Genomic DNA, 144,179 nt, shown 5'->3' with positions numbered 1-144,179 from the left:
GAATGGATTCTGGACTTCCCTGGTGGCGCGGTGGTTAAGAACCCACCTGCCAATGCAGGGGACACGGGATTGAGCCCTGGTTCGGGAAGATCCCACATGCCGTGGAGCAACTAAACCCGTGCACCACAACTACTGAACCTGCACCCTAGAGCCCTCGAGCCACGACTACTGAGCCCTCGCACCACAACTATTTAAGCCCACACTCCTAGAGCCTGTGCTCCACAACAAGAGAAGCCACAGCAATGAGAAGCCCGCGTACCACAACAAAGAGTAACCCCAGCTTACCGCAACTAGAGAAAGCCCATGTGCAGCAACGAAGACCCAACGCAGCCAAAATTAAATAAACTTACTTTTAAAAATAAAAATTAAAAATACATAAAATAAATAAAATGAATGGACTCATATTAAATTTTCCTCAAACTCAAGAAAAAAGTTCAGTCCTATCGTAATTATGGTAAATTGCTTTACATATGAAAAGCTTTAAAAGGTCACTTCCAGGTCATATTCTTGTGTCGTTTGAAAGGGAGGGAAAGATTTAATAAAACTCTTGATGAGGAAAGAAGAAAATACTTCAGGGCACAAGAGAGTGTGGGAAATCATTTCTTCTTACGGTCAAGAGCTTCAGACTCTCCAGTCAATCAAACATAATGAGCTGGTAATTCCATAAGGATGTGAGGGAAAAGATGCTACATTTTGGTGAGTTCCAGACATATAAAAATTGGTTCCACTTTTACACTCTGAGACCTAGTTTAGGGAGGATTGGGCTAACAGGAAAGCATGCTGCTAAGGGAGAGGATAAAAAGGGACCAGGTTTGAGCCTTACTTTTGTTTCTGGTTTGGTGATCATGAATTTATTTAACAGTCTTATTTTTCAAATTTATTACAGTAATAATTTTCAACCTGCTCACGATGATAACTTGTTCCACAGACACACAAAGATACAAGGCTTGTAAGACACATTTACCTGTAAGACCTGAAAGCACTAAGAAGCTCAGAGAAGAATGCAGGGAGGATGCATTTCACTTCTTCAAAGCCACACCAGGATGACTCTGGGTTAATCACCATAATAGGACACTAAACAAAGCTCAAAAGTCGATCTGCTTTCAAGATGATCATATATCCTGGAAACTTGAAGTTGCCTGCCTCCCAGATGACGGGCAAGGGGAAACAATGATGAAACCTATCAGGAGATGGGAGCACAACTCTTCCAGAGACAGAAACCAACTTACAAACAAGAAACCAGTCAGAGGTGATTTCAATTTACCGGGCAGGAGTTAAAAACTGAGATCAGCATCTGGGCAAAAAGGAAAATAATCAGGAACTACGAGAACAGAAATAGGGAGTCAAGACTAAATGAGAAACTCCAGAGGCTGGAGCAGGAATGCTGCCCAGAAACTCCATGGTTCCCACCTCTGGGTGGGCTGTCTGGAGGTTCTAAATTCCAGGATGGTTGGGGAGAAGAGGACATTTGGTCAACCTGAACCAGCTTGCCAGGTTCAGATTTAAACACGAGCTCTACCACTTTCGGAGAACAATCTTGGAACCATTCTTGACTTTGAAAAGGCACCTTTGATGAGTCAAAAGATTCATGAGGGCAGCAGAACAGGTCTCCACTTGAAGTCATCTAACATCAATGCCCACAATCATAGTGGCCCTAAAAGTCACAGCAAACCCAGTGTGCCCATTTGCACACTTCTCTGCAAGTTAGAACATTTTTCATAAAGATGTCATGACCTTTCCTCTATTAACTTGTTGAGCAAAACTTTTGGTCACAGGACAAAGGTGAACTGGAGCACCGCCCTATTTGAATGATCACTATCCCATAATAGTATACTTTCTTCCTGTTGCAATTTTTCATAATGTGTGACATGATTTATCTAATGTCAATTCTCCCTTTAGACAATAAGCACCAAGAGGGCAGGAACTGTGACTATTTTTGTCCACTATTGTATCCTCATCACCTGAAATACTATCTGGCACCAAGGAGCCCTCAATAAATATTTGCTGAAGAGATAATACCCACTCAAAACATTGTGAGGACTAAAAGAGAAAATATATGTGAAGTACCCACCCCAGTGTCTGGCAAATGACTCAACATTTTTTGAGTAGAATGAATGAGTGGAGAAGATTTTACTGCACTTGCTCTTGGTGCCCCTCTGGTTACCTTCCTATTTTACAGCTTTCTTTCTCTTTTTTTTTTTTATAAATTTATTTATTTATTTTTGGCTGTGTTGGGTCTTCGTTTCTGTGCGAGGGCTTTCTCCAGTTGTGGCGAGTGGTGGCCACTTTTCATCATGGTGCGTGGGCCTCTCACTGTCACGGCCTCTCCCGTTGCGGAGCACAGGCTCCAGACGCGCAGGCTCAGTAGTTGTGGCTCACGGGCCTAGTTGTTCCGCGGCATGTGGGATCTTCCCGGACCAGGGCTCGAACCTGTGTCCCCTGCATTGGCAGACAGATTCTTAACCACTGTGCCACCAGGGAAGTCCTACAGCTTTCTTTTATTACATACTTTTCAAATGAGTGCTCAATGCTTTTATTTCCTCTCTAGTTACTCTCCAACTTCTGCCCTTTCCACTTCACTGAAATAATCCCCTCAAAGCTGTTTCAAATCCAAACAATTGGCAAACTCTCTCCTCCTTGAAACTCTATCAGTGTCTGTGGCACCACTACAAATTCTCCTGCAACTTTTCCAGTACTTTCTCTGTTTCTATCACTGACTCTCAACTTTCTCCTGTTCTCTCAGTAAAAGTATCAGCAGAACTCACACCTTGATTGCCTGCCTTTTTTTCTTTCATTAAAATGGGACTTAGCAGGCTTCCCTAGTGGCGGAGTGGTTAAGAATCCGCCTGCCAATGCAGAGGACACGGGTTCAAGCCCTAGTCCAGGAAGATCCCACATGCCGCGGAGCAACTAAGCCCATATGCCACAACTACTGAGCCTGTGCTCTAGAGCCCACAAGCTACAACTACTGAGCCCACGTGCCACAACTACTGAAGTCCACACACCTAGAGCCCGTGCTCTGCAACAAGAGAAGCCACCGCAATGAGAAGCCGGTGCACCACAATGAAGAGTAGCCCCCGCTCACTGCAACTAGAGAAAGCCTGTGCACAGCAACAAAGACCCAACTCAGCCAAGAATAGATTAATTAATTAATTTTAAAAAATTGGACTTAGCCAATCTAAGATACCACTTACTACTTCTTGCTAATGACTTAAAAATTTTCAGGTCTTTCATATTTTGCCTGACCTATAATCCCATACTCCCAAAACCTTGGGGAAATTGTCCCTCCTTTGTGCTCCTAGAACCTTTTCATCCTCCCTACAACCATAGCCTGTATGTTTGTCTCTACCAGACTCCCTTAGGATAAGCCCCATTATAGGTTTTTTTTTATCCTCAGTACCTAGCATTAAATTCCAGCACAAAACAAGTGATCGTTTGTTGAATGAATGAGTTTATAAAACTATTATTAAAACATTTTCATTTGAACCTCTTGCAATTTCTCAAACTTTACACCAGAATGATATCCTTTTCCCCTAAATTTCTTTACCTCCTGAATTTCCTGCTGTCAGTGGTACTGGCATCCACCTATCTGAGCCTAAAATCTTCAAGTTCTCTGTCACTCCTTTCCATTTCCCTCATATTCATCAAATCTTAATGTTTCCCATGGTATTCTAAGTCATATCCATTCTTCATCCCCACTATCAACATGCAAACCTAGCATGGTCTCAGGTCCCATCTGGATTATTACAACAGCCTCCTTATTCCCAAACATGCAAAGGCTCTCTATTATCTGCAGCAGGCTTGTACTCTAATATCCTTGACTTGGTTTTCAGGAATCTCCATAATCCAGTCTCCCCTCTTCCCCTACCACTGACTATTGATACAACCTCAGGTCAACATCCACTGCCACAACATCTAGGCAGCCTGTTCCTGCCATTGACCACTCCAGTGATGACTTGTTCTCTATCTGAAATCCTTTCCTTCTCCACCATCTATGGACTTCTGCCCACAATTCAAGACTTAGATCAAATAATTTCTTATTTAACAGCTTTATTGAGATTATCTTTGACATATAAAAATTGTATTTATTTAAGAGGTACAACTTGATGTATTGACACAAATAATTTTTTATGCAGGAAACTTACATTGACCATTCCAGTTCCTAACCCCTTTCCTCCAACAGTGCTTAAATTCTACACCAGGACCTCATTCAGGACTTCATTAAGGGTTTTGCCCTGATTTCTCTGTGTTCATCTTCTTTCTTCAAAGACATTGTGAGCTTATTGAGGACTGTGGCTATGTTCTGAGTTCTCAGCAAGTGGTAAGTAGACACTTGCTGATTAATTAACTTTATCAGATTTAGATACAACTGTGACTCATTTAAAAGATGAGATACAGTCCGTAAAAGCAGACTACTGCAGATAACTGGGGGAATCAAAACTCATTTCATCTCCCTGTAAAGTTGGAAATGAGTTCTCAACAGGAAAAACTTGTGTGGTCAGAATTTTATAAAATAACATTTAATATACAACACAATTTTCAAGTCACACTTGTTAAGGAATAGCAAGATATTCTGGTGGAGAATAGGAAAGGGAAGACAAAATGAAATCAATAAAATTCCTCATGGGACTTCCCTGGTGGTCCAGTGGTTAAGAATCTGCCTTCCAATGCAGGGGACGCAGATTTGATCCCTGGTCGGGGAACTTAGATCCCACATGCCGCAGGGCAACTAAGCCCACAACTACTGAGCCCGCGTGCTCTGGAGTCCACGCGCCACAACTAGAGAGAAACCTGCATGCTGCAACGAAGATTCCACACGCCACAACTAAGACCCGACGCAGCCAAATAAATAAACATATATTCTTAAAAGTTAAAAAAAATGAATTCCTCAGGCAAACTACAGTATATAAGTGTTCTCAAAGAACTTTATCCTGTCAACTTTGACTGACCCTCTAAAGATGGTCCTAAAAATTTCAAACTTTTCTTCCCTTCTCAAGAGGAGAGAATCTCTGTCCTGAATATTTTTTTCTTTACCTTTTTTTTTAGTTTTATTTATTTATTTATTTTTACCTTTCAAATCTTTTTTTAATTTAATTTATTTTTTTATACAGCAGGTTCTTATTAGTTATCTATTTTATACATATTAGTGTATATATGTCAATCCCAATCTCCCAGTTCATCCCACCCTCCCCACCCCATTTCCGCTTTCCCTCCTTGGTGTCCACACATTTGTTCTCTACATCTGTGTCTCTATTTCTGCCTTGAAAACCAGTTCATCTGTACGATTTTTCTAGATTCTACATATATGTGCTAATATATGATATTTGTTTTTCTCTTTCTGACTTACTTCACTCTCTATGACACTCTCTTGGTCCATCCATATGTGCAGAAATGACCCAATTTCGTTCCTTTTTACAGCTGAGTAATATTCCATTGCATATATGTACCACATCTTCTTTATCCATTCGTCTGTCGATGGGCATTTTGGTTGCTTCCATAACCTGGCTATTGTAAATAGGGCTGCAATGAACATTGGGGTGCATGTGCCTTTTTGAATTTTGGTTTTCTCAGGGTATATGTCCAGTAGTGGGATTGCTGGGTCATATGGTAATTCTATTTTTAGTCTTTTAAGGAACCTCCATACTGTTCTCCATAGTGGCTGTATCAATTTACATTCCCACCAACAGTGCAAGAGGGTTCCCTTTTCTCCATACCCTCTCCAGCATTCATTGTTTGCAGATTTTCTGATGATGCCCATTCTAACCAGTGTGAGGTAATACCTCATTGTAGTTTTGATTTGCATTTCTCTAATAATTAGTGATGTTGAGCAGCTTTTCATGTGCTTCTTGGCCACCTGTATGTCTTCTTTGGAGAAATGTCTAATTAGGTCTTCTACCCATTTTTGATTGGGTTGTTTGTTTTTTTAATATTGAGCTACATGAGCTGTTTGTATATTTTGGAGATTAATCCTTGGTCCGTTGACTCATTTGCAAATATTTTCTCCCATTCTGAGGGTTGTCTTTTCGTATTGTTTCCTTTGCTGTGCAAAAGCTTTTAAGTTTCATTAGGTACCATTTGTTTATTTTTGTTTTTATTTCCATTACTCTAGGAAGTGGGTCAAAAAAGATCTTGCTGTGATTTATGTCGAGAGTGTTCTTCCTATGTTTTCCTCTAAGAGTTTTATAGTGTCTGGCTTTACATTTAGGTCTTTGATTCATTTGGAGTTTATTTTTGTGCATGGTGTTAGGGAGTGTTCTAATTTCATTCTTTTACATGTAGCTGTCCAGTTTTCTCAGCACCACTTACTGAAGAGACTGTCCTTTCTCCATTGTATATCTTTGCCTCCTTCATCATAGATTAGTTGACCATAGGTTCATGGGTTTATCTCTGGGCTTTCTATCCTGTTCCATTGATCTATATTTCTGGTTTTGTGCCAGTACCATATTGTCTTGATTACTGTAGCTTTGTAGTATAGTCTGAAGTCAGGGAGTCTGATTCCACCAGCTCCATTTTTCTCCCTCAAGATTGCTTTGGCTATTTGGGGTCTTCTGTGTCTCCATAAAAATTTTAAGATATTTTTGTTCTAGTTCTGTAAAAATTGCCATTGGTAATGTAATACAGATTGTGATGAATCTGAAGATTGCTTTGGGCAGCATAGTCAATTTCACAATATTCATTCTTCCAATCCACGAACATGGTATATCTCTCCATCTGTTTGTATCAACTGTGATTTCTTTCATCAGTGTCTTATAGTTTTCTGAGTACAGGTCTTTTACCTCCTTAGGTAGGTTTATTCCTAGGTATTTTATTCTTTTTGTTGCAATGGTGAATGGGATTGTTTCCTTAATTTCTCTTTCTGACCTTTTATTGTTAGTGTATAGTAATGCAAGAGATTTGTGCATTAATTTTGCATTAATGTGCAAAATTTTGTATCCTGCATTTTGTATCCTGTGCATTAATTTTGTATCCTGCAACTTTACCAAATTCATTAATTAGCTCTAGTAGTTTTCTGGTGGCATCTTTAGGATTCTCTACGTATAGTATCATGTCATCTGCAAACAGTGACAGTTTTACTTCTTCTTTTCCAATTTGTATTCCTTTTATTTCTTTTTCTTCTCTGATTGCCATGGCTAGGACTTCGTAATCTATGTCGAATAACAGCAACAAGAGTGGACATCCTTGTCTCGATCCTGATCTTAGATAGAGGAAATGCTTTCAGTTTTTCACCATTGAGAATGATGTTTGCTGTGGCTTTGTTATATATGGCCTTTATTATGTTGAGGTAGGTTCCCTCTATGCCCACTTTCTGGAGAGTTTTTATCATAAATGGCTATTGAATTTTGTCAAAAGCTGTTCCTGCATCTACTGAGACGGTCATATGGTTTTTATTCTTCAATTTGTTAATATGGTTTATCACATTGATTGATTTGCGTATATTGAAGAATCCTTGCATCCCTGGGATAAATCCACTTGATCATGGTGTATGATCCTTTTAATGTGTTGTTGGATTCTGTTTGCTAGTATTTTGTTGAGGATTTTTGCATCTATATTCATCAGTGATATTGGTCTGTAATTTTCTTTTTATGTAGTATCTTTGTCTGGTTTTGGCATCAGGGTGATGGTGGCCTTGTAGAATGAGTTTGGGAGTGTTCCTTCCTCTGCAATTTTTTGGAAGAGTTTGAGAAGGATGGGTGTTAGCTCCTCTCTAAATGTTTCATAGAATTCACTTGTGAAGCCATCTGGCCCTGGACTTTGGTTTGTTGGAAGATTTTTAATCACAGTTTCAATTTCATTACTTGTGATTGGTCTGTTCATATTTTCTCTTTCTTCCTGGTTAAGTCTTCGAAGGTTATAGCTTTCTAAGAATTTGTCCATTTCTTCCAGGTTGTCAGTTTTTGGCATAGAGTTGCTTGTAGTAGTCTCTTGTAATGCTTTGTATTTCTGCAGTGTCTGTTGTAAATTCTCCTTTTCATTTCTAATTTTATTGATTTGAGTCCTCTCCCTCTTTTTCTTGATGAGTCTGGCTAATGGTTTATCAATTTTGTTTATGTTCTCAAAGAATCAGCATTTAGTTGTATTGATCTTTGCTATTTTCTCTGTTTCTATTTCATTTATTTCTGCTCTGATCTTTATGATTTCTTTCCTTCTACTAACTTTAGGTCTTGTTTTTTCTTCTTTCTCTAGCTCCTTTAGGTGTAAGGTTAGATTGTTTACTTGAGACTTGTCTTGTTTATTGATTGTATTGCTATGAACTTCCCTCTTAAAACTGCTTTTGCTGCATTCCATAGTTTTTGGATCATCATGTTTTCATTGTCATTTGTCTTTATGTATTTTCTGATTTCCTCTTTGATTTCTTCAGTGAGCTATTGATTATTTAGTAACATATTGTTTAGCCTCTGTGTGTTTGTGGTTTTTTATGGTTTTTTCCCTGTAATTGACTTCTGATCTCATAGCGTAGTGGTCAGAAAACATGCTTGATATGATTTCAGTTTTCTTAAATTTACTGAGGCTTGATTTGTGACCCAAGATGTGATCTATCCTGGAGAATGTTCCATGTGCACTTGAGAAGAAAGTGTAATCTGGTGTTATCAGTTAAATCTATCTGGTCTATTGTGTCATTTAAAGCTCATGTTTCCTATTAATTTTCTGTCTGGATGATCTGTCCATTGGTGTAAGTGAGGTGTTAACATCCCCCACTATTATTGTGTTACTGTCAGTTTCCTCTTTTATAGCTGTTAGCATTTGCCTTATATATTGAGGTGCTCCTATGTTGGGTGCATATGTATTTTTAATTGTTATATTTTCTTCTTGGATTGATCCCTTGATCATTATGTAGTGTCCTTCCTTGTCTCTTGTAACATTCTTTATTTTAAAGTCTATTTTATCTTAAATGAGTATTGCTACTCCAGCTTTCTTTTGATTTCCATTTGCACGGAGTATCTTTTTCCATCCCCTCACTTTCAGTTTGTATCTGCCTCTAGGTCTGAAGTGGGTCTCTTATAGACAGCATATATATGGGTCTTTTTTTGTATCTATTCAGCAAGGTTGTGTCTTTTGCTTGGAGCATTTAATCCATTCGCATGTAAGGCAATTATTGATATGTATGTTCCTATTACCATTTTCTTAATTGCTTTGGGTTTGTTTTTGTAGGTCCTTTTCTTCTCTTGTGTTTCCCACTTAGAGAAGTTCCTTTAGCATTTGCTGTAGAGCTGGTTTGGTGATGCTGAATTCTCTTAGCTTTTGCTTGTCTGTAAAGCTTTTGATTTCTCCTTCCAGTCTGAATGAGATCTTTGCCAAGTAGAGTAATCTTGGTGGTAGGTTCTTTCCTTTTATCTCTTTAAATATATTGTGCCACACCTTTATGGCTTGTAGAGTTTCTGCTGAGAAATCAGCTGTCAACCTTATGGGAGTTCCCTTGTATGTTCTTTGTCGTTTTTCCCTTGTTTCCTTTAATAATTTTTCTTTGCCTTTAATTTTTGTCAATTTCATTACTATGTGTCTCAGCGTGTTTTCTGTAGTTTTATCTTGTTCATTCATCTGGTACATAGTCCTCTGCCTTTTCATTTTGTCTATCTTTCTGTGAATGTGGTTTTCCTTTCACAGGCTGCAGGACTGTAGATCTTCTTGCTTCTGCTGTCTGCCCTTTGATGGATGAGGCTATCTAAGAGGCTTGTGCAATCTTCCTGATGGGAGGGATTTGTGGTGGGTATAGCTAGGTGTTGCTCTGGTGAGCAGAGCTCAGTAAAACTTTAATCCACTTTTCTGTTGATGGGTGGGGCTGAGTTCCCTCCCTGTTGGTAGTTTGGCCTGAGGCAACCCAGCACTGGAGCCTACAGACTCTTTGGTGGGTCTAATGGCGGACTTGGGAGGGCTCATGTCAAGGAGTACTTCCCAGAACTTCTGCTGCCAATGTCCTTGTCCCTGTGGTGAGCCACAGCTCCCCCAGCCTCTGCAGGAGACCCTCCAACACTAGCAGGTAGGCCTTGTTCAGTCTCCTATGGGGTCACTGCTCCTTCACCCCGGGTCCTGATGCACACACTACTTTGTGTGTGCCCTCCAAGAGTGGAGTCTCTGTTTTCCCCAGTCCTGGCAAAATCCTGCAATCAAATCTCGCTTGCCTTCAAAGTCTGATTCTCCGGGAATTCCTCCTCCCATTGTCAGACGCCCAGGTTGGGAAGCCTGACATGGGGCTCAGAACCTTCACTCCAGTGGGTGGACTTCTGTGGTGTAACTGTTCACCAGTTTGTGAGTCACCCACCCAGAGGTTATGGGATTTGATTTTATTGTGATTGCGCCTCTCCTACCGTCTCACTGCAGCTTCTCCTTTGTCATTGGATGTGGGATATCTTTTTTGGTGTGTTCCAGTGTCTTCCTGTCATGACTATTCAGTAGTTTATTGTGATTCTGGTGCTCTTGCAAGAGGGAGTGAGCACATGTCCTTCTATCCCGACCATCTTGAACCAATTCTACCTTTTCTTTACTTTTTTAAACTTTCTATTTTGAAATAATTTGAAAGTTTCAAAAACAGTACAAAGGGTTTCCATATACCCTTTACTTAGCTTCTTCTAATGTTAACATGTAACAAAACCAGGAAATTAATATGCCAATATTCAGTCAATACTGTTGACTGAACTACAGATCTTATTTGAATTTCTCTAGTATTTCTCTTAATGTCCTTTTAGTGTTCCAGGATCAATTTAGGACCCCACATTGCATTTGGTTGTCTCCTTAGTCTCCTCCAGTCTATGACAATTCCTCAGTCTTTCCTTGTCTTTCATGGCCTTGATACTTTTTTTTTTTTTTTTAACATCTTTATTGGGGTATAATTGCTTTACAATAGTGTGTTAGTTTCTGCTTTATAACAAAGTGAATCAGTCATACATAAACATATGTTCCCATATGTCTTCCCTGTTGCGTCTCCCTCCCTCCCACCCTCCCCATCCCACCCCTCCAGGCTGTCACAAAGCACCGAGCCAATATCCCTGTGCCATGCGGCTGCTTCCCACTAGCTATCTACCTTACTGCGTTTGTTACTATGTATATGCCCATGACTCTCTCTCGCCCTGTCACAGCTCACCCTTCCCCCTCCCCATAACCTCAAGTCCGTTCTCTAAGAGGTCTGCGTCTTTATTCCTGCTTTACCCCTAGGTTCTTCATGACATTTTTTTCTTAAATTCCATATATATGTGTTAGCATACGGTATTTGTCTTTTTCTTTCTGACTTACTTCACTCTGTATGACAGACTCTAGGTCTATCCACCTCATTACAAATAGCTCAATTTCGTTTCTTTTTATGGCTGAGTAATATTCCATTGTATATATGTGCCACATCTTCTTTATCCATTCATCCGATGACGGGCACTTAGGTTGTTTCCATCTCCGGGCTATTGTAAATAGAGCTGCAATGAACATTTTGGTACATGACTCTTTTTGAATTTTGGTTTTCTCAGGGTATATGCCCAGTAGTGGGATTGCTGGGTCATATGGTAGTTCTATTTGTAGTTTTTTAAGGAACCTCCATACTGTTCTCCGGCCTTGATACTTTTAAGGAGTAGTAGACAGGTATTTTGTAGAATGTTGCTCAATTTGGGTTTATGTGATGTTTTCTCATGATTAAAGAGAAGTTCGTCTCTTTTCTGGCAAGATTACTGCAAAAGTGATCTTGTGTACTTCTCAGTGCATGATATCAAGAGGTATGAGATACTGATATGTCTCAGTACCAGGGACATTGACCTTGAACACTTGGTCATTATGGCGTCTGTTGGGTTTCTTCATTGCAAATTACTATTACAAGTTATCATTTTCCGTGGGGGGGAGATTTTTTTGAGATTTTGCTAATATGCTATTTCTACCCTATCTTTCACCCACTGATTTTATCCATCAGTGGATCTTGCCTGCAACAATTATTACTGTGGTATTTGCCTAATGGTGGTTTTATAGTTCCCTCATTCCTACTATATTTATTCATTGGAATTGTGTAAGGCTGCATGTTTCTTAATATATTATTGATTTATGCTCCTCAGCAGATATCTAGTATGTAGAGCACAGTCCTGGGAGGCTTGGAGATCCTAGTCTAGTAACAGTTCTGTCCCCAACAAGCTTTATCAACTTGGGAATATGTCTGTTTTATACTTTCAAGTCAAAGGAGGTAGCCTAAAGTATATTTTTCAGAAAAAAAGAAGTTGTAAGAGGAGGAGAAGAAGGAGGAGGAGAGGAGAAAGGAAAAGAGGGAAAGGAGGGAGGGAGGGGAAAAAAAGGAAAATTAACCTTTGGTGTCTTTTTCTTAACTATCAGTAACTTTGAAAACAAGTAGCATTTTAAGGGGACACTTTCTTTTCAATGAGATATTCCCATATTGAATACTAAGGAAAGATCTAGAAACAAAACACATTTCTGGCAGTCATGCCACCTGGATGAGTTACACAGCAGGATAATACATTTCTGACGTCATTACATACCAATATAACCATTATGACTTTCCCTCTTATCTTTTAGAGTAAGTGAGTATATCTTGAAAGAGGAAAAAAGGGCCTCAAAGCCACAGTACAAACTAGCAGAGTGGTAACTGCCACCAATCCTGATGGCCTCTGTACCCCATGCAGGAAAGTAGAACATAGTGCACAGTGATTCTCAAACTGGGAAACGCTCACTTACACCAGGGCGGGGGCAGGGGAAGCCGTATCCACAAATACCTTGAGATTATTATAATTCTTTATTCTCACATGATTGATTGAAACTCTTGGAAAAAAATAACATAGATATATTCTGGGTCAATCAGGATGACCACTCAATACCCACAAACAGATACTAATTCCAGTGTTCTCATTTTTGCACAGTGGTTTATAATCAGGTTATTATCAACTGATCATTTGAAGAGGTAGCATTTAACTTCTATGTTCTAATAGGCGTAACTGAATGCATTTGAGCTGGCATGTCCTGATATCCAAATGACAACATTCTATATCTGCTGTTGTACTTAGGTCATTTATTTTAACCAGTTATAAAGATAAATCCTGAGATTTGCAGTGATACTCAAAATTGAAAGACATTTTCATGGACTAAAACTTTAGTTTCTTAAGTAACTTAATAAATTGGGATTTTGCTATACATCATGAAAATGACAGTGTTCAGTAGTATACTCTAATGGAACAGTCTAATGAGGAAAGAATTGAGGCAGAACTAGAATGGAAATAAGGCACCTAAGTCAACTGGAGGCCAAAAATTACCTCATTTTGTCCTACCTAAAGGTTTAACAATAGTTTGAGGAGAGAAATATTTGTTGGAGAGTTGTGTCATACTATAGACATTAATCCAGATATAGCAGTATAATTGTTAATACCATTTAGGAAGAAAGTGGATTCTTTGTATGTATCTCCCTCTGATCTAATTAGCTTGCAAAAGTTCACTACCAGAACACATAATTATAGAGATGCATGGAAAATGTTTTTGTTAAATGGTCCTTTTAAAATTTTTCAGTATATTTGGGTATGCACTATTACATTAATTGCTCACAGGATCAAAAGAGAGTGTATTGTTTATTGTTTAAAAGGAAAAATAATAAAATGATAATGATGATGCCATAAATAATGGCCCATCATGCTCAAAATCAAAAGGATAAAGTCAACAAGTAAAAGATAAAACATCTTCCTATTACTAAACTGAACAACTGACAATTTAATTTCAATTACATTAAACTGCATTACATTAACATTGATAATTTAATTTTTTACTTTGAAATTTTGTTGGTTCTTTATTTGGGTTTTATAGTTGTATACCACCTAGAAGCACAAAATTAGGAATTTTATACCTAATTATATAACTGTATGTATTTAAGTCACAGGATAATAACATAAGTCACTATGGTAGGGAGGGGTCCAAAGAGGGGAAAAAAAAAAAGGCCAGAGTAAGAAGTTGAACAAATTATAAACAAAATGACCCTATTTATGTAAAATAGAATAGCTATGTAGGTGCTCACCTATATACAAATTTGTAAATACATAGGAAAAAAAGATTCTGGAAGAAGGAGACATAACCTACCACTAACAGTGAAAACTCCTGAGGAGGGACATGTTTTGATGGACAGAGATGAAACTGAACTTTTGAATCTATAATTTCTGCATTGCTTCTATTTTTATACAAATAAGTTCACTTAATTGAGTATAAAATACTTTAAGTGAATGCACAGATAAAAGTAATCAGTATATTACTTTACTGATTACCAATGAAGTGGTAAAAAGGGCATGGACTTTGGCATTAGAAAACATGAGACTAAACTAATTTTCCTGTTTCTTATGAGCTATGGGATTTGGGGCAAATCACCCAACTTCTCTAAACCTCAGTTTTTCTATTCTGCAAGATAGCAGTGATACTAGCTATGGGAATATTGTGAGGATTAAATAAAATAAAGTATGCAACTTTCTGAGTACACTGCATGGCCCACAGGGTATGCCCAACAGATAAAAGCCACATTTTTACTATACCAGTTATTACTACTAATATTAATTACGGCTGTTTTATGAAATTAGGTTGACTCTGGAAATAGCCACATGGGCTACCTGGCCCATGCCATTGTTCTCTGTTTCTGTTGGACATTCGTTATTTGCCCCTTCTGCCTCTGCCTTCTCCACGTGCTCTGAGCCTTAGGAAGGCTCACCCTTATGAACTGCATCAATGGACCCCCACACCTTCCAGCTTCCAGACAGGTTCAGCCAGTGGGTGTGCTGGCAGGAGACTGGGAGGTGGGGTAAGAGGAAAGTCTGGTATTTATGCCGTGTTCATTCTCGCAGCTCCCTCCTTACCAGGGAGCCATTGGTTGGATGCCTCCTCAACCAAAGCCCACAGCTTCTGTCCTCAGCCCTCTCCAGGTTCTGGTAAACACTTCCTCCCACTTCCCCTTCAGCCTAGGGTGGTCAGGTCTTCCCAGGGTTTCTAGTCTAAGATTCTGCAGTATCCTTTGTTGTTTTTCCTCACTCCATAAGTGGTCCTTTTCTTAAATTATTTTCAAATTATGCTGTTGGAATGCAGCATGTTTCTTCCCAGACTCCGTTATATTCACTGTTCCATAGTTTGGCTCCATGAGATAACCCAGCACAACACAGACAACTTCACTGCAGGAAACTTCCAGTGGAAATTTCTGCAAATCTCACCAGACCAGCCAGATGCTTAGGCAAGAGGGCAATTCTCACTTTGTGCCATTTCAGTGAAATGGAAAGAAATCCCTCTCCCGCTGGTCTGAAATTCCACTGCTGTAACAACTATAGTTTGCTCACTAACTGATGGTTATAAAAGATGAAAATTTTCTAATTACAGGTTATAATTCCAAACCACCCATTCACAATTTGTCTGTGGAGGCAAAGGATGGAATCTTTGAAATGTAAATTTCTCATTCTAATTTTCAAGTTTTTTCTCTTCATGTGAGTTGCTCACTAGTGTTTCTTATTCAGGCAAAATTCCTTGGGTCAATGAGAGTCAGCCTCCTGACAAAAACAGTAGCTGTAACTGGACTGCTGGCCCTCCCTTTATTAGCCTTTCACCCTGCACCAAAAATGCCACTTCCCTGTTCAAAAACCTACAGTGGACACCCATTTTACTTAGCAATTGCTGCTGTAAAACTTACTAAGTGCTGGGTACTGGTCTAAGCAATTTATAAATATTAACCCATTTAATCTTTACAATTACCCTATGATACCCATTTGTTTTAGATAAGGAAACTGAGGCACAGAGATATTAGGTAAGTTGCCCCAATTTATATAGACAGTAAATGCTAGTAAGTAGAACTGGCTGTCAAATTCAAATAGTCTGCTCCATAGTCCATCGTTTTAACCTCTCCTCCCTGAAGCTTGTTTGTCCAAGAAACTAGTGCACACTTCTTACTAGACTTTTAGGTTTCTCTACATTATGGCCCCAAATAGCTTTCCAGTATTATTTCACATCACCTACTTAGTAGCCATTTATCCAACAAAAATCTGTTGAACTCTGTATGGACATGCGGCCTAGAGGAATGACAGATGTTAAGAAAGAATTTATCGGGCTTCTCTGGTGGTACAGTGGTTGAGAGTCCGCCTGCCAATGCAGGGGACGCGGGTTTGTGCCCCAGTCCGGGAGGATCCCACATGCCACGGAGCAGCTAGGCCCGTGAGCCATGGCCACTGAGCCTGCGCATCCGGAGCCTGTGCTCCGCAACAGGAGAGGCCACAACGGTGAGAGGCTCGCGCAAAAAAAAAAAAAAAGAAAAGAAAGAAAGAATTTATCAATATTAAAATAGATAAATAAATTGTGGCAGTTTCAAACGATGGAATGCTATACAGCAAAGAAAATGAACAAGCTACAACCACAGGCAACAGAGTGGCCCAGCTAAGACTGAGGCAACCAATGCTGATGCAGAACCGGCAGTTTCAACTAAAGGTAAAGGTACTCTGAAGAAGTGCTAGAGAACATGGCCTGCGTGGGAAAGGTGCTGCTTCCAGTGTATCCTGAGCCATCGCAGCCCCTCAGAGTTCACAGTGTCAGAATGGCTTTCTCTTCTGCCTTGCTTTGCTTATTGCCTGTTCTAGTAGTTAAGTGCATTACTTGTCTACCTTACAGCTCATTCATACCTCCTAAGAAAAAAACACCAGAAGAGTAGCATGATACATCTCAGAGGAAAAGGATATGCCTAGTAAGTGAAATCAACGGTGAAGTCCTGTTTCTTACTAAAGCAGCCTATGGAAGATGCTGGCATTCAAGACCTATCCTGCACATATGCCTGCATTATGGCTCATGTAATAAACCTAATGAGGGAATTTCCTGGCTGTCCAGTGGTTAGGACTCTGCACTCTCACTGCCGAGGGCCCGGGTTCGATCCCTGGTAGGGGAACTAAGATCCCGCAAGCCGTGGTGGCATGGCCAGAAAAAAAATAAAAATAAAATAAACAAAAATAAAATAAATTGGCAGGTGATAACTTAGGTCCATCACTACTGAAGAAAACAGGAGTATTAACAATGATGAATTAGGATCAAATGCTTTTGTATGCTGCAAAATCTTATGACAATATTTTCCCATTCTTTGTGCATCCAAAATTCATGAAAAGGTAGTCTGGATTATTGCTACTGGTTAATTATTTTTTCTTTTTTTCCAGTTTTTTTTGTTTTGTTTTTTTTTTTACGGTACATGGGCTTCTCACTGCTGTGGCCTCTCCCATTGTGGAGCATAGGCTCCGGACGCGCAGGCTCAGCGGCCATGGCTCACGGGCCCAGCCACTCCGTGGCATGTGGGATCCTCCCGGACCAGGGCACGAAACCCGTGTCTCCTGCATCGGCAGGCGGACTCTCAACCACTGCGCCACCAGGGAAGCCCTTTTTTTCCAGTTTTATTGAGATGTAATTGATACATGTATAAGTTTAAGGTGTACAGCATAATGGTTTGATTTACATATACTGTGAAATGATGAGCACAATAAATTTATGTAGTATCCACCATCGCATATAGACACAATTTTTTAAAAAACAAAAAAAGAAAAAAATGTTTTTCTGGTGATGAGAACTTTTAGGATTTACTTCATTAATAATTTTCATATATATCAGACAGCACTGTTAACTACAGTCATCATATTATACATTACATCCCTAGTACTTACTTATTACTAGAAGTTTGTACCTTTTGACCACCTTCTTCCAATTCTACCTCCCCCCACCCCACCTCCGGTAACCACAAATATGATCTCTTTTTCTATGAGTTTGTTTTGTTTTGTTTTAAGATTCCACATATGACTAAAATAATATGGTATTTGTCTATCTCCATCTGACTTGTTTCATTTAGGATAATGCCTCAAGGTCCATCCAAGTTGCTGCAAAGAGCAGGAATGGCTGAATAATATTCTATTACTTGTATACCATAACTTCTTTATCTATTCATCCACTGATGAACACTTAGGTTGTTTCCCTGTCTTGAATATTGTAAATAATGCTGCTATGAAAATAGGGGTGAAGATACCTTTTCCAGTTAGTGTTTTTGTTTTCTTTTGATATATTCCCAGAAGTAGAATTGTTGGATCGTATGGTAGTTCTATTTTTAATTTTTTGAGGATGTTCCATACTGTTTTCCATCGTGGCTGTACCAGTTTACAATCTCACCAACAGTAGTGCACAAGGGTTCCCGTTTCTCCAGATCCTCACAAGCATTTGTTATCTCTTCTCTTTTTGATGATGGCCCTTCTAACAGGTGTGAGGTAGTATCTCACTGTGGTTTTGATTTGCATTTCCTTAATGACTAATAAAGTTGAGCATCTTTTCATGTACCTGTTGGTCATTCTTATATCTTCTTTGAAAAAAATGTCTATTCGGGTTTTTTGCCCATTTTTAAAGTTGGATTATTTGTTTGTTTTTCTATTGAGTTGAATGAGTTTTTTATATATTTTGTATATTAACCATCCTCTTGGATATACGGTTTGCAAATATTTTTTCCCATTCTGTAGGTTATCTCTTCACTTTGTTGATTGTTTCCTTTGCTGTGTAAATAATTATTTATGCCCATGTATTTACTTGCTACACTACAATTCATATTTGATATTTTGTTTAGCAAGCAATCATTCAGGTAGAAATTAAGTCTCAGTTAAGTCTTATAAGAATGAATATTTCTTTTAACAATAAAACCAACACTTCTGATTTTAATTAATTGGTGACATCTAAATTTTTAGAATATATCCAAAACCACTTTTTTGAATATCACTATTTTCAACAGAATATAAACATTTAAAAAAAATCCCACATGGGGATGTGCTCAAGATGGCAGCACAGGAAGATCCTGACTCACCTCCTCCCACAAACACAACATATCTATGACTACATATAGAATAATTCCCTTGGAAAGGAACCTGAAAACTGGATGAACAGAGTTCCACAACAAACGGTAAAAGGACCACATCAAGACACGGAGGAGAGGCAGAGATACTGTCTCACCAAGAAAAACTGCACATCCCAGCCACAGTGATCCACTATTAAGAGGAATCACAAAGGTATGGATCTTTTCCCTGAGGAATGAGAGATCTGAGCTCCACATCAGGCACCCCAGCCCCTAGATCCTGCACAAGAGAAATGAACCCCCAAAATATTTGACTTTGAAAACCAATGGAAAATATGCCCAGGAAAACTACAGAACTGCAGGTAACAGAAAATCCACTCTCATAGAGCTCATGTGCAGGCTAACTTGACCCAAAATCCAGCACAAAAACACCAGACTGAAAAGCACATGGACCATAAGTGAAGGGGACTCACTAATCTTAATGCTTATTTGCTGGAGAGGCAGGAACCAGTTGGGACACTCTCCAGGGACTGAGACATTGATGGGAGCCATTTTTGTGATCTCAGGCTACCTTACTAATGCCAGCACCGGAGGGCGCCGTTTTGGAATTCTCCCTCTAACCTTTTAGCACCAGTGGGCATGGCCATTGAGAGCCCTGCCCATCCCTACACCTCAGCTGGGCCTCACAGTTGGGGGAGTGGGGCAACAGCCCAGCCCATCAGCACACCGCAGCAGCCGTGGTCCCACCACAACAGGAAGGTGCACATAGGCCACACAGGGAACACCCCTTGAGCTCCTGGCTCTGGTGGACAGGTGGGATTGCACTTCTGAGCCCCACGGGACATCTCCTAAATAAGGTCACTCCTTCAAGACTAGGAGAGATAGCTGATTTACCTAATACATAGAAATAAGCACAAGAAATTAAGGCAAAATGAGGAGACAGAGGAATATGTTCCAGCTGAAAGAACAAGATAAAACCTCAGAAAAAGAACTAAACAAAGTGGAGATAAGCAATCTCCTTGATAAAGAGTTCAAAGTAATGGTCATAAAGATGTTGACCAAACTCAGAAGAAGAATGGATGAACACAGTGAGAACTTCAACAAAGAGATAGAAAATATAAGAAAGTATCAAACTGAAAAATATGCTACAGGGGTTCGACAGCAGACTGGATGAGGTAGAAAAATAAATCAGCAAGCTGGAAGACAAAACAATTGAACTCACCCACACAGTGCAGGAAAATGAAAAAAAGAATTTTAAAAAGTGAAGATACCTCAAGGGATTTTGAGACAAAATCAAGTGGAATAACATTTACATTATAAGGATCCCAGGAGAAGAGAATAAAAAAGGGCCAGAAAAATTACTTGAAGAAATACTGGCTGAAAACTTCTCTAATCTGGAGAAGGAAACAGACATCCAGATCTAGGAAGCCCAGAGAGTTCTGAATAAGATAAGCCCAGAGACACACTATAATTAGTATGGTAAAAGTTAAGGATAAAGAGAGAATCCTAAAAGCAACAAGAGAAAACAACTTGTTAGGGAACTCCCCATAAGGCTATCAGTGGATCTCTCAGCATAAACCTTAAAGGCCAGGAGACAGTAGGATGATATATTCAAAATGCTGAAAGAAAAATACTGCCAACCGAGAATACTGTATTTGTCAAAGTTATCCATCAGAAATGAAGGAGGATAAAGACTTTCCCAGACAAACGAAAGCTGAGGGAGTTCATCACCAGTAGACCTACCTTACTGAAATGGTAGTAAGACATACTGAAAGGAGTTCTTCCAGCTGAAATAAGAGGATGCTAATTAGTAACATGAAAATGTACAACACACTCTTAAACTATGTACAAAAATAAACTGGATTAAAGACTTAAATTAAAATTGAAACCATAAAAATTCTAGAAAGAAACATAGGCAGTTAGCTCTTTGATATCAGTTTTAACAATATTTTTTGGATATATCTCCTCAGGCAAGGGCAACAATAGCAAAAATAAGCAAATGGGACTACACCAAACTAAAAAGTTTTTGCACAGCAAAGGAAACCATTAACAAAGTGACAAGGCAACCTACTGAATGAGAGATATATATGCAAATGATATATTCAATAAGGGGTTGATATCCAAATATGTATAAAGAATTCGTACAACTCAGTGTCAAAAACATAAACAACCCAATTAAAAGGTGAACAGAGGATTTGAATAGACATTTTTCCAAAGAAGACATACAGATGGCCAATAGACACATGAAAAGATGCTCAACATCACTAATTATCGGGGAAATGCAAATCAAAACCACAATGAGAACTCCCAAAAAAGTCCAGGACCAGATGGCTTCACAGGTGAATTCTATCAAACATTTAGGGAAGAGTTAACACCTACCATTCTCAAACTATTCCAAAAATTGCAGAGGAAGAAACACTTCCAAACTCATTCTATGAGGCCAGCATCACCCAGATACCAAAACCAGACAAGACATCACACACAAAAAGAAAATTGCAGGCCAATAACTCTGATGATCATAGGTGCAAAAAATCTCAACAAGATAATAGCAAACTGAATTCAACAATACATTAAAAAGATAATACACCATGATCAAGTGGGATTTATTCTAGGGATGCAAGAATGGTTCAGTATCTGCAAATCAATCAGTGTGATATACCACATTAACAAACTGAGTAATAAAAACCATTTGATCATCTCAATAGATGCAAAAAAATCTCTTGACAAAATTCAACATCCACTTATGATAAAAACCCTCAACAAAGTTGGTATAGAGGTAACATACCTCAACATAATAAAGGCTATATATGATAAACCCACAGCTAACACCATACAGTAAAAAGCTGAAAGCTTTCCCTTTAAGATCAGGAACAAGACAAGGATGCCCACTCTCACCACTTTTATCCCACATAATATTGGAAGTCCTAGCAGCAGAAATTAGGCAAAAAGAAGAAGAAGAAGAAGAAAGAAAGGGCATCCAAATTGGGAAGGAAGAAGTAAAACTGTCACTATTTATTATTATATATAGACATGATATTATATATAGAAAACCCTAAAAACTTCACTTAAAAAAGTATTAGAACTAATAAATGAATTCAGTAAAGTGTCAGGATACACAACCAACATACAGAAATATGTGGCTTTTCTATACACTAAAAACAAACTATCAGAGGTACTTCCCTGGTGGTCCAGTGGTAAAGAATCCAACTTCCAGTGCAGCGGACATGGGTTCGATCCCCGGTTGGGGAACTAAGATACCACATGCCATGGGGTAACCAAGTCCACACACCACAACTACTGAGTCCGTGCACCTCAGCTAGAGAGCCTGCATGCCACAAACTACAGAGCCCATGTGCTATGGAGCCCACACGACACAACTAGAGAGAAGCCTGCGTGCCACAAGAAGCCAGCATGCTGCAACGAAAGATTCCACATTTCCTGGTGGTGCAGTGGTTAAGACTCCGTGCTCCCAATGCAGGGAGCCCCGGGTTCAATCCCTGGTCAGGGAACTAGATCCCACATGCATGTCACAACTAAGGAGCCCATGAGCCACAACTAAGGAGCCTGTGAGCTGCAACTAAGGAGCCCGCCTGCTGCAACTAAGACCCAGCACAACCAAATAAATAAATAAATATTAAAACAAAACAAAATAAAACAACTATCAGAAAGAGAAATTAAGAAAGCAATTCCATTTATAACTGTGTCAAAAAATAATGAAATACCTAGGAATAAATTTAACCAAGGAGGTGAAAGACCTAAACACTGAAAACTATAAGACACTGATGAAAGAAACTGAAGATGATACAAATAAATGGAACAATATTCTGTGTTCATGGATTAGAATAATTAATTGCTAAAATGTCCATTCTATCCAAAGCAGTCTACCAATTCACTGTAATACCTATCAAAATTCCAATGGCATATTTCACAGAACTAGAACAAATAATTCTAAAATTTGTATGGAACCACAAAAACCTTGAATAGCCAAAAAAGTATTGAGAAAGAAGAACAGAGGTGGAAGTATCACACTCCCTGATTTCAAACTATACTACAAAGCTATAGTAATCAAAAACATTACAGCACTGACACAAAAACAGACACACAGATCAATGGAAACAGAATAGAGAGCCCAGAAAGGAACCCACACTTATATGGGCAATTAATCTAATAAAGGAGGCAAGAACATACAATGGAAGAAAGCCTCTTCAATAAATGGTGTTGGGAAAACTGGACAGTTACATACAAGAGAATCAAACTGGATTACTTTCTCACACCATGTACAAAAATAAACTCAAAATGGATTAAAGACTTAAATGTAAGACCTGAAATTGTACAACTGCTACAAGAAAACATAGGCAGTATGTTCTTTGACATCAATTTTAGCAATATTTTTTTGAATATGTCTCCTCAGGCAAGGGAAACAAATACCAAAAATAAACAAATGGGACTACATCAAACTAAAAAGCTTCTGCATAGTGAAGGAAACAATCAACCAAATGAAAAGGCAAACTACTGAATGGAAGAAGATATTTGCAAATCATATATCTGATAAGGGATTAATATCCAAAATATATAAAGAAATCACACAACTCAACAACAAAAAATCAACCTGATTAAAAAATAGGCAAAGGATATGAATAGACATTTTTCCAAAGAAGACATACAGATGACCAACAGACACATGAAAAGATGTTCAACATCACTAATCATCAGGGAAATGCAAATCAAAAGCACAATGAGATATCACTTCACACCTGTTAGAGTGGCTATTATGGAAAAGACAAGAAATAACAAGTGTTGGAGAGAATGGGGAGGGAAGGGAACCCTTGTGCACTGTTGGTGGGACTGTAAATTGGTGCAGTCATTATGGAAAACAGTATGGAGGATCTTCAAAAATTTAAGAAAAGAACTACCATATGACCCAGCTATTCCACTTCTGGGTATTTATCCAAAGAACACAAAAACACTAACTTGAAAAGATATATACACCCCTGTGTTCATTGCAGTGTTATTTACAATAGATATGGAAATAACCTAGGGGGTCCATCAATGGATGAATGGATAAAGAAGAAGTGGTATATGTGTATATTTCTATGTATATAAATATACACATATATGTGTGTACATATATATATATATATATATATAAAAATAAGGTTGGCCAAAAAGTTCGTTCAGGTTTTGCCATAACATCTTACGGAAACTCGAACGAACTTTTGGGCCAACCATATATATATATATATACATACACACACACACATATATATAAAAAACAGTGAAAAAAAGAGTGAAATCCTGCCATTTGGGACAAAATGAATGAAACTTGAAAGTACTATAGTAAATAAAATACGTCAGACAGCAAAAGACAAATATGTAATTTCACTCATATGTGGAATCTAAAAAAACAAACACGACAAACAGATTTTAAAATAAATAAATAAATAAATATTGAGAACAGATTAGTGGTTATCAGAGGGGAAGGGGTTTGGAAGGTGGGCAAAACAGTCAAAGGGGGTCAACTATATGTCTCTTTCTCTCTAAGAAAACATTATTTTTCCCAGGATGGCCAGAGTGGTGGTGGTGATCACTTTATAGTGTATATAGATGTCAAATTATAATGCTGTACACCTGAAATTTATATAATTTTTTAAAATTCCCACACTCTTAAATACGTCATTTATTAAGAGGGAAAAAGAAGCAAGCACTAAGGGATACATACCTCTTAAATTTATTTACGTAAAGTTCAAAAAGCTGGTAAAATCATTCTATACCGTTGGAGGTCAAAATAGTAATTACCCTTCAGGTTGAAAAGTGACTAGACGGAAACATGATGGGGCTTTGAATCAGTCATACTCTGTTTTTTGATCTGGGCCTGGTTACCTATGTGTGTTTCACTTATAAAAATTCTTGAAGCACACACTTTTGTGCTCTCTCCTGTACATGTATTTCAAGAAAATGTTTACTTAGAAACACACACAAATTTCTAATTACAAACTTTAGTGTTATGTGTCAGTCATTCTATTTAGCTCTTTATGTATATTATCTTTATTATCATTGAGGGGGCTATGTTCTAGTTTGGTGAGAATAGGACTGAGTTGACGCCCTGCATTCAATTTGTGCTTTTCCTGGAATTTCTTTTCTGTTCTTTCCGGAGGGGGAGGGCCGAAAAAAAGGACCATTCCAGGGCGCGGCGCTGGGCTTGCCACATTTGGGAGCGCCGCCTGAAGTTGGGCGCACAGCCTCCCGACGCCCTGCCGTTGGGCTGGTGGAGGCCGCAGCACTGCTAGGGTTGTATCAGTCCTCCTGTTTGCACTATTTCTTTTTGCGACCATGGCCCCGCCTTAAGTATTTCTAATTAAGAAACAAAACCTCAGGAAACCGAAACTTAACCAGCCGCTCTCGCTTCTGTAATTACGCCTGCTGACCCCCCCCCCTGCAACCGTCCAACCAATCAGACGGCGACTAGTGTCTCTGTTTAAAAGTCAACCAATCGGCGACTAGTGTCTCTGTTTAAAAGTCAACCAATCGGCGACTAGTGTCTTTGTTTAAAAGTCAACCAATCGGCGACTATATTTGTACCGGTCTATAAAAGAGCTGTACTAAACTCCGCCAGGACCTCTTAGCGTCACCGGCAACGAGTGCGCGGAGGTCCAGGTTCGAACCTGCAATAAATGACCCTTGCCGTTTGGCTTTGACTCTCGACTCTGGTGGTCTTGTGGAGGGGCCTCGGGACCTTGGGCATTTCATCATTACAAAGTCATTTGAATAGGTCCTATTATTAACAGAGTTAATAAACAGTACCCAGGTTTCTCCCAAGCAGATTAAACTTATTTCCTTCCTAGCATTTAACACAATAGGTAACAATTTTGTGTGCTTGCTTGTTTATTGTCTGTCCCTCTATCTGAAGGTACAAGCATGGGACTTGTTTTTTTATTCACTAATGTAGCTACTAAAGGAATCCAGTGCCTGGAATGCAACAGGTCTTCAATACATATTAACAATTGCTAAACAAGTGAGCATATAAACTTTGTAAAGGCAAAGAATACAGTACAAGAGAGAGAAAGCAGTTGGGACTTACTTGTTTGGGTACTCAGAGACGTTCTCTCTAAGGAAACATTATTCTCAGGATGGCCAGCAGACTGGAGGAAAAGGGAGACCCACGAGCAGGAGGAACAGCACGTGTGAGGATGCAGAGCTGGGACAGGCTTGCTCACTGGAAGAACAACAGAGGCCAGTGAGCCTGGAGTGTGGGAACAGGGAGCTGCAGAACCCACGCTCCCCAGGATGATCCACATGTTCCTGCCTCCATGACTTTCCTCCTGCCAGGCTCTAAAATTTTATCCAACATTCAAGACTCATCTCAAATCTCAACTTCTTTAGGAAATCTCTCCTGACAACTCCAGCCAGGAACTAGGTGCAGTAGTGTTGGGGAAGGTCATCGAAAAGACATGACGGTTGAGCTGAAACCTTCTTACCCCCTCCCCTGTCCTTGGAATGTATACTCTACCTACCATTCCCACAGTGGGAGCTGCTCCAAGGACACAGAGAAAGCAAGGTAATCCTGAGACCATCTGGACAGTGTATGTGACTGAACCCAGTTTAGGCCTCTATATAAACTTTTCAGATTCTGGCAGGTGGGTGCAGAAATCTACACGGCTGAGCAAAGACAAGCCTTGTAAGTAAGTTCCCTTGCTTATTAAACCTGCCACCCTCCAATCTGGAGTGGTTTACCTCTTTCTTGGGTCTCTCCCAGCCCTCTGTGTAGGGGGGTCAGTTTCAGATTACACCCAGGAAGCTCCTGAGGAGATTGCAAACCTATAATTGGCAAGCCAGGCAGGAGACCAAAGAAATGAGCTTTGGGAAAAAGGCAACCATGGGGGAAATCCTGAGGTGGCCATGGACCTCTGTGTGGGGAGGGGTGGCCCATACAAGCCTCTTAAATTCCCTAGCCTTGGGAAAAAGGCATCCACAGGGGAAATCCTGAGTTAGCCATCAATCTTCAGGTGGGTGGACATATACACACTACCAAATGTAAAGCAGATAGCTAGTGGGAAGCAGCCACATAGCACAGGCTGATCAGCTCGGTGCTTTGTGACCACCTAGAGGGGTGGGATAGGGAGGGTGGGAGGGAGACGCAAGAGGGAGGGGATATGGGGATATATGTATACATATAGCTGATTCATTCGTTATAAAGCAGAAACTAACACAACATTGTAAAGCAATTATACTCCAATAAAGATGTTAAAAAAAAAAATCTTCATGTGGGGAAGGGTGGCCCATATGTTAGATGCTTGTGGACTGCTCCATGAGTATGGGGATGTCCCAAAAATGCCAGCTGTCATTTTTTGCTTGAGAAACTGCACATAGCACACTGCAGCAAAGGGAAATGAAGGGCTCTTGCAATGGGCTGTACTCTACTGTGGGCAGTTCAGCTGGATATCAGTGCCCAACTGGAGGCTGGAGCTTGAGTTAGAGAGAAGAAAAGCTGAGGTTAGAGGAAGGCATGCAGTTGTCCACTACTCTGCTAGCTTCAGGGCTGCCAGACAAGGTGGGAGAGCAGGATAATAAATTGGAGACCTTAGTGTACCATTTTGCAGAGCTAGAAGGGTGCAAGTTGCTGTGGATTAAGCTCCAAGTGCTTGTGACAAAGCCTGACTGAGACACTAAGGGGTGGAATCCCTAGGAATGTGATGAGAATAAAGAGGATAATGTTATGGTGATTGATGAGGAAGCAGGTGAAACACCCTGTGCCTCCTATTACAAAGGAAAATTTTAAATAGTAATTACCTCAAAACCCCTAGGAGAAAACTTACATTCTTTCTCTGTCTTCTGAAGTTGTAAATCTTATCGTGTCTTTGAAATATAAACACCCTGGAGATAACCAAAACATTGCCCACAGAGACGGTAAAAAAATTTTTTTTAAATTTAAAAGGCAGGGAAAGAGGCTTTTTTAAAATACAGACTGCTGTAGAAGTTCCTTTGCCCAAAAATCTAGTCCACAGCCTCCATAAGATCACAAATATCAGTAAAAAGCTTTAGCCATGTGAGTGGGTACCTGATTCATGGCTTAGGTTTTGGAATGAAAGCCATGGAGTTTCCATTTGTGTCTGTCTGTATGTTTATGTAATATGTCTACAGATGTGTATTGTGAATGTGTGATGTTTTTCTACCTGCAGAGGGTATTACCAAAATTTATTTGTAAAAGAGATAAGGTATTTTACAAATCTATTAGAAATAATAAGGGTGAAAGAAAATGTATAAGAAAAGTAGGTAAAAAAAAATAGAACGTGGTTTTTTTTTAGATAAAGGACATTATTTGTTTTGGTAAAGAAAAAAAGAAAGCAATTTTGTCCTAAAGTAAAATGATTGTTCCAAGATTGGAAAAAAAAAAGGACAAAAGCTGAATGGATATAGAAAGCTGCAGTTTCGCAGAAAAAAATATTGAGCAAGAAATGTTATGTGTAGTCAAGCTAAAGTTGAAATAGATTTAAGTTAAAAAGAAAAAACGGAGAGTTTTAATATCAAAAGTACACTGCAAAATTAGAATTTGGTTTTCTCTCTGTTAAAAGGACAAAGTTTTCTTAGATTATTGGCTTGCTCTAGTAAGAAATTATAAATAAAGGCTTTTCTTTGCCTTTAATGTAATCTGTCTAGAAAACAAAGATTTTGTGTTTTGTCTTTTATCAGGTCCTTGATTACTTAAGAAACCTGAGCCTTCTCTATTAAAGAAACTAAGTGTTTTACAACCATATAACTTTTCGTATATGTTAAATTTCATGGGAAGCATTGTCAAATTTAAGAAGTGGTACACTTTCTTTAGGGTATACTTGTATGAAATTCCTAAAAACCTGATATGTCTTGGTATAATGTTATCAGTCATAATTTTAAAATGTATGTCACAAAAATAACCAAATTCTCTTGACAACTGCATTATAATGAACTCTAATCTGATCTTTAACCATGGCTACTTTTTGTCTTTTGTCATTTGCAGGCAGTTATTGTTTTACTCTGATGCTTTGACAAACTGTTACTGAAAAAGTGCTTTATCTTCAAGAAGATTCATGGAAAAGATTTTGACAAGTACAGGTTTCTGATAACTAAGATCAATTTGCCTTCATATAGGAGGGGCAATAATGGACCTTTCAAGTGCTTCCCCAAGTCTACCTGCACAGCCCCACAATATGTCATGGGATGGTAGCCAAGACCTGTCCCTGTTCCCCTTCCCCACATTAGTAAAATGGCCCATTACATTGATGATTGCCTCTGCTGCAGGTCACTCTGCAGGCTTTGCTAGAACATCTGCAAGGGAGAAGATGTGCAGTGAACTTACAGAAAAGTCAAGGCCCAGGCACCACCGCAAAGCTTTTGGGGGAGTCGTTCGGTCAGGTAAGACATGTGCTGTCCCAAAAGCTGTGTTTAAGATGCAAAGCCTATCCAACCCCTAAGAATGTGAAAGAGATGCCAGCCTTTGTAGGGATTTTAGGGTTTTGGAGGACTTTTATTCCCTACCCAGCACATTGCCTCCACCTGGTAAAGAAAGGGCACATTTGGGACTGGGGATCAGAGCAGCAAGCCTCCTTTGAGAAGGCAAAAATGCTAGAGAAGCAGATGAAAGCTCTGCACATCTACCAAGCAGAACTAGCATTTGGGTTAGAGGCGTCTGTGACTCCAGAAGGTATGGGTCAGGCACTGTGACAGAGACAACAGAGGGGAGAGTGCCCCTCGGATTTTGGTCCCAGCTCTGGACAATGGGAAACAAGGGCATATGATTCATGAGTGGGTCCTTGTTGGTCACGGAAACAAGGGCATATGATTCATGAGTGGGTCCTTGTTGGTCAGGACATTTGGGTTTGCCTCCAAGAGCCTGAGGCAATCCTCATTCTTTTCCACATCCCAGCTAGTAAGGCACTGACACCCCCTGGCAATCAGGAAGCTGATGCTCCAGCTCAGATACAAGCCCTAGCAACTGACCCTTTAGTAGATACAGCAGATTTGGGTGTATGAAAGGAGCAGCCACCACAATGCTTGGGTAGGATGGCATATTGCCAAGGATGTCAAATTGCCCTTGAAATACAGTGACTTGGTTAATGGCAGTACAACATGTCCTGTGTGTTCTAAGCAATGCACAAGGCAACATTACGGATGATTGGACCCATCCACTGTAGTTCCCAACTGGGGAGGGACTGGCAAATTGATTATATTGGCCCCTTCCCTGCAAGTGAGGGTTTAAACATGTCTTGGTTTGTGTGGACACTGGGTCTGGTTTAACCTAAGCCACACAGACCAGGCTACCACTGTTAGGGGATTAGAGAAGCTGAGTACCATGTATGGATACTCTTTTTGAGTATCAGTGATCACATTACAAAGGTCATGATGTGCAAGACTGGGCAAAAGAACATGACATTAAATAGAGGTTCCATCTCCCCTACAATCTGCAAGCAACAGGGCTGGTAGAAGGAAACATGGAATATTAAGACAGCAGATTAAATTACTATCAAGTGAAATCACCTTGGCAGGGTGAACTAAAGTACTGTCTTAGGCTTTAATACATTTGAATGATCAACCAGTATGGCCTGTTGTCCCACATGCCAGACTAGGGACCTCTGCCAAGGCACCCAATACTGTAGAGGTATGGAAATGGCAGGAAAAAGCCATTGCCCCAACTCTCACCATGGATCAACCTGCTATGCTGTTGAGAACACCAGGCTCCATCACACCTGGGAATTGTCTCCTGGAATTCGCAATAGGACATCTCATCCAGATCAGAGACTTTGCACCCCTGGGTGAAAGGAAACTATGCAGTCTCCTCAGGGATCCCATTGTCCTGCTGCAAGCTGGACCTGTTGAAACACATTATACTTGAAATGGAACACACACCATTGAAAGAGGGGAGAAGGTGGGGGTCCTGGTCTGGTATATCTCACCCCCAGTCCGTCTCCTCGTGCCTGAGGTTGCTGCCTCCCCAGCCAGCATGTATGGTGTGCACAGCCAGGTCAGTTTCCTAGAGCTGCCAACCTCCCTCTCTTGAAGGCCAGGGGGGCATGTTCTGTTTTCCACTGGACAATCATTTGGCTACCATTTGTTCCCTCTGTTGGCCTGGAGGACATTATAGCACACATAGAAGCCCTTACTAAATTCTTATAGCACACATAGAAGCCCTTACTAAATTCACCCAGCAAGTCTTCAGTGAAAGCCAGCAAGGCCTATCTTTAGTGAACACTGAAAGGTCTCTAATAATAAAAGCTGCCCTCCATTTTAAGATTCTGGTGAGCGGGTACGAAAATCTACTCATCTTATGGCCGCCCAAAACAAGCATTGTAGGTTTGTTCCCTCCCTTATTGCCTCCCTTATTGCCACCTACCAATGTAGAGTGATTTACCTCTTTCTTGAGTCTCTTGATGCCCCCTGTGTATGGGAGCCAGTTTCAGATTACACCCAGGAAGCTCTCAAGGAGGCTGTGAACCAAAAAAGTGCACTTATGTCACCTCCCACCCCGAACACGCCACAACAACCTGCAGTTCCATAACACTGTCCTATTCTACTTTGTGTTGCAACTGTGTGTGCATGTATCTAATTTTCCCTTCTAGATAACAAGCTATTTAAAGACAAATAATTTGTCTTATCTTCGTAGAACCCTCACTCCAAGTGCCATGCCTTGCAATTATTGTCCAGTAGGAACTGAATTGGGGTGTTGGCATAATTTGGCAAATGTGGGATGTACAGGAATGGTGGGAAGCATTGTGCATATATGAGTGGAGGAGCGGGAAAAGGAATGTATCGACTAGGAATGCCTTTGTCTGCAAGTAACAGAAAAGCTGAACAACCATGAATTAAACAGTGAAGAATTTAGTTTTCTCGTATAACCAAAACTAAACAGGTACTGGCAATTGGTTTAGCTACTCAGTCGCACCCAAGGGCCAAGACTCTTGCTTTATTTCTGCTCAGTATTCTTCACAGATTGGCTTTTGCTCCCGTGGCTATCTCCCCATGGGAACAAGGTAGGTTTTGCATCTCCAGAGAACTTGTTCATTTCAAAGCAGGAAGAAAGGGGGAATGGTCAAAGGGCCAAACCAACTGTGCCTGTCGTCTTTTATAGAGAAATAAAATATTCCCCGGCTCATCAGCATCCTCTGCCTACATCTCATTGGTTAGAACGGGGTTACATGGTTAGAAACAAGAGAAGCTGAGAAATACAGGAATGTGATTAAAAATTTAGGCATAGACCCAGCTATACATACCTTGCCACCATAAAAAATCTCAGAGTTTCATTGAAAAGAAAGAAAAGGGGAATGTCTCTTGGAATAATAAACATATTATTTCAGCCTCAGGGATGATCCGTGCCTGAAGATAAGATCACAGGTACAAAAGCTAAACTGGGTATCTTAAACACAAAGTCTATAAGTGAGTAAATGAGCAAAACATGCAGGTGATTTCTGTAGAGATCTATTTAAATGCATATGAACCCCTAGGATACTCTCACTTCCACAAGGAAGTATGCTTTCTCTCATTGTTCTTGAATCGTGTGGCATCTTGGTCTGCATCATGCTTTTTGATACAAATGAGGTTATCAGACATATTCTAATATTCTGTTAATTCTACCATCAGACAAATAACCATCACATGGATGGATGGATTACAACTGACATTCAGCCTCCACGTCTGGAGAAAATAAAAGGGTGAGAGGGGAATGGACAATGGGGAACTGGCTCTGTCCCAAATGAGCAGCCACTATTCAGTCTTATTCAGTGAGAGCTACTATTGTGGAATGCTACCAGATTTTTCAAGAGAAATCAGAAATGTGGATTTGCATGTGAAATTTCATGATTAAATGTTAATAATGAATATAGGAAATTTCAAATATAATGAGACCTAAATGTTTTGTGCCCTTTGAGAGCAACTGTCAAGGATGAGAGCTCTCACTACAGGCCAAGCTCAGCCAAAACCCTCGGAGCTTTCTTTCCCACCCCAGCACCTTCCACAGGCATGTTACTTTCCCACCTCCCAATGTCTAGACATTTCTATCAACTTTGACAAACAAAAACACTTTAAATGAGTACACTTTTTATTCTAAAACTGGAGTTCATTTGTAAGAGCAAACCTCTCCTACAAACCTCTTGCCAATTTTTTACTAAAGGTTGGACTATGTACCTTTTTTAAACTTTAGTAAGAATTTCTACAGTGTTATAGCATCAGGTTTAAAAAACAAAACCAGATATTTCTGGTTACCATAAAGAGCAAATATTGACTCATTTCGTGGTGAGATGACTGCTTCTTTGTTGATTCTTTCACTTATTTGTTTTCATTTAGAAAGTGTTGTTTGCTTTAGAAGTAAGACCAATGGTCTGTTTTCAGCTCAAGAAAATGCTGGACTACTTAACTTCTTCAAATTTGCCAAAGTAAAACTTTAATAAATAAAGCTCTGGCTTGTCATCAAGCATTTTGATTTTTCTTTTCTCTCCTATTGTTTCTTGTTTTCCCATTTCACTCTGGCCCTAGACCTTTTGGTTAGCCTATAACAAAACCAAGAGTAATTTGACAAAGACTATCCTCCTCGCTTCACAAAGTAATATTCTTGTTGATTTATGTCACTGTAACTAGCCAAGGCAACCATTCCCCAATCTCAAATCTAATACTGTTTTTCTCTCATTGGGATAGAAGTACACCTTTCAGACTGTGCTGTCTGACCTTACTACACATATCTTATATCTGCCTTTCTCGTAATTGGACCACTGTGCAGCTTTCTCACCAGGTTTATAATATTCCTTTTCCTCTGAGAAATTCTTTGGATTTTCTATGTCCTTTTCTCCTTCTCTTAGATATAAAAAAAATAAAAACGATTAAATAACTAAAGGTAAAATACTTTTTTCAACACATGGTTCTTCCAGCTACATAATATCCATCCACACCAAACCAACTTCAGCAACTCTCTCCATATAAATATATGTATTTATAGTTTATACATCAGAAGTCAATTCTTGGAATGATCCTCATTTTTCCTTCCTATTTATAAGCATAATACATACCACCTTCCCACGCTTATGTAATAGTTATTGCTTCTTGATTTTTCTTTCTTTTTTTTTTTTTTTTTGTGGTACGTGGGCCTCTCACTGTTGTGGCCTCTCCCGTTGCAGAGCACAGGCTCCGGATGCGCAGGCCCAGCGGCCATGGCTCACAGGCCGAGCCGCTCCGCGACATGTGAGATCTTCCTGGACCGGGGCACGAACCCGTGTCCCCTGCATCGGCAGGCGGACTCTCAACCACTGCGCCACCAGGGAAGCCCAATTTTTCTTAATGTTACCATCACAGCGATTAAGTTCACTATGGCGAAAGGCATTAATTTTCCTTAAACATGAATCAGAGATGAGCCAAAATTGCCAAATATCTTTATAATTTATGTTATTTGTAGTTCTAAAATGCATTTGACATCACTTATAATAAAAATATGTAGTCAGGCTAATTTAAAGAAAAATAAGCAGAAGTCTTTTAGAATTGCGATAAGGTAGCTATTATCACAGCAGAGCATAAAATCTAGATTGAAGTTTTCTGTCATGCAAGGGAAAAGAAAACCAGAAAATGATGCAAAGCTCCCATCAGGTAATCAAATAAAGTACATGAGTTCTTCCTTCAATAAACAAATCCACTTAACAAATATTTGTGGAGGACTCACAATGCCTCAGATACCATGCTCGCTGTGCTGATATAAAGATAGACGATTTAACAATGAACTGAAGAGCCCAGCATCCAGTAGGGTAGACAGACATAATGATGACAATGGAATGAATTAAATTTAGCAATTGAAATATGTACAGGATGTTACAGGAGCACTTTCTGGAGTCAGGAGTATTCCCTCTCCTGAAGGAGAAGCAGGTGACTACCTAAGACTGAATTCACAAACAGGGGTTTCCATGCGCTAGATGCCCTAACTAGAAGATAACATATACAAAAGAATACTTGGGATTTCAGGTGAGAAAACAAGTGTAGTTTGTAGTAATAAACACAATCAATCTGTGTAACGTTTTAATTGTTTCCTCTTTGGGAAGTGACATGTATTTGTGGTGTCTCAAGTTCAAAATCCATTCAATTCAAAATGTCTGGATATGTACCTAGAAAAATAAAAACATATTCTGGGCTATATAAAATATAAAACATGGGCCATGCAGCTTTATTCAAGAGCAGTTCACACAACCTGCAGTTTTAAGACTGTGCATCACTAATTGACATTTGGGTCAATTCAACCTAAAGGGAATTTGATCAATAAGAACTCAGCCATGCCCAGTAAGGACGCTTCATAATGGATGGTGGCAAGTCCATGTAGGCACAGCCTCACATTAACCAATGTGACGGTTAATTTTATGTGTCGATTTGACTGGCCACGGGTGCCCAGATTAAACATTATTTCTAGGTGTATCTTTGAAGGTGTTTCCAGATGAGATGAGCATTTGAATCAGTGGACTCAGTAAAGTAGATTGCCTTCCCCAATATGGGTGAGCATCATCCAGCCCATTGAAGGTCTGAATAGAACAAAAGGTGGACGAAGGAAGAATTTGTCCCTTTCTTCCCTGCCTCACTGCTTGAGATGGGACACCTCATTCATCTTCTCCAGTCCTCAGATTGGGATTTACACCATCAGCTTCCCTGGTTCTCAGACCTTTGAACTTGGACTAAATTACACCACTGGCTTTCCTGGGTCTCCAGGTTTCAGACAACGGATTATGGGACTTCTCAGTCTCCATCATTGTGTGAACCAATTCTTATAGCTATAGATAGATATAGATATAGGTATAGACATAGACATGATAGATGATAGATAGATAGATAGACAGATAGATATCCTATTGGCTATATCTATATCTATATATACAGGTATCCTATTGTTCTGTTTCTCTGGCCAACCCTGACTAACACCCTTGGGAAGGGTGGATGTGGACACACACAGAGGAAGCAGCAGCAGGGAGCAGTACTGCTCAATCCTGAAGGGAAGACAGGGTGACCAGGTGTGTTGAGCTGTTGTTGCATCACAGATCACAGTGGGCAGTAGAGCTGCTGGGAGTTCCCGAACAACACTGAGCAGTGTTCTCACTGAGGCAGGGCTGCTGAACCTCCCAGACTTGGATGTACTGGGGGCTGGAGGGACCCTCAGTTTGGCAGGTTCACTACCAACCTTTTGTGGTAGGCTGAATAATGGTCCCCCAAATATATCCATATGCTAATCTCCAGACCCTGTGAATACATTACCTTACATGCAAAAGGGGCTTTACAGATGTGATTAAGTTAAGGATCTTGAAGTAAGGAGATAATCCTGTATTATCCAGTTTGGCCCGATATAATCACAATGGTCCTTATAAGGAGGCAGGAGGCAGGAGGCAAGAGAGGTCAGAGTCAGAGAGAAGGTAATGTGATATCAGAAACAGAGTTTGTAGTGATGAACTTTAAGATGAGGGAGGGGCCACAAGGCAAGAAAGCCAAGGAAGGTGGCCATAGAAACTGCAAGAAGCAAGGAAATGGATTCTTCCCAAAGAGCTGCCAGAAGGAACCAGCCCTGCCAACACCTTGACTTTAGCCCAATGAAACTGATTTGGGACTTCTGACCTCCAGAACTGTGCAAGACAGAGTTTTGCTGTTTTAACGCACTCAGTTTGTGGTAATTCGTTATAACGGCAATAGGAAACTAATACAAACATCTTTGTCCTCTTTCCCCTTTGACACTGCAGACCACCTTATGCCTTAGGTTCATTTAGGAACAGACAAGGCAGTGTGATGCAAGTTTCTGCATGAGCACACATGAGGAAGAGCAAGACAGCCACTCAGCATGTGTGATAAGAGTTGAAGGAGGAATACAGAAAATTGAAAGTCACTGGTCCTCTGAGTGGGGCGAGTACTGAGCAGAAAGCCTACTTTTAGAGGGCTGATTCACAGTCAGGAGATGAGGAAATCAGACAGCCAGTGAGTGTGGACCATGAGTTCATACTGCTTGTCGTAAAAGGAAACAAATTTGTCTGTCCATAAATTCTAGAAAGAACAAAGCACTGGATTCTTATATAAAGGGAAATTTATAACAAGACAGATAATGTCTTCAAGCAGCAGTTTTATAGAGACATTCTTAAAACCTCAAGAAAACAAGAGCATACTCTTCAATTACAGCCCAGGGACAGCAAGTTTTGTAGGAGCAAGACAAATTGAGTCAGAATATATTATCTGCAGTAATCCAACTTGACAAAAAAAAAATAATAATAATGTAGAGAGTTTAGGCCACCTGAATGAATTACCAAAAGTTATTCAAGGGATATGGCCTCATACCTTAAGAAAAGTTGGCTTTAAAAACCAATGCATTAGCAGTGACTCTAATTTTTTTTTTAAACAGAGAGAAATTGAACACGCTTCCCCTATGTGGACAGGACCTGCATCTCTTTATGTCTCTGGATTATAACAGGTAGGGTAGATTTGAAAATCTTTTCCCAGTGTGGGAAGCTGAGGGCACTGATTACAGAGAGTTCATTCCCAAACTTTACTACAGATCCTGGTCTGTGTTTTGTGAGAAAACTAAATAATCTAATGTATTTGTACTGATTATAGAATAATTATATTGCATATTGTTCATTTATTTTCTTAATGGAATGTTGATAGACACACAGAGTAGACCACACCCACTCTGAAAAAATGAGTGAATATTCTGACTTGATTAGGTCTCCATCTTTAGCAATCATGAAATCCTAGTTCCTCCTTTTACAAGGCCCTAATATTAGGGGGTAAATGTGAGATGGAGATTCAGATTTTTAACTCCTCCCACTGGCTGCACTTAGTTCTTTCTAATTCCACGCTTCCCAGAATATTGGAGCTGGATCTTAGCCCACAAACTCAGGATTACAAAAAAATATTTATTCTTATTATTTTTGTCATTCCTTTCTTTTCTTTTTTTTTTTTGGCTGCGCCGAGAGGCTTGTGGCATCTTAGCTCCCTGACCAGGGACTGAACCCGGGCCCTTGGCAGTGAGAGCATGGAGGCATAACCACTGGACTGCCAGGGAATTCCCTCATTCTTTCTATTTTATTCTTTATTCTTTTAATTCAGCTTAATTTCTGTTTTGGGTTCCCATCATGCTGGGCAGGGAGGAAACCCAGCCTCAAGCCATGGTTCCTCCCCTCTGGTCATGCTGGGGTCCCAGAATCTTGGGCAGTGGAAGGCAGTCAGGGAAAGACAGACTTGGAGACATCCAACATAGAGGCAGCAGTCCCTGGAATTTCAGAGTTTTCCCACTGCTGCATAACCTAGCTGAGGCCTGGGAGTCTCCATGAAACTGCCCCAAGCAGCTTTCTCAACTCTAGAGTCTTTCCACCCTCCCAAAGCCCTGCCTAGAAATTAAGCAAGCAGTTAAGAAAAACAAAACCAGCTTTCTGGGTTCAATATTCAGCTCTGATACCTACTAGCTATGAGATCAGCAAATTATGTAACCTCTCTATGTCTCAATTTCTTCATTTGTCAGCTGGGAATATATCAATAGTATCTAACTCAACAGGTTGTAAGAAGTAAATACATGCCATGCACTTAGAATAGTGTCTGGCATACCAGAATCCCACACGTTTTGATATTCACTAAAATGTAATCTCCATGAGGGCAAGGATCTTTGTGTATTTGTTCACTGCTCTCAGACCAGTGCATGGTGTATACAGAAGTTAAAGAATGAATGAATGTTGAAAGACTCGGCACATGTTCCTTCGTTGTCCCAGGACTTCAGAGCTCTCTGCTTTCCTTATGTTCCCTCTCTCCAGCCCTGGAAAATCTCTCTCTAGTATCAGAGAAGTTTTTATTTTGGGGGGTGTCTGGCCAATATGTTGTTTCTGACCCATACCATCCCCACCTCTGCCCACAGGACCAGGAAAACATGTAGACTATGCTTTATTTTCTTCCAACCATATCCCTCCATAGAAGCAAAGAACAGACTTTACTTGGCTTCAACGGAAGGAAGAGAAAGGAGGAAACACAGAAGAAAAGCAAAGTTTAAAAATCTCAAAATAGTATCCCATCCCAAGAGCTTTAACTCATTTTTTTTTAACTTTTAGTTTCTCATGAGTGAGTCCAAGGGTTGTGCAAAATTATAGGGCTCTTTCTTGTAATCATTACATGAAATGCACTCATGCCTGCTCACAACAGCTGAATCTAATCTCTCTGTGATTCATGGCTGAGTTACCGTTGCATTGCTCGTCAGAACAGTTTCCTCCTGGTTCCCTTGGACAGGATGAGGCTGGCTCTTGGTAGCCAAATCATTGGAGTCATATCAATGAGCAATTTGCCTTCTTTGATAAAAGCTCTACTCTGATTGTTAGGTACACACAGAGCCCACACCCAAGCACACTACGTATACTTTCTAAACAGAGGTGGGGCAAGCACCATGATGTCCGTTTCCTGCCAAGTCAGTAATGCTGTCCTCCTCCACCCTCCCTCCCACCTAGTTTGCCATCTTCAGGTCTAGGCAGTGCAGACAGTTACTAGCCTCCTATTTGTTAGTGTAAGCAGTCTGGGTTTCTTTGCCAAAAGATACACTCAGGAAGGCTCATCAGCCCATACCCAGTTCCACTGGCTGTGCTGCCAGCTGGAAGCCTCCCATACTTCACGTTTGGGCCCTAAAATCAGAGCCCAAAGTTAACCTGGCTTCTTCTGGGACAGCAGCACCAGAGCCAACAATTCTTCACTAACATTTAATGAGATTGTTAAACACTTCATTTCAAAACAGATTTGAAGTTGGCTTAGGGTTTTGTTTTAAAGCCAGATGTATTTTCTGGTTCTTAGTTTGTCCAAGTATGGCTGAGATTAGATTTTAGTCTAATCAGTGCTGCCTAGAGCTGAAGATGTGAGCCATCTTACTGGTAAAGACACCTCTCCCTCAGCCTAATTATTTTCCAGGGTTCACTATTATACCATACTCACGTGGTAAATATTGATAAGGATTGGAAATGACATAATATGGGCGTAAGAGCCCTGGGCTGAAGTTCAAATATCTGCATCCCAATCATGACCTAGTCACTATTAGCCCTTGGGAAAGTCAGTGACCTGGTCTGGATTTAGTTTCCCTATCTGTATATTGTGAGACATTTTTTAAGTACTTTCATATCCTACAATTATCCTTGCCTATGAGAGCCCACTCTTTGACTCTGAAGCATCCATTCCTTTGGGAGGGCAGACACCATCTGTAACAAAGGGTCAGCATCCGTGTCCAAAACTGCTTCTTATTAAAATTCTTATTAAAAAAATAGTAATCACCAGTTTTAAAATCTCTAAATTCTTTCAGCTTCCTTTATATAACAAAAGCAAATCTTGACCAACGCATCTTGATTCGCCCAGGATGTTTCCAGTTTTAGCACTGAGAGTCCCATACCCCAGGAACCCCCTCAGTCCCAAATCAGGGTAATCAGTCGCTCCACTTAAGAGTCTGGACCTACAGTTTAGTTATGAGCCGTAGTGTAGAGATTATTTAAGATAGAAGAGAAAGACTGGTAAGAATGTGAGCTCCAGAAGGAGTGAGTGCTTCAGTCATCTATGAACAAACCACCCCAAAAGAGTGACTTAAAATATGAGCAATCATTTCTTTTGCTTGTGAATCTGAGCATTGAATGGGCTTAGCTGGGTGTTTCTTGCTCAGGGTGTCTCTTGAGGTTGCAGTCAGACAGTGATTGAAACTGATACCATCTTGAAGCCTTCTTAACTTGCATGTCAGCACCTGGGTTGGGCACACTTGAACAGCTAACAGCTCAAGCTCCTCAGATCTCTCTCTCTTCCCCCCGCCAGCTCCCTCCCTTCCTCCCTCTCTAACTCTTTCTCCCATCTCCACATGCTCTCCCCAAATGGTTGCCTCAGGATAGCTGGACTTCTCACGTGGGGGCTGAAGGCTCCCAGAGCAAGTCCCAAGAGAAACTGGCAGAAATGGCATGGCCTTTTCTAATCTAGCCTCATGCCATACTGCATCGCTTCTGCCATATTCTTTTCATTAAGCAAGTCACAAATGTCCACCCAGGTTCACAAGAAGTGACATAGACTCCACCTCTTGATGAAAAGAGCATCAAGGAATTTGCAGACACGTTTCACAACCACCATAAGGAAGAAGGACACCTACTCCTTCCAGCTCAGAGAATTTACTTGAAAGAGAAGAGAGGTAGGGGAAGCAAATTGTCAGATGCATATGTGCTAGGGATCACCACCACACCTCCCCAGACCATAAGATCTGAGCGGCTGGTATCAGACAGTAAAGAGTCAAGAAGAAAGCCAAAAGTAGAGAAGCCTCAACCACTTCCCATTCACAATTCTGGGAAGATGTCACCACATAAGGCACCAACAATGAATGATGCAACAAAGTGAAAATGGCAGCCCAGCCCGGTTAGGTAATGAGAGCATCAATTACCCAGAGCCTTCCTTGTGGCACAGAAGAAATTTAGAGGTTTCTGCCTATCCCATGAAGGATGTGAGAAGATGATGTTGCTCATGGCAAAGGTACCACAGAGCAATGATGAGGTCACTCTGAAGTACTTTAAATTGGGAATCACAGGCATCCTCAGACCGTAGGGAGAAGAAACTGTGGCATCAGAGAAAATGGAAGTAGGGTGAGTCTGCAGGAAAGACTTCTGGATCAACTGAGCCCAGAGAACAGACTGAGAGTTCTCCAGAGACAGGTAAGCAAAGTGCCCCCAACCCCATCACCTGACTGGATGGACAAGGGCAAGACCAGAGCTCTGGATCCACCTGTCAAGATGGAGACAGGAGGAGCCAGAGGGCAGCAGAAAACTGGTGTGTGGACCTGGGGCCTCTCTTCCCTGCCACCTTGCAAAGACAATGGAGTCACCTGAAAGTGATGAATATATCACAAACTGGCAGGTTTAAATTTCTGGTCCCTTCTTTCAGTCTCAACTCTCATTCAGGGTGGCAGCTGTGAGAAAATTCAGGTCAGCTCTACAGAGAGAAAAAGCAATATTTCTTTTTGCACATCTAAGTTACAGTGTTAAACCTGTCCCTGAGCAATATGAAAAACAGAAACCACTCTTCTGATTACCTCACTCCCCACCCTGAAGCCACAATAGTTCCTGTTGCTTACCTCTGACTTGCCATTTCCTCCCTTTGTGCCTGTGCACTTATGGTTCCCTCTATCTGGAATGTTCTCTCTGTTGGCTCTTCATACCTTTCATATCTCACCTTAAATGTCAACTTCTGAGTGAGGCCTTTATTAACTGCTCTGCCAAAATGGATCTACTCCTGTTTTTCTCGATCTCAATACCTACTGATTTTTTTCTGATAAATGATTTCTCACCCCACCGGCACTGTTCCCAACCAGCTCCTCTCCAGATCTGCCAATCTCAGGAGACAGTCCTACCCAATCGCTTAAGCCAAAAACCTCAGTTCTTCTGAGTCCTTCTCATTTGTCCTCAAACCCACATCCAAAGGAACTGCAGTCTGAAGGGCTCTGTCTCCATATATATATCCTAAATCCATTCACTTCTCTTGCTCGCCTCTGCCACCACCATCTAGTTGGGCCAGAACTTTCTTGCCTGGTCTGACCTGCAGTGCTAGCCTCCCTACCTCTGCTCTTGCCTCTCTACCATTCCACATCACACTCAACAAAATATTTTTAAAATATATATCAGCTCCCACAACTCCTGTGTTTAAACCCTCAATGGCCTCAAAAGTCTCCCCCTAGACCCACAAGGCCTGAAGGGTCCATCCCTCAAGCTCTTCACCTAACAGCACATCTGCTTCCCTATACACTGGTCTGCTTTGGACTCTTTGAACCTGCCATCCTGCCTCAGAGCTTAGGCAATTCCTCTAACCTGTAACAATCTCCCAATCTCCCTTAACACAGATGGCTCCTTCTCATCATTCAAGCCTCAGCTTAAATGTCATCTCCTCAAAAAGGCCCTCCCTGAGCTCCTCCCACCCCCATTAGAAAGTCCCTCTCCTTGGACTTCTTTTCTTTACAACACCTAACTCTGTGATGAAATGGGCAGTTCATTTGTTTACTTTTTAAAAATTATCTAGTCCCTCCTTCACAAACACACTTAGGTGAGCTCCCTGGTGCAGGTCTCTATATCCCCAACACCCAGAGCAATATGTGGCTCTTAGGTGCTCAGAAGGTACTGAACAAACAAACGAATGAATGAATACCTTGAAAACCAGTTATTCTCTGAGGAAGAAGGAGCATTTTCTTCTGGTCTCAGTTTCCTCACCTGTGAAATAAAGCTATTGAATAAGGTGACCTTCAGGGCTCATTTCAGCCAAACATCCAAGGTTCTTTCTATAATTGCACGTGCACTCTAACGGTTGGCTCTGTAAGGGCATCTTTTCTCTACAGATAGTTTAAAGGGCTCTTTCAATCTTCTCCTAAAGTAAAAATTCGTGTCTGCCAAAATAGAGTAAAACTTCACTAGGTAAATAATACAGTTAACACTTGCCAATAAGATAAGGTCAACCCAAGTAAAATGTAAATCTCTCATTTCAAAAAATGATGAAATAAACTGCCTGTGCTCCAGGTCTATTTATATCTGGCATTTAGCTTTCCTTTGGAATTTGGCTCCTCTGGGCTGGAGCTTGAATTTAAGTAAACACACACACACACACACACACACACACACTATATATATGTATATATAAGATCAAAACTCTATTAACTGCAATGATTTGTTGTGTCCCTATCTGGGGCAATATTCTTTATTGTCAGCAGTACTTAGTTTTCAATTTCAATTCATTTTTCAAGTTCTTCCTGATCTAAAAAAAAAAAAAGAAAAAGCTATGAGGGTGGAAGAAATACTCTTTTATTCTAGCAGGGTTCCCAGCTACATGACTGCAGGTTGGTACGTCCAGGCAAATGGCAATAGAACCCAGGACTTCAAGTTCTCTCTCAAAGCATTTCTCTTTGAAGAACCACAAAGTCACTCTAAATGCTCTTTGGGCTTCAAAAAAAGAACATCTCAAGCTAGTCCCCATGGTGAATTTTTACCATATATAAACACATCTAATTCCATAGGCTAAAGGCATGAAAGAATATGTTTGGAGAAAAAGTAGAAGTTTGAATAAGAAAATAATAACCAAAAAGTCTAGGATATACATAAAAAAAAACTTTCTTACTCTCTTCTGTAACTTCAGAATCAGATCCATCCTTCAAGCTTCACTTCAGAAATCACCTCCTCCAATAAATTTCCCCCCAGCTCCTCAGACCACTTTAAAATCTCCTTCCTCTCAATTCCTGCCACACTTTGCTTGTAATTATTCAATTTATTTGACTCAGAGATTATATATGGTTGTTTACATGCCCACCTCCCAGTAGACAATGTGCCATTCACTGAACTATCTTCCCCACTGCCTGTAAGCACCTAGAGGGCAAGGACTCCCTCTAACTCACCTAGAATGTTCAGCAAGGCCTAAAATCACACTTCTCTTCTTATGTTCAAAGTCATTATTGCCTTTTTTTCAAGTTATTAATAAAATACAGATACTTCTATGTTTTTATAAGCATTTTTACTCACTACCTAGGGGAATTTTTTAACTTTTTATTTTAAAACATTTATAATGCCCTTTATCCAGCTTCCCCCAGTGGCAACATGTTGAACACAAGATCAAAACAGGAAACTGACATTGGTACAATACTCTTAACTAGACTACAGACAGTGTTCAATGTTCATCAATTTTTACATGCACTCATTTGTATGTGTTTCTATGCACTATATGCATATGCAATCCCATGTATATACATTTATGTAGCCACAGTCAAGATACAGAGCTGTTCCATCATCACAAAGGATCCTGCTCATACTCTCCATTTATCTTCACATCCCCCCGACATCTATCCCTGCCCCATGGCAACCAGTAATCTGTTCTCCAACTATAGTTTACCATTTTGAGAATGTTATGCAAATGAAATTATAAAGTGTGTATAAAACCGTTAAAGATTTTAAAGTATAAAACCTCTTGATGTTGACTTTTTTCAGCATAATGCCCTTGAGATCCATCCAGGTTGTTGTGTGTATCAATAGTTCATTAATTTTTATTGCTGAGTAGTATTCCAAGGTATGAATGTACCAGAGTTTGTTTCCAGTTTGGAGGTATTAAAATTAAAGCTGCTATAAACATTCATGTATAGATGTTTGTGTGAACGTAAGTTTTCCTTTATCTGGGATAAATACCCAAGAGTACAATTGCTGGGTCATATGGTAAGTGCATGTTCAGTTTTATAAAAAACTGCCAAGCTATCTTTCCAGAGTGGCTATGCCATTCCCAATAGCGATATATGAGGAATCCAGTTTCTCGGCATTCTCTCTAGCATTTGGTATTATCACTACTTTTAGCATGTATACACACACACACACATATATATATATATATATATATATATATACATACACATACATATATATAATGGAATATTATTTAGCCATATAAAGGAATGAAGTACTGATACATGCTACAAGGTGGATGAACCTCTAAACATTATATAAGTGAAAGAAGGCAGACACAAGAGGTCACGTATTGTGTGATTCCATTTATATAAAATACCCTGAAAAGGTAAATTCATAGAGTGGGAATGCAGATTGGTAGTGCCCAGGAGCAGGGGAGAGGAGAAATTGAGAGCAACTGCTTAATAGGTACAGGGTTTCCCCTGGGGTGATAAAAATGTTTTGGAACTAGATAGAGACAGTGGTTGCAAAACATTGTGAATGCACTAAATGTCACTTTAAAATGTTAATTTTATGTTATAGGAATTTGACCTCAATATTTTTTAAAAAAAGTTGGACATATTTATGTGGGTCTGTTTAATACCATCCAGCCTTGATTACTATAGGTATATAGTTAACATCATACTTTTCATACATAGGGCCAACTACAGGTGAGCTGGGTAAACGGACACTCTCCTCACCAAGCATTTTCTCTCACTAGGCTGGGAGTTTTCCCCCAGAGGCACAGATCCCTCTATCCCAACATACATTCACAGGCCCCCTATTATCTAGCTCCCTATTACACACAGGTGAAAGCAGGCTTTGCTGATACAGATTGGCATAGGGTCTCAAGAAACTGGAGATTCAAAGTTAATTCATATTATCACTTTGACTTTTTGCTTACCCACCTTATTATTTTAAAAAATCTCCAAGTATTAAGCGTAATATTTGTATTATTACTTAAAATTGTATGCATGATTAAAGTGGGGAAAGGAGAGTTTTTATCTTCCTATATGGTAAGGACTGAACTAATAATGGGAGTGTGCTTAGCTTTAATTTGAATTGATTAGGTTTAATAGTGTTAAGTGGCACAACCCTGTAAAAGTGATACTAAGATTTATATTTATTTCTAATGGGCCTCTGGCTGGACTTTGGGTTTGGTTGGGGACAAAGCCAGGTTGTTCCTAAGTTGAATTCATTCTGATGCTTGACACCCCCCACCCCCTTGTCCATTTAGAAGCCCTACTTCTAAAGGTCAGTGTACCGTCTCTTTGGCACCCAACTAACAATTAAGAGTAGGCTATTAGGGAAGATTGTCTATATTTTGAGTGGCAAGAAAAGCCGCAGTCATTTTGTCTTTGCACTTTGGATGCTGAAATCTTCCTGTGTAACATAGCCACATCTAGATAAATACGAGCTTTTTCTTCTATTAAAATTATGTCTATCAAAATGCTTTCTTTTATAGAATTTTTCTGACCCATAGTGGCCTGTAAAACATGTATTTGGAATAATATTTGGAAAAAAGTAAATAGTTTTTTCAAAATGAAAAAAAAAATTTGCTAAGCAGTTAGCGGCAGTCAATGAACAACACTTTCAGAATGGTTTTGAAGAGATGATCCAGTGGACAAAAGGGGGGAAATTGTGGGAGTTCCCAATTAACAATGAAGCAGGTTTTGATGATGATGTTTCAGAATTTCATGAACATATATTTCTGGATAAATACCTGGAGGATTTTCCAAAACAAGGACCAATTCACTACTTCATGGAGTTGGTGACCTGTGGCCTTTCCAAAAGGCCACAGGTCACCAACTTTTTTTTTTTTTAACAAACATTCAACACACTTTATTGATTTAGGGGCCAAACAGGCAGCATTTGGACAGTTAAGAAAGGCACCTCATTGAAAATAATACATCACAGTGCTGTTGAGTGATCCCAGTCACAGGATTTGAAGATGGAAAGGACAATCTCTGGATAATGTCACTTAGGACACTTGCTCATTTATTAAAAAGAGTCCTTTCACATGACATGGATGGAGGAAGGCAAGAGTGTAGGACTATAGCATATGCTGAATGGCTGTCGAGAGCTTACCCACGAGAGCCGGTGGGCTGGGACATCAGTGGTAAGTTGGGAAGGAGGTGAGACCAGCCTGCTCCACCTGCCCCATGACTCCAGTAAACCTGATTTGCTGAGCCACTACCCCCATGAACATACTCCACATCTCTTTCAAATGCGGAGATGACTTTTTGATCTCATGGTATGGGGAACCAGGGTTAGTGGTCAACTCCCGCCCTGCTCCAAGCTACACAACAGACAGGACAACAGTGTGATTTCCTGGGCTGGCATGAGGTTCTGATAAAAGCTGAGGTCTTAGGGCACTGGCACTCTAGAGTTGGAGTATTAATTACTAGCTTATCAAGATTTTTAGATATTTAGATTTTTACTTAATTCTAAGTTTTACACTAGTGAGAAATCTCCTGGCAGGCATTTCAAAAATACCCATAAACTGTCACCAGGAGCTGTAGTGGAATTAGACCATCTTCATGGAGCCATGGCACACCCCAGGCTCCCACTCATGAAAGGCTGAGCCCATAACCAGCTTTCTTCACCAACCAGGCAGGAGGCTAATTGGGCTGTACAGTTCCATCTCATGCCTGTGCTTGACAAACTGAAGAGCTCAGTTGTCGTGTCAAACCTACAACTTGATGACTTTGTGGAGCTGATATGAGGATCGATTTTGCTGCCTTGTCCTTCCTCTCAAGCTTACAGTGAAATAATAAAGAGAATCTGTTCACATCAAATTCCTGCTTAAAATCTTCCGTTGACCTCAGAATAAAGTCCAACATCCCAGCATATCATAGAAGCTCCTTGGCTTTCCAGCTTTCTCTGGCCCCTTCTCCAACCCTAACTCCCAGTCTCATACCAAAATATTTACACGCCCAACACTTTGCCATATTCTCACTTGGCCCAGTGCCTTTGCATATGCTGTCACCCTTCAAGCTTGACTCAGGACAAATCCTACCTGGAAAGTTCTCTGTGACCCATCATAGTCAGGTTAGGGGTCTCTCTGTGTTTCCTTCTTCTACAGTTAAATCTTACCTGTGTCAAAATTCTCTGTTGGGGGGCTTCCGGGAAGATGGCGGAAGAGTAAGACGCGGAGATCACCTTCCTCCCCACAGATACACCAGAAATACATCTACACGTGGAACAACTCCTACAGAACACCTACTGAACGCTGGCAGAAGACCTCAGACCTCCCCAAAGGCAAGAAACCCCCCCAGGTACCTGGGTAGGGCAAAAGAAAAAAGAATAAACAGAGACAAAAGGATAGGGACGGGACCTGCACCAGGGGGAGGGAGCCGTGAAGGAGGAAAGGTTTCCACACACTAGGAAGCCCCTTCATGGGCGGAGACTGCGGGTGGCAGAGGGGGAGAGCTTCGGAGCCACGGAGGAGAGCGCAGCCACAGGGGTGTGGAGGGCAAAGCGGAGACATTCCCGCACAGAGGATCGGTGCCGACCAGCACTCACCAGCCCGAGAGGCTTGTCTGCTCACCCGCCGGGGCGGGCGGGGCTGGGAGCTGAGGCTCTGGCTTCGGTCAGAGCGCCGGGAGAGGACTGGGGTTGGTGGCGTGAACACAGCCTGAAGGGGTTAGTGCACCACGGCTAGCCGGGAGGGAGTCCGGGGAAAAGTCTGGACCTGCCGAAGAGGCAAGAGACTTTTTCTTTCCTCTTTGTTTCCTGGTGCGCGAGGAGAGGCGATTAAGAGCTCTGCTTAAAGAAGCTCCAGAGACGGGCGCGAGATGCTAAGGCTGCTGCTGCCACCACCAAGAGCCTGTGTGTGAGCACAGGTTACTATCCACACCCCCCTTCCGGGGAGCCTGTCCAGACCACCACTGCCAAGGTCCCGGGATCCAGGGACAACTTACCCGGGAGGACACATGGTGTGCCTCAGTATGGTGCAACGTCATGCTGGCCTCTGCCGCCGCAGGCCCGCCCCACACTCTGTGCCCCTCCCTCGCCCCGGCCTGAGTGAGGCAGAGCCCTGAATCAGCGGCTTCTTTAACCCCGTCCTGTCTGAGTGAAGAACAGACGCCCTCCAGCGACCTACACGCAGAGGCGGGGCAAATCCAAAGCTGAGTCCCTGGGAGCTGTGACAACAAAGAAGAAAAAGGGAAATCTTTCCCAGCAGCCTCAGAAGCATCGGATTAAAGCTCCACAAACAACTTGATGTCTGTGGAATACATGAATAGACAATGAATCATCCCAAATTGAGGAGGTGGACTTTGAGAGAAAGATTTATGCTGTATAGCTTTGCTTCCACCATTTGTCCTAGGGTTCTATCCGTCCGTTTTTTTGTTTGTTCGTTTTGTTTTTCTTTTCTTCTTTTTAAATTTTTTTTTCTTAATACTTATTTTTTTATTTTAATAATTTGATTATATTTTATCTTACTTTATTTTATTTTACTTTATCTTCTTTCTTTCTTTTTATCCTTCCTTCCCTCCTTCCTTCCATCCTTCCTCCCTCCCTCTCTCCCTCCCTCCTTTCTTTCTTTCTTTCGTTCTACTTCTACTAATTCTTTCCTTCTACTTTTTCTCCCTTTTCTTCTGAGCTGTGTGGATGAAAGGCTCTTGGTGCTGCAGCCAGGAGTCAGTGCTGTGCCTCTGAGGTGGAAGAGCCAATTTCAGGACACTGGTCCACAAGAGACCTCCCAGCTCCACATAGTATCAAACGGTGAAAATCTCCCAGAGATCTCCATCTCAACACCAGCACCCAGCTTCGCTCAACGACCAGCAAGCTACAGTGCTGGACATCCTATGCCAAACAACTAGCAAGACAGGAACACAACCCCACCCATTAGCAGAGAGGCTGCCTAAAATCCTAATAAGTCCACAGACACCCCAAAACACACCAACAGATGTGGACCTGCCCACGAGAAAGACAAGATCCAGCCTCATCCACCAGAACACAGGCACTAGTCCCCTCCACCAGGAAGCCTACACAACCCACTGAACCAACCTTAGCCACTGGGGACAGACACCAAAAACACAGGAAGTACGAGCCTGCAGCCAGCAAAAAGGAGACCCCAAACACAGTAAGATAAGCAAAATGAGAAGACAGAAAAACACACAGCAGATGAAGGAGCAAGGTAAAAACCCACCAGACCTAACAAATGAAGAGGAAATAGGCAGTCTACCTGAAAAAGAATTCAGAATAATGATAGTAAAGATGATCCAAAATCTTGGAAATAGAATGGACCAAATGCAAGAAACATTTAACAAGGATCTAGAAGAACTAAAGATGAAAAAAACAATGATGAACAACACAATAAATGAAATTAAAAATACTCTGGATGGGATCAATAGCACAATAACAGAGGCAGAAGAACAGATAAGTGACCTGGAAGATAAAATAGTGGAAATAACTACTGCAGAGCAGAATAAAGAAAAAAGAATGAAAAGAACTGAGGACAGTCTCAGAGACCTCTGGGACAACATTAAACGCACCAACATTCGAATTATAGGGGTTGCAGAAGAAGAAAAGAAAAAGAAAGGGACTGAGAAGATATTTGAAAAGATTATAGTTGAAAACTTCCCTAATATGGGAAAGGAAATAGTTAATCAAGTTGAGGAAGCACAGAGAGTCCGATACAGGATAAATCCAAGGAGAAATACGCCAAGAAACATATTAATCAAACTGTCAAAAATTAAATACAAAGAAAACATATTAAAAGCAAGGGGAAAACAACAAATAATACACAAGGGAATCCCCATAAGATTAACAGCTGATCTTTCAGCAGAAATTCTGCAAGCCAGAAGTGAGTGAAGGACATATTTAAAGTGATGAAAGGGAAAAACCTGCAACCAAGATTACCCTACCCAGCAAGGATCTCATTCAGATTTGATGGAGAAATTAAAACCTTTACAGACAAGCAAAAGCTGAGAGAGTTCAGCACCACCAAACCAGCTTTACAACAACTGCTAAAGGAACTTCTCTAGGCAGGAAGCACAAGCGAAGGAAAAGACCTACAATAACGAACCGAAAAAAATTAAGAAAATGTGAATAGGAACATACATATCGATAATTACCTTAAATGTAAATGGACTAAATGCTCCCACAAAAAGACACTGATTGGCTGAATGGATACACAAACAAGACCCATATATTTGCTGTCTACAAGAGACCCACTTCAGACCTAGAAACACATACAGACTGAAAGTAAGGGGATGGAAAAAGATATTTCATGCAAATGGAAACCAAAGAAAGCTGGAGTAGCAATTCTCACATCAGACAAAATAGACTTTAAAATAAAGACTATTAGAAGAGGCAAAGAAGGACACTACATAATGATCAAGGGATCGATCCAAGAAGAAGATATAACAATCGTAAATATTTATGCACCCAACATAGGAGCACCTCAATACATAAGGCAAATACTAACAGGCATAAAAGGGGAAATCGACAGTAACACATTCATAGTAAGGGACTTTAAACCCCACTTTCACCAATGGACAGATCATCCAAAATGAAAATAAATAAGGAAACACAAGCTTGAAATGATACATTAAACAACAATGGACTTAATTGATATTTATAGGACATTCCATCCAAAAACAACAAAATACACATTTTTCTCAAGTGCTCATGGAACATTGTCCAGGAGACATCATATCTTGGGTCACAAGTCAAGCCTTGGTAAATTTAAGAAAATTGAAATTGTTTCAGGTATCTTTTCTGACCACAATGCTATGAGACTAGATATCAATTACAGGAAAAGATCTATAAAAAAATACAAACACATGGAGGCTAAACAATACACTACTTAATAACGAAGTGATCACCGAAGAAATCAAAGAGGAAATAAAAGAATACCTAGAAACAAATGACAATGGAGACACAACGACTCAAAATCTGTGGGATGCAGCAAAAGCAGTTCTAAGAGGGAAGTTTATAGCAATAAAATCCTACCTTAAGAAACAGGAAACATCTCGAATAAACAACATAAGCTTGCACCTAAAGCAATTAGAGAAAGAAGAACAAAGAAACCCCGAATTTAGCAGAAGGAAAGAAATCATAAAAATCAGATCAGAAATAGATGAAAAAGAAATGAAGGAAACAATAGCAAAGATCAATAAAACTAAAAGGTGTTTCTTTGAGAAGATAAACAAAATTGATAAACCACTAGCCAGACTCATCAAGAAAAAAAGGGAGAAGACTCAGATCAATAGAATTAGAAATGAAAAAGGAGAAGTAACAACTGACACTGCAGAAATACAAAAGATCATGAGAGTTTACTACAAGCAACTCTATGCAAATAAAATGGAAAACCTGGAAGAAATGGACAAATTCTTAGAAATGCACAACTGCCAAGACTGAATCAGGAAGAAATAGAAAATATGAACAGACCAATCACAAGCAATGAAATTGAGACTGTGATTAAAAATCTTCCAACAAGGGCTTCCCTGGTGACGCAGTGGTTGAGAGTCTGCCTGCCAATGCAGGGGGCACAGGTTCGTGCCCCGGTCTGGGAAGATCCCACATGCTACGGAGTGGCTGGGCCCGTGAGCCATGACCGCTGAGCCTGCGCATCCGGAGCCTGTGGTCCACAACAGGAAAGGCCGCAGCAGTGAGACACCCACGTACCGCAAAAAAAAAAAAAAAAAAGCTTCCAACAAACAAAAGCCCAGGACCAGATGGCTTCACAGGCGAATTCTATCAAACATTTAGAGAAGAGCTAACACCTATCCTTCTAAAACTCTTCCAAAATATAGCAGAGGGAGAAACACTCCCAAACTCATTCTCCAAGGCCACCATCACCTTGATACCAAAACCAGACAAGGATGTCACAAAGAAAGAAAACTACAGGCCAATATCACTGATGAACATAGATGCAAAAATCCTCAACCAAATACTAGCAAACAGAATCCAACAGCACATTAAAAGGATCATACACCATGATCACGTGGGATTTATTCCAGGAATGCAACGATTCTTCAATATATGCAAAACAATCAATGTGATAAACCATATTAACAAGCTGAAGGAGAAAAACCATATGATCATCTCAATAGATGCAGAGAAAGCTTTCAAAAAAATTCAACACACATTTATGATAAAAACCCTGCAGAAAGTAGGCATAGAGGGAATTTTCCTCAACATAATAAAGGCCAATATATGACAAACCCACAGCCAACATCATCCTCAATGGTGAAGAACTGAAACCATTTCCACTAAGATCAGGAATAAGACAAGGTTGCCCACTCTCACCACTCTTATTCAACATACTTTTGGAAGTTTTAGCCACAGCAATCAGAGAAGAAAAGGAAATAAAAGGAATCCAAATCGGAAAAGAAGAAGTAAAGCTGTCACTGTTTGCAGATGACATAATACTATACATAGAGAATCCTAAGGATGCTACCAGAAAACAACTAGAGCTAATCAATGAATTTGGTAAAGTTGCAGGATACAAAATTAATGCACAGAAATCTCTGGCATTCCTATACACTAATGATGAAAAATCCGAAAGTGAAATCATGAAAACACTCCCATTTACCATTGCAACAAAAAGAATAAAATATCTAGGAATAAACCTATCTAAAGAGACAAAAGACGTGTATGCAGAAAATTATAAGACAATGATGAAAGAAATTAAAGATGATACAAATAGATGGAGAGATATACCATGTTCTTGGATTGGAAGAATCAACGTTGTGATAATGACTCTACTACCCAAAGCAATCTACAGATTCAGTGCAATCCCTATTAAACTACCACTGGTATTTTTCACAAAACTAGAACAAAAAATTTCACAATTTGTATGGAAACACAAAACACCCTGAATAGCCAAAGCAATCTTGAGAACGAAAAACGGAGCTGGAAGTATCAGGCTCCCTGACTTCAGACTATACTACAAAGCTACAGTAATCAAGACAGTATGGTACTGGCACAAAAACAGAAAGATAGGGCTTCCCTGGTGGCGCAGTGGTTGAGAGTCCACCTGCTGATGCAGAGGACACGGGTTCATGCCCCAGTCTGGGAAGATCCCACATGCCGCAGAGCGGCTGGGCCCATGAGCCATGGCCGCTGAGCCTGCACGTCCGGGGCCTGTGCTCTGCAACAGGAGAGGCCACAACAGTGAGAGACCCGCATACCGTAGAAAAAAAAACAAAAAAGAAAGATAGATCAATGGAACAGGATAGAAAGCCCAGAGATAAACCCATGCACATATGGTCACCTTATCTTTGATAAAGGAGGCAAGAATATACAGTGGAGAAAGGACAGCCTTTTCAATAAGTGGTGCTGGGAAAACTGGACAGGTGCATGTAAAAGTATGAGATTAGATCACTCCCTAACACCATACACAAAAATAAGCTCAAAATGGATTAAAGACCTAAATGTAAGGCCAGAAACTATCAAACTCTTAGAGGAAAACATAGGCAGAACACTCTATGACATAAATCACAGCAAGATCCTTTTTGACCCACCTCCTACAGAAAGGGAAATAAAAACAAAAATAAACAAGTGGGACCTAATGAAACTTCAAAGCTTTTGCACAGTAAAGGAAACCATAAACAAGACCAAAATACAGCTCTCAGAATGGGAGAAAATATTTGCAAATGAAGCAACTGACAAAGGATTAATCTCCAAAATTTATAAGCAGCTCATGCAGCTCAATAACAAAAAAACAAACAACCCAATCCAAAAATGGGCAGAAGACCTAAATAGACATTTCTCCAAAGAAGATATACAGACTGGCAACAAACACATGAAAGAGTGCTCAGCTTCATTAATCATTAGAGAAATGCAAATCAAAACTACAATGAGATATCATCTCACACCAGTCAGAATGGCCATCATCAAAAAATCTAGAAACAATAAATGCTGGAGAGGGTGTGGAGAAGAGGGAACCCTCTTGCACTGTTGGTGGGAATGTCAATTGATACAGCCATTGTGGAGAACAGTATGGAGGTTCCTTAGAAAACTACAAATAGAACTATCATATGACCCAGCAATCCCACTACTGGGCATATACCCTGAGAAAACCATAATTCAAAAAGAGTCATGTACCAAAATGTTCATTGCAGCTCTATTTACAATAGCCCGGAGATGGAAACGACCTAAGTGTCCATCATCGGATGAATGGATAAAGAAGATGTGGCACATATATACAATAGAATATTACTCAGCCATAAAAAGAAATGAAATTGAGCTATTTGTAATGAGGTGGATAGACCTAGAGTCTGTCATACAGAGTGAAGTAAGTTAGAAAGAGAAAGACAAATACCGTATGCTAACACATATATATGGAATTTAAGGGAAAAAATGTCATGAAGAACCTAGGGGTAAGACAGGAATAAAGACACAGACCTACTAGAGGATGGACTTGAGGATATGGGGAGGGGGAAGGGTAAGCTGTGACAAAGCGAGAGAGAGGCATGGACATATATACACTACCAAATGTAAGGTAGATAGCTAGTGGGAAGCCCCTGCATAGCACAGGGAGATCAGCTAGTTGCTTTGTGACCGCCTGGAGGGGTGGGATAGGGAGGGTGGGAGGGAGGGAGATGCAAGAGGAAAGAGATATGGGCACATATGTATAAATGATTCACTTTGTTATAAAGCAGAAACTAACACACCATTGTAAAGCAATTATACTCCAATAAAGATGTAAAAAAAAAAAAAATTCTCTGTTGACTTGTCTTACTCCCTCATGAGACTAAAGATAAATTGTTCCAGCCGTGTAGTAGGCGCTCAACAAATGTTTCTTACATGAATACACTTATTTAATTCATGATAAGGGATATTTCTCAAACACCTGTTATGTGCCAGATAGTTTTCTACGTGGAGATATAGCACTTTACAAGGCAGGCAAAACCCCTTCTTTCTTGAAGCTTATATTAAAATAAAGGAAGGAGACAATAAATAAGTGTATATTAAAGTTTCAGGTGTGATAAGGTATGTGAAGAAAATCAAAGCAGAGTGAATGGGTGAATGAATGAAGAACTCGGACCTAGGAATCAGGCCATTCAAACTGCTGCCATAGAAGCCAATCTTACTGCTATCAATTCAAATTTGAAATTACATGGATTTATTTTTTAATTTGTATACATTTTACAAATATTTATTGATTGTCTTCTAGATGCCAGCCATTGCTCTAGGTCTGGGATACAGCAGGGAACAGAGCAATTATTTAGTTAGTTAGTTTTGGCTGCATTGGGTCTTCGTTGCTGCTTGCGGACTTTTCTCTAGTTGTGGTGATTGGGGCTACTCTTCGTTGCGGTGTGCAGGCTTGTCATTGCGGTGGCTTCTCTTTGTTTCTGAGCACGGGTTGCAGGCACACAGGTTTCAGCAGTTGTGGCACATGGGCTCAGTAGTTGTGGCTCGTGGGCTCTAGAGCACAGGCTCAGTAGTAATAGTGCACAGGCTTAGTTGCTCCGCAGCATGTGAGATCTTCCCAGACCAGGGATCGAATCTGTGTCCCCTGCATTGGCAGGCGGATTCTTAACCACCGCACCACAAGGGAAGTCCCCCAGAGCAATTTTTATTAGGAATTTTTATTCCCGTCCTTGCAGAGCTTACATGTGAGTGTTAGCAAGTAAATATATAATATTATCAGAGGCTGGGAAGTGCTTTGAGGAAAATAAAGCAAATTAAAAGGCAAAGAAATTCTTGAGTGTAAACTAGACTAAGAGCAGGCAGATCTGGGTGTGAGACCTGGGAACCTCACTTATGGTTGTATGGCTTTAACCAAGGTTTTAATCTCCTCAGGTCTCCGATTCTTCATTTGTACAATTAATGCCTCTCTGAAAGTATGGTCATGCTACTCCAGCAGGATGATGGACTCTATAAAGTATTACGAATATCACTTTTAACTATTTTCTCATATACCTTGTCTTCTAAGATTGCCAGGAAAGTTAACTAGATCATTAGTGATCTAGTTATGATGATCTCGTTATGATGAAGCAGCACTCATTATATCTAAATGCAACATGAAATTATAGAATTTTCAGATTCTTGTAGTATGTTCGCATTATGTAACTATTTATATAATGTGACTTAATTAAGATGTTTTCAATCTTAGTATTTCTTAAAAGAGCTATCATTTCTGACCACTAACAGTATCTAGACTTCCTATATCATTCAGATTAAAGGTTTTTTGTTGCAATATGCATATATCCTTTGTCAAATTGACTTTAATTCCTGATTCTAGACATTAAACAGATTGTTCTTTTCATAACTTTGTGATTTAAAAGAGCTCCTATCATTTTTAATTTAGATAAGTATAGTTCAAAGGAAGTTTAAATTCAAAGAGGCTGGGGTCCGAGCCTCCCGGATGTCTGGGACAGTCCCGACAGGGATACCTGTTTTTTTGTTGGTGACTAAAACAATGGGGAGGATTTGATCTGGCGGGACAGTTACCCAAAAGGTGACTTAAGTTTTCACTATGATCCCTCACTGGAGTTTTATACTATATATTATTATATACATATACGGATTACAATGTAATTACATATACAAAGCTACATTTGTGTATGTAATGGGTAATATAAAGCATTTTAAAGTGTAATTTTGTACTATACGAGTCTTTCAGGAAAAAGTATAAGCATACATAAAAAAACAATTCACAAGATTAGGCAGCATGTGACAACTGACATACAGGTGGCACAGACAATAGAGGATGGAAGGACTTCAGAGAAGGAAGGGTAGTTTACTAAATTTGACAATCAGGAAAGGCTTTGCAGATGGCTAGGGATTTGAGTTAAGGACATATGATTCAGAGATGGATGAAGAGAATGAAGACATTTCCAGGAAGGTATGGGAAAGGCCCTGAGATGGTACCCATGGAAGGATGTTTGAAATCAAAACAATGTAGCAGTAACTGAGGGCAGATCTGAAGTAAAGGCTTTAAACAGGAATATATTTGGAATAATTTAGGTGGAAAGAAAAGTCAGGAAAAATGTGGAAGGCCTTGAATGATTTCATCCCTGATACACTGTTGGTGGGAGTAGTAAATTTATACAGCTTTCTAGTGAGCAGTTTGGCAGTATTTCTCAAAATGCATATAACCTTTGATTTAACAATCCCACTTCTAGGAATTTATTTTAAGGATATAATCAGAGAAGATCTCAAAAATATGCGTAAAAGGATGTTTACTGTAGCATTATTTATAATATAAAAATAAAACTATCTCACATACCAAATTGGTAATAACAGTGTCTCCACCTATGGAATCCAATGCAACAATGCAAGCTGGTTTTTCAGGATTACTAAGGAGATGGAAATGTAATGTAAATATGAAGTGAAGAAAGCAAATCATAAAATGTCTTTATACAATATGATTCTGCAGGGGCAGAAAACTTTTCCCTTCTTCCCTTCCAGTTTCTTTGCCTGGCCTAATAATTAACTTGACATAAGATAGATTAACAGGAGAAAAACAAATTTAATTTCATAAGTACAGGAGCCCAATAAAATATGTAAGACTCAAAGAAGTGACCGAAGCAGGCAGCTTTTATACCTGCTTGACAAGGAAACAATAAATTTGTAAAGAATTGACAAGACAAAGGAGTTTGGGCCTGGAGTAGTAAATTAGCGAAGAAGTAACAAGGTTTGTTTATATAGCCGTCTCAGCCCTAAATTCCCTGTCTCTGGTGATAAGGATGCCTTCTAGCCTCCTGGTACCAGGAGGGTTCCTTTCACATAGGATATTTATTTCCTGCTTTCAGGGGTACAAAGGAGGGTCAGAGTGTTCTTGCACCAGCTGTTTCTTAGGTAACTTTAATCCAAAGTAATTGATACACCAAAATGGCATATTTGGGGGTAGCATATTCTACTTTCCTTCAATTCAAAATTTTTAAAGGTTGTATAAGGTGGGCAAGGAATACACCAAAATGTTAACTGTGGTAAATGGGTGCTTTTTTTTTTCTTTTTAAACAATCAATGTTTACCTGTCCTGTGCTCCATCCCCTCAGGGCCAATCTGATAAACTGTGATAAGTGGTGGAGGACACTCAGTGCAGTGCAGTATAGTGCGGACAGCTGCCTCTCCCAGGGACAATAGCTCTCTTACAAACAGAGGCTTCCTGAAACCAGTGCCTGAAGTCCAAGGCTCAGCGGAAGGCTTGCAGTGCAGACGTTTTAAAGGGAAGTAAGCTTTCAGTTTCTCAGATGACACCAAGTAAGAACAGGGGCTTCAGTTAGTGTTTACTTAGATGCCAGGCATTGTGCTAGTGTTTCTCATAGATGGTCTCATTTAAACTCCCAACAGTCTAATAAGTTAGGTACCAGTATTCTCATTGTATATATGAAGAAACTGAGGTACAGAGAGGTTAAATAATTTCCTCAAGGACACACAACCAGCAAGAGATGGAACCAGGATCCAAATGTAGATAATGACTCCAGAGTCCATACTGACCACTACACTCACCCACCCATTTTAATGGAAGACAGAAAAAAAAAAATCCATCCTATACAGCTCCTCATCCTAGGGTCACCTGCTGCAATGTCCTTGGTGGTGGAGTTAGGCAGCATATGATCCAATAGAAAAATTCTGGATGGGGCCTGTGGGAGCCCTCTGGTACTGGGTCTGGCACCTACGAGCTTTGTAACTTTGGGCAAGTCATAATGCCTCCAAGCCTTGACTTTCGTACGCATATAAGGCAAATAATATTCCTTGACCTGCAGGCCTCCCAGGATGGCTATGAAGATCAAAGGAGACAAAACACATGAAAGTCCTGTGAAAACTATCTAGTGCCATACAAGTAAAAGGTATTATTAGTCATAATACTAGCATGGAACTCTCAGAGTCTTAAGATTGGACACCAGATTGCTCTGAGAAGCTCCTCCAAGGGTCATTCTCAAGGAGTATACCATATGACAACACAGACATTTGCTCCAGCTGGGGCCTGACAATCGTGATGTGCTATTTGGAACAAAGCACCTGATTTGCACCACAGTGCAACGCACTGTGTAGTAACACCTACCCATGACTAATGGACAGAGGTGAGCTGAATAATGTCATTCACACAATCCAAGTCCTGGCCTGGAAAGCCATTCAGAGAACTTACTCTGAGATTCAGGCCTAGTAAGGTCCTTCTTGATTCACAAGGCAGAACATAAGAGGCAAACAATTGATGGTGCCCACCACAGACCAGGCCCCTGCCTGTGCTAGGCCCCTTAAAAACATCTTCTCTAAGCCTCAGAGCATACCTGCTATTATCTGCATTTTACAGTTAAGAGAGTTGAGGCTCAGAGAGGTTAATGGGCTTGCCTACCAGAGAGCTAAAGGGCTAAAGAGAAAATACTGACACAATTTTGTTCCTCCATTTCTGTTCCAGTAAAGATATCTAAACTCTTTTTTGGTTCAGTCCCTCCAAAATGAAGATAATTAATAAATCAAATTATCTCCTGGGTTTCTCTTGACATGTTAGGTGAGTAAAACTGACATTTATCCAAAATATTTTATTATAATATATATCAATATTTTGAAACCAATGTATGGCTGCCAGACTCTTATAAAAATCATTTGAATTTAATAGAAAGTAGTTTTGTCTAACTTTTTTCTCAAATAACAGGGAAAGGCTTTTGATTTTTAACTGAGAGAAATGAAAGGAATATTTACAACAAATATGGCCCATTCTTAATGTGAGTAATAAACTCATGTAATTCTATAAGTTTGTTTAACACATAAACAAATTGCCCCCAAAATGAGCAGACAGTTCACAAAGGAAGAAATATAAATTTTTATCAAACATATGGAAGCTCACGAATAATGAAGTCAATTCAAAGTAAAACAATGATATCCCACATTTCATATGTTGACTAAGTAGAGATTTTTAACTTTTTAATATTTAATGTTGGTAAGTGTGCATTCTCATGAACTGCTGGTAGAACTGCATATCAGCACCTTTCTAGAAAGTGACTTGGTAATGTGTATAAAGATCCTTCAACAATATGCTCTTTTTTAAAAAAATTTTTTTTTTTTTTTTTTATTTTGGGCTGCGTTGGGTCTTTGTTGCTGTGTGTGGTTTTCTCTAGTTGCGGCGAGTGGGGGCTACTCTTTTGCTGCGGTGAGCGGGCTTCTCATTGCAGTGGCTTCTCTTGTTGCAGAGCACGGGCTGTAGGTGCGCGGGCTTCAGTAGTTGTGGCACGTAGGCTCTACAGAGCAGGCTCAGGAGTTGTGGCACTCGGGCTTAGTTGCTCCGTGGCATGTGGGATCTTCCCGGACCAGGGCTGGAACCCGTGTCCCCTGTGTTGGCAGGCAGATTCTTAACCACGGCGCCACCAGGGAAGTCCCCAATATGCTCTTTGACTATGGTAGATTAAATATGGCCACAAATTCCTTGTCACTTCCCCCGCCTCTGGAATCTGACCTGTGACTACTTTGACCGAGAGCGCATGGTGGAAGAGACTCTGTGCCAGTTCCAGGCCTAACCTTTAAGAGGACTGGCAGCTTCCACCTCCTCCCTCTCTGAACCCAGTGGAGACGCCCACCTTGGAGGGGAACTGAGGCCCCAGCCAACAGCCAGCACCAACTTGTCAGTCATGTGAAAGTTACCTCGGAAGTGGATCCTCTAGCCCCAGCCAAGCCACCCCAGCCAGCTAACACGTCAAGCAAAGACAAATTGTCCCCAAATTGCAAGCAAATGAATGATTGCTGTTTTAAGTTTTAAGTGACTAGGTTTTAAGTTTGGAGGACATGTTACACAGAATATTGACCTGATATTGATCCAATAATTTTGCTTCTAGAAATGTATCCTCAGGCACTAATCAGGAATGCAGACAAAGGCTTACACCCAAACATTTCTTGCAGAGAAGTTTCGAGGAATGTTAATGTCTAAATTAGGAAAAATGATCATGTAGGTCGCAGTATAACCAGTATGAAAGTAATTCAAATGTTAGCAATATGGTAGAGTACTTATGATAGACTTTCAGGTGGAAAAAGTCATAAAAAGAACTATGAATATAAAAAGGAAAAAAATTAAAAGTTAATAGTGGTTATTTCTGGGCAATAGAATAATGAGTGATTTTATTCTGACCTTCACATTTTTGTGATAATTGCACAAAATAGAAAAAATAAATCTTAAAAATGAGAAAACTATCAACTTGTAAAATCTGTCCATAGATAAACAAATAAATAAAGCTCCCTTTTAACTATAGCTTCAAACTGTTTCATAAAACCATTTTACCAAGGCATTCAGCAATATTGATGTTGAATCATCTGCTATTTCTCATAATTGACAGGCTGATAAGCAGTTACACTGCAATTTTAAAAGTCAGCAGGAGGAATAAAGACGCAGGCGTAGAGAATTGACTTGAGGACACAGGGAAGGGGAAGGGTAAGCTGGGACGAAATGAGAGAGTGGCATGGACATATATGCACTACCAAATGTAAAATAGATAGCTAGTGGGAAGCAGCCACATAGCACAGGGAGATCAGCTTGGTGCTTTGTGACCAGCTAGAGGGGTGGGATAGGGAGCGTGGGAGGGAGATGCAAGACCGGGGAGACATGGGGATATATGTTTATGTATAGCTCATTCACTTTGTTATACAGCAGAAACTAACACACCACTGTAAAGCAATTATACTCCAATAAAGATGTTAAAAATAAATAAATAAATAAAAGTCAGCAGGAGACAGACTTATTAGCAAAGGGCTTTGATAATCCATAAACTGGATGTAAAAAATCCTGAATAATTAAGCAGTTCTAATGATGTGGCAGAAAGCAAAATAACTGAAGAAAAAGCTTCAAAAAATCAGATTAACATCATTGAAAATCTGTTACCTGCCAGGAAAGTTCCTAGAGCCATGTCACTTAATCCTCTCAACAGCCTTGTGAGGTAGGTGTTATTCCCATTGTACAGATGAGGACACGGTGGCCTTGATGGAACTTCCTACAGCCTCCAAATGCAGAGCCGAGAGTTGGGTTCAACGCACATGTTTTTTCCACAGTACCGGGCCATTCCACTCCAAGGTCAGGGTTCAACATTCTTACAGGATGAAAAAAAATATATTAAACATATAAGCTTTTTGAAAAAGCCTTTCTTTCATTCTAACACAATTCATTAAAATATATTTAACTGAACTTTGTGAACTTCTTTTGCAGGATCATTTTCTTCTTGCATAACTTGAAGTAATCCTTAAAAAGTCAATGCCAATGCTGTAAGAAGCCTAGACTATTCTCGAGCAATTAGAAGGTGTTGCGGGGAGGCCAGGCTGACAAAGCAGAGGTACTTGTCCTCTCTCTCACAGCATCTCTGAGAAACCCTGTCTTTAGCGTGACTGAGTCTTTTAGTAAGTTGGAACCTGGCTGTGCTCGTTGGTTTTATTCACTCTTCATACCTGTTTTATTCTGTTTCCAATAGGCCATATCCATTTTGGGAGCCAAGATGTGAGGGATCAGTACCACAGAGAAGCCCCACAGGGCATCTGGCAGGATAATGTGGAGAGCCAGATTTCAACCAAGCCCAGGGGTTTTTGTTTGTTTTTAAAGACAGTGGTTTGTTTTTAAAGACAGTAGTTTGTTCTGTTTGTTGTTAAAGAAGAGTAACTAATGATAATAACAGCTAAGATTTCCATAGTGTTTACATGCATCAGCTCTGTGCTGTGTACTTTGTGAACATTATCCTACTTAATCCTCACGACTCTAGGAGGTAGGCACTATTTTTACCTTCATTTTACAATGAAGATGTGAGGTCTCAGACCCCAGATAGGTGGTGGTCGGGGTATGAATTGTTTGTCCCATCTCAGTCTATGCTCCTAACTGCCACATGAACTGTAGTAGTCAGGCTGGAGTTTCAAAGAGAAGCCTGCTTCTGTCCCTTTCTGTCAGTTCCTGCGGGAGTCCCGAGTATTAGCAAAAGGAGAAGGGCCATAGCCAGGAGAATGGAGAAATGGGAATCCTAGTCACGCAAGGCCAAGCTGGAGGGTGGCTCTTCCCGGAACCACCTAGTTCCAAACTTCTAAGGACTCTGAGTCTTCTTTTAAATGTACTTCTATTCATTCATCATTCCCTATATCTAAAGGGATATAAGGGAGTTTACAATGATAGACAAAATATAACATGAAGTAAGAAAGAAAAAGAAATGAGTGGTAAGTATTCAATGGCCGACATAAAATCATGATCAGTAATCATCACAGATCACAGTGTCTGGTAGATTGAAATAAACCAGTGGCTCAAGACAAGCACAACTAATGCCAATATTAAGATCAGTAAAATATTTCCTCCTGAAAGCAAAGGGGCACAGTGCAGTGTGATGAGCAGTGCCCCCTGCATCTCCAAATGATTAAACACCAGGCAGCAAAGCGCAGTGGCTGAGCACACAGACTCTGGAGCCAGACTGCCTGGGTTCCACCACTTTCTAGCTGAGTAATCTTGGGCAAGTTATTTAAGCTGTTTGTGCCTCAGTTTCTTCATCTATAAATCGGGACTGGGGAAATATGGAAGACTGAATGAGATAATGGATATAAAGCCTTCAGAACAGTGTGGACATGCGGGAAGCACTGTGTCTGTGTGCTGTTATCATCAGCCTGGTTTGGAATATAATAGACACTTCCTACCTCAGGACCCCTGTCCTCACTGCTCCCTCTGCCTGGGACAAATTTTGCCCCCATTATACAGATGGCTCACTCCTTTCTCTCCTTCAAACCTTTGCTCTAATGTCACTTTCTCAGTGAGGCCTTTCCAGACAACACTATTTAAAACTGAAATGCTTTCCCTACTTGTCTCCATCAAACCAGCAAGCTACATCTCCTTCCCCAATTCAATTCTCTCCTTCTCATGAGCTCTTCTCAGGCTCAGATAACCAATTACTTCATTTCCTCTGTTTTTTGTCTATCTTCCATCACTAAATGAGGGCAGGTTTCTGTTTTATTCACTGAACAATTACCAACACCTACAACAGAGCATGACAGAGAACAGACACCCAATAAACCCATGATGAACGAACTAACCAACACATTCATCATTGTACAACTGCAGGGTCCTTTTGAAACACCTGTAAGGGCAAGTCAGTCAGTCAAAAAGAGAACCTGTAAATTGTCTGGACTTTTCAATCTTCTGATAATAATTTGAGAAAGACTTTGAGAGGCTTACAAAATTTTATAGTGACAAAGGTTACTCCACTGAAATTTTAGGTGATGTGTACTGTTTTATACTCTTGGAGTGAGTTTAGAATTAGTGACTAAGAGTCACTTCCAGCAGAGGAACAGCTAGAGGGAATTGTCAAAATGCAGAGTAAGAATAAAGCATTACTGGAATTAAGTCATCACTCTGTCAGTTCTTAATGGAGCCAGTCCAAATAAATCATAGGTTTTACTATCCAGTTCTCTCCTGACAGCAAAGCAAGGACAGGAAAGCTGGTTATTAATGAGACATCGTATTTCATGCCTCAGAGGAACTCAAAATTCTGAATTTCCTAAGACAAAGGCAACTGTTGAGTGCAGAACTTGGGGAGAGACATCAAGACATATGGGGCTCCCACTTAGTACTAAGACTTACATGACTGCACAGGCCTAAGTGGTGACTGGCCGTCTTTCAGTCACTGAAGGGCAATCTAGCAGAACAGAAAACATGCCACAGAAAGGGCAACAGAAGGCAACAAGGTGAGTCAAGCTCCAGGTGAAGCTGGGAAACTCTCCCAGTCCCAAAGGCAGATTGATCCATGTCATCCACATGTGGTAGAAAGCCAACCTCAAAGGAGCAGCCATTTCTATACACCACTCTTCGGTCAAACAAAAGAGTTTGGGCGTACTCTTAACTTTCCGATGGCTGAAGTACGAGAGCCAGGAATACTTCCATGAGATATTCTTCATAAGGTTTTCAGAAAAAGAAAGTTGATTGACTAGGCTGCAATTCTGGCCATTCTGTTGTTGTCCTTATCTGTTGTCATGGAAATTGTGGCCTGAACACAGATCTCACTGAGGTTCCCAACTGAGAGAACTGTGTGGCATGGATTGCTGGCTGTGAATGAGGCTGTGCTTGTCTCGTTACCCTTTTTGGTTTAAAGTCTATTTTGTCTGATATAAGTATAATATACCCCTGCTCTCTTTTCTTTTCCACTTGCATGAAATGTTTTTTTCCATCTCTTCACTTTGAGCCTATGTGTGTCCTTAAGGCTGAAGTGAGTCTCTTATAGGCAGCATATAGTTGGGTCTTGTTTTTTAATCTATCCAGCCCCTCTGCCTTTTGATTGTTGAACTCAATCCATTTACATTTAGAGTAATTATTGACAATTAAGGACATACTAATGTCATCTTATTAATTGCTTTCTGGATGTTTTGTAGTTCCATTGTTCCCTTTTTCCTCTCTTTCTGCCTAACTTTGTGAATTGGTGATTTTCCATGGTGGTATATTCTGATCCCCCTCTCTTTATTTTTTATGAATCTACTAAAGGTTTTTGCTTTTGGGGTTACCATGAGGCTTACATAAAACATCTTATAGCTAAAACAGTCCATTTTAAGTTGATAGCAACTTAACTCCAATCACATGTAAAAGCCCCACCCTTTTACTCCTCCCCCTTTTTTGTTTTTGATGTCACAGTTACCTCTTCTTGTATTGTGTATTTGTTAACAAATTAAGGTACCTATAGTTATTTTTAATACTCTTGTTCTTTAACTTTTACACTACACTTAAGTGGCTAACACACCATCATATTACAAGTATTAGAGTATTCTGAATTTAACTATAAACTTACCTTTACCAGTATATTCTATACTTTCTTTTTTTTTATTGAATTATAATTGACATACAATATTATGTTAGTTTCAGGTGTACAACATAGTGATTTGATGTTTAAATGATTACCATGATAAGTCTAGTTACCATCTGTCACCATACAGAGTTATTATAATATTATTGACTATATTCCCTATGTTGTATATTATATCCCTATGATTTATTTATTTTCTAGCTGGAAGTTTGTACCTATTAATCTCCTTCACGTACTTCACTCCTCTTCCCCACCCACTTCCCTCTGGCAGCCATCAGTTTGTTCTCTGTATCTGAGTCTTTTTTTTTTTTTGGCTATGCCACATGGCTTGCAGCATCTCAGTTCCCCAACCAGGGATTGCACCCGGGCCACAGCAGTGAAAGCCCAGAATTCTAACCACTAGGCCACCAGGGAACTCCCTCTATGAGTCTTTTTTGTTTTGCTTTGTTTGTTCATTTGTGTTGTTTTTTAAATTCTACATATGAGTGAAATTATATGGTATTTGTCTTTGTCTTACTTCACTTAGCATAATACCCTCTAGGTCCAACCATGTTGTCACAAATGGCAAGATTTCATTCTTTTTTATGGCAGAGTATATATAGATAGGTATATACCTATATATGAATATTGCTCATTAATAGACATATGGATATATATATACCACATCTTCTTTTTCCATTCATCTATCAGTGAGAGTTTAGGTTGCTTCCATGTCTAGGCTGTTGTAAATAATGCCATAATGAAAATAGAAGTTTATATAATTTTTTAAATTAGTGTTTTCATTTTCTGCAGATAAATACCCAGGAGTAGAATTGCTGGATTGTATGGTAGCAGGCATATTGTATGGTATGAATTTTTTGAGGAATCTCCATACAGTTTCCCATAGCGGCTGCACCAAATGTGTTTGTTGGCCATCTGCATGTCTTCTTTGGAAAAATGTTTATTCAGATCCTCTGCCCATTTTTAAAATTGTATTGTCTGTTTTTTTGATGTTGAGTTTTTTATATATTTCAGATACATATCAAATACATTATTTGCTAGTATCTTCTCCCATTCCATAGGTTGCCTTTTCATTTTGTTGATAGTTTCCTTACTATTACTGTAGCTTTGTAGTATAGTTTGAAATCAAGGAGGGTGATACCTCCAGCTTTGTTCTTCCTCAAGATATATTTGTCTGTTCAGGGCCTTTCATGTTTCCATATAAATTTTAGAATTGTTTGTTCTAATTCTGTGAAAAGTGCCACTGGTATTTTGATAGGGATTACACTGAATCTGTAGATTGCCTTGAGTAGTATGGTAATTTTAACAATATTAATTCTTCCAATCCAGGAGCATGGGTTATCTTTCCATTTGTTTGTGTCATCTTCAATTTCTTTCATCAGTGTCTTACAGTTTTTTTGAGTATAGGCCTTTTACCTCCTTGGTTAGATTTATTACTAGGTATTTTATTCTTTTTGATGCAATTGTAAATGGGATTGTTCTCTTTATTTCTCTGATAGTGTTGTTAGTGCATAGAAATGCAACAGATTTCTGTATATTAATTTCATATCTTACAACTTTACTGAATACCTTGATGAGTTCTAATATCTTTGTGATGGCATCTTTAGGATTTTCTATGTATAGTATCATGTCATCTGCAAGCAGTGACAGTTTTATTTATTCCTTTCCAATTTGGATGCCCTTTCTTTCTTTTTCTCATCTGATTGCTGTGACTAGGACTTCCAATACTATGTTGAATAAAAGCGGCTAGAGTGGAATCTTTGCCTTGTTCCTGATTTTAGAAGAAATGCTTTCAGCTTTTCACCTTTGAGTATGATGTTAGCTGTGGGTTTGTCAGATATGGCCTTTATTATGTTGAGGTATGTTCTCTCTATACCCACTTTGTTCAAAGTTTTTATCATAAATGGATGTTGAATTTTGTCAGAAGCTTTTTCTGCATCTATTGAGATAATCATAAGGTTTTATTCTTCAGTTTGTTAATGTGGTGTATCATATTTATTGATTTGCAGATATTAAACCATCCTTACATCTCTGGGATAAACCCCACTTGATCATGGTTTATGATCCTTTTAATGTATGGTCAACTTCAGTTTGCTAGTATTTTGTTGAGAATTTTTGCATCTATGACCATCAGTGATATTGACCTGTAATTTTATTTTTTTATAGTGTCTTTGTCTAGTTTTGGTATCTGGGTAATGCTGGTCTTGTAAAATAAGTCTGGAAGCATTCCTTCCTCTGCAAGTTTTTGGAATAATTTGAGAAGGATAGACGTTAACTCTTTTTTAAATGTTTGGTAGAATTCACCCATGAAGCAATCTAGTCCTGGACTTTTTTTTGTTGGGAGTTCTCATTGCGGTTTTGATTTGCATTTCCCTGATGATTAGTAATGTTGAGCATCTTTTTATGTGTTTGTTAACCATCTGTATGTCTTCTTTGGAAAAATATCTCTTCAGCTCCTCTGCCCATTTTTTAATCAGGTTGTTTCTTTTTTAGATATTGAGCTGTCTGAGCTCTTTATATATTTTGGATATCAACCCTTTACCAGATACATCATTTGCAAGTATCTTCTCCCATTCAGTCAGCTGCCTTTTCATTTTATTGATGGTTTCCTTCACTGTGCAAAAGCTTTTTAGCTTGATGTAGTCCCACTTGTTTATTTTTGCTGTTCTTACACTTGCCTGTGGAGACATGCAAAAAAAAAAAAAATTGCTAAAATTGACGTCAAAGAGCTTATTGCCTTTGTTTTCTTCTAGGATTTTTGGTTTCAGGTCTTACATTTAAGTCTTTAATCTATTTTGAGTTTATTTTTTATATCATTTAAGAGTGTGTTGTATGTTTTTTAGGTTACTAATTAGCATCCTTACATTTCTGCTGGAAGAACTCCTTTCAGCATTTCTTGTAAGGTATTTTTAGTAGTGTTGAACTCTCTCAGTTTTTGCTTTTCTGGGAAAGTCATTATCTCTCCTTCATTTCTAAAATATAACTTTGCCAGATACAGTATTCTTGGTTGGCAGTGTTTTTTCTCTTAGCACTTTGAACATATCATCCCACTCTCTTCTGATGTAAGGTTTACACTGAGAAATCCACTGGTAGCCTTATGGGGGTTCCCTTGTAATTTCCAAGCTTCTTTTCTCTTACTGCTTTTAAGATTCTCCCTTTGTCTTTAAATTTTAACAGTTTTAGTATAATGTGTCTTGAAGAGAATTTCTTAAAGCTGAGTTTGTTTGGTGACCTATGAAATCCATAAACTTGGATATCCAAATCTCTGTCCAAATTTGAGAAGTTCTCAGCTGTTATTTCCTTAAATAAGCTTTCTGCCCCTTTCTCTTCCTCTCTTGCTATTGAAACTCCAATAATTCACAAAGTATTTTTTTTCATGGTATCCCATAAATCACATAGGCTTCCTTCATTCTTTTTCATTCTTTTTCCTTTGTTCTCTGACTGGATACCTTCAAAGTTCCTATCTTTTAACTCACAGATTTTTCCTTTGGCTTGATCCATTCTGATGTTGATGCTCTCCATTTCATTTTTCATTTCATTCCTTGTATTCTTTAGCTCCAGAATTTTTATTCACTTCTTTATGATTTCTGTCTATTTGTTAAACTTTTCATTTTGTTTATGTATTGTTTTCCTGATTTTTTTGAACTGTATTTTCTTGTAGCTCATTAAGTTTCCTTAAAACAACTATTTTGAAATCTTTATCATGTAAAGTACAGATTTTCATGTCTTTGAGATCAGTTACTGGAAAATAATTATAATCCTTTGGTGATGTCCTGTTTCCTAGATTTTTTCATGTCCTTGAAGTTTTGTGTTGCCATCTTCTCATTTGAAGTAACAGTCTCTTCCTTTAGTCTTTATTAACCTCCTTTGAGAAAGAAATACCTTCCACCAGCCCTGCTAGTGATTGAGGCTTTCTACCTGCTCCGTGCTTCTTGCTCCCTCTTGTGGAAGAATTCCTAATTTATAGGCATACATTGAAGATATGGCAGGTTCAGTTCTAAACCACCACAATAAAGTGAATACCGCAATAAAGTCACATGATGTTTTTGGTTTCCCAATGCATATAAAAGTTATGTCTACATTATACTGTAGTCTAGTAAGTGTCCAATAGCATTATGTCTAAAAAATGTACATATCTTAATTAAAAAATACAAAAAATACTAACCATCATCTGAGGCTTCAGCAAGTTGCAATTTTTTTTGCTGGCAGAGGGTCTTGCCTCGATGTTGATGGCTGCTGACTCGTCAGGCAGGTGGTTGCTGAAGTGTGGGGTGGCTGTGGCGATTTCCTAAAATAAGACAGGAATGAAGTTTGTCACATCAATTCCTGCTTTTACAAATGATTCTCTGTAGCACACAATGCTGTTTGATAGCATTTTACCCACAATAGAACTTTTTCTAAAATTGGAATCAATCCTCTCAAACCCTGCTGTTGCTTTATCAACTAAGTCTATGTAATATATGTAATATTCTAAATCCTTTGTTGTCATTTCAACAATCGATTAAGTTCACTATCTTATATGGGCACAGTTTGTGGCACCCCAAAACAATTACAATAGTAACATCAAAGATCACTGATCATAGATCACCATGACAAATATAATTATAATGAAAAAGTTTGAAATATTGTGAGAATTACCAAAATGTGACACAGAGACACAAAGTGAGCAAATGTGGTTGGAAAAATGGCACCAATAGACTTGCTCAACACAGGGTTACCACAAACCTTCAATTTATAAAGAACACAATAACCTGCAAATTGCAGTAAAGCCATGCACAATAAAATAAGATATATATACACTACCAAACGTAAAATAGATAGCTAGTGGGAAGCAGCCGCATAGCACAGGGAGATCAGCTCAGTGCTTTGTGTCCACCTAGAGGGGTGGGGTAGGGAGGGTGGGAGGGAGACGCAAGAGGGAGGAGATATGGGGATATGTGTATATGTATAGCTGACTCACTTTGTTATAAAGCAGAAACTAACACACCATTGTAAAGCAATTACACTCCAATAAAGATGTTTAAAAAAAAAGATATGCCTGTATACCTTCTCTTGATTTTGCAACAAACCAGGCTGAGTACTGATGGTCTCCTTTTTGTTTTTACAGAAGTAGCACTAAAACTCAAGTTTGTAGGTTCTCCCTGGTCCGCAGATTCAGGTCGATTTTCTGTACATGCTCACTAGCCATTTGCCAAAGCTCACTCTTGCTGCCACCAGTGGGAGCATGCACAGGGAGCCACCACAGTAGGCCGGGGGTGGGGGGGAATGAAGCACACAGAACACTGGGGGTACCCATAGGCCAGTTGGGGGTATCTGCTGGCAAGGTGCCCCCAGCAGCTCATGGGCAAGGTTCTTGATGGAGTCTGTGACACAGGAGAATCTGTGTCCCTTTGACGCCCTCCAAGAGTCCAATCTGGTGCCCTCCCAGTCTTCCCCTGCACCTGCCCAGTCATGCAGCTCACAACTCAGTACCCTGGATGGGTGAGAGAAATGAGCCTCGAGAGTGTCCCACACAATGGGGAATCCAGGTGCTCATTCACACACTCTCATTTCCCCCACTGGAGAAATCACAGGCTGAGAAGATCTGTCTTGGCCCTAAGCAGTGCCGTCTTGGGGATGGGGTGATGCAGGTAGTCAAATTGTTCCTCTTACCCACTCCATTACATCCAAACTCATATGTTTTTGTTTCAGTGGTGTGCTAGGATTTTTGCACTGGAAATTTTTACTTCCCCAAAGGCTCTCTTGCTCATGGATGACTAAGACAGTGTTTTCCAGGGGCTCCTGGACTGTAGCCAAGAGGGACTGGAGCCGGTTCACAGGTCATTGCAGGGTCCAAAGCCAGGGCCAAGGTCCAGTTGCCTATTATCTGTCACATGAGTGGGCAAGATTCTTCCTGGACCCCTTGACCTATGAGGCTGGATCCCACAGCTCCCACAAAGGCACTTTTGTCCCTGGATGGATGCCAAATTGTTGTTGTTGGGGGAAGGCCACAAATGAGTGATGTCTTATTCAGCCATATGGCTGACATCACTCCCCAAACAGCTCAGCCCTGTATCTTTCAGCAAACTGAGAAATTCATGAATGGAAAAATGTGGACATCCCAGCTTTATTTACCACAAAATTCTTGGATCCATCAACTACCTAACTCTTAACCTCCAGCTCCATTCCTATAATTCCCAGATTTATTCCTGTCCAATATTGCCTCTAAACTTTGAAAATTGTCCCCCACTGTCCATCCCATGCTTGTCCTTTGGATCTGAAATGGACTTGGCTTCTCTGATTTGACCCCCTCCTTATTTCCTGGCTCATCCATCCTGAGTATCTACTCCAGGAGATCAAGCCTAGGCTCCCAGACCAAACTAGTCATTATCCAGATGCTTATCTGACATCTGCTTGGGAAAAAGTGGGAAACAGTACATGATGGTTGGACATGCTACAATAATCATGAGTATAGTCAGGAGGGCACAATTCTGCCATGCTGTCTGCTTCTTCTACCACCACCAGCAGCAGCACTTTTCCATGTCCTGGGTGTGTGAGAAGGAGTGGTCTGGCTCAGCTCACCACCACCAGAAGCAACAACTGATTTATCACTAAACTGAGAGACCAAGGCATGAAAGTGGACAAGACTATAAGCTCCCTAGAGGTAAGAATTATGTGTGTCTTATTCATAATTGCCTCTTCAGGGCATGCCAGTGTCTAATATGTGAGTAGGTTCTCAACAAATTTGTTTAAATAATTAATTAGGAAAAGAGTGGTACTGTCTTTGATCTCCATCTTATTGTCCTTTAAAGGAATTTAAGTCAATAAACATGTATTGTTCCAATCACGGTGCAAGACCTTGCAAATATATGAATAGATGAAATGAGTTACATGTAATCTTTTCTCTCAAGAAGTTTACAGCTCCCTTTAAGCATAAAGGCAGACACATTTTAGACACCCGTGTGTTGTTTCACTAGAGTTACAGATAAATAACTACGAGCACAGATAGCACTTTATGGAGTAATTTATTCTGTTAAAGTTGGAAGCCTACAGGGGAAAAAAAGTGACATTTGGGCTGGGCCTTGAAATAGGAAGCAGTATCTCAGGGGAACTTATAATGACAAGAATGAAATTGACCACACAGTGAGGACTCTGTGAAGAACAGCCCAGCCTGAGACCAGAGTGAGTTCAGGGCTGCTAGTGCCCCTCTGGCAGACAGAGCTAACTGTTTGACAGAAGTCTCTATCACAGGAAGCCTAGGACGTACTGGAGATGTCCTAGAAGAACCCTGAGGACATATATTGGGAACTTATGACAACCACAGCTCTCCACCAAGATCAGCCAGTGGTCCATGCAGCTCAGCCTGGAAGATGCCTCAGGACTCTGGTCAGTTCTAAGGCTCCCTCAGAGGGTTTCTGGGTTCTTCTGGGCAGGCCCTGCAGATCCAAGTCTGATGAGGTGGGTCAGAGCCAAGATGGAGAAGTCTGGGACTCAAGAGACGACCTGGAACCACTCGAGTCTCTAAGAGTATAGCTAGCTTTCTGTGCTCACCCCCAGCAGGAATCTCCTGTGCAATTTCCCCAGCTCCTGAGGTCATCAAAACACAGAGCCTCCCTGAAGACTCAGACTAGTCTGAACATATGGGTGTAGACATAAAACGGGGGATACCCTTTTACCTGCAGTCAACTATAGGAAATAGGCTGGAGCCCAGATACTGAAGCCCATGTGGGAAGAAAAAGTCCATGATCCATAAAAATGATGTGGGGATGTATTAAAACCAGAAGTTTGTCTCTCTTGACTATTTAGAAGACAAAATAGCAACTTCACTGAGCAAGAAGCTAGTTACACAAAATTAGAGGAAGTGAGACCCCTAGTAGCACTCAATGCAGGTGACCTAAAGACCCTAAAGAAACACCCCAGGATGAATCAGGATATTCATATATTCCCCTGAAACGTCATCAGGGCTCCAGCTGCAGCACTGCTACTTATTGTTTGCCTGATGTTTCTGTTACTTAAATAAGTGTTATCAATAGAATGTTATAACAGAAAAGAATACATTTTCTAAGGAAAAAGGAGCTTCATTGAAATTTATTTGCATTATGAACTAGATTAACAAGTAATGACAATATCTTAATTGGTACAGAGTTTCAGTTTTTAAGATACTTTCCCACTCATCATTGTATACGGTGCTAATAATCCCTGATGAAGTAGGCAGGTAAGACACTAACAGAGAGATTAACTGCACCTCCCATGGTTCCACAGTAAAACAGGAGGCAAGCCCAAAGCGGCTAATTCCCAATTCTGTGGTTTCCTAATCCTGGCCAAATATGGCCACCAGGAATACCACTGTGATCCACTAATTTTATTTAGCCATTTCCAGATTTCATCTGTCAGATGCTTTCCATGTGAGTTGCTCAGGTGACGAATTGCTCTGTAGCTGACTGTTCAGCATTCAAAGAACCTTAGTTCTTAATACCTATTACATACTTTACGAAAAGTGTTCATAGTAGTGTTTGAAACAAAATAATTCTCTTTTCTTTATGATGCATGTTACCTTCGGCATGTAGTAAAAGGAATGTAAAACTAGCTTTATATCAGGCTTTTAAATATCTAAAATCACAATTTGGATAACTATTTTAAGGTAGATAAGATGTGCTGCTAAGTTCTGAGGAAAATTTCATCACAACTGAGACTTTAAAGTCTCCACATATTCCCTTTACTTTGTTTTTAATTAATAATTAATTTATTTATGGCTGCATCGGGTCTTCGTTGCTGCATGCAAGCTTTCTCTAGTTGCGGCGAGCAGGGGTTACTCTTCGTTGTGGTGCGTGGGCTTCTCACTGCAGTAGCTTCTCTTGTTGCGGAGCATGGGTTCTAGGCATGTGGGCTTCAGTAGTTGTGGCTGGCAGGCTCCAGAGCTCAGGCTCAGTAGTTGTGGCACACAGGCGTCACTGCTCCCCGGCATGTGGGATCTTCCCGGACCAGGGCTTGAACCTGTGTCCCCTGCACTGGCAGGTGGATTCTTAACCACTGTGCCACCAGGGAAGCCCCTCCCTGATTTTAAACTCTGAATTCAGGAACCAGGAAGGATGCCAGTGAAGTCTTTTACCTGTTTGCCATTGTATGGAAAGTGCCCAGGGCCCAACCCTGAGCAAGCAGGCACTCCCTTGGTGCACACCCACTGGTCCCCCGTCTTTCCCAGGCTGGTCCACTGCACCTCACCTCTAGTCACCCACATGCTCACCACCATCTCAAGACAGGATATGCACATGCTTCCCCATCCAGTGTTCCACTTGTAGATTTGCCTTGTCTGAATTCCAGCTCTGGTCTCTCTTATTAATTAGCACAAGCTTGAAAAAGAGCATTGGCCCACATGTTGGATGGGTAATACATTTACACCAAACTCACAGAGGGACAAATAGACAGTCCAGTAAAAAACCTAATAAAACTTGACAGCAAGCATCAAATAAAAATGTCCTGCTCCTCATTTTAAATCTATTTTTGCTGATATTTGCTGTTGATATTACTCAGATTGCAGCTATAAACAAAGCCAAAGGACAGAGGAAGGAAACAGGGAGGGAAGGAAGGAAGGACGGGAGGGAGGGAGGAAAAGAAGGAAGAAAGGAAGAAAGGAAAGAAAAAGAAAGAAAGAAAGAAAGAAAGAAAGAAAGAAAGAAAGAAAGGAAGGAAGGAAGGAAGGAAGGAAGAGGAAGGAAGGAAGGAAGGAAGGAAGGAAGGAAGGAAGGAAGGAAGGAAGGAAGGAAGGAAGGAAGGAGAAAGATGGACAGGAGGCTCTGGCCTCACCTCTTTGCAGCTTTGCTCAAAACTACTAAGTAACTGATACTTGTCTGTCAATTAGTTTAATATGGTACTCTTTTAAGAATATATCTTTCTAACAGTTGAACCCAAAGGAAACTCAAAGGTCTGACACTTTATGGATAGAATTTAAGAGACTATGACAACTGAATGGAGAGATTTAGAGGTAGGAAGTTCCTTCTAAGACTTCTTATACCATGACACCCTTTTAGATTTCAAAACAAAGCTCAAACTTGGTAATGAGTTGCAGACAAAAAACGTTGCCTGCCATTCCAGTAAATACTGCCCGCCATCAAGCCCTCAGCCACAGCAGCCACCCCCACTGGTGTCCCCTGAGAGGGAATTCAGGATAGAGAAAAACAGGACACAGGTCCTAGATAAGATGCATATCTGAGGAATAACTTCAGTGAGCCCAGACTCATGCACCTTCCCATACATAGGAAAGCACTAAAACCATTAACTTGAGATGTCTATTTTTTGTGATTAGCAGTAATCTTTTGATGTTTGACTACACTTATTTCTTTCCCCAGCAAAAACTCCTATGTATCCTGGCTCCTCCCTTACCTCTTTGGAATAGTTCTTCAGAGCTATCTGAGGGCTGTCTCCCAGGCTACAGTCCTCAGTAAGCTCCCTGAATAAAACGTAAGTCGCAACTTTTGGGTTGTACGTTTTCCTTCAGCCAACTAAGTTTTCAATAGAAGTTCTTGCAATACTCATCCTAAAAGAGAACCACAAGATTCCACCTGTCTTGTTCTGAGTATACCTTAGCCTGTTTCTCTTTGGTAATCTTATAAGCTTTTCTCTGAAGCCAGACTCCCCAGGTTAAAATCTGGGTTCTGCCACTGTATGACTTGGGGCAAAATACTGTCCCTTCTCCACCACTTACTAGCTGTGTAACCTTGAGTACACAATTTCACCTTCTTTTGCCTCAGTTTCCTCATCTGAATAAAGATAACACTATTACCTACCTCATAAAGTTTTTGTAAGGATTACATGAATTAATGTATTTACATAAGGCACTTAAAACAATGTCTGACTTGTAGTACACACTGTTTGCTATTATTATTTCTTCCTAAGAATAAAGACATGCTATAGGTCTCTAATCACAACTAGAGTTGGTTATGCAAATGCCAACCACAAGCCCCAGGAAGAACAAAAGATAATGGGAAAACAAAGTAATACAAAGCAGTGCTAAATCACAGATTCCACACTCCATCTGGTAGTTTTAACTAGTGAGCTGCGATTTCATTTGCTTTCCCTTCCCTTGATCACCCTTTTGATCTAGAGATATAAGAAGGGTGATGAACTTGAAAGGCAAGCAACAAGAAGTAGGAATAGGGAAATAAGAAACTGGTGCATTTCAGACTGGACAGACAGCCCCTTACCAGGGGAATGCTTCACCTGCCCCAACGCTGCTCTGTCGCAGGGTTCAACCTCTTCCCTGCCTACTTACTCCCTGGTTATAGAAGCACAGAGGAATGGAGAGAAGTCTGTGCTAGGATTGGCAAACTTCCAGAGCTGTAAAATACAGAAGAAAGGGCATGGATCTAGGAATCAGGCCTCTCATCCTAGCTCTGGCCCAGGCCTCTGAGTGACCTACGATGAGTCACCTGAATTCTTTCTTCTTCTGTTTCATTTACAGAATGAGAATGCCTATCAGAGTTAGGTCCTAAGCTTAATTATAAACAGATTTTAAAGCTACAAGGACAAAAGTAAGTCCCAGGGGGTGAGGGAGAACTCTTGTTTTTACAGGACAGACTGTGCACTGCACACTATCTACTGTCCATGACATCTGGGCCAACTGGTGTGACAAGAACACTCCCACAAATTTATAATTTATAAAATGTCTCCTAGGGGGCAGTACCACTCTACTGAGAATCATGGCTAAAAGGCTTCAGAGAATCTTTAACATGATAATGTGAGCGGTGCTGAGAAAAAAGTTTGCTTAACCACAGAACACCTTCCAAGTAGCTTCTGGAAAGATTATCGTTTCACTAATCACACTTTGGGAAATATTGGCATTGATCATTTTTTAAAAGTGAATTCAATAGTGAAAACATGCTGAGTACCTGCCGCAAGTGAACAGCAGTAAGAAGGTTCTGGAGATATCAGGGATGGAAAGCCTGATGCTTGGCTGGGCCTCTCAATGTATTAGTAACATAGAAAAGATATCATGTCTCCAAAAGACAAGAGAGAGGGAGCTCACAGAAACTTTTCTAGGATGTTTGGAACCAGGCACAGAGCCTGAGTCATCAGTACCATTCAGAATAAATGGTATGAAAGTTTTATACTTGGAGTACAGATTGTTGCTTGGAAGTTACTCTTATGGTCCTTGGATATATTAATTAATATTTATTTTTCAAAGTCTACAAATTTCTCTATGCTTACTTCCCAAAAGGAAATGGTACTTGTAGATCAGTCCAGTGAATGAGGTGGATAATCTTGCCTAATTTTTTCATTATCAATTCATTATATAAAATTAAAGCAATGCAGTGTTATTTCCATGATTTTCCCAACCTGCAGGTTTTATACACGTTGAAAGATATGTTTAAATTAGAAAGTCTATATTTTAGGTTTCTCTTCTCCCAAACCTGGCTTTAACTCATAATCTAATGATTACTAGAAAAATAAAAGTCCCACTATTCATGGCCTAGTGAGGCTAAGAATGTCCTGATCTCTACCTCAAGTGAAAGAAATAGACTCTAGTAAATAATTACAGAAGAAAGATATCTCACCCAACCTAGAGCCTCAGAAAGGGTTTCCTGAAGACTAATTAATAGGGAGCCAAAATTATCTCCATAATTACACTGTCAATACATTCTTATTTCAACAGATTTTAAGATAAGTGTGAGAATAATGCTTCTGATTTTCATTAAGTACTTATCATGCACTGGTGCCATCTGGTGGACATTTTAAAACTAAAGCTAAAAGTATTATTTAAAAGAGTTTGGGGCTTTCTCCTCTAACTTAAATAAAAAGAAAGTCGAAAAATACCTTTTATTATTTTGCAACATACTTTATCTTATAGTTTCTATAACTTGGGGACCAATGCATTAATTCACTCCCACGAGGTTCTATTAACCTAATTCAGGTCACTTGCAACACAGCCACATCTCATCTTTATCCAGATTTATGAATGGGTTAAGTTACCACATTATATGTAAGATAAGTACTTGCAGTGATGTTGCAAAGCAAATTCAGATGAAATGGGCAACAGCAGAGCATAGTGTTTGTTCATATCTTTAAACCTGCTTCAATTCATCCAACAGTTTTTAGTGAGAAGACTTTTATTTATTCAGAAAATCTAAATTATAGGTATCAGTGGTCCTGCTTGAACAAGATTCAGAGAAGCACAAACCTTAAGGAGAAAGAATTTCTTGTTATAACTACATCAAAATTAAATACTTTTGTTTAATGAAGGATATTATTTGCAAATTTAACAACTAATAAAATGAGTGAAGATATTTGCAATTTCTGAAACCAGTAAGTGCTATTATAAGACATTTCATCAAATCAACACAAGACAGAAAAATCAAAGAAAGAAGAATATAAATAAGCACTGACCAAAAGGGATATGACTGGATATTCAGCATGTTATCAAATAAATATAATTAAAATGAGATATCATTTTACACCTACCAGGTTTACGAAAAATTATTTAGAAACACCTGATACTAGCAAGTAAGTGCTAGTGAAAAGTGTGAGGAAACAAAAGCCTCAAGTATTGCTGACAAGAAAGAAATCTGACAGTACTTAAGTATGCATATATCCCACAGCCCCACAATCACATTTCTGGGTATATTAGTTACCTATTGCTGTGCAACAAATTACCCAAGATTATTATCTCAAAGTTTCTGTGGGTCAGGAATCCAGATGTGGTTTAGTCAAGTGCCTGAGTAGGGTCTCTCAAAAGGTCACAATCAAGAGTCAGCTGGGGCCGCAGTTACCTCAAGGGTAACTTGGGAAGCATCTGCTTCCAAGCTCACTCACAAAGCTGTTGCCAGATCTCAGAGGCTTGTTGGCTGTTGGTCAGAGACTTAAGTTCCCTGCTACATGGACCTCTCCACAGGGTGGTTCCTAACATAGCAACTTGCTTCCCCCAAAGAAGAGAGAATGAGAAATGGCAAGTAAGACAGAAGTCACAGGTCTTTAAAAATCTAATCTTGGAAGTGACATCTCATCACAATTGCCAGATGCTATTCACTAGAAGAGAATTGCTAGGGTCAGTCCACATGAAAGGGGAGGAGATTAAACAAGGTGTGAATATTAGGAGGCAGGGATCATTGGGAGCTATTTTTGAGGCTGCCTGCCACACTGGATATACACCGCAGAAACTCTCAACAGATCAATATAAAGTAAATAAAACAGGGATGAAGCTGCTCACTGCAGTATTGTATGCAAGATAACTGCAGGCAACTTAAATGCCCAACTATGGGAAAACAGATGAGAAGAGAAAGGGTGATAAATGTATATGGTAGAATATCATGCAACAAAAAATAGTGAACCAAATTTATATACAGCAACATGGATCCATTTCAGAAACCTAATGCTAAGTGTAAAAAAGTAATACAGAATAAAAATTTTAGCACAACAGCATTTATTTAAATTTAACCCATGGATAACATTACATATTGGGTGGGCCAAAAAGTGCCTTTGGTTTTTAAGTAAAAATAAAAGACACATTTTTCATTTTCACCAAGAACTTCATTGAACAACGTATTCACCCTTTTGTTCCACTACCTTCTGCCATTTTTCAGGCAACTCCATAATTCCATCTTCCCAAAACTTTTTATCTTTTTGAGCAAAGAACTCTTCCAGGTGCCTTTTACAGTCTTCCAGGGAATTGACATTCTTTCCATTAAGAGAATTTTGTAAAGACCGAAATAAATGGAAATCCGAAGGTGCAATGTCTGGTGAATACGGCGGATGAATCAACTTCCCAGCCAAGCTGTAACAGTTTTTGCCTGGTCATCAAAGAAACATGTGGTCTTGCGTTATCCTGATGGAAGATTATGCGTTTCCTGTTGACTAATTCCGGACGCTTTTCATTGAGTGCTGCTTTCAGTTGGTCTAATTGGGAGCAGTACTTGTTGGAATTAATTGTTTGATTTTCTGGAAGGAGCTCGTAATAGAGGACTGCCTTCCAATCCTACCATATACACAACATCACCTTCTTGGGATGAAGACCGGCCTTTGGTGTGGTTGGTGGTGGTTCATTTCGCTTGCCCCACGATCTCTTCCGTTCCACATTATTGTACAGTATCCACTTTTCATCGCCCATCACAATTTATTTTAAAAACAGAACGTTTTCATTACGTTTAAGTAGAGAACCACATGCAGAAATACGGTCAAGGAGGTTTTCTTTGCTTAACTTACGTGGAACCCAAACATCAAAGTGATGAACATAACCAAGATGGTGCAAATGATTTTCAACGCTTGATTTGGATATTTTGAGTATGTCGGCTATCTCCCGCGTGGTATAACACTGATTGTTCTCAATCAATGTCTCGATTTGATCGCTATCAACTTCAACTGGTCTACCCGACCATGGAGCACCATCCAGCGGGAAATCTCCAGCACGAAACTTGGCAAACCACATTTGACATGTTCGATCAGTCACAGCACTGTCTCCGTACACTGCAGAACTCTTTTTTTGCGTTTCAGCTGCACTTTTACCTTTCTTGAAATAATAAAGCATAATATGCCAAAAATGTTGCTTTTTTCCATCTTCAGTATTAAAATGGCTACACAAAAATTCACCAATTTTGGTCTTTTTTTAAAGGCACGCTAATGATGACAGCTGTTGCATACAATCTAACAAATTGTTTTGAATGAAGTTAAAGACAACTAAGTGCTACTAGAGCCATCTTACAGAAAAAAACCTAATGAACCTTTTCGCCAGCCCAATCTCTTTCAAGAATTTCAATACATCTATATAAAAGTATGGGAGGTAGACATACATGGCATAAGCGACAATGGGAAAAAGGAATGGCATGATGCATTGCATGAACAAAAATCAACATGCTATGAAATGAATAAAATCAACTTAATTCTGTAGCTCTAAAGGCATTAAAAACAAAGCCCCAAAGACAAGGAATAAAATGAATGCATCCCTCCACTGCTGTGCTCAAGCCCCTAAGTTCTCCTTCCTAGAGACACAGTTACTGATTATAGAAGATATGTGCATATACATAGTCTTTGCACAGGTTAGTTACCTGTTATATTTCATCCCCCCTACCCTTCTATATGCTACTCTGAACATCTGGGGCTGGGAAACATCAAACTATACTTTTAAGTTCTCTTGCCAGGTAGCTTCCTGTTAGGCACTGAAAGGAACTGAGGAAGCTGAAGAAAGAGAAAGGCCCTGGCTCCCAATGTGTGACCATTGCTGGCAGACACTCTTGCTGCTATGGAAATGGATTCCAAATGAGCAGCCAGGGCAGAAGCAGCAGCCTTTGGTTAAGTGACACCTCTTCAGCAGATCCAGGCCTGCCTCTGTGCCTTCAAGAGTACAGCAGCAGGTCAACACAAGGGCGGCAGCATCTGCACTTCTATCTCTGGGTATCATCCCTTCATCTTCCTTTTTACTGCTCCAGGCCCACTTGTTTTCCTTTTTGTACTTCCAGCCCCTTTATGTGAGTAGAGACAGTACAGACCATCTGAAAAATACTGCATTTCTATTACCCTCACAATCATAGGACACACAATTTTAAACAACAGAATTCCCATTTTACAGATAAGTAGATTGAGTCAAAGAAGGGAAGTACTTGCCTGAGGATCACAGCTGGGATCTGAACTCAGGACATTTGGCTCTTGAGCCTATGCACTTAACTATATTCTGCACTTCCTTTCACACACATATAAGTAGAGTAAAACTGTATTACCATATGATGTAATATAAAAAAAGAAAATGTGACTGTACGGTAAAGACAGCTGAGTACCACCTGTGCGCCTTTTATTTTGTATCCTCATACCTTAGAAAAAGGAAAATATGAAAAAGCAGTTATACAATAAAGGATATGACTGACCTCCCTTCCTTCTTGATACATTCATTCATATGCTTGGGGTAAATATGGTTCCATATTTCATACTACAGGTCTGATGCTCAACTTTCCATGGTTTAGTCAGTGGGAAGCACCAGACTGGGTAAACATCTTATCAGACCCGTAACTCATGTTAGATTGTTTTGCATCATAAACTATTTTTTTAAATAACTAAAAGAAGTACTAAGACAAATCATATCACAATCTTTAAAATTCTTTTTTAAAAAAAGCATTTCTATTTTTTTGCTTGCACTGGAAATTCTCAAATCACAGAACAATGGGGAAATTTGTATAGGACATTGGTGATGTTAACATCACTGAATTAGATTAGAGTCCAAAGCTAGGGGCTGTTAGATGATTTTATTCTCAAACCAGTAAGCCTCAATCCAACTCCTGTGAACTTCAGTTTAGTCCCAAATATGTGACAGAAAGCGGTCATGTTACTGTGAACATTTACAGCTTTGAACATTCCTAATGGAAAGAAAACTGCTTTTAGTTTCCTAACACAAAGGTCTCCCTGGATTGCCAAAACTGAAAATTGCTAGTCCTGTCAGTTGCCTTCTGCCTCATAAAATGTAGACCCTCTCTTCTCTTTTCCCTTACTTAATATCCTCCTCTTTCCTTTTGCTAATATCAGCAATAACAATGGGTCCTTTTGTGGGACTCCTATAAATTCCACTTGACAGAACTGAATAAACACACACACATACACACATGCACCCTCTCTTCTGTCACATTAACTTTTCTCTAAGGAACATCTTAGATTATCAGAAATGAATAACTTGCCAATAAAATGTATCAATATTCACTTAAATTTCTTTCAAATAAATCATTTATTTTTTATTATGATTATTTGATTTATTAAAGGAAAATTTTTTTCCTCTAATATTAGCTCTTACACATGGCAATGCCTTTAATTCCCCTTTTAATTCTGAAATAACAAATAAAAAAAATGTACAGGGAGGTCCTGTGTATTCTCCACCTATCCTCCCACCAGGGTAACATCTTGCATAACTAGAATACAGGACCAAAACCAGGAAACTGACGCTGAGACAATCCACAGAGCTTATTCAGATCTTATTAGTTTTACAAGCATGTGTATGTGTATCTGTCTGCCTGTCTGTGCAATTTTATCACCTGTGTAGTTTCATGTGATCATCACCACAGTCAAACCTCAGAACTGTTCCATCCTCAAAAACCTCCCTTGTGCTACCCGGTTATAGCCACACCCAACCTCCACACACACACCCATCCCTAAACCCTGGCAATCACTAAGCCATTTTCTATCTATAAATTTGTTGTTTCAAGAATGTTATATAAATGGAATGACACAATATATAACCTTTTGAGATTGACTCTTTTCACTCAGCATAATTCCCTTGAGATTCATCCAAGTTATGTGTATCAAGAGTTCATTCCTTTTTGATGAATAATATCCCATGGTATGAATGTACAAGTTTGTTTATAAGCAATTTTTAAATTTTCTAAAAAATACTTTTTTCCTAACAAAATCTTACATGAAAACCAAATACCTAAATAAAAGTGAAGCTGCTTGCCTGAAGCAGAGTTGGGAACAAATGGAGCTAGGTCTTCTTGGCCTCCCCCATCTGCCCAAGGTACCATTATTTAAACCAGTAAAGCCTATAATACAGACAGAAAGGAGAATGCATGGGAATGAACCCAATAAAATTTTTGTACTTGTTCATAACAGTGAAAGCAGCAGTAAACGCCAGGCTGCTTTAAGGGACTCTACAGGAGTATATCCACTATCATCTTAACTTTAACCCTATCCAATGAATGGGGGAAGGGAGATTGGCTATTTCTACAATCAGAGAAGGTATCCACTGACAACTACTTAATGAATTTTAAAGATGAAGAGACTATCAGTTAGCTATTGCCAATGATACTACATAAGAAACCACCCCAAAACTCAAAGGCTTAACAACTAATCATTTATTCTTACACTCGGGGTTGTTTAGAGTGACACTGCTTCAAATATTCCATTCTGAGCCCAGATGAGGCAGTGACTATCCAGGACATTTCTTCTCGTGGTGAAGGCAGAAAGACAGGAACACAAATGCAAATAAGCAAAGGCATTTTAATCTTCTTACCATATCCACTAACACCCCACTGCCAAAGCAAGTCACACAGCCAAATCCAAAGTTAAGGGACAAAGAAATACACTCCACCACCATAAGGACTGGGGCAATATAAGGCTATTCATTACTTACAGAGGAATTAAGAATTGTGACCAACAATTCAATCTACCACACTCAGAAGATTTGCTATCTCCCAAAATATATTTTCTCCATTTGAATGTGCCTTTGCTTAAGTCCCTAACAAAAATGAAAATACTCTCAGGAGTAACACTTTACTCCATAACTATTTATTCTATCCCTTACTATGAATATCAAACCATTTCCTATGAAAAGAAGAAAACGCAAACATGACTAGGGAAGGCAGAGTAAGGGACTGGGGGAACAACCCCAAACAAACTTTCTGCAAATTACAAATTTACCTAGGATCAGAGTCTATCTATTCCCACAAAATAAAAGGCAAAATGCCACAGAAATAGTCACAGATGTAGAAAACAAACTTATGGTTACCAGGAGGGAAGGCTGGGTGTAGGGGGGGGATAAATTGGGAAATTGGGACTGACATATACACACTACTATATATAAAACAGATAACTAATAAGGACCTACTGTATAGCACAGGGAACTCTACTCAATACTCTAATGGCATATATATATATGAAAAGAATCTAAAAAAGAGTGGTTATGTGTATATGTATAACTGATTCACTTTGCTGTACAGCAGAAACTAACACAGCATTGTAAACCAACTATTCTCCAATAAAAATAAAAAGGAAAAATGCCAAAATGGAACTCTACAATCAGAACACAGATATTTTTAAGATCCTCTCAGAAACACAGAATTCCACATTCCAGACTATTCAGAGTGTCACCAACCCAGTCTTGCAACACTCCGTGGAGACTTCTATAGCATTTGTTTATGCTGACACTCTAGAACCCAAATGAACACTGATTTATCTCAGCCTCTGTCAAGTAGTCAGCACATCAACATTATTCTGATCCAAATGCATAAACACAGGAAAACTACCAGACATATTTCATACTTCTTGAATACTGCCCAAGAGTTTATCGTTCTGATTACAAGCTACCTTCCCTGCATAGGTCATTTGTACTTCTCTGTCCACATGATCATTTACAAATACCATTTGTGCTATTATATACAATAAAGTACCCTAAAGTAAGAAAACTATTTACTGTGTGTTACATTGAACAGTTGGTGTTAATACTACAACATACGACTTCTGTGGTTAATTAATTATAATTAGCACTACTCACATAAAATTTACCAAGCTTAGAATTAGATGCAGGTTTTGTTTCTATTAAGTAAAATGAAGTCTTGACCAACATGAACAACTCTCCCTACAAATCCCACTTACTGCCTCTCTAACGCCAGTAAGATCTGCTTGATTTCTTATTTCATGCCAGACTCGTAAGGAATTATTTAAAACAAAACCATACCCATTTTTCAAAATATTGACTTCAGTCAAATCATACTACTACCTATATATTTGAGGACTTATGCATTATATTTGTGTTGCCTTAAGGAAATGCAGTCTAGTTAGAGAGAAAGACAAATATACACATAAAAACAGTAATGATAACTCAGGAGGCATATAAAAACTAACCAAGTAGAACAGACAGTAACTGCTACAGAAGTTCAGCAAACAGATCACTGTGGACTGGGCCTCACCTACTTAAGCAGAAAATATTAAGTGAAAAGAGAAACATGTCAATATCAAGAATAGTAAGACTGTAAAAGAGACACTCCTAAAAATTCTACCCCATGGAAAGCATCTTCTGGAAAGGATTTTTGGAAAGGATTTTTGTAATGTGTCCTGAGATTCATACACGCTCTTTGACAGTAATTTCACTCCTAAGAAAATGAGCAAAATGGACAGATTTTTATAAGAAAAGGAAAAAAAAGAAAAACACCTGGCAATGACCAACTTTAGAAATTGGATAATTAAATGCTGGCACATCAGTCTACCAATTGTCTAATGCCACAACAATGCTATGAGGTGAACACAAACCTTCAGGGGCATATAAGTTTACTACTCACGTGTCGGGTTAGTCAAGGGTCAGCTCAGCAGTTCTGCTAATCTTAGCTGGGCTTGCTCAATGTCTGAGGGTTGGCTGGCTTCATACAGGGCAATGGGGCAACTTGGTCTGTGCCATCTGTATCTCTTCCTCCAACACTCAGCCAGGCATGTTTTCACAGTTAAGACAGAGGTGCAAGTCCTCCTGAGCCTTACACTCAGAACTTCCACCTCATTCTAATCACCAAAACCCAGAGAAGAGTATAAGGGCACTACAAAGTTACATCTGGGGTCAACAAACTATAGGCTACAGGCAAAATGTGACCTACTAATTTTTTTTTTTTTTTTTTTGCGGTACACGGCCTCACCGTTGTGGCCTCTCTCGTTGCGGAGCACAGGCTCCGGACGCGCAGGCTCAGCGGCCATGGCTCACGAGCCCAGCCGCTCCGCGGCATGTGGGATCTTCCCGGACCGGGGCATGAATCCGTGTCCCGAACCCGTGTCCCCTGCATCGGCAGGCGGACTCTCAACCACTGTGCCACCAGGGAAGCCCCTGCCTTTTTTTTAAATAAAGTTTTATTAGAATATAGACACTTCCTTTCATTTACATATTTTCTATGGATCTTTCAGGCTACAACAGCAGAATAGTTGTGACAGAGACCATATAACCTAAAAATCCTTAAATGTTTATTATTTAGTCTTATCGTAAAATTACAGTAAAGGGAATGGACACAGTGAAGAGTAAAGAATTGGGGCTATTTCTGCAATCTACCAGTGGAATATTGTTTTATTATTAAATACCTTTTAAAAAATTTAACCGTTTAGAGAAGGTTTATAAAATAATGTTAAAGAGAAAAGAAGGTACAAAAATAAACAGGCAGTATGATCTCACCTCTACATAATCATATATAAGTAAATTACATATATTATATATAAATAATTCATATACATATATTATTTTCATATATATTTTTAAAGGCAAGCCACAAATAAAGAATATATTTTCAAAACAGGTATCTGATAAAGGACCTGTATCCAAAATACACAAAGAACTCTTAAAACTCAATAAGGATATAATTAACACTGCTGTATGTTATATATGAAAGTTGTTAAGAGTAAATCCTAAGAGTTCTCATCACAAGGAAAAATATTTTTTTTCTATTTCTTTAATTCTGTATCTCTATGAGGTAATCGGTGTTCAATAAACTTATTGTGATAATCATTTCATGATGTATATCATTATGTTGTATACCTTAAATATATATGGTGCTGCATGTCAATTATATCTCAGTAAAACTGAAAGAAAAAAAACTCAATTTAAAAATGGGCCACCAGGGCTTCCCTGGTGGCACAGTGGTTAAGAATCTGCCTGCCAATGCAGGGGACACGGGTTCGAGCCCTGGTCCAGGAAGATCCCACATACCGTGGAGTAACAGCCCATGCGCCACAACTACTGAAGCCCGCACACCTAGAGCCCAAGCTCCGCAACAAGAGAAGCCACCGCAGTGAGAAGCCCGCGCACCGCAACGAACAGTAGCCCCCACTCCCCGCAACTAGAGAAAGCCGCGGACAGCAACAAAGACCCAATGCAGCCAAAAATAATTAATTTAAAAATTATAATAAAAAAAATAAAAATGGGCTGCCAGACAAAGACAAATATCATATGATATCCTTTATATGTAGAATCCAAAACAAAAATGATACAAGTGAACTTATATACAAAACAGAAATAGACCCACAGACATAGAAAACAAACATGGTTACCAAAGGGAAAGGGGAGGGCATAAAATAGGAATTTGTTATTAACATATACACACACTACTATATATAAAATAGATAACCAACAAGGATCTACTGTATAGCACAGGGAACTATACTCAGTATTTTGTAATAATCTATAAGGGAAAAGAATCTGAAAAACATAAGTATATGTGTATGTGTAACTGAATCACTTTGCTGTACACCTGAAACTAACACAACATTGTAAATCAACTACACTTCAATTAAAAAAAAAAAAGGCCAAAGATCTGAACAGGGCTTCCCTGGTGGCGCAGTGGTTGAGAGGCCGCCTGCCGATGCAGGGGACACAGGTTCATGCCCCGGTCCGGGAAGACCCCACATGCCGCGGAGCAGCTGAGCCAGTGAGCCATGGCTGCTGAGCCTGCGCGTCCAAAGCCTGTGCTCCGCAACGGGAGAGGCCACAACAGTGAGGCCCGCGTACCGCAAAAAAATTTAAAAAAAAAGATCTGAACAGACACCTCATTATAGAACATATACAGATGGCAATTAAGTATATGAAAAGATGTTAATCATCCTTTGTCAACAGGGATTACAAATTACAACAATGAAATACCACTATGCACCTATTAGAATAGCTAAAATCAAAAAAGCTAACAATACCAAATGCTGGCAAGGATGCAAAGCAACAGGAACTCTTACACATTGCTGGTGGGAATGTAGAATGGCACAGCCACTTTGGAAGACAGTTTGATAGTCTCTTCCAAAGCTAAACATAGTGTTACCATAAAAGCCATCAATATGTCCCTAGATATTCAACCAATTGATGTGAAAACCTTTATCAACACAAAAACCTGCATATGGAAGTTTATAACAGATTTATTCATCATCACCAAAAGCTTGAAATAACCAAGATATGTTTTGACACGTGAACGAATAAACAAAGTATGGTATACCTATACCATGGAATAGTACTCAACAATAAAAATAAATGCACTAACAAGCCACAAAAGATAGAATAACATTAAAGGCATATTGCTAAGTGAAAGAAGGCAGTATGAAAGGTTATATATCATATAATATGTATATATGATATGTATATCACATGTATGACACTCGAAAGGACTAAACTATAGAGATAGTAAAATGATTAGTGGTTGCCAAGGGTATGGGGTTCATGATGAATAGGTGAAGTACAGGGGACTTTTAGGACAGTAAAACTATTCTGTATGATACTGTAATGGTGAATACAAGACATGATGCATTTGTCAAAACCCATGTAACTTTATAGCACAAAATGAACCTTAACCTAATCCATGCAAATTAAAAAAAATCATTTAGGAGGTTAGGGGATTAAATGCAGACTGTGACAAGAGATTCTAACTGTATTACAAATATATAAAAACAACCTCACTGAAGGAGGTGGGGCAGGTTTATTTAGGTCACTAAATAACTCTGGAAATGACTGCAGTCTGTAAGACTAAAGGCAAAAGGAACTGCACATAAGCACTAACTGTAATAAATAATGTTGTAATGGGCAGAGGTTAACAATTCTGATACAGCTATACATGTATACCAGAATTGAATAATTAAGTAAATGAATGGCAGATGACAGGGACCAGGGTTTTTATTTATTTATTTTACTACTGGAGTGGGAGTTTACAGATAAACGAGGGAAGTTAGACTGATCCATGACATAATGAATTAAGAGTTGGAGACAGTATGAACTCATGTTTAGTTTAATGTAGCTAGAGATGGTTACATACAGAAATACTTATAAATATGTGTAAATACACAGGTTAGTATAAAAGCATTTTTTTCCGCCCGTCAGCTAAGAGGGCCTAAAAGAAATGACACACAGGAGCAACAAGAATTCCTTGTGCCTAGACATTGGTTTCTAAAACCATTCTCCAATAAATGGAAGCAGAATTTCTTGGCAAAATGGCTGATTCTAAGGTAGTAAATATACAAAGTGACTCTGTAGTGCCATAATTATGGTGGCAGAGAATAAGGAAATGCAAAGGTGAATGTGAAGGGAGAGGGAGACAAGCGGAGAGGAGGGATGTAGGGAAGAGGGAAGGGTAAGAGAGGAGAGGGAAGGAAGAGGAGGAAGAAGAGGAAGAGGAGGAAAAGAAAAAAGAAAATCTACATACACAAGCCCAGTAGGGTTATGTCAAAGGAGCACAGGAGCCAACCAAAAGAGCTCCCAATGACCAAATCTAGAACAATTCAAAGAGCAAAGTAAAATAGTATTAGCTAATAACCCAAAATATACAATAAGTACTCATGAGTCCATGTTGCTTTAAATAAATGATTGAACAAACTAGTACAGTTGTCCCTCAGAGTCTGCAGGGGATTAGTTCCAGGACTCTCCATAAGTACCAAAATCTGAGGATGCTCAAGCCCCTTATGTAAAAGGGCACAGTATTTGCATATTGGACACACCCCGCTATATACTTCAAATCATCTCTAGATTACTTAAAATACCTAATATAAATGCTATGTAAATAGTTGCAAATACAATGTAAATAGTTGCTGGCATTTGGCAAATTCAAGTTTTGCTTTTTTTGGAACTTACTGGAACTTTTGTCCCAAATACTTCTTTTAAATTGAAGTATAGTTGATTTACAATGTTAATTTCTATTGTACAGCAACTGATTCAATTATACATGTATATACACTCTTTTTTTTTTCCCCAAATATTTTTAATCTGAGGTTGGTTAAATCAGTGGATGCAGAACCCAAAGATATGGAGGGATGACTGCAAATGGGAAAAAAGAGACACATCTCCCATATAGAGGAATTCAAAATAATTTATGTAGATATCCCACCCTCAAGAAAAAGCAGCATGACTCACTACTTCGTAGGTGTGGAGTGTGCATAGTGACTTCCTTCCAAAGTGTACATTATGCAAAGGGGAAAAATAAGAGTAACTCTACAGTGGAGAAACCTGACAAACACTATCTCAGTCAGGTGACCATGACCAACATCAACAGTGATAAATCATGCTAACAGTATATACCCTTGATATAATGTCATGGAAATAGCACTTTGCATGTGGTCTTCCTCCCAATAACCCATAATCCCATTCTTATCATGAGAAAAACATCAGACAAACCTCAATAGTGGGGCATCCTACAAAATCTGTGCCCAGTACTCCTCAAAACTGTTAAGTTCATCAAAAAAAAAGAAATTCAGAGAAATTGCCCCTGCCAAGAGGAGCCTAAGGAAACAGGACAACCAAATGTAACATGGTATCCTGGATAGGATTTCAGAAAAGAACAAGTACATTACATAAGAACTAAGGAAATCAAATCAACTATGGACTTAGCTAATAACAATATATCAATATTGGTTTATTAAGCATAACAAAGTATATAAAATGTTAAAATGTAAAATGTTAAAAACAGGAGAAGCTGGGTTTGATATACTCAGTACTATCTTCTCACTTTTTCTGAAGATCTGAAACTATTAAAAATTAATGTCTATTAAAAAAGAAAAAACAGCCAAGTGTTAAATGATAGATCTCTCTCTACTGGAAATATGGGCAATTTATGATTTGTCTTTATAGTTCTCTGTGCCATACACATTTTCTAGAATAAGCACTATGTTGCTCTAAAACATATAAGCATACAAGATTTGTTTGCTCAACTTAAATACTAAACACTAGAACTGTGATTATAAATTTTAAAAGCAGATACTATTTATTGAAAAATTACAACTTGTTGCATATTGATTGTGCTAAGAATTTTTTTCTTTTTTTTTTTTTTGCAGGACGCGGGCCTCTCACTGTTGTGGCCTCTCCCACTGCGGAGCACAGGCTCCGGATGCACAGGCTCAGCGGCCATGGCTAACGGGCCCAGCCACTCCACGGCATGTGGGATCTTCCCGGACCGGGGCACGAACCTGTGTCCCCTGCATTGCCAGGCAGACTCTCAACCACTGTGCCACCAGGGAAGCCCTGCTAAGAATTTTATCAATACTCTGTGAACACTACTATTCCGTTTTAAAAGAACACCACTGTGCCTTTTTAAAAGATAAGGAACTAGAGGTTCAGAAATTTTAGGCCACAGAGCTAACAGATGGCAGATAAGCTGACTTCAAACATGCTTTTATTTTTAGATAATATAGCTTCCCTAGAATTACTCGTTCACTAGTGCCATATATTATCTTAAAGTACTTCACAACAACACTATGAAGTCAGTTTTAAATAACCGTATTTATGTGAAACTGTGTTAGAATAAAAATGTGACAGGCACCATTGCAGTGCCAACTCCACCAAAGACAAAACAAAACCTCCATCAGATAAAACAATGGGTTTAGATCCTGATAAACACATCATAAATTGAAAATATCATTAGGTTGAAAATGCATTTAAATACACCTAACCTATCAAACATCACAGATTAGCCTAGCCTACCTTAATGTTCATAATACTTAATTAGCCTACAGTGGACAAAATCATCTAACACAAAGCCTATTTTATAATAAAGTGTTGAACACCTCATGTAATTTAATGAACACTGTACTGAAAGTGAAAAACAGAACCGTTATATGTGTACAGAATGACCGTAAGTACCTTGACTGTTTACTCCCTCATGGCACTGGGAGCTATGCTCTCTGCCACTGACCAACATCACAAGAGAGTATCGTACTGCATATTCCTAGCCTGGGAAAAGATCAAAATTCAAGGACTGCCCTGGTGGTCCAGTGGTTAAGACCCCGTGTTTCCACTGCAGGGAGCGTGGGTTCAATCCCTGGTCGGGGAACTAAGATCCTGCTTGCCGCGTAGCGCAGCCAAAGGAGGAAAAAAAGAAAGAGGAAAAAAAAGAGAGAGAAAAAAAAAAGATAAAAATTCAAAGTATGGTTTCTATTGAATGCGTATCATTTTCACACCATGGTAAAGGTGAAAAATCCTAAGTTGAACTATCGTAAGTCAGTGAGCAACTGTACAAGCAGCACTGCTACAGAAACACAGTGACTGCCAAACCTACTTCTAATAACTTTAAAATACTTAGATCTTGTTTTACCAGGAGGCATCCTCAAGCATGCCTCTTTCCTAGGCAATAAGGTGGTTCTTTCAAAATGTATCAAATCAATTATTCTCCTTACACTACTGTTAAGTTCAAAGAGATATTGAGACTGATTTCTTGCCTTCATCAAGGCTCACCACCCTACTGCTCAAGCTATTTTAACATGTGACAGAATTGATAAACTGAGAATGAATAGCCTATATCTGTGTTTCTTATGATGCTATTTCATGATTCCTTAATTCACAGGCTGACTCAACTAAGGCTGGCTTATTTTTAAGAAAATTGGTCTATTTTTAGGAAAATTGGTCCCATCATGAAAATAAGCCAAGAGGAGACTGCACACATGTCCTGAACAAGGGAAATCCAAAACCTACTCAAAGAGTTACATTATCAGCATCCATGAATAAACTCAAATATATGGAGAAGAACCTGGCAAAAGGGCACAGGAGCCACACTGATGGGGCACCCATTAGCCAATTCTGGGATAATGTGAGCAACGAAAGAAAAGATTAACGAAAAGAAAACAAACAATCTGATTTTTAAAAGTAGGCAAAGGTTTTGAACGGCCATTTTACCAGTGAAGATATACGGATAACAAATAAGCATATGAAAAGATGCTCAACATGATAAGCCATTAGGGAAATGTAAATTAAAACCACAAAGGACACAACCAACCACCTATTAGGATGGTTTTAAAAAAATGACAACATCAAGTGGTGGTGAGGATGCACAGTTACTGAGATGCTGATACACTTCTGGTGGGAAAGCAAAAAGGCACAAACCACTTGGAAAACAAATATACAAATACTATAAGGATCCAACAATCGCATCCCTAGTTATTTATCCAAATAAAATGAAACCTGTATACAAATATTCAAAGCAGCTTTACTCCTAATCATCAAAACCTGGAAATTCAAATGTGCCTCACCAGAGGAATGAATAAAATGTGGTACATCCATACAATGCAATATTATTCAAAATAAAAAGTAACAAACTCTTGATATATACCACACCTTAGATGAATCTCAAGTGTACCATGCTAAGTGAAAAAAAATCACACTCAAATGGTCACATACTGTATGACTGCATTTACATATTTTGGAAAAAGCAAACCATAAGGTTAGAAAACAGATTGGAAGTTGGCAGGAGTTAAGGATGGGTGAAGGGTTTGAAAACAAAGGGAATTTAGGGGGACTGGGGAGGATGATAGAATTTTTTTTGTATTTTAATTGTAGGGGCGATTACATGAATATACACGTTAAAATTCAAAGAACTGTAAATCAAAGCATAAGCTTCACCATCTATAAGTTAATGAATTTAAAAAGAAAAATCAAGTTAAAATAACAATTGCAAAGGATTAAATCCTTTAATCCCTTTAAACAGAAAACCAACTAATATAACCCAAAAACATTTGGGAACATCTGGACTAATCGACAGCATACGTCTCCTGATGCAATGCATTGAGAATTTAGCATTACGTCTGGGGAAGTCCTGCTAAAAGGGCTTAACATAAATTTAATCAAGAGGAAAGTCAGACAAGCCTAAGCTGAGGTCACTCTATAAAACAACTGGTTTGGACTCTTCAAAAATGTCAATTACGGGCTTCCCTGGTGACGCAGTGGTTGAGAGTTCGCCTGCCGATGCAGGGGACAAGGGTCTGTGCCCCGGTCCGGGAAGATCCCACATGCCGTGGAGTGGCTGGGCCCGTGAGCCATGGCCGCTGAGCCTGCATGTCCGGAGCCTGTGCTCCGCAGTGGGAGAGGCCACAACAGTGAGAGGCCCGCGTACGGTAAAAAAAAAAAAAAAAAAAAAAAATGTCAATTACATTAAAAAAAATCAGGAATGGATCCAGATGAAAGAAGTCTAAAGACATAAGAGAACCCAATGCAACATACAATCTTAGATATTTATTTTTTCCATAAAAGACTTTACGGTTGGGATAACTGACAAAATCTCAATGTGGTCCATCAATTGGATAACAGTATTGTGTCAATGTTAATTTTCTGATTTTGATCATTACACTGTGATTATGTAAGAAAATTCCTGGTTTTGGAGGGGAAAAACCAAATATTTAGGGGGGTTACTCTTAAATGGCTCAGGAAAAAAATAATTAAAAAGAGGAAGAAAGAATATAAGGTTATGTTCACGTTTGGCAAATCCGAGTGAAGGGTATCAAGGAATTCTCCGTACTATTTTGCAACTTTTGTCTGAAATTATGTCAAAATTTAAAATAAATTACTTTTTAAAGTAAACGTCCTCTGGGCTAAAAATAACAGATCAAGTTGTCTAAAGGATGGGAATCGGACTTCTCTGGTGGCATCCAGAGAAGAATCCACCTGCCAGGTTTGATCTCTGGTCCGGGAAGATCCCACATGTTGCGGAGCAGCTAAGCCCGTGCGCCACAACTACTGAGCCTGAGCTCTAGAGCCTGGAAGCCACAATTACTGAGCCCATGCATATAGAGCCCGTGCTGCACAACAAGAGAAGCCATCGCAATGAGAAGCCCACGTACCACAACGAAGAGCAGCCCCCACTCGCCGCCACTAGAGAAAGCCCGCGTGCAGCAATGAACCCAATGCAGCCAAAAATAAGTAAAATAAATAAATAAACTTATTTTAAAAAAAATAAAGGATGGGACTCAACATGAACACATTTACTAAAATTTTAAGAGTCATGGGAAAGCTGGCACTTACTCAGAACTGATCAGAGAAGTGTGCTCTAGCACAAAGTCTACAATTCTGGGTTCCACTGCGGCAAGGAATTAGCTTGATGCTGTTAAACATCTAACCACACAAGCAACTCTCTCCCCTCAACTGTTTCCTTGCTCATCAAGTGCCCCTTGCCAATAAAACAGCAGCTTCAAATGCAGATTTGGCCACAAAAAAATAATCAATCATACTGACTTAGAATATTTATAAATTGGGTTATAAATCAGGTTCCTGTTATTCTGATTAATACCAGCATCCTCAAGTTGTATCAACTCTGGGACATAAGCCTGGAAATTATCCTCTAAAATGGTAGATTTATCAAGGCTATATAACTGTGTGCACTCTTGGCTAACAGCTTTTCTTTTAGCTATACTCCCTCATCTTGTCACAGCCTTCTTTCAACCAACAGATTTCATTACTCATAAAGACACAACATGAAAACAAGAAAGACTAAATAAGGTTAGTGAGAAATTACATGTTTTAGTGGGAAAGCCATATGACAATACTTAAATAACATTAATTCTACTTCAGAAACCTGCATGAAATTTAAATATGACACCCACATAATCACTTCAAGGACACAAAAAAGGGGGAGAACGTTTTTATTTTCATGCTTTTTAAAGTCTTGACATAGAAGAGGTAAACACAGACCACAGGTAAAAACTTTAAATATGCAGACAGAAGCCACTTTAGAAAGCACAGGCCTTTATTCAAAACTTCAGAATTAGGGAGTCTGATCTTAAAAAAAGGAAAATGTTCCATTCAGCACTTACTCAATTTCCTTATATAGTGGTACGTATAGAATTTATGAATTAGCGCTTAGTAAGTCTGATCTTGCTTATAGAAATAGGATCTTAATACTTCATTTTCAGAACACTTTAAAACCCAAGCCAATGTTTATCCTTCAAGGATGTGGAAGGCATTCCTCATTCAAATCTGATTCGTGGTTTTATAAAGCATGAAGATCATTTTCATTACTTCATCAACTATATGCTGGATTCTAATATTCTTTTTGATAGTGATGTGTTCAGTGATAGAAACTTATAAAAAGAGAATTCCTTCTCAATTTGTAAACCAAAATTTTAAAAGTAAAATCCCTGAAGTGATAGGAAGACATTTTTATGACATAAGTAGATACTTCACTAAGCTGCTGGCACAAGCCAAAACAACAAAGGTACAAATTGTTATTTAACCTTTAAATACTGTTTGCTACAAATCTACAAATATTTTAAATATACTTTCTTCTTCAATGAAAATTAAGATAATCTCCAGCTTAACAGCTTTTGAAGATGTAAATATTACAAATAAAAAAGACAGCTTTCCTACTGAATGTCCAACGATAAACTGAACCCCAAGTTTTCTATCCCAAAGACATAAAAATGATCTAAAGTGGACTAAGTGCATGGCAAGTTCTTATTAAAAATGATTCTTCATATGCTCTTCTACTAAAGCAATCAATATAAAAAGAGTATGAAAGCTTGTTTTCTGCTTGAAGATTTAGGTAACCTCCAAGGAATCAGAACTTGTGAGCTTTTAAACCCAGAGCTATCGTATGTGAAAATACTAGTGTCTGATAAAAAAGCAAACCAATAAAATTCCATATGTAAAATGGCCTAAATATCAGTAATAATTACATTCTGCATTTTTAATCTAAAACTTCAAAGCCATCAACCTTTATCAGTGCTTCAAGTGAACAATCAAAATAGTCATATTCAGGTTTAAAACTAAATTTCTCTTCTCTCAATATGAAGGCATAGACAGAATAGACAGTAAAAATTATTTTGTCCAACATCCTGAGCCTACGGATGTGGAAACCATCTACAACATGATCTCATTATGTCATCATCGATTCACCTTCTTCACCAGTAGCATCTTGGGAAATGTGAAGGTCTTCAAGCATCTCAGCCAGACTAATTCGAGGTGCTCCTTCATCATCTGTGTCACCTTCCACAGGAATAGTTGAATCTAAGAAAAAATACAAAGAGGATTTCAAATACAACTATGGAAATATACAAATATATTTGTATAGGGGTCAGCAAATTAAGGAAGGGATCATGCTAGGATGCAAATGATATCAAATGTGGTATAGTAAACAACATTTTAATAAGTTTTACTGTTGTGCAAGTTTGGGATTTTTTTGGGGGGGGTAAATGTTTACAGTAGTTTTAAAGACATATGACAAAAGTCATTTATGGAATCAGAGTTTAAGATACCAAAATACTCATACTGGGTTAATATATTTATTTACAGAAGCTACAACTTAAATCAAATACTCCTAATTCACCAACCTCTATAAATGTTCACATTTTTTCTAATTGCCTCATCTTCTTCAAGATCTTCAAGGAAATCTTGGTATTGCCTATAGAAGGGTAAAGAAACATTTAAGTATTTCACCTTTACCAAGAAAGTATGAAGTTAATGTTTTCTTCATTTTCAGCATTATAAGTGTGTTCCAATTATTAAAATCTTTAAAAATAGTAACTGAAGGTCAAGTATGGATGTTAATTAAATACTAACAGGTTTTTAAAAATTCTTTTCTTTCAAAATTACATTATTAAAAAAACACACACCTGAATATAGGTGACATTAAATATAAGACAATAACAAGACCCCTTCATACTTTACCCTCCCCCCAAAAAATGTATGGCCAAGTTGAAATACACACACTTTAAGACTATAGATGAAATAGTCAAATATGTACTTACAATATCTACTTAACATTATATACTTATATATACGTATTTTAAATTATACTATGAGACTATATTTTAGAAATATTGCTGTTTCCCACTCACATTTCATGACACAACTTTATTTAAACTTTTTGGTTTTTTATACATCAGTGTCATTAATGTCATCATTAAGGCCACTTTTCCAATCATCCAATAAACTTTTCTAGAACACAGTATCTTCATTTCTCCTTAAGTTGTATGAAAAACAGCATATTTGATATCAATGTGGTATTTTCTTTTTATGCTAAATCATAAGTAATACTTTGCTATTTGTGATATCCACAAGGTAATTGCTCATTATATTTTCAAATGAATCATCAATAATAACACTGCAATTGTCAGGTCATAACCCAGGAAATAATAACTAAATCTGTGTTAAATGTCATTACATCTGTTCATACTGATCCAAACAACATATTGATAAGAACAGAAAATTAATACTGAGTGCAAGGAGCAAGTATGTGGTGACTATTTCTTTATGATAAAATAAACCCATAAAGATTTATCATAAGAATTTCCTTTGAGACAACATATAAAATATAAAGAAAGTGGGACCTTTCATCATCTGTATCCATGTTTTCTCTATCTCTTGCAAGCTCTTTCAGTTTCCAGTTTCTACGACGCTGACGTTTGGTACGGTCATAGCTCTTTTTGATTAACACCTAAAAGTAAGAGAAATATTTGCAAAGTTACAATAAATGGGAACTAGGACACAGGACCTCAAAATCCAACAAAATTTTTAAAATGAAAGCTTATGGGAATGCCAGGAAGACACTAAACTAATGACAGTGGTTATACCTTAAGGGAAAGGAGTAGGGATCAAGAAGTGGTGTCAAGAGAACTTTTAACATTTTTATTAATGTACTTAATATTTTATGAGAATTCATTTAGCCATTATTTGTATAACTGTTAAAATTTACTAACTGAAATTTTCCAGTGACTGAAAATTAAAATTTTTTATACCAAAAATTTCATTTCTGGTGGTTTTTTTTCTTCCTTTATACCAAAGTTCCGTTTTCAGCTACCATTCACATAAATCACTCTGAAACATTATTACAGGCAGACATTTTTCTCCCTTTCATTCCTACTAATAAGCACTTATAGAATTATATATATATATTTTCACAACTGTATATCCTAGAACAATTTAATAAAGTGTGGAATAAATGAAAATAACTTTATAATACAAAATCTATGTAAGACCATTTGATCTTCTCTTATGACCTTTTTGAAAAACACCTATTTAGAATTACACCGAAACCATGCTCCTATTTCCTAATTTATTAATTAATAAAAGCACAACTGGGTGGTGAGGAGGGGAGCCTTTCTTACACTATGACTTTATTTTTACCCACAGCTAAAGAGATCAATGTTTATTTTAAAAGATTAAGTAAAGCAAACAGGAGATAGGGTCTTTCACATTTCACATTCACTGTTACTCAGGATTCTGATAAACTCATGTTAGAATTTAACAGATTTTTTTCAGAAGTAACATTCTTTCTCTAAGACCTAACACTGTGAAGATTATTTTCAACTACAATTATATTCAAACCTGAATGATGGTTTTAACTCTAAATGCCTTCTTAACAATACATGGAATAAGCTGAGCCTAAAAGAATGAACAGGGATAAATTCTAAAGGTCATCATTTTTAGCTGCAAATTTATTTTTACTCTAAAGATACTATCAAGTATTTTGACAGAATGAAAATTTGATTATAAGAGCAACCAAAAAACTCAATAAATCTTGGATTTTACCCACTAAGAATAATTATCTTAAATGAAGGTTTTGCTATTATACCTTAACTGCAATTTCAAAAGAAACCTCTAAATTGATTACTTTCAAAAATGTGAACTCATGCATCTTACTCATAAGAGTTACATCAATCGTCTTCAACACATGAGAAAGAGGAAAATCTAAAGCCTTACCACATCTGGGACTCTATCTGATTTCATTTTGTTGACATGCTCATCATTTAAGTTACAGTTGGCCAAATCAAACCTGAAATGAAAACAATGAAACACTTAATGACAAAAACACTCTTTCCATGTAACTTTTTAGTTTATAGATGATCACCTAACAGTTCCTCCTAAGATCAAACATTTAATACGCTTTCCCACTTTAGAAGTTTTGCAGTGTACTATACAGTGAACAGGCTTCTACAGACCTGGTAAAGATAATAATGCACTCTATCTCTCAGTTTCACATGTCATCCATTATTGTCCACCTTACTATACTCTTGTAAAAGAAGCAAAACAGACTTATATATCAGTCTAACATTAGGATTCAGTTACATGGTTCCATTCAGTTTATAGACAACAAAAACAAAACACCCCTCATTCTCTAGTAAAAGGAACTGAAACCCTAAGAGCAAAAATAACGTTTAAGGCATGCTTATAAGCTCTGCATCAGAATGGACTATCCTATGCCTATAAAGACCCGTTACATATATAGCTGCCATATTTTAAAAGTGAAATATTTTAACAACAGCATATGCATAATAAAAAACTACCTGCTCCCCCCCAAAACTACAAACATAATCTAATCATACTACTTCAGGGTTCAATTACTCAAAATCTTGTAATAAATGACTCTTTAAGATGATGGCCAAAATGGAATAACTATGGGTTTCTGTCCAATTAATAATTTCATTTAGTTATCAATAATAAAGTGAGCTATATGGTTCCTAAGAACTCTTAAATTCTTTTTAAGATAAACAACTTTATTTTAGATAGCTTTGCTGGCTCCCAGAGAAAATCTGCAATGCTAGTCGGCAGTTTAAAATAATATAAAATAATACAAACCCCAACACCAGGTCTCCAGGATTTAGAAGATGTCCCAAATGAGTGCGACAAAAATACTGCTTATCTGTATTCATTTCAGATGTTTTCTGTACCCAGACTTCCCCGAGGGTATGCTTAACAGGAAAGAAAATGAACTCTTCAATAATCTAGGCATAACTTAAAAAGCATCTCATAGAATAGTTAAATACAATGTTGATTTTGGTTTTCTGATTTTCGTTTTAAAGACAGAAATTGTTTTATTTTCCAGATCTCTGAAACACTGTCAAAATTAACAGATTACTGAATTATGAGTACAGAAAAAGACTCATAAGTAATTCATAAAATAAATATTTTTGTTAAGATTTTATTCAAGGCTTTTATAAAACATTAACATTGTCACCTAAAAACAGACACATATGTAGAATTTTCAAAAGAAATGTTCTCACAGGGAGATGGGCCAACACAGACTGAGCAAAAAGAATAACTAAAAAAGTAGGGGAATCTTAAATCCAGAAAATAACTTAAGCAACCCCTTGTTTTACACATAAGGTTAAAAAAAACAGCCTTCAGAGAAAATAATCTAGCAATCCCAGCAGCACCACGACCACCACAACAGAACCCAAATCTTCATCAGTTTTTTGAATGTCTACTATTTTGAGGTATAACTTTTTTTTTAACTATTTACCATGGAAACATCATCTCAAGTTTGAACTTTTAAAGCAGAAAACCATTAATGTCCCTTTCCAACATGGAATTTTACAAGCAATTGTAACTGACATTTCCAACTTCCCGGCTGAATGAAGTATAGCACATGCCAATACCTTTTACTAACAAAAACAGAACCAAGTAAAATGGGATCAAGAGCAAAATACTAAGAATTATAGATAGAATTAAGGATCTCAAAGAGGTGAAAAGAAGAGGTAGAGAGAGGGGAAGAAACTGAAATAACAGACAGGTCCCAGATTTAGGAAAAAACTGGAAAAAAAATCGAATTACCAGGGAAACACTAAATTCTAGCTAAATGCATTTTTTGAAAGCAAAGAAAGTAGCTTGTTTTTTGGGGGGTTTTTTTGAAGTACGCAGGCCTCTCGCTGTTGTGGCCTCTCCCGTTGCGGAGCACAGGCTCCGGATGCGCAGGCTCAGCGGCCATGGCTCACAGGCCCAGCCGCTCCGCAGCATGTGGGATCTTCCCGGACCGGGGCACGAACCCGTGTCCCCTGCATCGGCAGGCGGACTCTCAACCACTGTGCCACCAGGGAAGCCCAAGAAAGTAGTTTTATATATGCCTGAGGGGAAGTGGTGGTGCTTAAATGATAAACATTTCTTTTTTTTTTATAACTTTATTAATTTGTTTTTACTTTCGGCTGTATTGGGTCTTTGTTGCTGCTCATGGGCTTTCTCTAGTTGATGCAAGCGGACGCTACTCTTTGTTGCGGTACGCGGGCTTCTCATTGTCTTGGCTTCTCTTGTTGCAGAGCACAGGCTCTAGAGCGCAGGCTCAGTTGCTCCGCAGCATGTGGGATCTTCCTGGGCCAGGGCTCGAACCCGTGTCTCCTGCATTGGCAGGCAGATCCTTAACCACTGTGCCACCAGGGAAACCCTAAACGTTTGTTCTTAATCATATCATCAAATTTTTTATTTTAAAAATATGAAAAGTAATTCTTCCATTCCCATTGATTTTCTCAAGTTACTGGAAGTTATTTTTGTCTCAGGACACAATATTACCTCAATAGAAATAGCACTCAATAGAAATGAGCACTGCTACTATACAGTTTGGGGGGGGCCTCTAAATACTATTTTATAGTAGAAGAAATCAGACTTACATCCTTGAAGAAACACCTGATTTCAGATATGGGGTAGGAATTATGTGATTTTGTGATTTTGGAACACCGAAATGTTGTGGTGTTGTCCCACCAAGTAAGGATGCTTTCAAAGACTAGGAAAGTCATGTCAAAAGAACAAAGGAATAGACCTATATCTATTAAAGAAATTGAGTCAATAATTAGTAATCTTCCAAAATAGAAAGCACCAGGCCCTGATGGATTCACTGGTGAATTCCAGCAAACATTTAAGGTAGAAATTATACAATTCCTCTAGAATCTTTTCCCAAAGGCAGAAACAGAGGGAATACTTCCTAACTCATTTACAAGGTCAACATTACCTTATAACCAATACCAGACAAAGACATTACAAGGAAAGCAATCTACAGACCAATCTCTCATGAACACAGATTCAAAAATCCTCAACAAAGCATAAAAGAACTGTACACCATTACCAAGTGGGATTTAACCCATGTATGCAAGGCTGGTTCAACATGTGAAAATCAAATTAATGTAGCCCATTAATCAATCAACAAGTTAAAAAGGAAAAAAAATCACATGATGATATCAATAAAGAAAAAGCATTTGACAAAATCCAACACCCATTCATGATTAAAAAAACCTCTCAGTAAACTAGAAATAGAGGGGAACTTCCGCTACCTGATAAAGCATATCTATTAAAAAAAACCTTAAACCTAACATTATACTTAATGGTGAGAAACTTGCAGCTTTCCCACTAAGATCCGGTACAAGGCAAGAATGTTCCCTCTCACTACTCATTTTCAATATCTTACTGGAAACCCTAGCTAATACAAAAGATAAGAAAAGGAAATGAAAGGTATATATAAATTGGAACGGTAAAAATAAACTTATCTTTGCAGATGACATGGTCATCTACATAGAAAATGTAAACGGACCAAAGAGCTCCCGGAATATAGCAAGGTTATAGGATACAGGGTTATAAACGAAAGTCACTTTCCTATATACCAACATAAAAAAGTGGAATTTGAATTTTAAAAATACCTTTTACATTAGCACCCCCCCAAAAATGAAATACTTAGGTGTATTTCATTAACAAAATATGTATAAGATCTGTATGAGGAAAACTACAAAACTCTGATGAACAAAATCAAAATCAAATCATGTTCATGGACAGGAAAACTCAATATTGTCAAGATGTAAGTTCTGCCCAACTTGACCTACAGATTCATGCAATTCCAATCAAAATCCCAACAAGTTTAGCCACAGAGGCATAATATACAGCATAAGGAATATGGTCAGTAATACTGTAGTAACTTTGTATGGAGACAGATGGTAACTAGACTTATCATGGTGATCATTTCATAATGCATGAAAATATCAAATCACTTGTATAGTACACCTGAAAATAACATACTGTTGTATGTCAAGTATGTTTCAATTTAAAAAAATTTCCAATAAGGTATTCTGTGGATATCGACAACTGCTTTTAAAGTTATACCAAGACAAAAGATCCTGAACAGTCAACACAATTTTAAAGGAGAAGAACAAAGTTGTAGGACTGACACTACCCAACTTGAAGACTTACTATAATGCTACAGTAATCATGACAGTGTGGTACTGACAAAAGAATAAACAAATATTATACATCAGTGGAACAAAATAAGAGAGCCCAGAAATATACCCAAATAAATACAGTCAACTGATCTTTGACAAGGGACCCAAATAAATACAGTCAACTGATCTTTGACAATGGAACAAAGACAGTCTTTTCAACTAATGGTGCTAGAATAATTGGACATTGACATGCAAAACAAAAAAAAGTCAATCTGGACACAAACCTTACACCCTTCATAAAAATTAACTCAAAATGGATCATAGACCTTAGTGTACAACATACAACTATGAGACTCCTAGAAGATAACAAAGGAGAAAATCTAGCTGACCTTGGGTTTGGCAATGACTTTTTCAATACAATAACAAAGGCAGGATCCATGAAAGAATAGTTGATAACCTGGACTTCATTAAAATTAGAAACTTCTGCTTTATGAAAGACAATATCAAGAGAATAAGATGATAAACCACACTGGGAGAAAATATTTGCAAAAAACATATCTAACAAAGGACTTTTAACCAAAATACACAAATAACCCTTAAAACTCAAAAATAAGAAAACAACCTGATTAAAAAATGGGCCAAAGACCTTAACAGACACCTCACCAAAAAAGACATACAGATGGCAAATAAGCATGAGAAAATACTCCTCATCACGTGTCATCAGGGAAATACAAATTAAAATGACAATGAGATACTACTATATACCTATTAGGAAGGCCCTAAACACTGACAAATCCAAAATCCTGACATCAAATGTTGGTGAAGATGTGGAGCAACAGGAACTCTCATACATTACTGGTGGGAATGCAAGATGATACCACCACTATGGAAGACAGTTTGGCAGTTTCTTACAAAACTAAACATACTCTTACCCAATGCTCCTTGGTATTTACACAAAGAAGCTGAAAGCTCATGTCCACACAAAAACATGCAAAAGAATGTTTATAGCAACTTTATTGATAACTGCCAAAACTTGGAAGCAACCAATATGTTCTTCAGTAGGTGAATGAGTAAACTGTGGTACATCAAAACAATACTATTTGGCACTTAAAACAAAAAGAGCTATTAAGCCATGAAAATACATGGAGAAAATTTAAATGCACATTACTAAGTGAAAGAAGCCAATATGAAAAGACTGTATGAGCCCAATTATATGACATTCTGGAAAAGGCAAAACTATACAGACAGTATTAAAAAAAAAAAACAAAACATCAGTGATTGCCAGGGGTTAGGAGTGAGGGAAGGATGAAAAGGCAGAGCACGGAGGATTTTAAGGGCAGTGAAAATATCCGGCATGATACTATAATGATGGATACGTGTCACTATACATTTGTCCAAACCCATAGAAAGTACAATACCAAGAGGGAATCCTAATGTAAAATATGGACAATGGGTGATTATAATGTGTCAATGTAGATTCATCAATTGTAACAAATGTACCACTCTTTTGGCAGGAGAAGGGCATGTGATAATGGTGGAGGCTATGCGTGTGTGGAGGCAAGGAGTATACAGGAAATCTTTTACCTCCTCTTAATTTTGCTGCGAACCTAAAAGTGCTCTAAAAAAAGTAAGTCATTAAAAAATATTTTTTTGAAGGAAATAGAAACTATTCTGAAGGGGCTCCTACTGGCTACATTTGAGGCCATCTGAGAGGGAGGGAGGGAGGGAGGAGGGAGGGAGGGAGGAGGGAAGCAGGGTAGTAGCAAAGGGAAAAAATTCTTAAATTACAATGGAGACCCCTGGCTATCAGATAAACAGCCAAACATTACTTGCCTCTTGATATATCATAAAAGGTACATAGCATCACCTCTGAAATGTTCTGCCAAAAAAAAATTAACCTAAACGTAAATAGGACTTTAGATCCATTTTCCAGTTTAAAGGACATATAAGAGAGTACGAAGCAAGTTAAATGACATCATGAGGGGCTTCCCTGGTAGCGCAGTGGTTGAAAATCTGCCTGCTAATGCAGGGGACATGGGTTCAAGCCCTGGTCTGGGAGGATCCCACATGCCGCGGAACAACTGGGCCCGTGAGCCACAACTACTGAGACTGCGCATCTGGAGCTTGTGCTCCGCAATGAGAGAGGCCGCGGCAGTGAGAGGCCTGCACACCACGATGAAGAGTGGCCCCCGCTCACTGCAACTGGAGAAAGCCCTCGCACAGAAACGAAGACCCAACACAGCCAAAAATAAATAAATAAATTTTTTTAAAAAATGACATCATGAGGAAACAATAACACTAGATCCACAAGATAAATAAATGCCCTAGTTGCATTAGGAAGTTGGTATCATAAAAAAATGAATGAGAAAAAAAGGGGGGGCTGTTATTAAATATAAAGGTACAATATTCACATTCAATATACAGTCCCCAACTAGACACTGGTTTAAATGAACCATAAAAGGCACTTTGGGACAAATAGGGAAATCTGGCAAACTATGCAGTTTATATGTATGATAGTACTTTGATTATACAGAAAATGTTTCTATGTTTTAGAGATGATTATTGAAGTATTCAGTAATTAGTGATAATATATATATATTTAATTCAACATGTTTGAAATTTTTTAAAAAGCAAAAGAGGGTTAAGCTTGTCATTTGGTGCTTCTGTACAAAAGGAAAGGAAATGCTTTTTCATAATAATATTTTTTTTAATTTTTCCAATATTAAAGAGGAAAAGTTAACTTACTAGATAGTATAAGTCTGACAGTTTTCACCACAATGACCACATGTTAAAAGCAAATGTTATACAAACACACAATGCATTTTTAACTGAATGTGCTGTTAGCTTATTTGGAACCACATTTTGGAATTACCAACAAATTTTTAAAAACAAAGATACAAAAAAAAAGAGAGAGAGAGTGAAACTAAAACAGTAAGTTGGGGGCTAGGGGGAGGTAAGCAGGATGGAACTCACCTTTTTTGATATCATCCCAGCACCTGCATTGCGTTTTAGATCTCGGACTATGCTGCATTCCATAACAATAAACTCCTCTAGCTGTTTGGGATGGCATAAACTATTGAAAGGGTGACTCCAAAAAGTGTTGCCATCAATATCTGCAACTAAGAATAAACAAAGAACATTAAAGAGCAAAAGAACTGAAGTATTTCAAAAGCCATTAAATGCAGTCCCAGGTGAACGACCAGAGCGTCTGAGCCCGCCTCCAGGGTTTCAGCAGCAGCAAGGCAGCAGGCAGATTTCAGACACTCAGACTCCACCTATACTTTCATCTACAATGGCGGCCCCAAAAGCTATGTGGCTGACAGGGTCTTGGTGCTCTGGCCAGGTGTCAGGTCTGTGACTCTGAGGTAGGAGAGCCAGGTTCAGGACATTGGTCCAGAAGAAACCTCCCGACTCCACGTAATATCAAAAGGCTTTGAAAACTCTCCCAGAGGTCTCCATCTCAACGCTAAGACCCAGCTCGACTCAACAACCAGCAAGCTACAGTGCTGGACACCCAATGCCAAACAACTAGCAAGATAGAAACACAACCCCACCCATTAGCAGAGAGGCTGCCTAAAACCATAATAAGGTAACAGGCACCCCAAAACACACCCCACACGCAGTACTGCCCACCAGAAGGACAATACCCAGTCTCATCCACCAGAACACAGGCACCAGTGCCCTGCACCAGGAAGCCAACACAACCCACTGGACCAACCTCAGCCACTGGGGGCAGACACCAAAAACCGGGAACTACAAACCTGCAGCTTGCAAAAAGGAAACCCCAAACACAGTAAGTTAAGCAAAATGAGAAGACGGAGAAACAGCAGATGAAGGAGCAAGATAAAAACCCACCAGACCAAACAAATGAAGACGAAATAGGCAGTCTACCTGAATAAAAAATTCAGAATAATGATAGTAAAGATGATCCAAAATCTTGGAAACAGAATGAAGAAAATACAAGAAATGTTTAACAAGGACCTAGAAGAACTAAAGAGCAAACAAACAATGATGAACAACACAATAAATGAAATTAAAAATTCTCTACAAGGCATCAATAGCAGAAAAACTGAGGCAGAAGAACAGATAAGTGACCAGGAAGATAAAATAGTGGAAATAACTACTGCAGAGCAGAATAAAGAAAAAAGAATGAAAAGAATTGAAGACAGGCTCAGAGACCTCTGGGACAACATTAAACACACCAACATTCAAATTATAGGGGTTCCAGAAGAAGAAAAGAAAAAGAAAGCGGCTGAGAAAATATTTCAAGAGATTATAGTTGAAAACTTCCCTAATATGGGAAAAGAAATAGTTAATCAAGTCCAGGAAATGCAGAGGGTCCCATACAGGATAAATCCAAGGAAAGACATGCCAAGACACATATTAATCAAACTATCAAAAATTAAATACAAAGAAAAAACATTAAAAGCACCAAGGGAAAAACAACAAATAACATTCAAAATCCTCATAAGGTTAATAGCTGATCTTTCAGCAGAAACTCTGCAAGCCAGAAGGGAGTGGCAGGACATATTTTAAGTGATGAAAGGGAAAAACCTACAACCAAGATTACTATACCCAGGAAGGATCTCAGATTCGATGCAGAAATTAAAACCTTTACAGACAAGCAAAACCTAAGAGAATTCAGCACCACCAAATCAGCTTTACAAAAAACACTAAGGAACTTCTCTGCACAGGAAACACAAGAGAATGAAAAGACCTTCAATAACAAACCCAAAACAATTAAGAAAATGGCAATAGGAACATACATATCAATAATTAACTTAAATATAAACGGATTAAATGCTCCAACCAAAAGACATACACTTGCTGAATGGATACAAAAACAAGACCAGTATACATGCTGTCTACAAGAGACCCACTTCAGACCTAGGGACACATACAGACTGAAAGTGAGAGGATGCAAAAAGATATTCCATGCAAATGGGAAACCAAAAGAAAGCTGGAGTAGCAATTCTTATATCACACAAAATAGACTTTAAAATAAAGACTATTACAAGAGACAAAGAAGGACACTACATAATGATCAAGGGATCAATCCAAGAAGAAGATATAACAATTGTAAACATTTATGTACCCAATGAAGGAGCACCGCAATACATAAGGCAAATGCTAACAGCCATAAAAGGGGAAATCGACAGTAACACAATCATAGTAGGGGACTTTAAAACCTCGCTTTCACCAATGGACAGCACACGCAAAATGAAAATAAATAAGGAGACACTAGCTTTAAATAATACATGAAACAAGATGGATTTAATTGATATTTATAGGACATTCCATCCAAAACAACTGAATACACATTCGTCTCAAGTGCTCACAGAACATTCTCCAGGATAGATCATACCTTGGGTCACAAATCAAGCCTTGGTAAATTTAAGAAAACTGAAATTATATCAAGTATCTTTTCTGACCACAATGCTATGAGACTAGATGTCAATTACAGGAAAAAATCTGTAAAAAATACAAACACATGGAAGCTAGACAATACACTACTTAATAACCAAGAGATCACTGAAGAAATCAAAGAGGAAATCAAAAAATACCTCCAAACAAATGACAATTAAAACATGACAGCTCAAAACCTGTAGGATGCAGCAAAAGAAGTTCTAAGAGGGAAGTTTACAGCAATACAATCCTACCTTAAGAAACAAGAAACATCTCAAACAAACCAACATTACACTTAAAGCAATTAGAGAAAGAAGAACAAAAAACCCACAAAGTTAGCAGAAGGAACGAAATCATAAAGATCACATCAGAAATAAATGAAAAATAAATGAGGGAAACGATAGCAAACATCAGCTGGTTCTTTGATGACATAAAGAAAACTGATACACCATTACCCAGACACATCAAGAAAAAAAGGAAGAAGACTCAAACAACAGAATTAGAAATGAAAAAGGAGAAGTAACAACTGACACTGCAGAAATGCGAAAGGATCATGAGAGATTACTACAAGCAACTATATGCCAATAAAATGGACAACCTGGAAGAAATGGACAAATTCTTAGAAATGCACAACCTTCCAAGACTGAACCAGGAAGAAACAGAAAATATGAACAGACCAATCACAAGCACTGAAATTGAAACTTGATTAAAAATCTTCCAACAAACAAAAGCCCAGGACCAGATGGCTTCACAGGCGAATTCTATCAAACATATAGAGAAGGGCTAACACCCATCCTTCTCAAACTCTTCCAAAATATAGCACAGGGAGGAACACACCCAAACTCATTCTACGAGGCCAACAACACCCTGATACCAAAACCAGACAAAGGTGTCACAAAAGAAGAAAACTAGAGGCCGATATCACTGATGAACACAGATGCAGAAATCTTCAACAAAATACTAGCAAACAGAACCCAATAGCACATTAAAAGGATCATACACCATGATCAAGTGGGGTTTATCCCAGGAATGCAAGGATTCTTCAGTATACGCAGACCAATCAATGTGATACACCATATTAACAAACTGAAGGAGAAAAACCATATGATCACCTCAATAGATGCAGACAAAGCTTTTGACAAAATTCAACACCCATTTATGATAAAAACCCTGCAGAAAGTAGGCATAGAGGGAACTTTCCTCAACATAATAAAGGCCATATATGACAAACCCACAGCCAACATCGTGCTCAATGGTGAAAACCTGAAAGCATTTCCACTAAGATCAGGAACAAGATAAGGTTGCCCACTCTCACCACTATTATTCAACATAGTTTTGGAAGTTTTAGCCATAGCAATCAGGGAAGAAAAAGAAACAAAAGGAATCCAAAAAGGAAAGAAGAAGTAAAGTTGTCACTCTTTGCAGATGACATGATACTATACATACAGAATCCTAAAGATGCTATCAGAAAACTACTAGAGCTAGTCAATGAATTTGGTAAAGTAGCAGGATACAAAATTAATGCACAAAAATCTCTGGCATTCCAATACACTAATGATGAAAAATCTGAAAGTGAAATTAAGAAAACACTCCCATTTACCACTGCAACAAAAAGAATAAAATATCTAGGAATAAACCTACCTAAGGAGACAAAAGACCTGTATGCAGAAAATTATAAGACACTGATGAAAGAAATTAAAGATGATACAAAGAGATGCAGAGATATACCATGTTCTTGGATTGGAAGAATCAACATTGTGAAAATGACTATACTACCCAAAGCAACCTACAGATTCAATGCAATCCCTATCAAACTATCACTGGCATTTTTCACAGAACTAGAACAAAAAATTTCACAATTTGTATGGAAATGCAAAAGACCCCGAATAGCCAAAGCAATCTTGAGAAAGAAAAATGGAGCTGGAGGAATCAGGCTCCCTGACTTCAGACTATACTACAAAGCTACAGTAATCAAGACAGTATGGTACTGGTACAAAAACAGAAATATAGATCAATGGAACAGGATAGGAAGCCCAGAGATAAACCCACACACATATGGTCACCTTATCTTTGGTAAAGATGGCAAGAATATACAATGGAGAAAAGACATCATCTTTAATAAGTGGTGCTGGGAAAACCGGACAGGTACATGTAAAAATATGAAATTAGAACACTGCCTAACACCATACACAAAAATAAACTCAAAATGGATTAAAAACCTAAATTTAAGGCTGGACACTATCAAACTCTTAGAGGAAAACATAGGCAGAACACTCTATGACATAAATCACAGCAAGATCCTTTTTGACCCACCTCCTACAGAAAGGGAAATAACAACAAAAATAAACAAATGGGACCTAATTAAACTTAAAAGCTTTTGCACAGCAAAGGAAACCATAAACAAGACCAAAAGATAACCCTCAGAATGGGAGAAAGTATTTGCCAACAAAGCAACTGACAAAGGATGAATCTCCAAAATATACATGCAGCTCATGCAGCTCAATATCAAAAAAAAAAAACAACCCAATCCAGAAATAGGCAGAAGACCTAAATAGACATTTCTCCAAAGAAGATATACAGATTGCCAACAAACACATTAAAGGATGCTCAACATCACTAATCATTAGAGAAATGCAAATCAAAACTACAATGAGGTATCATTTCACACCGGTCAGAATGGCCATCATCAAAACATCTACAAACAATAAATGCTGGAGAGGGTGTGGAGAAAAGGGAACCCTCTTGCACTGTTGCTTGGAATGTAAATTGATAAAGCCACTATGGAGAACAGTATGGAGGTTCCTTAAAAAACTAAAAATAGAACTACATATGAACCAGCAATCCCACTACTGGGCATATACCATGAGAAAACCATAATTCAGAACGAGTCATGTACCACAGTGTTCATTTCAGCACTCTTTACAATAGCCAGGACATGGAAGCAATCTTAGTGTCCATCAACAGATGAATGGATAAATATGTGGCACATATATACAATGGAATATTACTCAGCCATAGAAAGAAACGAAATAGTTATTTGTAGTGAGGTGGATGGACCTAGAGACTCTCATACAGAGTGAAGTAAGTCAGAAAGAAAAAAACAAACACCGTATGCTAACACATATATATGGAATCTAAAAAAAAATGGTCCTGAAGAACCTAGAAGCAGGACAGGAATAAAGATGCAGACATAGAGAATGGACTTGAGGACACGGGGAGGGGGACGGTAAGCTGGGACGAAGTGAGAGAGTGCCATGGACATATATACACTACTAAATGTAAAATAGCTAGCTAGTGGGAAGCAGCCGCATAGCACAGGGATATCAGCTCGGTGCTTTGTGACCACATAGAGGGGTGGGATAGGGAGGGTGTGAGGGAGATGCAAGAGGGAGGAGACACGGGGATATATGTATATGTATAGCTGATTCAGTTTGTTATAAAGCAGAAACTAACACACCATTGTAAAGCAATTATACTCTAAATGGAATACAACTAATAAAAATTTAAAAGTTCACAGAAATCTTTCTTCAAACAAAAAAATACAAGGATAACTTATTAAAAGCTTTAAAAATTCCAGTATTTTAAAACACCGTATGGTAAAAATTTTAACCACTGTATAGTACTTTTTTAAAACAATGTTACTAAGAATGCTTAATAAAATTAACAACATTAACAAATTATTACTGCTTGCTGGAGAGAACTGTCAAGGCAAATAGCTTCGAAAACTTACCTTGTAGGGTATTTGGATCTATGAGATGGATGACGCTGGTTACTCGAATACACACACAAATCTGGTTCATGTTTCCCAGGCTTTGTGCCAGTTTTGGAGACAGACAAACAACATTATCCTAGGCGTAAGAACTAACATTTAGTATGAAGGAAATCCTAAGTAACAGTCTCCAGTAAACAATCATCAATGTAAAGCTGATCCAAGCGCATTTGCCCAAACCAAAATGTCATTTTTAATTCTATGTATCAACAAAGGGCCTAAAAAAAAGAATCAGACCTTAAAGAAACAGAAAATAAGCTACACCTTCTTAAGATGGGAATATCTGTCTTAATAAAAATGCTTTAAAAAATATTTTCCAGATTCTTCACCAAACTATTTAGTTTGTTTCAATTTTATTAAAGTGTGAACGCCTGCTTTTTACTCTATGTTAATATAGTTTACATTCCAAGCAAAGTATTATAAACACCAGAAGGAGAGTGATTTTCTAATCTATTTGTGCCTTCATTTAATCTCTATAAAAATTAATTTCAGGGACTTCCCTGGTGGCGCAGTGGTTAAGAATCCACCTACCAATGCAGGGGACACGGGTTTGACCCCTAGTCCGCAAAGGTCCCACATGCCGTGGAGCAACTAAGCCTGTGCACCACAACCTGTACTCTAGGGCCTGCGTTCCACAACTACTGAAGCCCGAGCCCAGAGCCCATGCTCTGCAACAAGAGAAGCCACTGCAATGAAAAGCCTACGCACCGCAACAAAGAGAAGCCCCCGTTCGCCACAACTAGAGAAAGCCCTCGTGCAGCAATGAGGACCCTACACAGCTAAAAATAATTTTTTTAAAAAACATAACCATTATTAAAAAAAAATTAATTTCAGAGGAGCCACGTGTTCCTCCTTATTGTCTACATGTACCAATATGAAATCAAAGATCTAATGCCCCCTTAAAAGCACATATGCCTATGTGTGCATCAGGAAGTATTACCACCAATGTGGTTTACTGCTTTTAAGCTGTTATTGAAATATAAAAAGGATCTGGGTTATATTTTAAGCTGTATCTGTTCACAAGCCTCCCCCACTGAAGGAACATTCTGTGCCTCCCTAATGGCACCTAGTTCAGTCCTTTTCCTTTTTTTTTTTTTAACGTAGTAAGAGTCTCCAAAGATTAATGAAAAAACTTCTTTACACTGTGTATTTATCCAGATACCTGTATGAGTCTCTCAAAGCACTTAATACACATGGCCTAAATACGCCCTCACACCTAGATTCATATTTCCCCAGTTTTACACCAGGAAAATGTTCACTGTTTTAAACTAGGAGTCTGCAAATAAGATCCTCAGGCCAAATTTTTGTAAATAAAGTTTTGCTGGAACACAGCCTCAGCCCTTCATTTACCTATTATCTATGGCTACTTTTGTGCAACAACAGCACAGTTGAGTAATTGCAAAACCGATTATATAGCCTAAAAGCTGAAAATATTTACTATCTGGCCCTTTACAGAAAAAATTTGCTGACTTGGTTTTAAGCCATCATTTCATCCCTGGTACTGTGCTACACCATAAATTAGTGATAACTTTAAAGCCTCAGAGTCACAGACCTAGACACAAATCCTGGCTTCATCATTTTGTAGTTATGTAACTTTGGGCAAGTCATCTAACCTCCCCAAGCTTCAATTTCCTCATCTTCAAATGATGATATGACTTACTCCCGTTGTTATGAGACTTGAAGAGGTGAAATATACTTATAATAATAAGTATAAGAGATAATAACTTTATGTAGAATGCTCACAATAAATTATGGCATTTATTATTAGTGATTTAAACATGGACATGCAAGTTCCTACGTGGCAGAGACCTCTAGTACTTAATCCTTAACACACAGCCTTCTATACAATAGATCCTCAATAACTATTTGTTGAATTTTAATTCATTTATATTTTTGAAGCAGAGTTTTACCTTAGTACAATTAATGAAATGATAATCTATGTCTTAAGTGTTATTCAGATTATATTTTTAAAATCACAAGGATTTCCCTGGTGGTGAAGTGATTAAGAATCCACCTGCCAATGCAGGCAACATGGGTTCGAGCCCTGGTCCAGGAAGATCCCACATGCTGCGGAGCAACTAATCCTGTGTGCCACAACTACTGAAGCCTGCGTGCCTAGAGTCCATGCTCCACAACAAGAGAAGCCACCGCCATGAGAAGCTCGCGCACCACAATGAAGAGCAGCCCCCCGCTCGCCGCAACTAGAGAAAGCCCACGTGCAGCAACAGAGACCCAACACAGCCAAAAATAAATAAATAAATTTTTTTAAAAATCACAAAAATAATTCTGTGATCTCCTTTCCACAATACTGTTTAATTTTATCATGCCAAAATCCAGTTTGCATATATTCCACAAAGTGGTTCACTGATAATTATTTTAAAGTAATTTCCTGTATTCAAAGTTTCACAGAACTGTCAAGTGTCCACTAGGACTGCCAAAGTTTAAGGAATTCGCACCATAAAAACTGCAACCAGGCCTTTTAATTAGTACACCAAAAATTTATAATTTTAAGCATGATTACTTTTAAACATCTTTTTAACATGGCTGAAATGTGTCAGCAACCATTAAGAAGGAGGTTTTCTAAATGTTTAACCAATCCCAGAAGGAAACCAGGACCTAATAATTACATATAAACCAATTAAGAAGGACATGGATTAAGCTGGGCTTCCCTGGTGGCGCAGTGGTTGAGAGTCCGCCTGCCGATCCAGGGGACACCGGTTCATGCCCCTGTCTGGGAAGATCCCACATGCCGCGGAGCGGCTAGGCCAGTGAGCCATGGCCGCTGGGCTTGCGCGTCCGGAGCCTGTGCTCCGCAACGGGAGAGGCCACAACAGTGAGAGGCCCGCATACGGCAAAAAAAAAAAAGAAAGAAGGACATGGATTAATTAAATGAGAAAAAGTACCTTGCATATTGGAACAATTTCCACAGAAAAAGTGCTTTTGTAATTGTATGTGTTACTATGGACATCCTGAGAGATCAGTCTCTGTGAGGCTTTGTATCTGTTAAGAGAAAAAGTTAATCATATAAAAAAACAAAGGTCCTTACTTGTAACAAGTCTCGAGAATATAAACATCAAAACAAATCATTACTGTCCAAGGTCTGAAACAGCAATGCCTGCTATGGTGAACCCTCATTTCGTCCACTTCATTTAAAAACCTCACCAATCTGACTGCACCCTACCTATTTTCAACTTTACCTACTGAAAACCTCCAAAACATGCCCTTAGCTTAGACCAAAACATGCCCTTGGCTTAGACCAATCTAGTTTACATATAGCATCCATTAAAAGCCACACTAATGCCTGCCCAAAGTCATTGTTCACACTAATCTCACTTTTCAATACAAACTCTACTTTTGAAAATTTCCCCATTTTATGAGCTTAAGTTCTTCCTCTTCCATGAAGTTTCTCCCCAAAGTCCTCTACCCCCGTTTTTCTTCTCGCTTATTTAAACATATTCAATCAGTGGTTCAGTACTACAGTGCTTACTATTGTGGGGTGAGGTCTAGCTCCCCAAAGAGATTGTTAATGCTCTTTGGCTAATACTTCCCTTAAAATGGTTAATCCAATAAATACTTACTGACTGTGTAAGTATCCCTACTATAATTTAAATATTTTAAGATAGGATGCCAAAGCCTGAAGAATGGATGTGACCTAAGTTCATTCCCAGTTCCCTGGATTTAATCACATGTACGCTCAAAACATACCTAGTGGGAACCGTACACTGAAGAAATTCTACCATCTTCTGAGCATGTTGTTTTGAGGAATAATAGAAATCCAGACCATCTTTTAAAGAAAAAAGCCATGTTAAAATAATACCACAAAGTAAGATTTTCCTCTGCTAACATGATTATACCAAAAATTCAATGCATATTAAACAATTACAATATTCTAGCCATAGCACAGGAGGAATACCGTTATCACTTAAAGGCTTGTTTGACAAAAGGATAGACAAATCCGATAAATACTAACAAAACAAGATGCCCAATTTAAATTTCAGACAAAATAAAATTAAGGTTAAAAGAAAACAATATTAAACAGAAGGATATTTTATGTAATAAATGGAACAATCTACCAAGAAGACAATAGGAATTCATCTAATAACACAGCACTGAGATGAAGAAAACAAAAACTATTAAAAAGAATAAAATTAACAAATGTTAATACACATGCAATCATTGTGGGAGACCAGTATAAGACTATCAAAACCAAAATGACCAAAATGACCAAAAATAGGGAGGATACATAGAACTTGAAAAACCAAGTATCAAGGTTGATTTAATTGACATTGTAGAACATGGTCCCAAGAAAGACTTTTATTTTCAAAAAGTCATAGAATATTCATAAAATAATCACATCTAAGAATAAAAAAATTCAATAAATTCCAAACAGCAGAAATTACTACAATGTTATCTGATCACAATGCAGTACCATTAAAAATAAGCAGCAAAGAGATAACTAAAAGCAAACTACCTGCTAAGAAATGTTTAGAGATATTCTTCCAAACAACTCAGCTAACTAGGAAGACTAAAATAACTTCGAATAGCCAAAACAATTTTGAAGGCGACCAAAGTTGTCAGGAATTTACACTTCCCAATTTCAAAACTCAATAACTTTAGGTAGTCAAGACAGTGAGGTACTAGTATATTAAGGATAGATTATACAGAGCTACAGAACAGACTTGAGAATCCAGAAATAAACCCTTACATTTATAGTCAATAAATCTTTGACAGAGGATCCAAGGCAATTCATTGGGAAAAGAATAGTCTTTTCACTAGGAAAACAGGCTATCCACATGGGAAAAGATGAATTTAGACCCTTACACCGTGCATAAATATTAACTCAAAAGGGTTAGACTTAAATATAAGAGCTAAAATTATAAAACATTTGAAAGAAACAGGAGAAAATCTTTCTGATATCAATTAGACAAGAGTTCTTAAACATGACACCAAAAGCATGCTATCTAAAAAATGATAAATTAGACTTCAAAATTTAGAAATTTCACAATTCAAAAGACACCATTTCATGCAGGCATCACACATCCTAATTTCAAAATATATTACAAAGTTACAGTAATCAAAACAGTATGGTATCGACAAAAAGACAAGTCTATAGAATCAATCCACACATACAGTTAACTGATCTTCAACAAGTGTGCCACAAATACATGGTGGGGAAATGATAGTCTCTTCAACAAACGGCATTGGGAAAACTGGATATCCACATGCAAAAGAATGAAATTGAACTCATCTTACAAAAATCAACTCAAAACAGATTAAAAAGACTCAAATGTAAGACCTGAAACTATAGAACTTCTACGAGAAAACATACAAAAAAAGCTTCATGACACTGGTCTTGGCAATGATTTCATGGATGACACCAAAACAAAAACAAAAATAAACAACTGAGACTACATCAAACCCAAAAAGCTTCCACACAGCAAAAGAAACAATCACCACAGTGAAAGGGCAACCTACAGAATTGGAGAAAATATTTGCAGACCATGTATCTGCAAAGGGGTTAATCTCCAAAATCTATTAGGAATTCCTACAGCTCAACAGCAAAAAAAACTAATAACCCAATTAAGCAACAGGCAGAGGAACAAGACATTTCTCCAAAGAAGATGTGCAAATGGCAAATAGGTATATGAAAAAAGCTCAATGTTGTTAATCGTCAGGGAAATGCAAATCCAAACCACAATAAGTTTACATTTCACACCTGTCAGGATGGCTATTACCAAAAAAACCCACAAAAGACAATTAGTACTGGCGAGAACATGGAAATACTGGAACCCTTGTACACTACTACGGAGAATATAAAACTGTGCAGCCACTATGGAAGATAGTCCAGATGTTCTTCAAAAAATTAAAAATAGAACTACCATATAACCCAGTAATCCTATTTCTAGGTATTTATTCAAAAGAAGCGAAATCAAGATCTCCCATGTTTACTGCAGCACTATTCACTACAGCCAAGATGATGGACATTTAGGTTGTTTCCACAACAGATGAATGGTTAAAATGTGATATACACCTCCAATGGAACATTATTCAGCCTTAAAAAGGAAGGAAATTCTACAATGTACAAAAACATGGACTAACCTTGAGGACATTATGCAAAGTGAAATAAGCCAGTCACAGAAAGACAAATACTGCATGATTCTACTCATATGAGGTATCTAAAATAGTCAAATTCATTGAATTAAACAGTGGAATGATGGTTGCCAGAGAGGAGGGGGAAATGAGGAGTGACTAGTTAATGGGCATAAAGTTTAAGTTAAGCAAGAGATTAAGCTCTAGAGATATGCTGTATAACACTATACTTACAGTCAACTATAATGTATTATACACTTAAAAATTTAAGAGGGTAGATTTTATGTTAAGTGTTCTTATCACAATTTTAAAAAAAGACCCATTAAGAAAATGGAAAGATAAACTAGGAGAAAATATTTACAAATCATATGTGATAAGGGGCTTGTATCCAGTGTATATTTTAATAACTCTTACAACTTCAGACAACCCAATCAAAAACTGGGCAAAATATTTAAACAGCTATTTCACCAAAAAAGATACAGAAATGGCTAATAAGCTCATGAAAGATAATCAACATCATTAGTCATTTGGGAAATGCACATTAAAACCACAATGAGATACCACTTCAAATTATCCTCTAAAACGGCTATTTATAAAAAGAAACAATAGCAAGTGTTGATGAGGATATGCAGAAACTAGAACCCTCAAACACTGCTGATGGGAATATAAAATGATACAGCCACTTTGGAAACACTTTAGTAGTTTCTTAAAAAGATAAATATAAATTTACCATATGACTCAGCAATTCTACACCGAGGTATGTACTCAAGAGCATCAAATAGCTGAGATACTTGGTGAGAAAAAAAAGAAATATGCAATGGGTAGTGGAAAAAGTCAGCTTCAAGTACCAGCTACAGAGCCAATATGATACTCAGAAAATTTATTAAGTCTACATATTAGCAACTGAAAATAAACTAAGCTTTCAATTAATTCAAACAAAAAACTAAAGAAAGTAGAAGGGAAAAAAATTGTATAACTATGTATGGTGATGTATGTTAACTAGACTTAATAGGGTGACCATTCAGCAATATACACAAATATTCAATCAATATATTGTATACCTGAAACTAATATAATGTTTTATGTCAATTCTACAATTCTATCTCAATTAAAAAAATTTTTAAATAGAAGGATTAGTAACAAAAGCAAAAATTAAGAAAAAGTAAGACTTTCTTGATAAAACTAACTTTGAAAAAACTAGAATAGACAAAACTTTGGCAAATCTGATGGGAACGGGGAGAGAGAGGAAGTGAAGGGAGATGAAAAAAGACAACATTAGCAAAAATAAAGAAGATACAATGATAGTTATGGATGAGATTTAACACTATGATATATATACCACGTTCAATTTTATGCCAAGTATGTGAAAAGCTAGACGAAATGGTGAATTTCCTTGGAAAATGCTATTAAAATTGATTCAAGAAGCAGTATAATACCTGAAAGACTAACGTCCTAATAAAAGGAGTTGAAAAGCCTTTACACCCTTTCCTCATACCAAACTGGATGGCTTACTGGGCAGGTTCTTACAAAACTTCAACATGTTGATTAACAGTATGCAGAAAGAGGGGAAAACTCCAACTGTTTCAACGTCACTAACGTAACTGATAGCATGATGGGACAGAACAGTTTAAATATAACTTTGTATGCATATGTATCAGATAGAAATCTCAACAAATATTCTATTTAGGGGTGAAACACAGAAAGATGGTAATGCCTGATACATTACCACTCAATGCTATTCTCCACTCCTAGCCAAAGGGGAAAAAAAGAGGGAATAGTACTGCAAAGGAAGAAATAAAACTATCGTTGTGTACAGATAATAATTTACCTAGTAAATTATCATGTATATGACAAGAATATAATGTAAACTATTAGTGATTAAGAAATTTCAGAAAGATCAACATACAAAATCAACATTTCCAAAATACTAGCAATAATCACTTAGAAAACATAATGAAAACAGTTGCCATCCACAATAATAAAAAGCATAGAATAGTCAAAAAAAACTAGAAACATTCAAAATCTTCATGATGAAAACAATAACATGTCACTGAAATACAGAAAAGAACTAAATAAACATGATTATGCACCAGGCACAGTTCTAAGTGCTTTACACAAATTATTTAATCCTCACTATAATCCTATGAGGTAGTGTTATTATCATCCTCTCTATTCTATTAATGGGAAAACTGACGCTCAGAGAAGTTAAATAACTTGCCTAAGGTCACACAGCAAAAAACTGGTGGGACAGAGATTCAAATTCACAAAATCTGGTTCCAAAATCCATGCTCTTACTCACTATCAACCAAGGTTTACAAAAGAATTAATAAAAGGGCACATACTATAAAGTATAATTTACATACTGTAATAAAAGCAGTGGGACAAAATAAACCAGAACTGAGCCATGTGTACAAAGGAATTTAGTATATATAAGAAAGGAGATATTTCAAATCAGTGGGGAAAGGACAGACTACTTGGTAGGTAAGTATTGAGACAATGCAAGTTAACTTTCTGGGAAAAACTCTTACCAGGTAAGATTAAAGATCCAAAAGTAAAACAGAAATTTACTTTCTAAAAATATCTTTGGAGTATAAAAAACTTTCCTATGTAAGACAGAAAGTCATAAGCCATAGCTATACAAAACCAAAAAATGAAAAATTTAGGGCTTCCCTGGTGGCGCAGTGGTTGAGAGTCTGCCTGCTAATGCAGGGGACACGGCTTCGTGCCCCGGTCCGGGAAGATCCCACATGCCGCGGAGCGGCTGGGCCTGTGAGCCATGGCTGCTGAGCCTGCGCAACTGGAGCCTGTGCTCCGCAACAGGAGAGGCCACAACAGTGAGAGGCCCGCGTACCACAAAAAAAAAAAGAAAAAAGAAAAATTTAGATGATAACAGACATGAGACATTGTAAGAAAGTATATGCTCTCTCAGGCTCACACTCAAACACATGCTCTGCATGCTCCTCTCTCTCTATATGTAATAATACACACACGTAATGAGATTGATATACTAAATAACAGACACAAAATATGTAAGGAAAAAACAGATATATGCAGAACAGACAATTCACATTAGATAAACATAAATAGCCAGTACATATGAAAATGTTAACCCTCATTAGTAATCAAGGAAATGAAAATAAAAACAAGATGCCTTTATTCTCTTCATCAGAACAGCAAAAATTAGAAAGTCCAATACACTCTTATGCAGTGTTGGCAAGTGTTTGGAAAAACAGAAATTCTCACAAGTGACTGGACTGTAAGCTGGCACCATTTTGGAAAACAATCTAGCAGCACATGTATAAAATTTAACATTTGCATACTTTTGTCTAGTAATTTCAATTCCTGAACTCAGTCCCACAGAAAAACCACTATGCACAAACATAAGGATGTTTATTACAGTACTGTTTGTAGCAGCAAAAAAAACTAGAGCATCTTGTAAACCAGTTAATAGGAAACAACTAAATAATTAAAAACATACTGATTAACAAATACACAACCATAGTGGTTAAAAATAATAAAATAGGATTATATGCAATGACCTGGAAACGTTTCTAAATATATTAAGATGGCAAGTCACAGAATATTACAGAACAGTCTCATATATGAGGGAAAACCAATGCTATCACAATTCATATACAGAGTACACATTGTAATACCTTGTTTTAAGGGGCTACATCTGGGAATAACAAGTGGATAAATGGGACAGAGGTCCTTTATTCATATATACTTCTGTTTAAATTTTTACAATTGTTATGATTTTAAAAACAAAGTTACAAACAAACAAGCAAACAAACAAAAGATTCATTTACATCAAATCAAGAACCAGTAGGGGGAAAAAAATAGATTAATTCCTCTGGATGAAAAAAAGGACTGTTAAACTTCCAGCATTTTTGATTTTTAAAGTGACTGCAAAGGTATGTACCAGAATGTATCCAAGTCTTTTGCTACAAAAAATTCTGTGTAAGGACATTTCTGCCCTGGTGATGAACGATAATCAGAGTTTTCTGCTTCCTTTTCTAGAATATTAGGATCCCCTAATCCCCAAAAGTTACTCAAAACAAAGTTACTCAGAACAAAGGTGTATTTTTGCCTGATGGCTAGCCACAAATATCCAGGCACCATGTTAAACAGGCTGCAAAGTACCTTCCCCACAGTAAGTATTCAGTAAACTATGTTTTACAAATTTAGACTGTTAACCTTATAGTGGTAATGCACTCAAATCAGATACAAAGCTTAAAAGATTTTCTCCAGGTGACATAACTGATACTCATTTCTTCCCATTTAAGGACCTAAAATTACACTTCTAATTACTTTCCTCAAGACATATGAGATAAATGACTAACAGATCAGTAAGTAACAGAGGAGCTTACACTTTTAAAATAAGTAGTACAAGAATTTGGTCATTCCTTCAAGAATAGCTATCTCTAAACCTGTACTTTAACAACCAGGAAAATTATACACATGTCCTACAACTAAAAATATTAACTTTTAGCAAGAGACTTAAGAGTTTGCTAAAGAATATTTACTTTTTCTATTATTAAAGAAATATTTATCCATCGGCTAGTATATAAAAGTGTGCTACATCAATAGTAAGTGCTAAGACAGAACACGCTGTGAGGAGCCATTATGAAATTACACATTTTTAAATTCCATCTTCAAGAAATCTAATTATATCATTTGTATATCACTATTTATTATTACTGAGTTTAGCCTTTTGATTTAATGTATCCAGCACAAATGCAGCTAGGCATATGAAAAACAAAAATATTACAACTCACAGATCTCAAAAATAATTTTCTTTCAATCAGAAAACTGACCTCTACATAAAATAAGTTTTTGATGAATTTCTATCATACCACTTTACATTCTATTAATGTAGTTACTGGTTTACTCATCTGGTAGCTATTTAGTGTAAATTTCAATTAAAGTAGAAAAAAATTAAAAATTCAGCTCCCCAGTTGCACTAACCACATTTCAAATATTCAATAGCTACATATGGCTAGAGGCTACCAAACTGGTTGGACAGTGCAGATAAAGAGCTAAGATTTTTTTCTTCCTAACAGAAATTTCTTTTGGACAGTACTATTCTAGATACTATCAGTAAAGATAAAAGACTCCTTAGGATAGCTGCAATAAAATTCTGACATCATTTCAAATGCTTTAAATTTTAACTCACCATGAATGTCTTTGATACGAAGTGTATTCTGGTACATGCCATATTTCAAAATCAACTGTTCCAGATAGTAGAAAGTTTTTTTGTGCAAAGTCTAAACATAAATGCATTACTGGATTAATAAATGAAATGCAAAAAAAAAAGCCATCTACAGATATAGGACACTGATTTTTAAAACAAAAACAACCTTTAAAGATTATCTAAAATGTGGCAGTGATCTCTTTCTAAAGGTGAATGCCCCAGAGACCTGGATATCCCTACTGCCTGAACGATTTGGAAAGAGGGGAAAGGAGAAAGTTTTACTCGCTATTTATAACCGACAAAGATGAAATACAAGATGGAGGATTCACACATCATCTTTCTCTCATTACCTTTTGCCTGACTTGAACCACAGCCTTCCAGAAATCCTTAGCTTCCACTCTGTGGCAATCTCCACACATCTGGGGCTGAACAACATAATCCACCACAAACACTTGCTGAAGGATAGCACCATTCATCACCTGACGAAGAAAACAATCACACTCCTTCATTCTTTCCTTTCTGTTTAATAGCATAGTTTTCTTAAAAGAAGATCCTTCAATATTTAACTTAAAATCTTCTTCCATGAATGCTTTGAGGAAATCAACAACAAATGAGTTACATTTAAAATCGTAAGTCATACTATTTCAAGAAAGATATATAGGTTTAATTCATAGGATTTATTAGATTAACATTTCAAATTTACCTTTAGTTGAAGTGTTGTAAGGATATTTTTTGCAGAATTTTAATAGCTATATATTCATGTACATGCGTGTGTGCGTATAAAGTTCTTCCTTAGGAGACCAAGAAAACTCTCAAAAAAGAAGACATTCCTTAATTTAATTGTCCCCAAACATAGGCAATCATCAGAAATCACCTGGGAAGCTTTAATAGATTCCTGGATCTTACATCCAATTGAATCCAGTTTGATTCAGTCACTGTGAGTCAAATGATCAGCCAAGTTTGAGAAGCACTGCCTTACCTCATGTTTTTACTTCAATCTTATTCCAAATAAAAATGACTTTGAGAAGATTAATTTAGCCCACTATCATGAACAATGGCTGCTTACTATCAACCTGATCATCTGTGCAGATGATCCAAAAGAAAACAAAGGGTTAAAATTAAGAGTGCCTTTGTTTCCTTTTAAGCTGTTCAAGTCATAATTTACCAATAGCCCCTCATTTTCCTACCTATACTTTTTTTTTTACATCTTTATTGGAGTATAATTGCTTTACAATAGTGTGCTAGTTTCTGCTCTATAACAAAGTGAATCAGTTACACATATACGTATGTTCCCATATTTCTTCCCTCTTGCGTCTCCCTCCCTCCCACCCTCCCTAACCCACCCTTCCAGGGGGTCACAAAGCACCGAGGTGATCTCCCTGTGCTATGCAGCTGCTTCCCACTACCTACATTTGGTAGTGTATGTATGTCCATGCTGCTCTCTCGCTTTGTCACAGCTTACCCTTCCCGCTCCCCATATCCTCAAGTCCATTCTCTAGTAGGTATGTCTTTATTCCTGTCTTACCCCTAGGTTCTTCATGACATTTTTTTTTCTTAAATTCCATATATATGCGTTAGCATACAGTATTTGTCTTTCTTTCTGACTTACTTCACTCTGTATGACAGACTCTAGGTCTATCCACCTCATTACAAATAGCTCAATTTCGTTTCTTTTTATGGCTGAGTAATATTCCATTGTATGTATGTGCCACATCTTCTTTATCCATTCATCCGATGATGGACACTTAGGTCGTTTCCATCTCCGGGCTATTGTAAATAGAGCTGCAATGAACATTTTGGTACATGACTCTTTTTGAATTATGGTTTTCTCAGGGTATATGCCCAGTAGTGGGATTGCTGGGTCATATGATAGTTCTATTTGTAGTTTTTTAAGGAACCTCCATACTGTTCTCCATAGTAGCTGTACTAATTCACATTCCCACCAGCAGTGCAAGAGTGTTCCCTTTTCTCCACGCCCTCTCCAGCATTTATGGTTTCTAGATTTTTTGATGATAGCCATTCTGACTGGTGTGAGGTGATACTTCACTGCAGTTTTGATTTGCATTTCTCTAATGATTAATGATGTTGAGCATTCTTTCACGTGTTTGTTGGCAGTCTGTATATCTTCTTTGGAGAAATGTCTATTTAGGTCTTCTGCCCATTTTTGGATTGGGTTGTTTGTTGTTATTGAGCTGCATGAGCTGCTTATAAATTTTGGACATTAATCCTTTGTCAGTTGCTTCATTTGCAAATATTTTCTCCCATTCTGAGGGTTGTTTTTTGGTCTTGTTTATGGTTTCCTCTGCTGTGCAAAACCGCTGAAGTTTCATTAGGTCCCATTTGTTTATTTTTGTTTTTATTTCCATTTCTCTAGGAGGTGGGTCAAAAAGGATCTTTCTGTGATTTATGTCATAGAGTGTTCTGCCTATGTTTTCCTCTAAGAGTTTGATAGTTTCTGGCCTTACATTTAGGTCTTTAATCCATTTTGAGCTTATTTTTGTGTATGGTGTTAGGGAGTGATCTAATCTCATACTTTTACATGTACCTGTCCAGTTTTCCCAGCACCACTTATTGAAGAGGCAGTACATTCACTATACAATCCACTGTACATTCCTGCCTCCTTTATCAAAGATAAAGTGACCATATGTGCGTGGGTTTATCTCTGGGTTTTCTATCCTGTTCCATTGATCTATCTTTCTGGTTTTGTGCCAGTACCATACTGTCTTGATTACTGTAGCTTTGTAGTATAGTCTGAAGTCAGGGAGCCTGATTCCTCCAGCTCCATTTTTCGTTCTCAAGATTGCTTTGGCTATTCGGGGTCTTTTGTGTTTCCATACAAATTGTGAAATTTTTTGTTCTAGCTCTGTGAAAAATGCCAGTGGTAGTTTGATAGGGATTGCATTGAATCTGTAGATTGCTTTGGGTAGTAGAGTCATTTTCACTATGTTGATTCTTCCAATCCAGGAACATGGTATGTCTCTGCATCTATTTGTATCATCTTTAATTTCTTTCATCAGTGTCTTATAATTTTCTGCATACAGGTCTTTTGTCTCCTTATCCTACCTATACTTTAAACCATGCTGAGAAAATTATGTATAGCTTACCTCTTTCTGAATAGTTAGTTTAACCTTAAGTCTCTTAGAATGGGGCTCAGTCCAAACAAAGCTTGCATCTACAAGCCGTACCTTAACAAAACACAAACAAAAAGAAACGTAAGTTCCCCTCTGAGGAGAAAAGAAATGAGAGAATAACTCATTAATAAACAGATTTCATAGATGCTTAAGGAATCCATGATTAATCTACCCAACATCACCAGTTTAAAAAAAAAAAGTTATCATCAGAGGTATGGCAACAAAAACAGCAAATAAAGGGAAAATCTAATGACTATATTGATGAAACTGGTATAATTCAAGCAAAAATTAAAATACTTGCATAGAAAAAAACTCCTTTCCCCTAAAAACAGTATACAGTTTTTTGAATGGAAATTACACTTTTTAGAAGAAAACAAAGACCTGATGACCTCATCATCTACTAGAAATCTCATGAACAAAGGTTTCTACTTTTATTATTCTCACTATAATATGTATGTGGCTTAAAAAAAAAATGAACATTCATTACAAGGAGTCTCATGCACTGAATACTGAATCCACAATGGTAACTCACTGCTAAATCAGCAGAGGCCAGAAACAGTTTGCCATATGTGACAAAATGAATGTAGCTCAATATGGCTAAAATGGGTGTTTTGAGGAAGCGGGTGGGAGAACAAAAATGGAGGTTGTTTCAATAATTTGGGCAGGAGTTGTAGCTGACCTGAACTGAGGGGTCAGAAATAACAGCAGCATAAAGATCCAAGCCAAGAGCTATTTAGGAGATAAAATCTATAGGATTTAATAATAACTGGATATGGGAAGGAAGAAAAGAAGATTCTAGAATGATGGTCAAGTATCCAGCTTGGGCATCTAGGTAACACTATTTTTCTGACACAAATAAAAAACAGATTAAATGGGGAGGGATGTGCTATATTTGGTTTCAGACATTTAAGTTTAAGAGGATTTATCTAAGATATCCAAGTGAAGCTGTTCAGTGGATAGTGAGATATCTATTTGGTCTGGAGCTCTTGGAGAAATCTGAGCTGTAGATAACAAATTTGGGAGACATGAGCAGGCAGATAATTTTATCAAGACCTTTCTGGTGAGAACTAGATAAGCTAATATAGGTACAGCCATCCAGAGTAAAACCCTCCTCATTCGACTGGTTCCCTAAAGCAAAGCCTAGTAGTCAACAAGCGACACCACGTACAGAGGGTGACAGAGAGCTTCTTACTCCCTCAGCCTCCATCTGCATTCCCCATTCCTCAGCCTCACCACACCATCTGTCCTCAGACAACCAGGAATAATCCATCTTATCGAGCCCTTTAATTCTTCTTTACCATTACCTCAGTCACTCCCTCATCTCCCACACTCCGATCTCCATATGGTTCCACATATGCCCTTTTCTCTTTTTTTTTTTTTGCGGTACGCGGGCCTCACTGTTGTGGCCTCTCCCATTACGGAGCACAGGCTCCGGACGCGCAGGCTCAGTGGCCATGGCTCACGGGCCCAGCCGCTCTGCGGCATGTGGGATCTTCCCAGACCGGGGCACAAACCCATGCCCCCTGCATCAGCAGGCGGACTTTCAACCACTGCACCACCAGGTAAGCCCACATATGCCCTTTTCTATCCCATCTAACACTCCTCCCCAAATCCTGAAAACCTTTTACTGGCCTCTGGAATTCAACATTCACTAACAACAAAACCTCCAAAATCCTCAATCTCTTTCCTGAACATTCCCTTCACCTTCTAGATCTCCTGATTATATATATTGCTCTCCCTGCAGCTAATTAGAAGTACTGACTGATTTTTTTTCTCATCTTCTCAAACTTTTATCATTAAAGGATCCCAGGATTCAGTCCTGAAATTTCTCCCTTTCTCTAAACTCTCTAGGAAATCTCATCTAATATTATAGCTTTAAATACCATCACACCCCAAATTTATTATCTCTGGTCTGGACCACTCCCTTGCTCATTTATCCAGCTCCCCACTATTTCTACTTCCATGTCTAATGGACATCTAAGCACCACTTTGAGATGAGCTTTGATCTCTCCTGCCTGACCTGCTCCTCTTTTTTTTTTTAATTTTATTTATTTATTTATTATTTATTTTGGCTGTGCCAGGTCTTAGTTGTGGCATGCAGACTCTTAGCTGCTGCACGCATGCAGGACCTAGTTCCCCGACCAGGGATTCAACCTGGGCCCCTTGCATTGGGAACAAGGAGTCTTACCCACTGGACCACCAGGGAAGTCCCCTGACCTGCTCCTCTTAAAGCCTTTCCTACTTCACTATCAGTAACTCCCTCCTCTGGTTGATCAAGTTAAGAACCATGGAAGTCACCCTTGACTATTCCAACTCATAAACATACATCCAGCTTCATGAGTAAATCCTACTGACTACCTTCAAAATACAGCCAGAACCTGTCCACTTCTCACTTCCTCTACTACTGATCCAAATATCATTTCTCATGACTACTACAATCGCTTCCTAAAGGTGCCCATGCCCCTCACATCTATTCTAAACACAGCCAGAAGGAAGCTGATAAACTGTAAATCATTCATCTCACTATTCTGCCCTATACCCTGTATACCAGCGGTCCCCAACCTTCCAACCTTTTTGGCACCAGGTACCGGTTTCACAGAAGGCAATTTTTCCACAGACGGGGGTGGGGGGTGGGGCGGTTGTTCAGGCGGTAATGCCAGCAATAGGGAGCAACAGGGAGCAGATGAAGCTTTGCTCACTCACCCACCCCCGCTGCTCACCTCCTGCTATGCGGCTCAGTTCCTAACAGGCCACCAACCAGTACCTGTCCGCGACCTGAGGGATGGGGACCCCTGCTCTATACCCACTATACTCAGAGTAAAAACCAGGCCTCAAAAGGGCCTACAAGGCCTGACCTACCGACTTTCCATGCCTTCCCTGGCTTCATCCCCAATTACTTTTCCCTCCCCACTCCACTCTAACCACACAGGTATTCTCCTGCCTTTGGCCTCTACACTTGTTTTCTCTACCCATAATGCTCTTCTCCTCCAGATTGTGGCTCCCTCCCGTACTGCCTTTAATGTTTATTCAAGTATCACCTTATCAATGAGGCCTCCCCTAACCATTCTATTTTAAATTGCAACTCTTCCCTGCACAGTGCTGGCTTTTTCCTCCACAGAATTTATACCTCTTAATATACCTATTTATTTTGTTCATTGACTACTCTACACCCTCCCCTTCAACTAAAATAAAAGCTCTCTAAGACAGGGATTTTGTCTCTCTCATTCACTTCCATATCCCTAACACCAAAAGTAGATTGGCACAGAGTTGAGTTAATAAACATCTGTTGAATGCTAATGAATTATTAATGAACATCTGACAAAAGCCTGAAGTATGAAAACAAAAGACCAAATTACACAAAAACTGACTCCAGGAAAAAAAAAAAAACTAAGACAAATCAGGGAACAGAAGGAAAGTAAAAAACAGTAACAGCATATTATTAAACCTTCAGAAATATTCAACAGACTGTATCAAGAACATTAAAAACTCTAAACTTAAAATATTACTACTGAAAGAAAATTAATACAAAAACTGGAAGATAAAAGAAACTGTCAGGAACACAGGGAAAAAAAGATTAAAAACAATACAAGGGCAAAAAGGCAAAGTTTTCAGCTAGTAGGGCCAATATTTGACTGATACAAATTCCAGGGAGAAAAAACAAGGAAAATAAAGGGAGAAACTTCAAAGAACTCTTACATGTAATTTTATCAGAGTTTTAAGAGAATCTGAAGCTCGTCAAACCAAAAGAGCCATTTCAATTACAAATACACCTGATGGAAATAAGTCATAAAGTTTAGCATAAAGAAAACTGAAAGTGGTATGTAGAGAGCCTAACTACACTAACAAACCCTATTTGTTTTCTGAAGATGTTTATACCCTGACTTTAAGTAATAGGCACAAATATTTTCTTTGCAGAGCAGTAACGAAAAATTTTTTAAAACCGAATACCATAGCCCTAATACTATAGCCTCCAAATTATGTTTAGCAATGGCTTTATATAAACATTTTCAGTAAAGATTATTGCACGTAAGAGGTTCTCAAATAATGAATGAAAAAAATTTGATTCTAAAGCAAAAAGATTTTCATTTCCATTAAAAAAGAATATATACAACTTTAAAAATGAAAACAGCATTTGTAGTAGTGTGCTTACCAACAGTAGCATTTAACAGTTATTTTGGAAAATCTACTCAAACAAGGATTATCTGAAAATGAGAGATTAAACACACACACACACACACACACACACACACACACACACACACACAGAGAACCCCCCACAAAAACTGGTTTTAGCTATTTGACCTACCTTACTCAGAGGGGCTTTGATTTTTTTCAAACATAAAGCAAGAAGTTCCCTAGATTCTAATGCACATTGTACCCAAGTTCCTGGTGGCTGGAAATATCTGAGAGAAAATATATTGAAATTCAGGATCTCTCAGGAAAAAAAAAAAATTTCCACGTGAATATGCAGACGTAACAATGATTATTAAATTAATAATACCCAAGGTTGATCTGAGGCACTTAACCAAAATATATTTTAGAAGTTCCAGAAAACTTTCGGTTAGACAAGTAATTTAGTTAAAAAGATAAAATTCTGAGTATTTGAGAAAGTCAATCAGAAATAACTTATTAAAAGGTCTTATTACTTCAAGCACCAATAAGCATTCCAGTGAGGATGACAAAATGCCCCAGTGTTCCTTGAAGCTATACTTTGAAACACAGGTGAAAAAATCACCTCCAAATAGCATTAAAATGGTTTATAATGTACATCTAAAATGCTTAAGAACTGCTTATTTCTCACACACAAAAAAGGTAAATTAGTACCTAATACTATGTATCAATAATACCTCAGACTATTTATCTACTTCAAAGTCCCTTTTCAAATTTTAAATTGTAAAATTTAAAATCTTATATAAAACCTGACTAAATTAAAATTGAAATCCCTTATGTATGTACTTAAAGTTTTTTAGCCCAGTCAGCTCAGGACTTAGGACAGTGCCTAGCATACAGCAAATGCTCAATAAATTAATACTTCTAAATGTATTATGTGAATGCTTTTTTTTCCTTACTTGTTAAGTAAATAGTCTGATTTTCACTTTTAAAGTTTCACTGAAAAAAATTATTTATATAGGTCCCTTTGTTATAAGCATGTTTTTGGAGTTAGAAAGGGCTTCGTATATCATCTAATAAAGCCCCTTCATTCTGATGAGGAAATTAAGGCTTAGAGAGGTGAAGTGGCCAAGAGTATCAAAGAGCTAGTTTGTGAGAAATTCAAGATAAACTGGGTCTCCTGATTCTTTGTCCAGTGTTTTTTTTCCACCGATGCTCTTAAGAATAGCGAATATTTATTATAGATTAAGCCTCACACCTGCCAAGCTTACAAACTATAAACTCCCTGAAACAGTACACAAGTTTCATGTCTTTGTTTTATGTATTTTTCTGGGAAGATGCAGTTTTTAAATTCTTAAAGGGATTCATGAACCCCTCCCTCCCAAAAAAGTTAAGAGCCACTAGAGTCCTAACCCATTTGGGAAATCACAGGCATATAATTTTATGGGTAGTTTCAATGGGTAGTTTTGTATTACTCAATGGCCTCCTAGACATAAGCTATTCATGCCAACGACTAAAGAAAACATAAAAGGAATAAAACATTAACTTTCAGAAGAAGTCTGCCTTAAAATCCAGTCTTCATTTCAGACCATGCTAGATATGATATACTGAGCTGTTTTTCCATCAGCTATAGTCATTTTAGTTACATGGGAACATTAATACATGATTTTTAATTTAAAACACACCACTAAATTACTTAAAAAATAAGGTGCTTTTTATCATACATGGCTTCTAAATGACTGAAGCGGAAAACAAAAGCTTCATGGTAATTAATAGTAATATGTCTTTAAAATCTGCTCTCACCCTTAAAAACATAAACTTGTATCTATTAATTGTATACATCAAACCTATTAATCTCTTAACAGAAAAAGAACAGATTCAAATACCTTTGCACTAACTTTACCAAATTAGCAGAGAAAAATAGAAAAGAACACTACAAAATTGCCAATTCTAAAATCTCTAACTAGGCCAACATAAATAAAACTTAAATCTCAATTACATGCACTTTATTACATATATATTATCGCATGTTATTTTTAAAGGATGGAAAGAGTATCATGTCTAGTGATTCACTATTATGGGAGTGTCATAACCCTAGGTGTACTGGGAACACAAAATGTTTAAGAATCATTGCCGTGTTATCCAAAATGAAAGTTCTATAACCTCTGATGTCCACTATGGTAACCACCAGGCACATGTGACTACTGAGGACTTGAAATGTGGGTAGCAGACAGAACTGAATACTTAATTTTATTACATTTTAATTACCTTAAACTTAAAAAGCCACATATGGCCAATGGCTGATGCCAATCTAGAAGAATGCACAGTGAATATCTTAACACTCTTAAAATATTGTCAGTATATCCTGGTGGCTCTCCCACATACAAATTTCAACTTTAAGCAGGATAAAATAGTACCACACCGTACCTTTGGCACTGTTTGCAGAAAGATACAGAGACTTGTTTTGGAATGCCTTGGCTGATATCTACTTTACTTCGCAGACAAGCCACACAAATATTGGCAGGATTTGGACTGATCGGGACACCGCAATCGCAGCACAAGCTTAAATAAACAAAGCATACGTTTTTCAAATTAGATTTCATAAGTGCACAGGTTAAATTAAAAAACTATCAAACAGGGAGTAGCAGATACAAACTATAATACTATATATAAAAGAGATAAACAACAAGGTCTCACTGTATAGCACAGGTAACTATATTCAATAACCTGTAATAAACAATAATGGAAAAGAATATAAAAAATATATATAACTGAATCACATTGCTAGACAGAACAAATGAATACATAATTTTATTACATTTTAATTACCTTAAATTTAAAAGTCAATGGCTGATGCCAACATAGAAGAATGTACAGTGAATATTTTAACATTCTTAAACCAGTATTTACTACCACAAACTTCCCAGCGAAAAATGAACTCGTTTTTCTCAGGAAACAAGGCTTTTCATTTTCCCACTTAAGACAAAAGAATCCCCCCGACCCCACCCCGCAAAGAAAAGCTTTCCCCACAGTAAGTTTCAAAGAGTCACTTTTAACATTTTTAAACTTAAGAGGGATGGGGGAAAAGGGACGCGACTCACATGTGTCCAGGTGTGTGCTTCGCGGGTTCTGTCATATACTCCATTTTTCTGTATATCCTGATTTTAAAAAGAGAGAGAATAGTAAGATTTAAGACATCTGTTACTCATCTTCCTTTTGCCTCTCTGAATAAGGCAGCCAAGCCTCGTAAAGCCGCAAATAAGAAAAACCAATTCCACCTGGAACCTTTGGAAGAAGTAATTTCTTTAATAACACAAATAAGCGAATTCCGGAGGTTCCCGTCTGCAAGACCCTCGAGCCACTAAACTGCGCGCTGACCTCAGGCGGCACCTGGACGCCAACCCCGGCGAACCCAAGGAGGGGCCAGAGGGGGCCGGGGCCGCACCGGACACCCCACGCCCTCACCGCTGCCGCGGGCGTGCCTCGAACCTCACTGTAAGAGTCCGCGGGCGGTGTCACCGCACCTGCGGGCCACCCACCACCCCACTCCGACCCTGCACCTCACGGGTGAGACCTCACGCGGGCTCCCGCCGGCGGCACACACGCTCCGCGCACGCGGCCCGAGGAAGCCCGAGCCCAGGGAGTCCGTCCCCCTCTCTCCTTAGGGACCCCGCACGACTGCAAGCCGGGTCTCGGCCCCCAGAACCTACTTACCGTCTCTGGGCCAGACCCAGATGCGCCGAAAAACCGCAGCAGGACCAGCTCCTACCGCCTAGTCAGCGGCCACCACAGCTGACTCCAGTACACTGAAGATCTCGCGAGAGAATAGCTCGAAATCTCGCGGGCCGACAGCGCGAATCACAGCGGCGTGTGGGGGACCGAGAAAGGGGAGGGTGCTGGCGAGCGGAGGGCGGAGAGGGCAGGGCGGAGAGGGCAGGGCGGGGCGGGGCGGGGCGGGGCGGGGCGGGGCGGAGGCCAGGCTGGTGGAAAAGATGAGGGAGAGAAGGCAGCGGGCTCTCTGGCTCTCTCGTCCTATGGCGCCTGAGACTCACACAGACTTTACAACTCTTCTATTTGGTTATCGTCCTTCCCGATCTTCTTGGCCAGAGTTCACTCAGAGCCACTTTTTAGATACCCCTATTGGGAGCTTGCTTCTTGTTTAAATGATTATATAAAAGTTATCTATAAACGGTACCACATTGGACAAAAATTACAGTAACCTCCATCGAGGGCAGTGCCTTTGTCTATTTTGTTCACCGTTATATGCCTAATGCCTGCCACATCCTAACTGCTCCAAGGAATATTTGTTGAATAGATGAAAGAAATGTAAGAAATAACTATTTGTGAAGAAGTCTATGTTATTTTCAGACCACTCTAATTATTAGAATGTGTTTCCCCATAGTGCACTTAATATTTCCTTATGACTTTATACCTTGATCCTAGAGCAGCTCAGAAAGAGTCTAATCACTTTCTTATGACAGAATTTCAAATATTTGAAGAGTGCAACCATATTCTTTTTCTGTCTTCTCGCCCCAAATTTCAAGAAATAAGCAAGGTCGTCTTATAGAAGGTCATTAAAGAAGGCCTCCCATTTCTTGCGTAGGGTACTTAAGTAGTCTCCCATTCCTTCTTATTTCCACACTCCAATCCATCCTTCTAAAATGCAAATTTGATTTTGTTACTCTCCCCTGCTTTTAGCCCTTCAATGGTCTCCACTCTGGATTATTTCCAGTTTCTCTGCATAGAAAAAGGACCCTTCAGGATCTGACCCTAACGTAACCTGTCACATTCCTGAGAACACAGCCTTTCAAACCAACTGGCAGGTCCTACAGGAAATAATCTTCCTTTGCTGGCCTACCTGTGAGTACTGACCAGCTTCAGAATGTCAAGGGCTGTTCCTTTTTTCTTTCTCAATACACCCCTTCCATACCCTGTTTGATTTGGCAGCAAGTGCCACAGTGCCAGTCTTGTTAGGCACTGGATCAACACAAGACATGGTCCCTGCCCTTATGGAGCTTATGTTTTACAGATGAGGCTGATATTCCAAAAAACTAGGTAATTTGCTGAGAGTTCTGTAGCAAGTAAGTGGCAGAACCAGGACCTGAACAACAGTCTGTCTAACTCTGTGTACATGTACCACCATACCAGGCTGCCAGCCTTCTGAGGCTCAGGTCAGCTATTCCTATTCGTGGGCTTTTTTTCGTTTTTTTGTTTTTTTTTTAAGAAACTTTATTTTCCATCGACCTTATTTCCATCTTCTGTTTAAGAGTCTGTGGAAGGGCTTCCCTGGTGACGCAGTGGTTGAGAGTCCGCCTGCCAACGCAGGGGACACGGGTTCGTGCCCCGGTCCGGGAGGATCCCACATGCCGCGGAGCGGCTGGGCCCGTGAGCCATGGCCGCTGAGCCTGCGCGTCCGGAGCCTGTGCTCCGCAAAGGAAGAGGCCACAGCAGTGAGAGGCCCGCGTACCGCAAAAAAAAAAAAAAAAAGAGTCTGTGGAAGAGCAGCTTTGAGACCACTCTGGTTGTTTCTCCCCATTTAGTGGTCTGAGCGGCGGCGGCAGACCGGCCTTCAGAGGCTGACTGCGCGCCGCGGTCCTTCCGGAGGAGCTGCTAGAAGGTGCTGAGGACACCTGCGCCTTCAGACTCGTCTGCAACTTCGGGTTGAGTAGCAATAAGTTCGGGACCTGGAGCGACTCATTCACCCCGAAATTCCTCCGGGGTCTCAGCCTTTTCAGCAGCCGCCTGCTCTTCCTTTTCAGTCTCTTCACGATCCCTGTAGAAGCAGAGACACGACCTGACTTCCCACGAGCGCGCACCGGAGATGGAGCCGCGCAGGCGCACAATCCCCAGGCCAGCACCACCACATCAGACCCGCCGGGAGCTCCCCTCGTGCTGAAGGGATGGCAGCGTCCACACAGCGCAGGGACCATAAGACGCCTCTGTGAGGCTGGTGGTCACCCCTGATAACCGCACAACACACAGCGGAAGGCTGCCTGGATCCGGTTAATGAAGCTGCCAGGAGTGGATGGAGCACCTGCAATAGAGAGGCTCCCGTGGCAGCAGCAAACTTCAGCACAGATCGCTGGTCCGCATTCCTGGAGGGTATGACACTGGCGTCTGCTGGGTTTTCAATGTCGACAATGGCACGAGCTGCTGGCAGAAGCTTCTCCCGGGTTCTCTTCAGATTTATGAGGTAACGCCATCACTTCTCCTTTTGTAGATGTCCTGTTCCATTTGGAAGTCAGGTTGGTGCCGCCTAAGTGGGCTCCGCTGTGAGGGATTTGAGGACACGCTCCTCCTTCATTTGCAGGACATCAAGGGCTCCGGTTATTGTGAAATTTTCCTGTAAGTTACAAGGGGGAGCCAAGAACAAGGCCTCCATATGGACCCCTCTCTGGTTAATGCAGAAAGGCCACAGGCTTTTTTTTCTTTTTGGAGTATAGTTGATTCACAGGCTTTTGATAAATGAAATACGTACCTATATCTCTCCTCCCACTTCCCACCCCTCAGTACTAAGATCTCCAGATGTGAGAAGTAAGTGCTTGCTGTTAAACGTCTGCCACAAACCAGGATGACCTTGCTAGGACTGGTCTCACAGTGGGATAATATAGGCAAATTACACCTGAGAGAAACTCATTTTGCACTTTTTATTTAATCCTCAAATCTCACCTTGAAAAAATGTGTTCTCTTGTACCATAGTCCTTACATTCAGGATATCTGTCCTTATTTGAATCTTAGCTTTCATTTGTTTTCACAAACTTAAATTCAGACCTCCTAGGAAGTTACAGTTTCACCAGATTCATCATCCACAAACTCATTAAAAAAAAGTTTAGATCAGAATCCATAAAATCTCTTTCTCAACCAATTAAGGTAAATATAAATATTGATTTTCATCTGTTTTGTTTTAGATTACAACATAACTTTCTTGGAGACAGACTGAATAAGTGTTTTAAAAGTAGAGTTTTATTAATTTTAAATATCTTCAATACCTAGCAAGTAGTAAATGCTCCATTCATATCTGTTAATCACTGAAATTCTACACAGAACTTTCAGATGCAGAGTGTGGTTTTTTTCACACCATCAAATGTGGTAGCACGTGTGGGATATCAAGATCTCATTGGTTGGAGATTAGCGCAGGAGAGGTTTATTAGGGAGTACATTTAGAATCAACACCTGTGCAAAGGAAGGAGGGGAACCACAAGTGGGTAGAGAAAGAAGCCGAGGTGCCTTGCAGTCTGATGGAGGCCTCAGCAACCATAATGCCAGAAGTTCTGAAGCTGAGATGACTTGAGGGTTTTCTTGAGGGGGCTGGGCCATTGTTCATTGATGAGTCATTGGATGTGACCGCTCAAGGAAGGAGGCGTAACCTCAGGTGAGGTTTCCTTCTTCAGCCAAGGCAGTCCCAGAAGTGGGTGAGACTCAGAGCTTTCTGCCAGCAGCAGGAATAAGGAATAAGCCATTCAGAGGAATAAGTCCTTCATTTCTGAAAGGGGATCTGGGATGCACCACACAAAAGCAGTTTATCTATAGAATTGATACTAGACCTGGACTCTCAGGGCCTTGCTTCATGTCCATAACTTGCGACTTATAGACCCTCTGCCCGCAAGGGGTTGCTTCACCTCTCTGAGCCTTAGTTTCCTTCTTTTTTTTTTTTTAATTTTTATTGAAATATATTGTAGTTGATTTACAATTTTGTGTTAGTTTCAGTTGGACAGCAAAGTGATTCAGTTATTCATATATAAACATATATATATATATATTGTTTTTCAGATTCTTTTCCATTATAGGTTATTACAAGATATTGAGTATAGTTCCCTGTGCTATACAGTAGGCCCTTGTTGGTTCCTTCTTTCTAAAACTATGTGATAATCTGTCCCTCATAAAATATTGTGAGAAATGATTGAGATAAGGTATGTAGAAATGTTAGTAAGCTGCAAAAAGAAGTGCTTAGTAAACTATAAAAAGCTGTTATGGACAGTTATGTTATTCTCAGGTGAAGCTCCTTAACAGCAATTGAGTTAAATGGCAAGGAATGGTTAGTATTTGATACATCCAATGTATAGAATTTGAAACATCACACTTGTGATCTTGCTTCACTCTTAATTTACAGATAAAGAAATTATAAACAAAATAAAATTTGAGTTTTCATTTTGTGAAATTCATTCACCTATAACATCCGTGCATATGTCTGCGTGTGTATTATACTTAACAAAAAGTTTTAAAAATACAAATAAACTCTCACATAGAATCCCAGTAAATAAAACAGAAAAAATAAAATAATAAAATTACTATAATAGTACTTGAGAAATTTCCCCACTTTTGCAAATTGCAAAATATTGGAGATTAAATTTGTAATGTTCTACTGTAGTTTTTCAAAGATGTAATCATGGACTTCTCGCTTTAGATGTTAGTGATGGGAGAGAACTACTACAGTAGTAGATGAGGAAATATTTTACAAAAATAAATTTTATAGGTATTATAAAAGAGAACATGAACAAAGGAAAAAACATGAACAAATTTAGATGCACCAAAATAACTTTCAACAATAAAACTACTATATATAAAATAGATAACTAATAAGGACTACTGTATAGCACAGTACAGTTCAGTACTCTATAATGACCTATATGGAAAAGAATCTAAATAAGAGTTGATATATGCATATGTATAACTGATTCACTTTGCTGTACAGCAGAAAGTAACACAACACTGTAAATCAACTATACTCCAATAAAAATTTTAAAAATAAAACTTTATATGCGCTGGGTCCCAATGAACTAAGAATTGGGGGATATGAAACTGACATTTTTGCTCTGATCCTTCTTTTCAGTACTTGCTACCATGTCAGTGTCTCATTGGTCTAAAAGCCTGCTCACCTCTTCCTCTCAGATGATCTCAAAGATACTTGGTGCTCTGGTTTTTATTTCACTCCTGTAGCAAGAATGGGGAAGATACACAAAACTGTACTTGTCTGGAGGTGATGGGGAGAATTTTCCTGCTAAAACTGTTTAGAAATAAACTTACTTTGCCTATGTCGGCATTTTATAACATCTGAAGTTGAGTTTCAGGGGAGTTGCCAAGGATGTACAGGGAGTGTATGTAAGCAAATTTGGATGTCAGAAAAAAGCACTTTCTAAAATGTCTGGCTCTGTAGCTGATTTACTTTAGGATACTTTTCAGTTAGTTGAACCATGACCTCCTAATAAACTTCCCAAATTATTATAAAAATTATTATTATTGAAGAAATAATACAAGAAATATTTTTGCAGAACATAAGGACAAGAATGTACAGATTGAAAGAATCCACCGTATTCTCACCAAAATGGAAAAAATTGGTACACACCAGAGATCATTGTCATGAGGCTTAGAACACTAGTGATGAAAACATCCTTGAAGTTTCCAAGTAGAAAAAAACAGGTCACATACAGAGGATCAAGATCAGAATACCTTCAGACTTCTCAACAGCAACAACAGAAACAAGAAGGTAATAAAGATATACTTTGAAAACTTTGAAGAAAAATTATTTCCAACCTTGAATTCTATCCTAGACCAAACTGTCAATAAAGTGTGAGGATTGAATAAAGATATTCTTAGTTTCACCCTTCTGAGGAAGTTCCTGACAGATGTAAACCGAGAAAAAGGAAGATACAGGACTCAGGAAACAGGAGAAAAGTTAAGCAAAATCCCAAGGGGATAGTTATATGCTACACAAAGGGAGCTTCATCTGGATTGGAGCAATCAGATGGCTCTGAGAGAGATCTCTACAAGAAACTAAAAATCGATGACATATACAATGTTTCTGAATATCTTGAAGAGTTAGACATCTGGGAAATAGTTGGATATTGATAAGGGAATACTATGAAAAAATTACCACGCAAAAATTTGAAAACTTAGGTGTAATAGACCAATTCCTCAAAAAGCACAAACTACCACAACTCACACAAAATGAAGTAGATAGTTTGAATAACCTGATAACTACTAAGAAAATTGAATTTGTAGTAATTTTTTTCACAATGCTTCAACACTTTTTTCTTCATCATCAGTTGGCTGACTTAACCCCAACCATATTCCCCTTCTCCCCAGTCTCTTTACCACTAGGAGCAACCACAAGACACAGTTTGGGCCAGCAGGTTACAAGGAGAAATCTATTGGGCAATCTTCCAGAAAACTTTAGCTATCTTAATAAAAAGGCACAGACTCAATGGAAGCCATTTTGCCCTCACTCTTTGCTCCTTTGCCCTTTTGTCTGCCTCTTGTCTGGAATGCAAATGTGATGCCTGGAGGCACAGCAGCCATCTCCTGTCCATAAGGCAAAGAGCAATAAGGGCAAATGCTATCAAGCAGACTATGGTGAGGCAGAAGAGAGCTAGAAAGAGCCTGTGTCTTGGCTGTGTTATTATGTGGTGGCACCAACCCTGGAGTTCTTTCTCTTGAAGGATAAAAAAAAACAAAACACTTTATTTGTGTAAGCCACCATTGGCCAGGTTTTCTATTAT

The 144,179-nt window shown here is 38.7% G+C and overlaps 1 protein-coding gene across 2 annotated transcripts; it reads right to left on the bottom strand.

Moving 5' to 3' along the window:
- Positions 1-25,899: 25,899 nt before the first annotated feature.
- On the bottom strand, positions 25,900-137,495 carry NMD3 (NMD3 ribosome export adaptor). 2 transcript variants are annotated; one of them, XM_079921540.1, is made up of 21 exons: positions 137,398-137,495; positions 136,785-136,841; positions 136,111-136,245; positions 133,880-133,976; positions 129,547-129,627; positions 126,793-126,921; positions 126,425-126,515; positions 118,864-118,942; positions 118,062-118,158; positions 115,120-115,237; positions 108,957-109,102; positions 102,649-102,761; positions 101,773-101,845; positions 100,401-100,507; positions 99,402-99,472; positions 98,968-99,078; positions 70,831-70,953; positions 62,741-62,945; positions 31,158-31,233; positions 30,449-30,618; positions 25,900-25,991 (listed from the first exon to the last, which is right to left on the bottom strand). In XM_079921540.1, the coding sequence occupies exons 2-17, from the start codon at positions 136,826-136,828 to the stop codon at positions 70,910-70,912; spliced, it is 1,536 nt and encodes a 511-aa protein (XP_079777666.1). In that variant the 5' UTR covers positions 136,829-136,841; positions 137,398-137,495; the 3' UTR covers positions 25,900-25,991; positions 30,449-30,618; positions 31,158-31,233; positions 62,741-62,945; positions 70,831-70,909. The 2 variants fall into 2 exon arrangements, with proteins under 2 accessions (XP_079777666.1, XP_079777667.1); XM_079921541.1 differs by having other exon boundaries at positions 137,394-137,487.
- Positions 137,496-144,179: the final 6,684 nt, after the last annotated feature.

Source organism: Stenella coeruleoalba (genome assembly GCF_951394435.1).
Source record: "Stenella coeruleoalba genome assembly, chromosome: 5".
Classification (NCBI taxonomy): domain Eukaryota; kingdom Metazoa; phylum Chordata; class Mammalia; order Artiodactyla; family Delphinidae; genus Stenella; species Stenella coeruleoalba.
Note: the sequence above shows the minus strand (reverse complement) of the source record. Positions and strands in the feature narration are given on the sequence as shown.

Bases quoted from the DNA above. Each gene is read 5' to 3' on its own strand.
- NMD3 (XM_079921540.1), bottom strand. From the start codon at position 136,828: ATGGAGTATATGACAGAACCCGCGAAGCACACACCTGGACACAT. The intron at 129,628-133,879 runs GTAGGTCAAATA...TGTTTTGTTAAG, and splicing joins TCAAAGCCCCTCTGAGTAAG to GTACGGCTTGTAGATGCAAG. The intron at 100,508-101,772 runs GTAAGGCTTTAG...TCTTACTTTTAG, and splicing joins CAGATAGAGTCCCAGATGTG to GTGTTAATCAAAAAGAGCTA.